Source organism: Streptopelia decaocto (genome assembly GCF_964273445.1).
Source record: "Streptopelia decaocto genome assembly, chromosome: 10".
Lineage (NCBI taxonomy): Eukaryota > Metazoa > Chordata > Aves > Columbiformes > Columbidae > Streptopelia > Streptopelia decaocto.
Genome location: NC_138665.1, coordinates 697717 through 812500, shown reverse-complemented (window position 1 = coordinate 812500; position 114784 = coordinate 697717). Strand labels below are relative to the sequence as shown.

At 57.7% G+C, this 114784-nt stretch overlaps 9 protein-coding genes across 18 annotated transcripts in view; 2 read left to right on the top strand and 7 right to left on the bottom strand.

The window, feature by feature from the left end:
• The window catches only part of RAB33A (RAB33A, member RAS oncogene family), a 5174-nt gene extending 4237 nt beyond the window's left edge, over positions 1-937 (bottom strand). The window contains exon 1 of the mRNA XM_082061652.1: positions 633-937. Within this exon, the coding sequence (XP_081917778.1) occupies positions 633-854 (222 nt within the window). The 5' untranslated portion in view covers positions 855-937. The remainder of the gene's footprint in view (positions 1-632) is intronic.
• A 5754-nt stretch (positions 938-6691) lies between these two features.
• MARS2 (methionyl-tRNA synthetase 2, mitochondrial) lies at positions 6692-12461 on the bottom strand. Its single transcript, XM_082061651.1, has 3 exons — positions 12241-12461; positions 11809-12143; positions 6692-7920 (listed from the first exon to the last, which is right to left on the bottom strand). Exons 1-3 carry the CDS (start codon positions 12440-12442, stop codon positions 6742-6744), a joined length of 1716 nt encoding a protein of 571 aa, XP_081917777.1. The 5' UTR covers positions 12443-12461; the 3' UTR covers positions 6692-6741.
• On the top strand, positions 12192-31417 carry AIFM1 (apoptosis inducing factor mitochondria associated 1). Of its 3 annotated transcripts, none has more exons than XM_082061649.1 (17): positions 12192-12319; positions 14391-14533; positions 17372-17465; positions 18704-18733; positions 19826-19938; positions 20565-20695; positions 21373-21463; positions 22189-22273; positions 22528-22604; positions 24219-24327; positions 24974-25081; positions 26627-26715; positions 26796-26936; positions 28685-28827; positions 29226-29350; positions 29913-30109; positions 31206-31417. In XM_082061649.1, exons 2-17 carry the CDS (start codon positions 14432-14434, stop codon positions 31275-31277), a joined length of 1707 nt encoding a protein of 568 aa, XP_081917775.1. In that variant the 5' UTR covers positions 12192-12319; positions 14391-14431; the 3' UTR covers positions 31278-31417. The 3 variants fall into 3 exon arrangements, with proteins under 3 accessions (XP_081917775.1, XP_081917774.1, XP_081917773.1); XM_082061648.1 differs by lacking the exons at positions 12192-12319; positions 14391-14533 and adding exons at positions 12555-12714; positions 15259-15386; XM_082061647.1 differs by lacking the exon at positions 12192-12319 and adding an exon at positions 12555-12714.
• Positions 31418-34763: 3346 nt separating this feature from the next.
• RPS4X (ribosomal protein S4 X-linked) lies at positions 34764-39651 on the bottom strand. The gene is made up of 7 exons (XM_082061826.1): positions 39569-39651; positions 39283-39360; positions 38681-38861; positions 38156-38253; positions 36292-36463; positions 35491-35648; positions 34764-34921 (listed from the first exon to the last, which is right to left on the bottom strand). Exons 1-7 carry the CDS (start codon positions 39569-39571, stop codon positions 34820-34822), a joined length of 792 nt encoding a protein of 263 aa, XP_081917952.1. The 5' UTR covers positions 39572-39651; the 3' UTR covers positions 34764-34819.
• A 993-nt stretch (positions 39652-40644) lies between these two features.
• On the bottom strand, positions 40645-41457 carry CITED1 (Cbp/p300 interacting transactivator with Glu/Asp rich carboxy-terminal domain 1; the record flags this gene model as incomplete). Its single annotated transcript, XM_082062190.1, has 2 exons — positions 40645-41174; positions 41290-41457. The coding sequence occupies 2 exons, from the start codon at positions 41455-41457 to the stop codon at positions 40743-40745; spliced, it is 600 nt and encodes a 199-aa protein (XP_081918316.1). The 3' UTR covers positions 40645-40742.
• Positions 41458-42984: 1527 nt separating this feature from the next.
• Positions 42985-68727, bottom strand: HDAC8 (histone deacetylase 8). The gene is made up of 11 exons (XM_082062094.1): positions 68609-68727; positions 68224-68276; positions 66256-66386; positions 63760-63901; positions 60787-60899; positions 59708-59785; positions 58515-58623; positions 56450-56622; positions 53999-54093; positions 46520-46625; positions 42985-43499 (listed from the first exon to the last, which is right to left on the bottom strand). Exons 1-11 carry the CDS (start codon positions 68687-68689, stop codon positions 43477-43479), a joined length of 1104 nt encoding a protein of 367 aa, XP_081918220.1. The 5' UTR covers positions 68690-68727; the 3' UTR covers positions 42985-43476.
• Positions 68728-69620: 893 nt separating this feature from the next.
• Positions 69621-88976, bottom strand: PHKA1 (phosphorylase kinase regulatory subunit alpha 1). The gene is made up of 33 exons (XM_082062093.1): positions 88806-88976; positions 88513-88671; positions 87939-87986; positions 87282-87450; positions 86827-86909; positions 86539-86619; positions 86003-86101; positions 85746-85892; positions 85383-85436; positions 83806-83928; positions 83594-83689; positions 82791-82898; positions 82509-82587; positions 82119-82253; positions 80926-81035; positions 80135-80279; positions 79144-79222; positions 78635-78714; positions 76464-76640; positions 75990-76084; positions 75647-75786; positions 75343-75499; positions 75096-75175; positions 74823-74901; positions 74607-74736; positions 74134-74235; positions 73619-73734; positions 73241-73279; positions 72170-72214; positions 71770-71940; positions 71190-71243; positions 70857-71057; positions 69621-70632 (listed from the first exon to the last, which is right to left on the bottom strand). The coding sequence occupies exons 1-33, from the start codon at positions 88881-88883 to the stop codon at positions 70459-70461; spliced, it is 3633 nt and encodes a 1210-aa protein (XP_081918219.1). The 5' UTR covers positions 88884-88976; the 3' UTR covers positions 69621-70458.
• Positions 88977-94955: 5979 nt separating this feature from the next.
• BMP15 (bone morphogenetic protein 15) lies at positions 94956-96552 on the bottom strand (the record flags this gene model as incomplete). Its single annotated transcript, XM_082061907.1, has 2 exons — positions 94956-95731; positions 96234-96552. The coding sequence occupies 2 exons, from the start codon at positions 96550-96552 to the stop codon at positions 94956-94958; spliced, it is 1095 nt and encodes a 364-aa protein (XP_081918033.1).
• Positions 96553-100007: 3455 nt separating this feature from the next.
• On the top strand, positions 100008-112292 carry SHROOM4 (shroom family member 4). 8 transcript variants are annotated; one of them, XM_082062088.1, is made up of 10 exons: positions 100008-100170; positions 103521-103672; positions 104845-104976; positions 105547-107488; positions 107703-107764; positions 108184-108783; positions 109043-109465; positions 109547-109733; positions 110289-110561; positions 110632-112292. In XM_082062088.1, the coding sequence occupies exons 1-10, from the start codon at positions 100045-100047 to the stop codon at positions 110899-110901; spliced, it is 4167 nt and encodes a 1388-aa protein (XP_081918214.1). In that variant the 5' UTR covers positions 100008-100044; the 3' UTR covers positions 110902-112292. The 8 variants fall into 8 exon arrangements, with proteins under 8 accessions (XP_081918214.1, XP_081918213.1, XP_081918210.1 ...); XM_082062087.1 differs by having other exon boundaries at positions 109040-109465; XM_082062084.1 differs by having other exon boundaries at positions 105505-107488; positions 109040-109465.
• Positions 112293-114784: the final 2492 nt, after the last annotated feature.

The following is a 114784-nucleotide window of genomic DNA, read 5'->3' as shown; positions in this document are numbered from 1 at the left end:
ATCCACCTGACCGGGCAGGCCAAGCTCAGCCGCAAACTCTGCCCCTTGGGCTGCTGTTGATCTGCAAATCTGCTCTGACACATCAGCCAGAGCTCTTCAGGTTTGGGCTAATGCATTTCTTACAGATGTCACACTGGCCTTCACACAGCAAATGCATCCTATTCTAGCTCTGCTGGAGCTGCACCCCCAGTGCTCGCTGGCAGCAGCCTTCAGCATTGAGCTGCCAAGCCCTCTGCAACCAGCTCCTGCAAGCTCCCGGCCTTCCAGTGCAGAGCCATCTGCTCCCCAAACCATGCTGGTCCTGCGTACAGCTCCCTCCCCAGCTGCTTGCAGCTGTGCTGGTCTTTTGGTCCAGCTGCTGAAGCCAGAGGCCACCCTGTCGCTTTGAGGACCCGGTCGTGCTGGCTGTCGGGAGAGCAGGACAGCAGCGCTTCACCCCGCGCTGTCCTTTCGGAAGTGACAGCGTGGCCGTGACTGCTCAGGAAGGTCCCTCAGCACGGCAAGAAGCCTCCCCTGCTCCCTCCCTCCACCTGGGCTGAGAATGGAAAAGCCCCTGAGGTCTGGATGCAAAACCCAGCCCCGGGCAGGGACCGGCTGCCTTTGGGCCCGGTGCCGGTGCCGCCGTGTCCCACCTTGATGCGCTCGCCCTCGATCTCCACCGTCTTCTCTCGGAAGTCCACGCCGATGGTGGCCTCGGTCTTGTCGGGGAAGGTGCCCCCGCAGAAGCGGAAGGTCAGGCACGTCTTGCCCACGTTGGAGTCTCCGATCACGATGATCTTAAAGATGCGGGTCTGCACGTAGGGCTCCAGCGACGAGTCGGAGCCCGGCGGCCGCCCGCCGCCGCCCGCCGCCATCCCGCCCCGCCGCCTCACCGCCGCATGGCGCCGCGCCGCCCCGCGCACCGGCTGCGGCACCGGCACCGGCTGCGGCCCCGGCCCCGCCCCGCGCACCGGCTACGGCACCGGCACAGCCCCGCCCCGCGCACCGGCTACGGCACCGGCACCGGCTACGGCGCCGGCACAGCCCCGCCCCGCGCACCCGCGCACCAGCTACGGCCCCGGCCCCGGCCCCGCTCCTTGCACCGGCTACGGCACCGGCCCCGCCCCGGCACGGCGCCACCTGCTGTCCCCGCCAGGCCCTGCGCCACGGGGACTCGCTGGGCACGGGGACCTGGCTGGCGCCCCATCGGCGGGTAAGGGTGACACGGCGCCGGGCTCAGAGCCCCATCCCCGGGGCAAGCGCCAGATCCGGGACCAAACCGGCGGGCAGACCGGGCACCGGCGGGGCGGTGGGCAGAGACACCCGCACCCCCGGGAGAGAGGGAGGGCGGTCCGAGGGCTGCGGTGGGAACCGGGCAGGCAGGACTAGAAACCGCGGGTGACAGAAACACCCACATGCTTAAAACCTGAAAGATGGCAACTCTCATGTGCTGGGCAGGGAGAGCATCACAGAGAATCACAGAACAGTTCGGGTTAAGGGCCCTTCCCAGCTCCCCAGTGCCCCCCCTGCCATGACAGGGACATCTTCACCAGCTCAGGGTGCTCAGAGCCCCGTCCAGCCTGGCCTGGGATGTCTCCAGGGATGGTTCAGCCACCACCTCTCTGGCCAACCTGGGCCAGGCTCTCACCACCCTCAGGGGAAACAATTCCTTCCTCATGTCCAGTCAGAATCTCCTCTTTTTTTTAGTTTAAAACCATCAACCCTTGTCCTGTCACAAGAGACCCTGCTCAAAAGTGTGTTCCATCCTTCAGATGATTTCTGGGGCTCCTCTGGCCCCTCTCCAGCAGGTCCATGTGTGTCCTGTGCTGAGGACCCAGAGCTGGACCAGCACTGCAGGGGGGTCTCACCAGAGCGGAGCAGAGGGGCAGGATCCCCCCAAACCTGCTGCCCACGTTGCTGGGGATGCAGCCCAAGATACAATTGGCTTCTGGGCTGCAAGCGCACATTGCTGGCTCATGTCCAATATTCCATCCACCAGCACCCCAAGTCCTTCTCCACCCTTTCATCCCCCAGTGTGTGTTGATGCCGGGTGTTCACAGTATCACAGTATCACAGTATGTTTGGGATTGGAAGGGACCTCAAAAGATCATCTAGTCCAATCCCCCTGCTGGAGCAGGAACACCTAGGTGAGGTCGCACAGGAACATGTCCAGGCGGGTTTTGAATGTCTCCAGAGAAGGAGACTCCACAACTTCCCTGGGCAGCCTGTTCCAGTGCTCTGTCACCCTCACTGAGAAGAAGTTTCTTCTCAAATTTAAGTGGAACCTCTTGTGTTCCAGCTTGATCCCATTACCCCTTGTCCTATCATTGTTTGCCACTGAGAAGAGTCTGGCTCCATCCTCATGGCACTCACCCTTTATATATTTATAAACATTAATAAGGTCCCCCCTTAGTCTCCTCTTCTCCAAACTAAAGAGACCCAGCTCCCTCAGCCTTTCTTCATAAGGGAGGTGCTCCACTCCCTTAATCATCTTCGTTGCCCTACGCTGGACCCTCTCCAGCAGTTCCCTGTCCTTCTTGAACTGAGGGGCCCAGAACTGGACACAATATTCCAGATGTGGTCTCACCAGGGCAGAGTAGAGGGGAAGGAGGACCAGTAGAGGGGAAGGAGGACCTGTTGCCTCAGTCTCTGATTCTTACCTTTCAACCTGCTCGTGGCTGTTCTTCAGAGACAGCTCTTCACACTCGCTCCATCTCTTGATGTAGAGGGCAACCCCTCCACCCTTCCTTCCTCGCCCGTCCCTTCTGAACACCCTGCAGACATCGATCGCCGCCTCCAGCCACGGGATCCATCCCACCACGGTTCAGCGGTGGCCACGAGGTCGTAGCCTTTGAGCAGCACGGTGGCTTCCAGCCCCTCCTGTTCGTTGCCCATGCTGCTGCGTGTGTTGGTGTAGAGGGATCTCAGCCGGGCTGGTGGCTGCGTCGCCTTCTCAGAGGAACAGCCCTTAGTTCCTCCGCAGTGTTTCACTGGGCTTTCCCGTTGGCCTCTATTAGCTCAGGAGCCCCTGGCTCATCTCTGTAAGACTTCAAGTGTCCTCCAGTGAGGCCAACGCATTTCGGGGCCATGGCTGAGGATCCTCACAGGCACCCTGCCCCTCTAACCTGGGCAGCTCATCCCACCGCTTGTCATGGGTGAGCCTGTGTCAGAGACTGATAAGAATTATGCCTCAAACATTGTGCCGAAACTAGTTCCTCCAGCCACAGGAGATGGGACGTTGTCAAGGACTGAAAAGAATCATGGCTCAAACATTGTGGCCTAGTAGACGGGACACTCAGGCTGAGGTGGATTGTGATTTACATACCAACAAGGAGCCAAGGAGACACAGACACAGGCTGACCATAGGAGGTGGGGGACGTGCCAGAGGGCACGTAGCTCCATCTGTTAGGCCCAGCATGGCACAAAGGGAAAAGCTGAGACCCTTCAAGATGGCCCGAGACTAGTCTATATTTCACAATCCCCCCCCCCACTTTTATTTTGCAATAACACCTCCGCAAAAGACAAAAAAATTCCGCAAGCAGGCACCCTAGAGGGCTATCAAAAGGCTCACATGTAGCAGTACTGCCAGGGAACCACCATCCTGAGGGCCACTCTGAGGAGCACATCTCAGGAGCTGGACCAGACCCCTGAGGACACTGCACTCCCAAAATACAAACCCCAGCATCCTCACCATGAGATACCAGAGGCCACACATCACTGGACCCAGACTACAAGTCCCATCATCCACGCTGCGGAGCCCTAAGGGTGGTAGAATCCCTCCCTCCCTCCCTTCCTTCCCGTTTCTTTGCCTCTCCTCCTGTGAGCATTACAATAACATAAGGCTTACAACCCCACATGTGCCGCAAACTCCTTTATGTAAATCCTTTTGCTGTTAAACTGTTCACCAGTTAGGCTTAAGTAAGGTGAACCTTTCTGCTGCTGAATCATCTGTTAATTGGGCCGAGCTGCAAAATATGAGGTGTTGTTCACTGACTTTAAGTGTTACGTATACTGTTTTCCAACCAAGGGGACCCATGAACCTGAGTCACCTCTCCCCTTCTTGTACCTCTGGCCGGGAAGCGACAGCCTGGTATTGTCCCACTCCCCCATCATGTCTAGTTTAAAGCTCTCTTGATAAGCCCTTGCTAGCTCACGTCTTCCCCCTTTGAGAAAGGTGAATCCCATCCAGCACCAGCAAAACCCGCTGCCATGTAGGCCATCCAGTTATCAAAAAGCCCAAAACTGTGGCGGTGGCACCAACCGCAGAGCCATGTATTAACAGACCGCATCCATGCGTTTCTCCCAGTGTTGCTGCCTGCAAATGGAAGGAGAGAGAAGGAAAAATCACCTGTGCTCCCGATTCCCTCACCGACTGTCCCAAGGCCCTGAAGTCTCTTTTGATGGCCCTTGGACTACGGGTCACAGCTTCATCACCACCCACACAGAAGATCAGTAACAGGTAGCGGCCCGAGGGCCGTACCAAGCTGGGAAGGTTCTTGGCGATGCCCTTAACCCAGGCCCCAGGAAGGGAGCAGACGTCCCCAAGAGGAGGGTCTGTCGGCATGGTGGACCCCCTGTACACCCTAGCAGGGAGTCACCTAAAACTATAACCTGTCTTTTCTGCCTTGTGGAGGTGGCCATAATACTGATCCTGTCAGCACGTGTGGTGTAGATGGACCTTCATCCTCATCATCTGGCCTTCCATATCCAGAGCCTCATACCTGTTGTACAGCGGCAGCTGGGAGGGCGAGGGGGCAAGGAGAGGGTTCTCCTGCCGCCCCGAGTGTGGACTCGCCTCCATTTGCTCTGTAGGAAACCATTATTTTGCAAATATAATGGGCTCAGGCAGGATCTCTCAGCAAAGCAATTTATTAAATAATGATATTGCCACACTGGGTGTTCTACCTAAAGGCAGGCACAGGTAATAGGGCAAAAAGCCCCTGCTTGTATCCCCCCCAAATCCCGGCCGCAATTTCCCTCCCCTGTTCCCCGTTGGTTGGTACCTCAGGGTTTACAGAGCACCTGACCTGCCTCAGTTTACATACAGACCCTTCCCCTTATCAATCTATTTAAGATATGGATTCCTGGTACTTTGGCTGCCCTTCCCCCTAAATTAACTTGTAAATACAGGTATCAGTGTGCATACAGGTATCAGTATACGTTCCGGGAAGAGACTGTGTTTTACATTAAGGATTCATAGTCTCTTGGTGCTTCCCCCCTGCTGGGGTCAGGCACCTCAGTTATGTAAAAACAACAGTTCTTTGTTAAATGTTCCTTACAACTCCTTTCTCCTGAGCTACTGTCTTCAGCCTGGTGGGGGAGGATACAGGACCCTCGATCTTGGTTTGTTTTCTGGTAATGTCCTGGCTCAGGGCACGGTCCCACCAGCCTCCTCAGACACCCTGCTGCTCTTTAACCTTTTCCTTCCTCCTGCAGCCCTCCCAGCGGGCTGAGCAGAGCGTCTCCCTGCTCACACCTCACCGGGGGCTGTCTCCACTGCCACCCCGTCCCAGGGAAGGCTGTGGCCTCCCTGCGCTGCTCTCGCTGCCCGGTAACGCAGCCCAGGAGAGACCACAGCCCCTAAAATCGGCCACTGGTACAAGAAGGCTCCTGCAGTGCAGGCTCTTGGTGGGAAGTGGGGGAGCAAAAGGCTGGGAAGGATTTACCAGAGGTCCCCAAGAGGTCACAACTGCCCCAGAGTATCAGTGCTCAGCTGCCTGCTTCCAGCAGCACTGAAATGAATCCAAGAGGGTGCAGTAAACCACCCAGCTAGTGGAAAAGCCTCATGAAATGGGTCTGGGCCTGAAACACCTCTTTCCTTTCCAATTGTGGTCATGTCTGCAGGTCTGTGCAAGCTGGGTGAGACCACCCATTTGACCACTGAACCACTGGTATAAAGAACAGTCACACAAAAGGGATCCTGCCCCTCAAGGCTCATGTAGACATCAGCTGAACCAGGGTTTTGGCCCATAAAGCAATCTCAGCTGATGGACCCAACAGATCCATTTGGACCATGTTCCAGAAAACCATTCTTGACTACTCCCAGCTGCTTCTCCTGGCCGAAAACCATTTGAGATAAGGACATCGGCTGCAGAACTGCCGCTCAGCCCTCTCCCTGCGTGAGCAGAGACAACACTGAGAAGGCCCCAGAAAAGACTCATTCTTTCCTCAGGGGCAGTTTGATCCTCCTGGAGACTCAGTCTGAATACCAGCCTGAGGGGGGGTTCCTGGAATGAGCAAGGAAGCAAGTCGAGGAGCTGCTGTCTCTGAAGAGACTGCTGAGCAGACTGGCTGCCACATTCAGGTTTCAAATGTCCTCAGCAGAGCACCTGAGCTGCTCCTCACACCAGAAAAGAGAAGAGGCCAGAAGGGAAGATATGAGACATAGGCTTTTGGAGCCCCACGACTGTATAGGAGGGGTTCCCTGTTTAAAGGGGATAAATATTTGTCTCAGCTCCTTTTTATGTCTCATAAAATACATCAGGGAAAAAAAAAAAAAACAGCAATATTCAAAGCCTAGGCTGTGTCGTCAGCTCATTCGGGAAGCTCTCCTAGCTCTGAGCCCCGCTCATGCACCGATCTGCCCACGTGTGCCTGCTTCCCCCGCCAGGCAGAGCCCTGTGCCACGGCCCTGCTCAGCTCAGTTTTCAACTCATCCCCTTTATACCACCACCAAGAGATAGGAGAAACACTCTTTTAACAAAGACAACGTTTTCCAGGAGTTCCCGGAGGCTTTTATTTACAGAAGCCATTTGTCAGAGACTAGAGCTTCTTGGTTTCTGTCTGATGCTGTCCTGGCTTCTCTAGTCTGTGAAATAAGACGCCGGTGTCAGGGCCGAGCTGTCTCCCTTCGAAGGGACACGGCTGCCCATTGTAGCGTGGCAGAAATGTCAAACTGGAGAGACCCCTCTCTTCTGGCTCAACAGCCAGTCTGGAAAGCAACTTGTCCGCAGTGTGTGGGATCACGGGCTGCAGGAGAGTCCCGTAGACACGCAGGCATTCCAGCGTAACGTGGATGATGGTGTCAAGCCAGAGCTGCTCTGCAGGGTCTTTTCGGTTGAGTTTCCAAGGCCTGTGTCTCTGGAAGAAACTGTTGGTCTGCCTTACACACACGGCAATGCATTCTAAAGCCTTGTAGATCTGGAAACCTTCAAAATAACCAGCCACTTGCAGAGGCAGAGAAGCCACAGATGCCACAAACTCGTAGTCTTCGGCAGAGACTCTACCCATGCCTTCTGTCTGCCCGGAATCCAAGATCTTTGGAAAACAGGACTCTGAGAAACACGGGTAAGTGTTGCTGGGGTTGATGCTGAGGGCTGTTGACCGATTCAGAAGCCCTCCGAGCGCATCTGCCAGTTCCGAATTCACAAGCTTCACAACCTTCTCGTCATAATAGTCACAATCCCGCTCAGGTACCCCCTGCCTTAGCAAGAAGTACCGAAATCCATCTACTGTGTACTGTCCAAAGCAAGCAAAGGGGTCAATCACGTTGCCCAGGCTTTTGGACATCTTCTGCCCACGGACAGTCCAGTGGGAGTGCACAAAGATCCGCTCGGGGGGGGCCAGCCCTGCTGCCATCAGCAGCGCAGGCCAGTACACAGCATGAAACTTGAGGATGTCCTTGCCCACAACATGATGTGCCGCAGGCCACCACTCGCCGTGCGTCTCCGGGTAGCCCAGCACGCTCAGATAGTTCACCAAGGCATCGACCCAAACGTAAACAGTTTGTGTGGAGTCACCGGGGACAGGGATCCCCCAGTGCAGCCGGCTTCGCTCACGAGACACCGACAAGTCCGGCAAGTCCTCTTCCAGCCAGCGGAGCACGTGCTGGTAGAAAGGGTCAGGGGCAATGGCACGGGGGTTGTTCCGGAGCCACTTCCACAACGGGTCCCGGAAGGCTGAGAGCCTGAACATGTAATTCTCCTCTTTGGTCCAGTGCACCTGAGGAGGCAGGAGAGAAAATAATTACAGCCCAAACGGTCTGCAAACGGTTTTGCGATTTGCACACAGCATTGTCACAGCGCGGCGTTCGTTGCACACTCCCTCTGTGTCCAGTGTGCTCCCCACTACATGGGGAGCCCCCCGTGTCTTTCTATGACTAGTAAGAGGCTCCTCTCCAGGTTCCCCCACACAACATGTAAGGACACGGGCACTCGGGATGGCTCCGCATGCTGCTTTTCAAGATGCTCATGCCCCCAGGGAAGGAACTACCTTCCCACCAGCCAGATTTACATGTCATCAGGCAAGAATTATGGAGAAGAGAACACATAGTATTGCAATAATAGTAGAAAATCCAGAAAAGACAGAATGAGATTGTTAATTCAATGCTAATAATCCTGATGGGTGCCTCTGCTTTTCTCCTAGGCACTATGTCCCTCTTTTTCCCCAATCTAAGCATTAGGGCATCTTAGGCTCTAACTTTCTTAGCCAATAATCATGTTTAAGTACTGACAGCACTTCTCCCACACCTTTAAATTCATTAAATGACACATTTAGCTAAAACAATGAAAACTTTGTGGGTAGATATAGTATGAGTGAGCTGCATAAGGGCACTCAAAGAGATCTATGTCTAGGTCAAGAATTCCTACTTTTAAAGCTAAATAAAGCTCTAAGATAAGAAATGTCAGGCTTTGGCATTACACAGGAGAGTTTCCATTTCTAGCACTGAACCCAACAACTTCTGACTCAGACAGAAAGTGCTTTGGTCTCAGTACAAACAGTGAAGAGCCCACCACACCTCAAGCTGACAGAGCCCAAGGGGTAACTAATCCCAGTGCTATGAAACTGCTTTATGATGTAGTTGAATTTATCACCTCAAGAGAAATATTCTTCCCTACGCAAATCATAAACAAGTTACACAAAAATGTTTTGGTTGCCTCTCACCCCTTGAATTCTTGATGTTTTCCTATAATCTTTTCCAGTTTCTGGGTATCAGCTCTCAGCTGCCCAGGGTGATGCTTCACACAGAGCTTATGCCGTGTCCTCCATCCAATATTCCCTTTTACACGATCCAGTGATCCTTTTGGTAGCAACTCAGGACACAAAGGCCATCTCAAAGCGGGACCTGCAAGTGTTTCTTCTGAAACGCTGACCAAGTCTGGTGTTTGGCTCTGAAGAGCCCATCTGACATCATCTGCTCAGAGCTGAGCTCCCCACCAACCAGCCGCCCGCAGAAAAGGTGAGCAGAAAGCAGTTCAGCGGGAGAAGAGATTAGAAATGGGCCGTCTCCTGAGAACTGGTAAGTTAGAGCCCGGAGCACACAGAGAGGTTGATAAAGGGCAGAGCAATTATAACAACCTGCAAAACCGGAGTCTTTGTTCAAGGCTTGCCCGTGAACAGGGACTGGAATATGTGCCCTGCAGAGAAGTCTGCACGCCATCTCTCCCCATCTTCCGACAGCCCTGACCTCAGGAGCACAGGACAGCTCGGGAAGCCTCTAGTCCAGCCTCACGCTCACCGCAGGGTCACCTACAGGGTTAGAACAGGTTACTTGGGGCTTGAAAACCTCTGAGGATGGCGACTGCAGAACCTCCCCAGGCAGCCTGTTCTGCTGCTTGCCTGCCCTCATGGCCAAAGTTTCTCTTTAAATCCAGTCTGAACCTCTCTTGTTTCAACTTACACTCATTCTCTCACCTTCCTGCCCCATACCATTAGAAGAACCTGGCTCCACTGTCTTGATGATCTCTTTGTAGCTACTGTAGAGCTCCTGCCACTAGGCTCTTCCAAAATCCCACCTCCCATAGAGCTGAAGAAGCCAGCTCCCTCAGCCTTTCCTCAAATGACAAGTGCTCAGCACCCTAACCCTCCTGGTGGCCCTCCACTGAACTTCTTCCAGTTTCTGAATTGTGTTTCCTGTTTTGGGGGACAGAAAACTGGATGCGGTACCTAGATGTGGTCATTGGAGTGCTGAGTAGAGGGAGATCACTGCTCCTCTTTGTAAAACCCAGGGTAATCCCGTTGGCTGCCTTTGGTGCCAGTGCACATTGGCTCCTGCTCAGGTTGTTTAGAAACCCCCCCAGGGCTTTTCCTGGACAGGGGGTTCCCCACTCGAGCCAATTTCCTCAGCAGAGAGAATCCCTGCAGCCCCACATGCACAGTCTCCCTGCTGGACCCGAGCGATGAATGCAATTCTTCAACAAACGCAGCCCCCCTCCCAGCGAGTACAGAACAGCACAGCTGCTATGAACTGGTCCCTCCACCTCCTCTTTGCCAAACTGAAGTGGCCCAGCTCCCTCCACTCCTGCAGGCCGGTGCTCCATACCCTGACCACGCTGTGAGCATCCCCTCCAGCTGTTCTGCGCAATAAATGACACAAAAGCACAGTAACAGAGTGAAGGACGAGGATTGTTTCCTACAGAACAGACCCTGATCTCTCAGTGTTAAAGGAAGACTTGAAGAACAACATTTAAAGATGAGCTACACATTTTCACCCCCAGGCTCTACCGGATACCAAAGCAAAGATTCATCAGAAGCATGGGTTTTATGGCATGTTGTAAACTCTCCCTTTTCCTCCACAAAATCCTCAAGCAATGAACTACCCAATTGTCTCTGTTTGGAGACAAACACCTACCATGTCTTTCCACCACCTGGCAAAATCTTCTCTGCACCAGGAACATTACTGTTTCTCTTGGAGAGTCTGATATGCAGCTAAGGCAAGTAATTGTTCTCAGGGTATATTTGACTTTGAATCCTGCTGACTCTATTCTAGACCTAAAGAATCATTAATCTGCCTGGAAAATTCATCTGTTCCCCAAGTACATTAGGTACTTCACCAAGAGATACTATTTGCCAACATACATACCCTTTTCTGTGTGAACCAACACTCCTATGCCCCAGCCTTGCCCAAGTGTCACAGGGGAATAACCTCTGCGTAGCTCTGAAGCACCATTATCTGGAGGCCCTGCTTTAAATCATGGAACTCCTGACACCTCGCAGAAAGCAGAGTGGCAGAGACGCTCGGTCAGGTACCGCACTCCTGGCTGCTCAGTCATCGGACCAAACCACAGGCAGATGTTAGTGTTTTAGGCAGGGCCAAAACCCATGTAACAAGACTGATGAAAAGTGTCCGGAGGCCAAACTGAACTGCCTCACAAAACAGGTCTGAAAGTCTGCAAACCTCAGTTATAAACACCTTTATCCCTCTGCACAGCTAAATCCTTTCATTAGCGCTTTAAAACACTGTTTCCAGGCCAACGGCCCATGGAACCCAATAGCAGCTGAATCCTTCCCGTGGCACTCTAGTGGAGTCCCTCAAGGGTCAGTACTGGGCCCTCATTAATGGTGATCAATACGGAAAGGGGGAGTGTCAGGAGGATGGCGCCAGGCTCTTCTGGGTGACAACCAGTGACAGGACAAGGGGCAATGGGTGCAAACTGGAACACAGGAGGTTCCACTGAAAGAGGAGAAGAAACTTGTTCCCGGTGAGGGTGGCAGAGCCTGGCCCAGGCTGCCCAGGGAGGTTGTGGAGTCTCCTTCTGTGCAGACATTCCAACCCGCCTGGACACCTTCCTGTGTAACCTCATCTGGGTGTTCCTGCTCCATGGGGGGATTGCACTGGATGAGCTTTCCAGGTCCCTTCCAACCCCTGACATTCTGGGATTCTGTGAATTTGCGTCTCCCATTTGAGGATCTGGCAGCTCTCCCTTGTGTAGTCACACATTGCTATGAACGCAGAAGAGACCTATGGAATACAGGCAAGCCTTGGCCGACGTGAATTACAAAAGGAAGCATTAAACACCCCCAAATTTAGCCAGGCTGGAGCAGCAGAGGAGCATGCGGTGCTCCCACGGGAGCGGCCGCCCTCGCCCCGGCCGTCGCGGGTGCCGTTACCTGGTGGCCGGTCTCCAGAGACACCTTGCAGGGCTGTCCCCGGGCGTCCCTGCGCTCGGCGAGCTGCCCGGGGGGCAGGAAGGTCTCCTCGGCCGTGCAGTACCAGCCCTCGTACGCGCCCTTGTAGAGAGCGCCGCCGTCCCGCAGGGCGCCCCAGAAGTGCCGCACGGCGCGCTGGTGCGCGGGCGCGCTGGTGCGGGTGAAGTCGGTGAAGGAGACGGCGGCCCGGGCCAGCGCCTGGCGGAACAGCGCCGAGACGCGCTCGCACAGCTCCGGGGGCGACGTTCCCGCGGCGGCCGCGGCCTGCTGGATCTTCAGCCCGTGCTCGTCCGTCCCTGAAACGGCAGAGAGGCCGTGGGGCCGCGTCCCCAGGGACACCTGGGCCGGGCCGGGGGGCCCGGGGGGCGGGGGGAGCGCGGCGCCCGCGCTCACCTGTGGAGAGGCGGCCCGGGCCGGCGCCGCACAGGCCGCGGTAGCGGTGCAGCGCGTCGGCCAGCAGAGCGGAGTACAGGTGGCCGATGTGCGGCGGCCCGTTCGCGTAGAAGATGGGCGTGGAGAGCAGGAGGCGGCGGCCGGGCCCGGCGGCGGTGGCGGCAGCGCGGCGGGGCGGGAGGCGGAGGGGCGGCCGCAACATGGCGGAGCCACCACAGAGACGGCGGGACAGAGGGGCCGCCCGGAAGGGTCGGGGGAGGTGCGGCGGCGGCGGCCAATGGATGGGGGGAAGCGGAGCGGTGGCGCATGCGCCGTGCGGGCGGCGGGGTCGGGCCGGCGGGGCCGGGAGCGGCGGGAGGCGGCCTGGGACGCACGGGGACATGTTCCGCTGCCGCGTGGCCGCCGCCGCCGCGGGGGGGCTGGCGCGCGCCCTGCGGCCCCTCAGCCCCGCGGCTCGGGGCCGCGCCGCCGCAGGTCAGTCGGGGCCGGGGCCGCTGTCCCCCGGCAGGGCGGCCCGGCGGGTCTCTGCCGGTGCGGTAGGCCCGGGTGCGGGGTCTGGCGTGGGGCGGCGGGCGGGATGCTGCCGCTGGCTTTCCCGCACACGCGGGGCGGGGCGCCCCTTCCCGCCGCGCCGGGCCTGTGTGCCCGGGTGGGCAGGTCGCGGTCGGGCCCCGCGGTTTGGCGGAGCTGCCCCCGGCTCTGTGCTGCCGGTACCGGGCAGGGGGTGCCCGCACCCCTTGGGCGCTCGAGAGAGGTTCTGCTGCCCCTCTGCTCTGCCCTGGGGAGACCACACCTGGAATATTGTGTCCAGTTGTGGCCCCTCAGTTCCAGCAGGACAGGGAACTGCTGGAGAGAGTCCAGCGCAGCCACCAAGATGCTGAAGGGAGTGGAGCATCTCCCGTGGGAGGAAAGGCTGAGGGAGCTGGGGCTCTGGAGCTGGACAAGAGGAGACTGAGGGGGGACTCATTCCTGGGGATCAATATGGAAAGGGGGAGTGTCAGGAGGATGGAGCCAGGCTCTTCTGGGTGACAACCAGGGACAGGACAAGGGGCAATGGGTACAAACTGGAACACAGGAGGTTCCACTGAAAGAGGAGAAGAAACTTGTTTGGGGTGAGGGTGTCAGAGCCTGGCCCAGGCTGCCCAGGGAGGTTGTGGAGTCTCCTTCTGTGCAGACATTGCAACCCGCCTGGACACCTTCCTGTGTAACCTCATCTGGGTGTTCCTGCTCCATGGGGGGATTGACCTGGATGAGCTTTCCAGGTCCCTTCAACCCCTGACATTCTGGGATCCTGTGAGTTAGGAGGTGATTGGATCAAAACGCTTTTGCCGCTGAAGTAGGAGCTGTTTGGCTCCATTTGGATGCTTGTGACTTTGCTGGGGGTTTGCAGCATAAACATGTGCATGTAGGCAGCGCGAGCGAAGGGCTGTAGCGGTTGGCGTGGCACCTGAGTATCACAGGAGGTAGAAGGAGTTTTCCGCATCAGGTGGGAAAACATTCTCCAGAAAAGCCCCAGCACTTACCGCCTGTGTTACAAACACAGCGCTTGGAGCGATCAGCCCGATTGCTCTGTTTGGAGAGCTACCTGGGACAGATGTAGTTAAACTATAGTGAAACAAATTGTTCTCTAGCCCTTCAGCCACTGCACTATTTGACTTGCCAGCTGGTAGATGCCTTATCTGGATTGGCAAACCTCGCTACTCCTTTCTGTCAGCAGAAGCTCCTTTCTGCTGGTGGTTTACCTCAGTGGAATAAGCGGTGTTGGTGAAGGGACTTTTTGCAGGTATGACCACACCTACGGCTTGAAGAACAGCAGACCCGCAGTACATGAGCATCTCCACGGTGCTCTCCCAGCGACAGAAGGCTCCTTCAGCTGGAAAGTGCCTTTTTAGCTTCCTAGTAGCTGCTCCTGCTAGGAATTTGTGCAGTTACTCTTTGATCTCACACATGGTTTTGGTATCCACAACCGCCTGGAGCCGTTTGTTCGCGGCAGAGAAGAATTCACTACAGTCGCTCAGATGTGGTACTGGGCGTTGCAAACAAGTAGCTTGTTTACTTGGTTCAGAAATTACTTGCTCTCTAAATTTCAAAACATAACTGTGTGTTGACAGTCTTTTTTGCATTTTTCTCTAATAAATTGTATTCCTTAGGCAACTTGTTGCAGCGCTGGAATGTTCCCATAGAACTGCAGATGAGCAGACAAGTGGCTGGCTCTGGTGTGCCCGGGGGCAAAGGCGATAGTTCTATTTTTGTCCTTATTGTGGGCTTATCAACGTTAGGAGCGGGTGCCTATGTAAGTAGAAAGGTAGTTCATGAAAAGAAGCTGCAATCCATCTCTCCTGTCAAGCGTTTTGTGTATTTCAGCTAATTTTACTTAGCTTTTTATCTCTGTAGCTGTTTCCTCCTTCAGAAAACTTCAAGGGGAGCTAACTGAGCTGGCTGGAAATTAACTTCTTATGATGTTTGTTTGTTTAATACTGTGATTTCAGTTACCTTTTAGGTTTCTTTAGCTACAAAGGCACTCTTTTTATAAATACCGTGACCAACTACAGCTCTGTCTGGTGTCTTGTATGTGATAGCAGCATATAATTCAGGGAGAGTTGGATGGCATACGCTTTTCATACCAAAATAAGCCATTCTTTGCCCCATCTCAATTCAGAGCATCGGTGTTTAGCCTGTGTAAGTACACCAAATCATCCTAAAATGGGTGAGCATACATCTTTGTCGTACCCAAAAGATTCAAATGAATAAAGCTTTTCAGCCCAACGTAGAGAGTAAATCACCTTCCCAGAAGAGCAGCAGCATTACCTGGGAGTGGATGGGCCTTAAGTTTACATCGTCTTTTTCCTGTTCCCACTAGATATTCTTTACTGTGCCTTGCTGTGCTTTTTTTGACAAACAAGGTAACTGAAATTATAGAGCACATCCTACTTTTCCCAAGATCTGTTTAATCAAGAGTCCTCCTTAATATGCAGTTCTTTCCCTTTCTTCTCTTTCGTTGCCTGTCTTCACCTGCAGTTTTGCAATGTCACCATCTCAGATGCCCTTCTAGATCCCTGACGTCTTCAGGTGTTCCTGGCAAAGCTGGCAGCAACCTATTCTTATACTTAATTGTAGGAGGAACAGTCACTGGGACAGGAGCTTATGTAAGACGCTTAAATAAATGTGTTGTGATTTGGTGAGCGGGTGGAGGGAGGGTATCTTTCTATATGTTAACTAAACCGTCTTGGTGCGCCCTCAGATACTTAATTTCAAGGGATGTTGTAAAATAATTGAAGTTTACAGATTTGATAGTCTCAAACAGCGGAGTTCAAAGTGGGAAAAACTGCCTTAGGTTTAACTTTTCCACGTTAAATAAATCTCAAACCAAAACTGGCCATCTTCCATTTGTAACCATCAGGGAGGCACAAAATAATTAACATATCTATTTTGACATCGGTAATGTTGGCATACAAAATAGGGAAATAATCAGCTAAGCATAAGTATGCTAGAGGAAAGAAGTTTGGCTAACTTTGTGATTTCTTCAGAGAAGGAATATCCCTGTGTTATGGGGCAGCACACACAGCTGTGTTCCTGACTAGAAAGAGCTTGGCATTGTCCCTTTGGAAACAATTTCCCTGAAGACCTGATTTGATATTTTGCATGTATACAATAGTAATTTTCCTCTAAGGGATCAGATTTCATTTGCTGTATGCTGCCCTGCAGGCTCACTTAAACACTTCATGGTTCTGCTTGCAAAGCAGAGGGAGTTTTGTTAACCATGACTTTTATATGTTTAAGCAAAAGGCTTTCAAAATATCTCCATTCTTTTCAGCGCTGAAGAGTTCTTGTTTTCTGATATTTTTGATGCTGCTTCAGTTCCCTAGATAAGCTTTTGTCTGCCTGTGCTCTTTTTCATGCCTGGTGTTACATTCCTAAATTGTTTGAGACTATTTACTATGCTACAAAACACCTAACTGTGGACATGGGCAAAATGCAGAATGGCTTGGGAGTAAAAGAGGTTTCAGTTCCCCAAAGGCATTAACTTCTGCTCAAAGAGAGTTTGATTGTCGTAGCACTCAGCTAACAGTAAGTGCTTTGCCGTCAGCTGCAGCGTTACCCGTCATGCCATGACATTTGGGAAGCTTCTGCTTCTTACTGGAAATGTTCCAGTTTTAGTATTCTTTCATAATTTGAAATACAATAATTGGATAGACAGTTGTGCTTCAGACTGTCCCGATAGGTTTTTTCCTCTTTTATAAATAACACAAAAGGAAAGTTAATGTCATGCATGTGTGAGATGGGTTATTACCAAGGCTAGGTTTTGCTTAAGGAAATTGTTTGCTTCCTTCTATGTTAACTGAGGAGACAAACCTCATACCATGGCCTGCTTCCAGCAGTCTCAATGTTTTTTGCTCCTCTGCATCACCCATTTTTCTTGGAAGTTAATATGATGTCTTAAAAGGTGTTCCCTCCTCGTTTGTACCGCTAAATTGTGTCCCCGGGACATGCAGGCTATACCTGTACTATACCTGAGTTTCACACCCAAGTAAGCGGGAGGTGGGCGCTCAGACGCCGGCTGTACCTGAGCAACCAGGCTCTGGCTGAGGCGCTGCTGAGGTGGGTGACGTTACCGCTGCCAGCGCCAGCGCCGGCACGCCTGGCCTGCAGAAAGCCAGTAAGGCTGTTTGCCTGTTCTCTGCAGCTGGAAGCTGCTTTTTGCTTTCAATTTCTATTCTTTTTCTGCAGGCTTGTGTTGTGCCCTGTGCCATGGTCTAGCTTGCAAATAGCCTTGAGTTCTCTTGACTGCATTTCCTTTGTTGTGTCTGGTTCCTCTTGAAACAGGTCTGTAGCCCAAAGGCCAAACACCTGCAGACAGTTTGATTGATTATGGAAAGCAACCAGACAACTGAGATTCATCACATCCTATGTAGAGCAGAATGGTTTCTGAGTGCATTCCTCTTGTAGCTACGTATTCATACCTTTACGGGCATTTTTTTCAGTGAGGTGTATTTTGGTCCATGTGCTTTAACTGAAAGCGGAGGCTTTTCTGAGCAAGCAGGGTAGACAAAAGCCTGTCAGGGGGTAGAAGCAGAGTGGTGCCTTGATGCTGTAAGATACACAAGGTAAATATCTCCTTGTCTCTCTCCAGGTATACAAAACATTGAGAGAAAACAAAGAGCGATTCACCAGCCGCGTCTCATCAATAACTGGGCGGTCTCCAGGAGATGAATCACCTCATTCCGGTGGGTACTCGTCTGCTAGTTCTAGGTTTGGGTCTGTGTTTCATAAGCTGCTAATTGAGACCTCTAAAAACAAAGAGTCAGCCCTGCTTTTGGCAGAGACACCGTGATTCCAGCGAGATAACACGATCTGCCAGCACAGGATCCTCTGTACCTGCCACATCGTTGTCCCGCGCGTAGCAGGCTGGGCACGCGAGATGTTTGGGCCACATATAGAGGGAGGAATTGGGGCAATTAGTGAGGCTCTTGATGATGCTTTGCAGGCTGTATGTGGAGCGTGGGTGGACCACCTCTGGCATTGAAAGTCTCTTAATTTATTAGATCTCAAACTGCAGTGTCTGAACGAGTGAGCCAAAGGATGGTATATTTTGTAATAACAGTGGCTTTAGGTCGTAGAAGGTAGGGTGTGTTAGCTCACTTTACTAGGAATCCAACAGAAAATATCCTGCAGACAGGACAGAAAACTGATTGCTGTGGTTTGAGGGAGAGGATAAAACATGATTGTCAGGGTTGAGGCTGGAGGACAGAGTGTGAGAGCCTAAGTGCTGAAGCAGAGGTCTTGGTAAGTGTGCGTTTCTGGAGACGCTGTCCCTTTGTAATGGAGAGCCTGTTAACCCTTTGCTCTCCTTGAGTCAGCCCTGAACTGCAGTGTCATAGAATCACAGAATCATTTTGGTTGGAAATGATGTTTAAGATCATCAAGTCCAACCATTAACCCAACCCCGCCAAGTCCACCGCTAAGCCATGTCCCTGAGAACCTCATCTACGTGTCTTTTAAACCCTCCAGGGATGGTGACTCCAGCACTGCCCTGGGCAGCCTGTTCCAATGCCCCACAGCCCTTTGGGGAAGAAATTGTTCCCCAGATCCAACCTCACCCTCCCCTGGCGCAACTTGAGGCCGTTTCCTCTGCTCCTGGCGCTTGTTCCTGGGGAGCAGAGCCCGACCCCCCTGGCTCCAAGCTCCTTTCAGGCAGTTCAGAGATCAGAAGGTCTCCCCTCAGCTCCTGTTCTCCAGCTGAACCCCCCAGCTCCCTCAGCCGCTCCCATCACACTTGTGCTACAGCCCCTCACCAGCTCTGTTCCCTTCTCTCAACTCGCTCCAGCACCTCAAGGGCTTGCTTGTTGTGAGGGGCCCAAAACCAAGCCCAGGATTCGAGGTTTGGCCTCCCCAGTGCCCAGCGCAGGGGCTCTGGTGATAGCCTGATAGCCTGTGCTTCACCAGACTATATCTTCTCTTTCAGATACAGATGCTGCTCCTCAGGGCGCAGCAGGTGAGTCTTGATGGTAACGTTTAACTGACTGCTTTGTTCCTGCATACAGTTTAACTGCATGTTGCTTAGAAACAGGACCTGCATGTGGCAGGAAATGCGTTCTGCTAGGAAGTCAAACATTGGTCTCCTTTCAGAACACAATTACAGAAAAATATGCTTGGGCATTTTAGGGAACTTTACTTTCTTATAAGCTGTTCACTGAATGGCCACTGCAGAGTTTTGGTCTTGCTCACAAGTTGATTTTTGTTCTTAAAGGCGACATGCAGGTGGATCAAACACTTTGCAGTTCGTCTTTTCCAAATGATTTTGAAAATTGTTTTTTGATTTGAATTACACGTAGGCCATATCTCTTCTCCTGATGTTTTGAATCATCTTTTGGCTGTGTGCTAGCTCAGCAAACTGTCGCTTTCTGTAAAACCTGAACGTTGGATCTCTAGGGCCTTGTCTGGCCAAGCGTGGTTTTGCTCTCCTGATTCTACTGTCCAGAGACTGTCTTGATCTGACATGAAGCTTCTGAAATTGTGTATTGAATGCTGGAAATGAACTTTGTGGGTCTTTGACTTTGCCACCACTTCATCCAGCTGTGCAAATGTAAGTGGCGTTCTTAGATCAGTTTATAAAGTGAAACCCTTTGAGAGTCTGCTGGACAGGTGGCACCTGTGCACAGTAAGGCTTGAAACCTCTTAACAGGCTGTCCAAGGAGCGGTATTTCAAGCTTGTTATGTGGATCATTCTTATTCTTAATATCTTAAACTGGAGAAAAGTAGAGCCCAACCCATCTAATAAGGGCTGTGCTACTGGCCTGTTCCAAAACTCTGCAACTGCCATTGAGCTCAGCTGTGCAGATCTGGCTTGGAAAAAGCCCTTTGCTGAAATCTGACAGTTCGATTTGCGCAGGGAGGCAGCTTGGAGTGAAGCAGCAGCGTCGTCCGGGGGAAGTACGCTGGGGTGGAAAGTGGGGAGAAGGTATTTGAAGGGCAGTTTGCCAAAGGACATCTGTATGTGAAAGGCATCTGCTGACACACTCTTCTTTGGGGCTGGGCTGTTTCCCTTGCTGTATTTGCAGTAAGCTGTCCAATCTGTCACCTGCAGCTCCGGGAGCTCGTCCTGAGGTCCCATCCCACGTTCCTTTCCTGCTGATCGGTGGAGGAACTGCTGCTTTTGCTGCTGCCAGATCCATTCGGGCTCGTGACCCTGGTGCCCGGGTAAGATATGCCCTGTTCTGCCGCAGAGCCGTGTGGATGACTGAACACTGTACTTGCTTCAGAGCCCCTGTAGTGTGTTTTGGCATTTGGTACAGCTGATATGTTTTAATGCCTGCACCTGGAATATTGTGTCCAGCTGTGGCCCCTCAGTTCCAGCAGGACAGGGAACTGCTGGAGAGAGTCCAGCGCAGCCACCAAGATGCTGAAGGGAGTGGAGCATCTCCCGTGTGAGGAAAGGCTGAGGGAGCTGGGGCTCTTTAGTTTGGAGAAGAGGAGACTGAGGGGTGACTCATCCATGGGGATCAATATGGAAAAGGGCAGTGTCAGGAGGATGGAGCCAGGCTCTTCTCGGTGACAGCCAGTGACAGGACAAGCGGCAATGGGTGCAAACTGGAACACAAGAGGTTCTGCTTAAATTTGAGAAGAAACTTGTTTGGGGTGAGGGTGTCAGAGCCTGGCCCAGGCTGCCCAGGGAGGTTGTGGAGTCTCCTTCTGTGCAGACATTCCAACCCGCCTGGACACCTTCCTGTGTAACCTCATCTGGGTGTTCCTGCTCCATGGGGGGATTGCACTGGATGAGCTTTCCAGGCCCCTTGCAACCCCTGACATTCTGTGATTCTGTGAAGGTGCTGATCGTGTCTGAAGATCCTGCCCTGCCCTATATGCGTCCACCTCTTTCCAAAGAACTATGGTTTTCAGATGATCCACATGTGACAGAGACTCTGCGATTCAAACAGTGGAATGGCAAGGAGAGGAGGTACGTGTCACTAACGGGTAGCAAGGATGAAGGAGAGTGGGCAGATTTCCGTGTTGGTGTCTGTGAAGGGAGCCCTGGGGTGTGCATGTGTCTGTGTGCATTGTCGCTCGGCCGATGGAGAAGGGCCGGAGCATGGCATGCTGCGTGCAGGGCCTGCGTGGCGCTGTGCGCTGCAGTAGCTGACTGAGACTCCATGATGTAGGCTGCGGACTCGAGTGTGGCTTCCCAGAGATGCTGGGATGTTACAAACAAGTCACTCGAGCACTGCGGAGCAGACTGAACGCTGTGGCAGTGCTGGCAGTTGTCAAGAGGGATGCTGCTTCACCCATGAGAGTTAGCTCGGTACTTAATAGCTCTTGAATCCTACTGTGATTCCCTCAGACAGGCACAGGCACAAATCCTGTGCAATACGTTAACAGTGAAGGTGAGGGTGTCACTTCACAGTTCAGAGCTGCGGGGACACTGGCTCACATGTGATTCTCATGCCTTTTGTGATAAAGCCTTACTGACCTAAACCCTTGAACTTCAGTGGTGTGAAGACCCTAATTCTTAAAAATAGATAAATAAGAATTCTGGAGCTCGTGAATGCATGAAGTTGTCTTTGTATCACTGCTAATTGCCGAATAGCTGGTATCGCAGAGAAAGTGGAACCTGTTTGATAATGGAGCTTTTTTCAGTATATATTTCCAGCCGCCGTCGTTCTATGTGCCTGTTCGTGATCTGCCTTTTGTAGAGAACGGTGGAGTAGCAGTTCTCTGTGGCAAGAAGGTGGGTACAGCACCGGCTGTTGTTCTGGCCTCATACAGTTCCCCCCAAGCAGATTCTGTGGTCTAAACTGAAACTAAACAACTGTAGATAGTGGCTGAGGAGAGAACATGCGCAAGTTTGAGAAGAGGATATATAATCTTAAGGACATGAGTGAAGTTTGAACATACTCTGAGGAGTAGCAGCAATCTGAGGGAAGATGAGGAAGGGGAAGGATAAGTTTAGAGTTTGGGCGTGGGACAAGAATATGTAGAGCCTAGGGACGGGTGTGACAGAATGGGAATCAGGCCGTGTGTTAGTCAGAGGAGGAGGTAAGGAGAGCAGAGCGATCTGAGCAGTGGGTTATAACGTGAGCAAGAGCATTGTACAGAGGGAGCAGGAAGGTAGAGAAGTTTATGATGAGGCTTCTAATAGATTTGCTTCCTCAGTTTTTTATATGTTGCTAAAATAAGGTTTCAGTGACTCCTCTTACTGCTGAACAACACTGGGTGCCTGAGTCCGTTTCTTGGCCTCAGATCTTGGGAAGTTCAACCTGATCTATGATGGCTACCAAAGAAGTTGTCTCAGTTCCTACTTCAGTCTTCTCCCTTCTTCTCTTCCACCCTCCTAATCTTAAAGATGGGAGAATGTCACTTCCAAGTTTGCTTCTCCCATCAATAATCTGTGCTGTTTAACTCGAATGGCTGACACAGCGTGGAAGCTTGAGCTCTCCTCGTTTAATTTTGCAGGTTGTGCATATGGATGTTAGAGGCAACACAGTGAAACTCAATGATGGTACCCAGATATCTTATGACAAATGTCTCATTGCCACTGGTAAGTTGGTTTTTATTCTCTTTGTTATTTGTCTTGTGCCAGGCTTTTTCATTCAGTGGTATTTATTTGGCAAGAAAATTCCTGCATGTAGTGCTCACACAGAAGGTGTTCCATGTTAAAAACCCAGGGAACAGGGCAAACTAACAGTTTGGAAAGCACAGTCCACATTAAAGGTAGCTTTGCATTGTCTGGATTGCCAGTGACATGGCCATGGTATCATTAGTTTCTCTCTCTCTCTCTCCCCTTGTCCTCAGGTGGTTCCCCAAGGAACCTCCCTGCCATTGAAAGAGCAGGAAAGGATGTACAACAGAGGCTGACGCTGTTCCGAAAGGTAACCTGCAGGTGCTGCCGCTCCCGGGGGGAGGTTGAAAATATCGGAGCCACTGCCACTATTTTCAGCTTTTTAACTCTTCTGCTGTGGGGCCAGGACAGCCTTGCCTTGGCAGCTGCTCCCCTCAGTCGGAATTTGCTATTTATTCCCTTTCCTTGGACAGGTAAAGATGATAGAGCCTGCTAGACCACTCATCCGCTTGCCTCAGCCCCGGGAGCTGTAATAATGTGTGATTTTATTTTAGTTAGTTAGTTCCCCTCCTCTATGACTTTGCTGCACCTTCCAGATGTTTTAAAAACAGGAGAAATGTAAACTCTGCCAGTCAGTTTGGACTGCAAGCAGCGTGTGCCCTCAGGACCACGAGTAGGCAGCTCAGCGCTCCAGCCTGACAGCCCTGGTGAATAAGTGGATGCCGCAGCTGTGCATCAGCTCCCCTGCAGTGCTGGTCCAGCACTGGGTCCCCAGCACAGGACACACATGGAGCTGCTGGAGAGGGGCCAGAGGAGCCACGGGAATGATCTGAGGCTGCAACAGCTCTGCTGGGGACAGGCTGAGAGAGTTGGGGTGTTCAGCTGCAGAAGAGAAGCTCCGGGGAGACCTTAGTGCACCTTTCCGGACTTAAAAGGGGCCGATCAGAACGATGGGGACAGAGTTTTTAGCAGGACCTGTTGCGATAGGACAAGGGCTTATACTTTGGGAGATTCAGGCTGGACATGAGGGAGGAGTTTTGTACACTGAGGGTGGTGAGAGCCTGGCCCAGGTTGGCCAGAGAGGTGGTGGCTGAACCATCCCTGGAGACATCCCAGGCCAGGCTGGACGGGCTCTGAGCAACCTGAGCTGGTGAAGATGTCCCTGCTCATGGCAGGGGGGGCACTGGGGGAGCTGGGAAGGGCCCTTAACCCGAACAGTTCTGTGATTCTACAATGATTCTATGTTCTGGACACCTTTAAATTCCGTGCCCGTGTTATATGTGACTCTGTATTAATGGTGGTGTCCTAGCAGTTACTTAATGACTCAGAAAGCTACCTTAATTCTTCCTCAGAGGTCTGGTCTCAACACTGGAATAATGAATACAGCCACAGAAAAGCTTTTGTGGAATGTTTTACAGAACACAGACAAAGTTAGACAAAATACATATTCTGCTTTCTTGCAAACATGGGGTTTAGAACAGGCCTGCAACCTTCTCCTTACTCTAGTTTAGGGAATTAATTGGGAATAAGAAGCTGAATGGGAACTTTCTGCTCTGTGCTGGACTTCCCTTGAGGCCTGGTCTGCTCAGCTGTGGGAAGGGAAGGGAAGGGAGGATGACATGAGCTGTGGTGCTGCATGTACTGTAGTATGTGTGTGCCTAGAAATGTCATTGTAATGTCTCTTGAAAGGTGAGAGAAGATGCAGGAATCTGAGATTGCCTGGACAGGGAAAAGCTCACACAAACTTTAGGAAGCCAGAGTAGTTTTTGTGTGCAATAGATGAACAGGAGGAAGGAGAAATGTGTTTCCCTTTCTGAGCTGGGGAGAGAGTTGCTCTTATTTCAAAGGGAGAAGTTGGAGAAAAACGCCTTCTGCTGCCATTGCTGTTTGAGGATATTTGAAATGGGAATAAATCTTCTTTCAGATTGAGGACTTCAAAAATTTGGAGAAGATTTCAAGACAAGTCAAGTCTGTCACAATAATTGGTGGTGGTTTTCTCGGCAGCGAGCTGGCCTGTGCTCTGGGGAGAAGAGGTAAGGGGCTTCTGCGGGCAGCTGCTCTTCAGCTGCAATATAAGCAGCCCGACAGGATAAACTTCTTTTTCATGCCATGGTTGCTGATTTTTTTTGCCCAGACTTGTGGTTTGCCTGAAATAACCTTAATGTGTTTTGTTGGCTGTACAGCCTGGCCTGGTTTTCCGTTGTCTCTCTCATTAGCTGTCAGCAGCCCTGACCCCAAAGGTTTGTGCAAGCTGGGCTCCCAGGAAGCTCTGCAGGCCAGTGCAAAGTCATTCCACCCTGTAAAAGGTTGTGTTTGCTCTCTCGGTGCTGAAAGCCACCCTCAAACTGTTATTTTCAAGGGGTTGTGAACAACTGGATTTGTACTGTCAAGTGGTGCAGCTTCCTGAGTAGCGTCTTTATGGTCATTTTTCTAAGAAGGGAAGTTTTCTCCAAAATATGAGAAGTCTGCTGTGTGTTACCCTGCAGTTTGCAGGTGTGTGTGAAACACTGGTCAGTCACTTTGTGACTTCCATGGAAAAGCGGGGAGCTGGAACTCCCAGTTTTGGAGACTTGTGTCAAGCTCCTTGTGGAAGGGAGAGCCTGTGCTTGTGTTCTGAAGCCTGCACTGCTGCTCTTTATCCATGGCTGCTAAGGAGCCTGCTCTTTGCTTTCCTTTCAGCACGAACCAGAGGCCTGGAGGTGATTCAGCTGTTTCCAGAGAACGGCAATATGGGCAAAGTCTTGCCTGAATATCTGAGCAACTGGACCACGGAGAAAGTCAGACGAGGTGAAGCTGCACTTCAGTGCTTGTCCTGCGCGCGTGCCAGGGCTGTGGCATTCAGGCTGTTCAGCTCTGCCTTGTGCAACAGCTCCCGGTTGTTTTGTCGGTGGGGTCGCAGGAAGACCGGCTCCCTTGCGATGCAGCACGGGCACAGAACAGAGCAAGCTGGGTAGCGTGCAGCTGCCGTGAGTCTCTGCTTTCCTGGCAGTTCCTCTGGGAAAGCCAAGCAAATATGAATGATCCTTCCCCTGTACTCTGCATTGGGGAGGCCACACCTGGAGTATTGTGTTCAGTTCTGGGCCCCTCAGTTCAGGAAAGAGATTGAAGTGCTGGAGCGGGTCCAGAGAAGAGCAACACGACTGGTGAAGGGACTGGAACACAAGCCCTATGGGGAGAGGCTGAGGGAGCTGGGCTTGTTCAGTCTGGAGAAGAGGAGGCTTAGAGGTGAGCTCAGCACTCTCTAGAACTACCTGAAGGGCAGTTCCAGCCAGGTGGGGATTGGGCTCTTCTCCCAGGCATCAGCAATAGGACAAGGGGGCATGAGCTTAAACTCTGCCAGGGGAAATTTAGGCTGGAGATTAGAAAGCAATTCTGTGCAGAGAGAGTGGTCAGGCATTGGAATGGCTGCCCAGGGAGATGCTGGACTCACCGGCCCTGGAGGTTTTTAAACTGAGACTGGACATGGCACTTAGTGCCATGATCTAGTCAATGGACTGGAGTTGGACCAAGGGTTGGACTGGATGATCTCTGAGGTCTTTTCCAACCCAGTCGATTCTGTGATTCTGTGAATGCTGATGCTCGTGAGATTATCCCTCTGGCCATTCCTGCACAGACGATCCCTGCTGCCATATTTACCCTGTAATCTGGAACCAAAGTTGTCTTAACGATAACTGCCTGTTCTCCTCGTCTGAGTTGGACTTGTGACAGCGCAATGCTGTCATCCTAGAGTCGCTGCGAGAGAAGGGTTGTGCAGCCCCGTGCGTTACACACACACCTTTGTAAGGCCAGCTGCTGCAGTGTTTAGCTGATAAAGGTGGTAAGAGGTGAGATGCCTTTTTGCCATTTGCTCTATTAAGTGCAGAATCTATTCCTGTGCATTGGTGAGCGGCGTGGGGATGGAGGGAGGAGGGATATAGCTGGGGCTGCAGACTGCAGGGCCTGATAACCCTGATAGGTGATAACAGGTCTGAGTTACTTTGTTTTGCTCATGGAAGCTGCCTTGCGGGACCTCTGGGTCTGGCTGTGACGGAGCAATAGGTAAATGAATGTGCCTGAAAACCTTGGGGAGTTGTTTTGGGTGTGAGTTTGTCATTATATGACACGTGTACTTTTGATTGTCACGTAGGTAGCTCTTTCAGGCTTGGTAGCTGGGCTTCTTTGTCCTCGTGCTTCACTCAAAGCTGCACTGGCCCATGCAGCAAAGATTGGGTGGACTCTGCTTTGGTTCCTTGGCCCCTGCTCTGCCTGCATCAGTTTGCCCCACAGCTGCCTGCTTCAGCCAAAATTGCTCTACCCCGAGCAAGCAGTGACATTTGCGATGTTTGCTTGCAGAGGGCGTTACCGTCATGCCGAATGCTGTGGTCAAGTCTGTCTGCGTCCGTGGCAAGCGGCTGGTGATTGAACTGAAAGATGGCCGAAAGGTAAATAGAAAAGCAGGGAGGGGGTAAAGTTTACAGCGGCATTGAGGGAATGAGGATGCTAATTATGAATCCCAAAACAGGTGGAGACTGATCACATTGTGGCTGCAGTAGGGCTGGAGCCTAATGTGGAACTGGCCAAGTCAGCTGGCCTGGAGGTGGACTCGGACTTCGGAGGGTTCAGGGTGAACGCGGAGCTGCAGGCACGCTCCAATATCTGGGTGGTGAGTATCTGCAGAGTTTTCTGTTCGCTGGTGACGCTGAGGCAGTCGGAGTACACGGAGTTCTGGGGGCTGGTGTACCTCCTTGAGGCGAATGGGGCAAAACGTAGCAAGTCATGAGAGCAGTTGTAGTGCAGCTCCTGTCGGCAGCCGTGGGGTCTGTCCGTGCGCCACAACACGCTTTGTGCTGCGGTAACAACTGTGCCAGTTCTTGCATATTTATGCTGTGTAAGAGGAGTTGGAGTAGCCTAAAGATCACACAGTCATAGAGGATCCCAGAATGGCTGGCGTTGAAGGGACCTCTGGAGATCATCCAGTCCAACCCAGCTGCTAAAGCAGGGTCACCAGAGCAGGTCACACAGGAAGGTGTCCAGGCGGGTCGGAATGTCTGCAGAGAAGGAGACTCCACAACCCCCCTGGGCAGCCTGGGCCAGTGTTCTCTTACCCTCAAGATGAAGATGTTTCTCATATTCAGACAGAACCTCCTGTGTTTCAGTCTGTGCCCGCTGTCCCTCATCCTATTGTTGGGAACCACTGAAAAGAGTCTGGTCCACCCTTGAGATATTTATCAGCATCAGTAAGGTCTGACTCATCGACTTCCTTGTCCTGCTCAGGTGGCCTGTACTAAACACCCACCACAGTGCCACCCTTGTTAGCCCACCCCATAACTTTTACCCGTAAGGACTCAACCTGTTCTTCACCGCCTGGGGCACAGTTCGATACATTCCAGTTGCTCTCTCACATCAAGTGCAGCTCCTGCACCTCGCCTCGCTGGCCTGTTTTTCTTAAATGACAGCATCCCAGTCACGTCACCTGTCCCACCACATCTCTGGAACTGCAGTGAGACCATGACCCTGTGACCGCACACAGATCTCTAATTCCTCCTGTTCATTCCCTGTGCTCCATGCACAGGCACTTCAGTGAAGTGATCGAGCGTGCGAGTTTGCTGTGAGGGGTGAAAAGGATCCACCGCAGCCACCTTGAGGTGGGCAACCGCCTGGTTCACATCCTGGGAGCAGCTGAGGAGGGTTTGTCGCTGCCCTGGTTGGCCTGGCTTGTTCCTTGGTTGGATGTGATGGTGTGGACATCACCACTTTGGACACCGCCGCCCGAGCTCTTCACTTTAGAGCCTGTTTCAGCAAGCTGGCCAGCCTGCTGCCAGAGATCCCCTTGGTGGATTCCATCCCTCCCTAACAACTTATAGTCGTAAAAGAAGGTTCTATTAGCCAAAACCCTCACGATGGCACCAGCCTCAAAGCCAGGAATTAATGTGCATTATGCATTTGTTTCTGGCTGCCCCCTTTCCTCCAACTGGTAGAATGGAGGAAAAGATGACAAGGGCACCAGTATTTTTCACTTGCCAGCCCAGGGCTTTATAGTCTCCCTTGATCGTGCTCAGGTTCCAGCTTTCAGTGCTGTTTGTGCAGCAGTGGACAGTCCAGTCTGTGTTCTTGGCAAGTTGTGCAGCTCTGTTGCCTGAGAGTCCTTTTGGTGGGAGTTGAGACTTCGATTCCTCAGGAAAAACATAACGGATGTTGCCTTATTTTTCCAAAGATCAGTGAAAAATGCTGAGAAATTGGGATTTGTGTAGTCTGGGGAGTGGGGTAAAGTGCTGGTGTTTGGCGTTTGTCAGAAAAACTCCGTTTGTAGTTCCACTTCGTTCCACGTTGCTGTCCACAATGCCTTTTGTTGTTTGTGCATTAATTTAAGCTTTCGGTGTCGGTGTTCAGTCCTCACTGGTTGTTTTTCAGGCAGGGGATGCTGCTTGCTTCTATGATATCAAACTAGGCAGGAGGCGTGTGGAGCACCATGATCACGCCGTTGTGAGCGGGAGACTCGCTGGGGAAAACATGACAGGAGCTGCGAAGCCCTACTGGCATCAGTCCATGTTCTGGTAATGCCGATTTCTTCTTTTGGTATTTCCTTGGCCACATTGCAGCAGCCAACAGTGTCCCGATAATCACATCTGAATGTCAGATGTGTGGCTTTCTAAAGGGTGAAGATACGTGCGGCTCTTAGAAGCCACCCATCTTCCTTCAGGGGCGCAGGCCTAAAGTACGTGAAGTTTTTGTTCATTGAACTGTTTTTGTGAAGCAGATGGCCTCAGACTTGCTGGGTCTTCACACCTTGTTCCATACCGAAAACTGAAGAGAATCAGGCGTGTCGCTCAGCCTGCGTACCGCGATCTCTTTCACACGGCGCCGTCATTAAGGGTTTGGGGCCGGATGGTATCGCCTTGTATTTTTCTCACTAAGGCTACAGTTGTTTTTTTTTTTTCCACTTCCTTCTTAGGAGCGACCTGGGTCCTAATGTAGGGTACGAAGCCATTGGCCTTGTTGACAGCAGCTTGCCGACAGTAGGAGTTTTTGCTAAAGCAACAGCAAAAGACACGCCGAAAAGTGCAACGGAGCAATCAGGTAGGGCTGGAGTCGTGCTCGGGAGCTGCCTCCGTGCACGAGGGTTTTGTGTCTCACTGGGTAGTGGCCACAGTTTCATCTCACTGCAGAGCTCCAGGAGACATCAATGTGTTTGCTGCTTTCCTACACCAAGCTTTAGAGGCTGGTTTGGATAGTGAAATGGGATTCAAACGTAACGTTCCAAGAAGACCTTGGGTAACTAATTTCCCAAAATTCAAACTTCTTTTCCCAGGGAGGCTGAATTTCCTCCATAGCAATCAAATGATCAGGTTTTGCACAGAAGAGCTGCTGTGGTTCCAAGCGTCTTTATTTTGTCTATGCTGCCTTAAAGAAGCAGGCTGTTCTGCCTTTTGCTTTTGGTGATGGAAGTCGGGAATGGCCAGCGCTGTGCTTCATGTCAGGATGGTTTCATTCTCGAATTATTGAAACATTCGCTGGATGCAACTAAAAGAACAACACCTCCGGCTCTTCCAGGACGCTGCTCTTCAGTCTGCTCTCACCAGCAAAGAGCTGCTGCTGCTTTGCTGCACTGGATGTTTGACATCTCTTCTCTTTGCTTTAGGGACAGGTATTCGATCAGAGAGTGAAACAGAAGCAGAAGCATCAGAAGTTCCCATTTCTTCAAGCTCTTCCCCAACGCCTCAAGTTCCAAAGCAAGGAGAAGATTATGGCAAAGGTGTAATTTTCTACCTCAGGGATAAAGTTGTGGTGGGAATCGTGTTATGGAACATCTTCAACAGGATGCCTATTGCTCGGAAGGTCAGTGCCGAGCAGCGAGGCTGCTTAGATTGGGGGTTTTCTTGTGGCAAAATCGATCTACCAGTTTAAAATGAGGATAAACTAATGCAGGTGCTCTGTCTGGAGCAGGGCTGTGCAATACCCATGGGTAGCCCTGTCTCGGGTGAATTATGGGAGATATCCATGTGCTTTCCTGCATGTTTGTTCAAAATTCTCACAGAAACAACCTGAATCTCGTTTATGCTTCAAGCCTTGCCTCTGCATGGCTGAAATTCCAGGCCTGTAATAAGTCCAGGCAAGAATCACAAACGACAAAGCATCAGCGTGAAATGTTCTCTTTTTGTGCTACTTTGTCTAATGGGCAGGTGTCTAAAAGTCTTAAACATCTCTCGTCCTAGATGCACAGCAACAAAAAGTTGGTGTTAGAAGCAGCCTTGAGTAGGTGCTTAGTCTGTCTGCATCCTCCAAAGTCAGATCAGCTATACTTAGGTCCTTTTTAACATCTTTGGAGAAGGTCAGTAGTCACTACGAGAGTGATTCCACACTATCCCCAGGCGGTCTGTCCCCAAATGAACTCCACTTAATGTTGGGAGGTTCCGTTGGTATCTATCTGAAGCTGTCACGATGCAGTTTAAACCTGTTACTTCTCCTGTTCCCAGGAAAGAGAGATCCTTTCCTTCCTTCTCGTAGCAGCTCTTTGTTTAAATCAGAGCGCCAAGTATGTTCAGGTTCCTTGGCCTCGGGGTTTCATCTAAGAGTTTTGCAAGTTGAAGCCACTTAGACTGGCTCCTCTAAATCAGTGCGAAGGGACTGGCTCTTCTCAGTGTTGAGGTCAGTTGCTTGTTGAAGATACTTGTTCTCCCCAGCTGGAAAGGGAAACCCAGACATCAGAAACAGGGACAGCAAGGGTGGTTTTAACTCCAGCCATTCCTGGAGGCAGATAGCGCTACGTTTCAGACTCCTGTATAGATGTGGCTGCAGTAAGTACTCTTGTCATGTTGGTGAGCTTCAGAGAGGTCCTGAGCAATTCATCCCACTGCTGGTGACTGTGTACGGCCTTGCAGCGCTGCCTCTTCATCGTACATGTGGGTTTTAACTCATTCTTCCTTCCTTTTAGATCATCAAAGATGGGGAGGAGCACGATGATCTTAATGAAGTAGCAAAGCTTTTCAACATCCACGAAGACTAAACTCCAGAATGGGAACACTGCGGAGGAGCGAGTAGGGCGGGGGGCTGTGCGCACCCCTTCATCCGAGTCCTTGTGAATATTTCCAGTCAACCTAGAATTCTAATGTTTGCACCAATAAAGTCAGGTTGTTCTAAGTCAAACGCCTTCTTCCTCCACCTCTGCGTTGCTGGTTTTGAAAGGGGAGTTTGCTGCTCTTATTTCACTCATACTAACAATGGCGAAACCTGCAGAGCTGCCTCTTTTCCTGCAGCGCTGCGCGGCTGGTGAGCTCGCAGTCCCGCTGCCCGGCTGCGTGAGGGCCGTGCTCTTGGAAAAGTGCCTCGTGATGGCATGAAATAGTACCTGATGCAGCGGCACCTGATGAGCTGGCATTTGAAGGCAGGTGCGTGCTCAGACCTGGTGACCGGTATAAGGTGGGGTATAGAACGGTTGGGAAGAATAAGGAGAGAAGCCTAGAGTTGCTAAAGCAGGAGAGAAGGGACTAAATCATGAGAGCGATGGAGGAGGTGCACTGATGGGGGTTTGGAAAGCACAGGCTGGGGCGGGTGGGCAGAACCCGTCACTGGTGATGCTGGGCCCAGGGGTGTGATGGTGGCGGGAGCACGTTGTCAGCTCTGCAGCTGCTGCGGGGGAATTTTAAGCGCTGTGCTCCCCGCTGTGTGTGCCAGGTAGAAGGGCTGCAGGAACAGGATCCGAGGGACGGGCAGCGTTTCACTGTGCACCTGGGGAGAGGTTCATGCCTCTGGCATGCGGGGGGAGGTGTGTGCCGCTGAGGAGCTGCAGGCTGCTCCGGCTTCCCCTGGCACAGGAGTGCCCCGGTGTACCAGAGAGCTCAGCCCGTGGGCTGCGATATTGTTTCTGCTCATGCTGCAGCAGTTCCTCAGGCTGACAAGGGATATGTCAGCGGCAGGAAGGTGAGTGCCGCAGACCTTCAGCCACCAGGCCAGGAGGGCTGGTGCACATCCCTGCAGGGCCTGAACATGACACAGGAGAGGACACCAGGCTCCAGCCTTGCTCTGTTTCAGGATGAGGTCCAAGTGTAAATAGGAGAAGGGGCCCAGGATTGCTGCTGCAGGGAGGGAGAACCTGCTTGGACTGTGAAGACACCACTCATGACCGGCTGCCAACTGGATCTGACTCCATTCACCACAACTCTTTGGGCCCAGCCATCCAGGCAGTTCTTTACCCAGGGAAGCCCTGTCCAAGCCCTGAGCTGCCAGTTTCTCCAGGAGAAATCTGCGGGGTACGGTGTCAAAGGCTTTACTGAAATCCAGGTACACAACATCCACAGCTTTTCCCTCATCCACTCAGCGGGTCACCTTGTCATAGAATCATTTAGAATCATTTCAGTTGGAAAAGACCTTTCCAATGATCGAGTCTCCAACCATAAAGCCAACATTAAACCATGTCCTTAAGCATCACAGCTACATGACTTTTAAACCCCTCCAGGGATGGTGACTCCACCACTACCCTGGGCACCCTGTTCCAATGCCCAACCCTGAACCTGGGCAAGGGGCTGCACCAAGATCTGCGGCACCAGCAGTAGAGCAGCTGGGGCTGTATGCGCACAGGCATCTCAGAACAGGAACGAGGGATCTGTGCTGACCATTTCCTATGGAGTTTAACAAAGCTGTTTGATCACTCAGGACTGTGTCCCATGAGAATGGTGATCCCATAACCACCCTGGGCCCCTCTAGCAGTGCTTGATCTACCACCACAAGGAAAATATTCTCCTTAAGCACTAATTGAAATTGCTTCTCACACAGATGGATACCTGCAGTGAGAGTCTGGCTCAATTAGCTCACCAGCCTTTGACACAGCATCTCATAGAGAAGCTGCAGCTCATGGCCTGGATGGTGTCTCTGCGATGGATGGAGAACTGGCTGGAGGGCCAGCCCCAAAGAGTTGTGGTGAGCAGAGCCATGAGTGGTGTCCTCAGAGCTGTTACTGGGGCCAGTTCTGTTTAATCTCTTTATCTATGCTCTGGAAAGGGATCTGGGGGTGTTGATTCACAGCTGGCTGAGCATGAGCCAGCATGTGCTGTGCCCAGGTGGCCAAAAAGGCCAACCACATCCTGGCTTGTATCAGCACTAGTGTGGCCAGCAGGACTAGGGAAGTGATTGTGCCACTGTGCTGGGCACTGGTGAGGCCAAACCTTGAATCCCGTGTTCAGTTTTGGGCCTCTCATCATAAGGACACTGAGGTGCTGGAGAGAGTGGAAAGGAGGTGACAAAGCTGGTGAGGGGTCTGGAGCACAAGTCTGAGGAGGAGTGGTTGAGGGAGCTGGGGCTGTTCAGCGTGGAGAACAGGAGCTGAGGGGAGACCTTATCACTGTCTACAGCTACCTGACAGGAGCTTGGAGCACAGAGGGTATTGGACTCATCTCCCAAGTAGCAAGTGATAGGACAAGAAGGGACCTCAAGTTGCAGCAGGGGAGGTTTAGATTGAATATTAGAAAAAAATTCTTCACAGAGAGAGTGTTACAGGCTGCCCAGGGAAGTGGTACAATCTCCCACTCCTCACCTCCATGTGGGCACCTGAAGGCAGCAGAAGAGCCCCATGGCTCCCAGCCTCTGCCTCCAGCACTCCATCATCTCCTGCCCAGCTCTGACCTCCACTGGCCTCACTCCTTATCTGCCTGGCCCCTGTGCCCAGACGCCAGCTCTGCTGGGCCCAGTGGTGCAGAGGAGCCCCCGCCGTGCTGTGCTGCCCGCACACCTGCTAGCACAGCCCAGGCTGCGGGACTGGCCTTGCTGCCCAGGCGCTGCCCACTCCTGCCCGCCTTGGCCTCCAGGGCCGTTCCCACAGCCCCTGCTGCTCTACAGCCCCAGCCCCTGCAGGGCATCAGCCCAGCCGCAGCCTGATGCTTGGTGCTTGCTTTGCTGGACTTCATGGGGACCCCAGCAGTTGTCTGCCCCAGCCACATCCCACCTAAGAGCCTCGTGGTTGCCAGCACCACTGCCACTTCCAGCACGGGGGCGAACCCCTGCCCCGGCTGTCAGCATGATCCCTCACACGCTCCATCTCTGCAGGAATGGCATGAAGAGCAGCCTCCCCAGCCAGGCGGAGGCTGCTGAGCACCACCACCCTCAGAGCCCAACCCAGCGGCCCCTGGTACTGGTGACAGAGCTCAGCCCCCTCTGCTCAGTTCCATGGGCAGGGACAATCCCTGAGGGCCTCAAGCCTGGTGGTACCATCAGCCTCAGGGAGAGCCCAGCTGGTTCTTCCCTATCCTGGCTCCTCCAGCACATCCCTCTCTGGGAAGGATGTCGAGGAGTGTTTGTGCCAACACCTTCCAGGGGACAGAGCAGCCTGGAGGTTCTGCCGGCACCCCCTTTGCCTTTCTGGAAGATGGCTCTGGCAGTTGCTCAGATCACCAGGAGCATCTCCAGATCAGCAGCTCCTTCTGGAGAGCAGAGCGTGGCCTGGCACTGACAGCCTGGCTCCCCCCAACCCAGGGATGCTCCCCAGCCAGTCACACAGCCATTTGGTAAACGGTTTAATCAGATACTGCAAAGACCAGCGCTGGCCTGAGCTGGGCTTCACCCGCTGCTCTGCTTGGCTGCCAGTCTCTTGTCTCTCTCTTCAGCAATGGTCAGGCGGATGCCCTTTCCACGGGGCAGGGAGATCCACGGCTTGTTGCCCTGCAGCAAAAGAGAAGTCACCCCACATCAGAAAACCAGAACAGAGCAGAGCTCACCCTCTCAGCAGGAGCCATTCCCTGCCCACGCTGGGCCATGTCCATGTGGTTGTGGCACTGGCCCAGTAGAAGCCCCTTAAGAAGGTGACAAAAGTCTACAGGCCTACACCTGCCTCTTTTGGTGACGTCCATGCAGAACACACTCCAGCCAAAAGCGAACCACCCCTTTCTAACGTGGACCAAAGAGCCCATCGGGGATGGCCAGACAGCAGGGACACTCAGAGCAGCTGAGGTCACATCCAGACCTGAGCACTGCTCAGCTCCCAACTCTCGGTTTAAAAAAACAAAACAAAACAAAACAGGGCTATTTCTTGAAAGCATCCCCGTTCCTAAATTTACAGATGCTTCCCCTTCCCAGAGCAGTTAGCCTGGAGCAGGCAGAACCACAGGGAGCAGAGCCAGAACTGATGCCAGCACTGGAGGAGCTTCATGGTGTGGGAAGGCAGCTGCCTTCAGCCAGCAGCCCCCAACAACAGGAGAAAACCCACCCGCCCTGCGTCCGTGCAGGCTTACCTTGCCAATAACGAAGATATTGGAGAGCCTGGTGGCGAAGCTATTGCCATTGGCGTCCTTCACATGAACCACATCAAATGAGCCAGGGTGTCTCTCCCGGTTGGTGATCACCCCAATACGGCCCAAGTTGGCGCCACCAGTGACCATGCACAGGTTACCTGGGGTGAAGGAAGATCAGTGTGACGAGAGCTGGCAGCACGTGCCATGGGAAGCCCTTCTGCTTGGGCTCTTTGAGGAGCAGCGCTGGAGAAGGGCAGGGACAGAGCAGCCACTGGAGGACGTGGTGACACCTCCGTACCACAGGAACCCTGGCACACCTCAGGGAGCCAAAGAGCTCTCTGGCCCCGAGGCCCATCCCAAACATTCCCCACCACCTCGGTTGTGCAGCACCCAGGACGTGTTGCACTTGTCCTGGCACTGCTCATAGCTCTGCAACCGAAACCTCCCACAGTCAAGAGCCAGCAATCTCCCTACAGCTGCCCAGGGCTTTCGGCTCACAGATGCACAAGAGTCATGCTTGAGCAATCTCTCCACCAGCTCGCTGCTTCTACCTGGTGTCAGCCCGCTCTTGAATCACTCCAAGTCCCTGCACCAAATGCCTCCCACTGCCAGCACAGGGGAGGCACCCTTGCTCCAGCACCAGGCCCAGATGAGCTGACCCAGGGAAAAAAGTCCTTTCCCAAGGCTGCCACCACTGCCTCTCTACTTTAGGGCAAAGGTGTCTGACATTGGTATTTAACTTCCCCACTGCCCTCTATGGTGGGGAAGATTTCAGTGTTTTACACTGGACGCAAGACATACCTGTGTCAAACTTGATGAAATCTGTGATCTTGCCTGTCTCCAGGTCAATCTGCACCGTGTCATTCACCTTGATGAGGGGGTCTGGGTAGCGGATGGTGCGGGCATCGTGGGTGACCAGGTGAGGGATTCCTTTGGTGCCCACAAAGATCTTCCTCACCTTGCACAGCTTGTACTGCAAACAAAACCCAACAGTGCTCAGTGGAGGCAGGGAACAGCACCATGTGCCAGGGGACACTCCTGTCCTCCAGAGAGCCACCAGCCACAGCAGCCCTCAGTCCCACGCAGAACACACAACACTCCAGAGCTCACAACAGGAGCCCAGGCAGCAACTTGCCCAGGTCACTGACCCAGCAATGCCTCTCATCCGGCTGCCGCGCGGCTACACGACAGCCCCAGCGGAAACACCTGCGCATCAGGAACAGCTGCCCACCCTGGGCTTTGGCCTCCCCACCAACACTGGCTGCATTTTCCCAGGAGCACCTACACTTGGACACAGAATCACACAGAATCCCAGAATGTCAGGAACTGGAAGGGACCTGGAAAGCTCATCCAGTGCAATCCCCCCATGGAGCAGGAACACCCAGATGAGGTTACACAGGAAGGTGTCCAGGCGGGTTGGAATGACTGCAGAGAAGGAGACTCCACAACACCCCTGGGCAGCCTGGGCCAGGCTCTGCCACCCTCACCATCAAGAAGTTTCTTCTCAAATTTAAATGGAACCTCCTGTGTTCCAGTTTGTACCCATTGCCCCTTGTCCTGTCACTGGTTGTCACCCAGAAGAGCCTGGCTCCATCCTCCTGACACTCCCCCTTTCCATATTGATCCCCAGGAATGAGTCCCCCCTCAGTCTCCTCTTCCCCAGCTCCAGAGCCCCAGCTCCCTCAGCCTTTCCTCACACGGGAGATGCTCCACTCCCTTCAGCATCTTGGTGGCTGCGCTGGACTCTCTCCAGCAGTTCCCTGTCCTGCTGGGACTGAGGGGCCACAACTGGACACAATATTCCAGGTGTGGTCTCCCCAGGGCAGAGCAGAGGGGCAGGAGAACCTCTCTGACCTACTGACCACCCCCTTCTAACCCACCCCAGGTACCATTGGCCTTCCTGGCCACAAGGGCCCAGTGCTGGCTCATGGTCACCCTGCTGTCCTGGCAAGTTCCACTTTGCCCTGAAGCCCGTGGTCACACAGCAGAGGCAGACGCTGATCTGTATCCTCCCCCAGGGCATTTCCCTCCTGCCTTTCACCCCTAACTGCTTCACAGCTACTTTGGGACTCAGGAGTCGGCACAGAGCAGTAGCCATCATGTGGGGGTGAAGAGTCCCCAGACGCACACCACAGCCCCCTACAGCACAGCCAGCTCTCCCCTGGGCACCCCTGCCTGCCTGCACAGCCCAGCCTTAGGAAGGACATGCCAAGGAGAGCACGGACTCGCAGCTCAGCCATGTCAACGTGCTCGGGTTAAGGAAACAGGCAGCAGTTGCTCCCCAATGCCCAGAACCAGAGGGCAGATGTGTAAACACCTCTATAACAGACCCAGGAAAGAATTCAAGGTTTCTGCACCACAGGCAGTCCCATGCTTCTGATCACTGCTGGACTGCAAAGCCCTACACTCAGGCTCAGCACAGCACAGCCCTCCCCACCCCAGAGCTCCCTGTGAAGGGAACCCAGCCCATGCTGACAGCGCTTGTTTCAAGCACCAGCACTCACTTAGGAGCCGCTCTCACGTCACCAAAAGATCTCCCCGCACCAAAGGCTTTGGACCCCAGCCCTGAAGACCCTCATCTTCTCAAGGGTGGCATGGACTCAGCCCTCAGGGAGATGCCAAACAGGAAACACCATCCCACCCAAACCCAGCTGAAGCCCCTCACCTTGGCCTCCTCAGCTGTGATGCGGTGAACAGCAAACCGGCCCTTGGTATCGTACACCAGGCGGAAATGCTCCCCAGTCTTCTCAATGCTGATGACATCTGATTTCAGAGAGGGAAATCAAACAGCAGCTCTTACCAGCTACATTACCAACACTGTAGCTCAGCAAAAAGCTCACATTTAAAAACAACTGAACAACGCTTCAGGCCTGAACGGGGAGGCTGGCATCTCCTCTTGACCACAGGCCCACATCTTTTACCGTGACACAGTGTCAACTACCAAAAACTGCCAAAACCTGAAGTCTGAACTGCAATTTATGCATATGCACGCAGACAGCTATAAGCTACAGATACCTGGCTCTAGTATTCATTGCAGCACGTAACTCCAAACTAAGTAACAACTGCTCATACTGATCTTTACCTCCACCAGGAAAGCATCTTTTCCCCAAATAACGGCAGCCTCACAAAACATTCGCCCCCGCAGCGCAGCAGAGCAGCCTGAGCTACCTGCCCCAGCCCTCCCGCTCACCCATGAAGCCCGCAGGGTAGGTGATGTCTGTGCGGACTTTGCCGTCGATCTTGATGAACCTCTGCATGCAGATCTTCTTGACCTCGTCTCCCGTCAGGGCATACTTCAGCCGGTTCCGCAGGAAGATGATGAGCGGCAGGCACTCCCTCAGCTTGTGAGGGCCTGTCGATGGACGGGGTGCCTGCAAACAGAAGCTTTCTGCCGGGTGCTCGAGCGCAACAGCATCGCCTGACCCCAGAGGAGAACAGAACGCCAAGCAGCACCCGTGGAGCCACACTGCTAGCCAGGCTGCAGGAACGTGCTCTTTTTATTCAGGGTGCCTTGCCCCCCAAGTCTTTACAGAACACTGCCCCCAACACAGCACGACCACCCACGGACCCAGCCCGGTGGAAGGAAAACACAACCAGAAGGCTAAAAGAGAGCAGCCAACTACCCCGCAGCGAACAGGGAAACACGGGAGCTGCTCGCAAAGCCCCTTCTCCCCCGCCCAGCCCAGCCCAGCGGCACCCCGAGCACTGCACCAGAGCCCGGAACCCCCCGGTGAGCCCGGGAAGCCGCCCGGGCCCACGCCCGTCCCCACGCCCGCTCCCGCCCGCACTCACGAACACGCCCGTCAGCTTGTCCAGCATCCAGTGCTTGGGCGCAGCCACGCGCTTCAGGTGCTTCTTGGGGCCGCGGGCCTACGGGACGGGACGGGACGTGTTACCGGCCGCCGCCAGGCCCGGCCCCCCCAGCAGGGCTCCCCAGCCCCCCCGGGCTCCCGCCCCCCCCGGCCCCGGCGGCGGGCTGCCCCCCACGGCCCCGGAGGCGGCGGGGGCGGCGGCAGCCCCGCGGCGGGCGGCGGATGGGGGCGGATGGCGGCGGGGAGCAGCCGCGCCGCGCCCTCACCATGGCTGCGCTCCGCCGGGAAAGGGCCGCCGCTTCCGGTCCGCCGCGGATATGCTCGGGGGCGGTGGCCGCGCTGCCGGGCGCCCCCTGTCGGTGCGGTGGTCCAGCATCGCCCGGTGTAGCGCGGCGGTGCGGTGCGTGTGCTTCCCACGCGGGACAAGCTCGGTGCTGCCCGCGGGAGGTGTGGGGGGGCCTGGGCAGCCCCCAGCAGGCAGGGGGGGTGCCCCGTCCTCTCCCCGCTGCAAGCGGCCTCGACGAGGGCTCCCGGCAGCGCGCGACTGTGTCCGTGACGGGGGGTCCAAGGGGCGTGGGGAGGGTGCGTGGATCCCTCCTGGCCCTCGCTGGAGCCGTGAGACAGCCCCCCACGTTGTGCTCCTGCGGTCTGGGAGAGGGTGTGAGGGTGTCGGTGGTGGCACACACCCGAACTCCCCGCCGGGGTGGCGCTGGAGGGCTCGGAGACTCCGGGTACCCCGGCTGTCCCGGGAGACGAGCCGCGGGGACACGCATGCCGGCCACTGCCCTCCCCTCGCCCGCGGCCCGTCCCGGGTGGAGCTGGGGGCCTCCGCAGCCCCCCGAACCCAACTCCCGCCCTGAGCACCTGCTCCCGAAGGCAGCTCGGGGACCAGTGGTCTCCGACCGGACTCCCCGGGGATGCTGGCATGTCCCCCCGGGGCACTAGGGTCCCTGGGACACCCCCAGGCCCCCGCGCCCCTCCAGGCAGCCGAGCGGAGCAGCCCCGGGGCATCCAGCGGGTCCCCGCAGCATCGCTCCCGCAGCGGGGCGCGACAGAGGCTGCATCCTCGAGGGTGACACGACATGATGGGGACACCGCGCAGGTGGCACCCTTGGAGCCACCGTAAAGCCGGGAAGGGGCATGGGAGTTGCGAAGGGCAGACCCTCCTCCCACCCCGGGGTGCCCCGCGGGGATGGACTCCCTTGTCATCGTCCCCCAGCGCCAGCGCTGAGCTGGGCAGGGAAAGGGACACAGGGTCTGTCCAGGTTTTATTAGAGAGCGGCCCCAGCGCTCCCTCAGCCCCGAGGGCGGCCCCTTCCCCACTCCCTGCGCCCCCCGCCCTCCGTGGCGCAGCCGGGATGGCACCGCGCCCAGCGGCACCGGCCCGCGGGTCCCTGGTGGGGCGACGAGGGAGCCCCCCGCCCCAGCCGCCCTGGGGCCTCAGCAGCCGGCCGGCAAGTCCGCGGGGAAGTCGAACTCGTGGTGGCCGAGCCAGAGCTCCGGCAGCTCGTCCGCCCTGTTCAGGCCAAGCTCCAGCACCAGCGCCCTCAGCACCTCCTCGTCCAGCGGGTCCGAGTCGATGATGCCGGGGCCGTTGGCCGGGGGCAGGCGGCTCCCCGCGTCCCGCGGCGGCGTTCCCAAGCCCCAGCCGGGCTCCGGGGGGAGCCGGGGTCCCATCGCGGCGCGGTGCTGGCGGTGGCGCTTCTGGAGGTGCAGGGTCAGGAGGTGGGGACCCGCCTGCAGCGCCAAGGGGGCGGCGGGGACCGGTGGAGCCGGCAGCTCCTCGGTGCCAGTGCCGGAGTGGCAGCGCAGGGTCGCCGCCACCTTCGCTCCCCGCGGAGGGGACCGTAGCGAGCTCATCTCCTCCGGTGCCTGCGGGGACACGGCGGCGCTCAGCGGGCGCGGGCGGACGGGTCCAGCAGGGTCCCCGGGGCGGGGGAGGCTGCAGCGGGGCGGGGAGCGGCGCCCCGGCTCCCCCCGCGCTTACCTGGGCGGCCCCGCTCGGCTGTGCTCCCCGCACGGCCCGGGCAGCCGCCGCCGGCTTTATAGCGGCCCCGGTACGGCCGAGCCACCGGGAAAGGCGAAGTGAAGAGGGGCCGGCGGGTGGACGGGACGGGCTGGGAGGGATGGGACGAGACGGGGCGGCCCCCGGCATCGCCTCCTCCTCCGGACCCTGGCAGGACCCCCCCGCCCGCTTCCACCTGGGTCCCTCCATATCCTCCCCGTTCAGGCTGGGACCCACCGTGTCACCCTATCCAGTATGGAGCCTCCCACGCTTCCCCATCCTGACTGGACATCCCCAACACCTCCATGTTCTCCCACCTGCCTCCCAACCTCTTGTTTTTGAACCTCCATGTCCCCCACGTCCAGGCGGGGACACACTTGTAACACCTGTCCAGGGTGTGGGACAACAAGTGGGTTCGGTTGGTGCCAGGGCTGGCAAGGGTGATGTGGGCTGCTGCCCTCAGCCGGCTGGAGGGGGTGTGGGTGTGAGGGGTTTGTTGAGGGGGCACTGGGAGTGCCCCCCAAGCCTTTGTCCCACCTTCCGCAATTTTCTTCCTTTGCACCGAGCCGAGCTCCAACTGCCACTCCACACTCAGGGATGTGGATGGAGATGGTGGAGGGGTTGCTTCACCCCATGCTTCAGTTTCTCCAGCTGCCTGTGGGTGCACAACCTGCCTGCTTTAGGGTGCCATGTGCCTACAGTCCCACCCCTGAGCGCAGCCTACCCAGCACCTCACCTAAGCCTCATGTAGCACCACAACGTTTGACACGTGGTTTCCTATTGCTTATTTGTTTTCCCAGTTGCGTTCCCGAAGCAGCTCCCGCAGCTCACAGGGCTGCCTGTGCCTGGTGCAGGGACAGAGCACATGAGGCCCCGAGGTGGGTTGGAACGGGCAGCCAGCTCCTCTGCTCTCTCATACCCAGCTTTTCTCCTGCTGAACAATCCTCAGGGCTGACATGTCCCCTGGGCACCCAGAGCCCACAGTCACACACACTGCTCTCCCCCCAGCCCACTGCAGCAGGCGCTGGGGGGACATGGGAGAAACAGGCAGGGGGTCAGGAGTCACTCATGGGGACACGGGAGCACATCCAGGTGAACTCCTGCTACCCTGCATTTCCTGTTGTTTAGATCAGCAGTGAAAAACAAGAGATCAAACCAAAGCCTCTCCAGGCTGCGAGTCTCTTCCTCTTGCTATTTGTTCCAGCATCAACTAATTAAAGCAACGGGAAATATGCTTTCCCACAGTGACTGGCCATCTTTAAAAAGAAACAGCACAAACAAAAGCTCTGCGGGCCAGGTGAAGGAGCGGACCAGGGCAGCAGAGGCCAGGCTCCATGCCAGAGGCACTGGGAGGGATCAGCACCAGGTATCTGTTTTCCTGTCCCCTCTCTGAGATGCTGAAGCATCTGGAGGTTCATTCGAGATGTCCCGGGACAGCAGCTGCCACCCTGCCCTGCACCTCCCTTGCAGCACCCCTGGGGTCACGCAGGATTCCAGGAGCCCACCCCTCGCCCTGTGCTCCTTTAGCAACTGGGCTGGAAGGGAAGGTCACAAGCGCAACTGTGGATCTTTGCTTTCCAGCGCTGGCTGGACCGGACCTTCAGAGCACACGTGAAGTGCTGCAGGAAAGAGCGCTGGCAAGGCAGGGTGGTGCAGGGAGAAAAGAAACTGCTGAAGGAATATTTCAAACACTTTATTTAAAAAAGTCCCAGTTAAAAACACAACGGCTGCGCCTTTCTGTGGGCAAGAGGCGCAGCCCGGGCCCGGCTGGCGCTCAGCGCCGCTCCCGGGGCAGCTCAGGGGCCGAGCTCCTGCCAGGACGGTGATGTGGTGCTGGGCTCCAGCTGGGGAGGGTTCACAGCTCCGAACAGCCCCTCTCTTAAAAAACATGGAAAACTAGTTGTGAGAATGAACTCTGCAGTGTTAATAAAGGAGAGAGGAAGGAGCAAGGGAGGCTCTGGCGGCACCAGCAGGCTGCTGCTGGAGGGCCCACCTCCCGCCTGCAGAGCCACAGTGCTCTGATTCTCTTCTATAAAGAGAAAAAAAATGAATCAACCAGCAGGAACTTCTTCCAAATTTCACCCGCAGCCACAGATTTCACCAGCTGCTCACATAAATACACTGTCTTCCCCATGGGAAATCCTCTTGCAGAAACCTGAGTCTTCTCCGCTAAACAACGTGCTTCAGATTCCCTGCAAAGAAAAGGAGGCAGGAAAAGATATTTCCACGGATATTTCAGCCCGATGGAGTGGCCCAGCCAGGGGCAGGGCTGCCACCCCTACGCCTGATGGACCAGACAGAGATCCAGGACGAACAGCATCAGCGCAGACCCCCGTCCCCAGGCTGCTGCTCTCCTCCGAGCCCCACGCAGCCCCCAGGTCCTCCTGCATCCAAACGTTAACCCCCAGCTCCAGGCAGCCCACTAAGAGATTCCTCTGTTGTGGACAGAGTAATCCCAGCCATCCTACCTTCCCTGCATCCAGGCCAAGACCTGGGCTTGCAGCCCAGCTTCTTGTGCCCAGCTGTAATCAGCCGCCCTGTGCTGCAGGAAGACTGTGTGGGCACACATGTCTGAGGCTGATGACACCCAGGACCATGTCCAGCAAGGGTTTCACGTCACTGAATTAATCACAGGACAGTTTGGCTTGGGAGGGACCTTTGAAGACCATCTAGTCCAACCTCCCTGCCATGGGCAGGGACATCTTTCACTACATGAAGTTGCTCTAAGTCCCGTCCAACCGACCTTGAACACCTCCAGGAATACACAGCTCCTCTGGGCAGCCTGTTCCAGTGTCTCACCACCCTCATCATACAACATTTCTTCCTTATGTCCAACCTAAACCTACCCTCATTCAGTTTAAAACTCTTGCCCCTTGTCCTGTCACTACAGGCCTTGGTAAAAACTCCCTCTCTGTCTTTCTTAGAAACCTCGTTTATAAAGTGAAATGCCACACTAAGGTCTCCCCGGAGCTTCTCTTCTCCAGGCTGAACACCCCAGCTCTCTCAGCCTTTCTCCCCAGCAGAGCTGTTCCAGCCCTGGAACCATTTCTGTGGCTCCTCTGGAGCTGCTCCAACAGGTCCATGTCCTCCTTGTGCTGGGGACCCAGAGCAGGACACAGAGCTCCAGGGGGGCCTGACCGGGGACAGAGGGGCAGAATCCCTCCCTGCACCTGCTGGTCACACCGCTGGTGATGCACCCAAGTTACAACTGGCTTCTGGGCTGCAAGCAGACATTGCTGGGTCATGTCCAGTCCTTCATGCCCCAGCATCCCCAAGTCCTTCTCTGCAGGGCTGTTCTCAGTCCCTTCATCCCCCAGTGTACTGATACTGGGGGTTGCCCTGACCCAGGTGCAGGACCTTGCACTTGGCCTTGCTGAACCTCATGATGTTAACATGGACCCACTTCTCCAACTTGTCCTGGTACCTCTGGATGGATCCCATCCCTCGGGCGTGCCACTTGTCGAGGGTGCACTTGATCCCACTGTCATGTCATTAATAAAGATACTGAGCTGTACCAGCCCCAGTGCAGACCCGAGGGACACCACTTGTTACTGATTTCCACTCAGACATCGAGCCATTGACTGCAACTCCTTGGATGCGCCCATCCAGCTGATTCCTTATCCATCTAACACTCCATCCATCAAATCCGTATCTCCCCAGTTTAGAGACAAGGATGTTGCGTGGGAACATGTCAAATGTCTTACAGAAGTCCAGGGAGATGACATCAGTTGCTCTTCCCTTATTCACCAATGCAGTCATTCCATTTTAGAAGACCACCAGATGTCTTTGACCACCTCTCTGTTACTCATATGCCTTGACTTCCAGGAGGATCAGCTATATGACCTTACTGGGCACAGACCTGAGGCTGACTGGTTGGTAGTTCTCAGGATATTCCTTTTTATAATTTTTAAAACAGGCGTGATGTTTCCTTTTTCCCAGCCATCCAGGCAGCACACAGAGGGTGGCGATCAATGGTTTTCACTCAGGCTGGCAGCCTGTCACAAGCGGGTCCCCCAGGGATGGATACCAGGCCCCACACTGTTCAACATCTTCACAAACAATCTGGAGGATGGGATCGAAAGCAACCTCACCGAGTCAGCTGGTAACACCACGCTGAGTGCTGAGGTGGACACGGCAGAAGGGAGAACCTCTTATAGAGACCTGGACAAGCTGGAAGAGTCAGTTGACAAGAACAGCATGAACTTTAACAAAGATGAGGGCAAGGTAAAGCACCTGGGACAGCACAACCAAGAGCCAGCTCAGGGTGGGATCTGTGTGGCTGGATCCGCCTTGCTGAAAGGGACCTGGGGGTCCTGGGGGACAGCAAGGTGATAATCCAGCGGTGTGTCGCCGCAGCAACCAGGGCAAACTGGATCCCGGGCAGCAATTGCAGGGACATTACCAGCAGAGATAGGGATGGGATCATCTCACTCTCCTCAGCGCTTGTCAGCTGCACTTGGAGTACTGCGTGCAGTTCTGCTCCCCACAAATCCAAAGAGATGGACGGACCAGGCAGGGGCCACAGGAGGGCCGCAAAGATGATCTGAAGAACCTGTCTTATGACAAAAGGCTGATGGAGTTGGGTCTCCTCCCTGGAGAAGAGAAGGCTCGGGAGGACCTCCTAACTGCATTGCAGTACTTGAAGGGCAGCTAGAGAGAGGACACGGGCTTTCTCTTCACAAGGAGCCACATGGAGAGGATAAAGGGCAATGGGTATGAGTTGCACCAAGAGAGGTATCACCTCGTTATAAGAAAGAAACTTTTTATAGTGAGAACAACTAATCGCTGGAACAACCTCCCCAGCGACATGGGAGAGTCCTGATTGCTAGAAGTTTTCAGGATGATAGGGGACAGGGTGCTAAATAGTTTCACCTAGGTTCTCTTTCCCATGAAAGGTTGGGCCAGATGACCTGTAAAGCCCCTTACAACCTGGGCTGTTCCATTATTTTAATAGGGACAAGGCCTCTGCTCCTCTGCACAGCCAGAGAATAGGCAACGGCACCTGTTGCCAACAGGGACCCACATCTCCGGGCTGACGTGCCACTAACGCTGAAATCACACACGAAGCAGGAGACCGATGCCGTTGTACACGATGAGCGGCCAAGCGAATGTGGTTCATCTTTCTAGTCAGTGAGAAAGGCTTCAGCGAGCTTCCCGAAGTCCTCTCCAAAAAGACCTACAAGCCAGGAGAGTGTTGGCTTGGACAACTCACCTTTGATAGAGTTAAGGATTTCCTGGATTCTCTGCGGCTCGTTGCGGTCTGGTCTGCAGCTCGGGGTGATCTCCAGCACGTAATCAGGACCGTACTCTGTGAAGAACTGTGGGGAAGAGGAGAGGACAGTCAGCAGAGTTTGCAACTGCTACCAATTCAAGGGCTCAGCGGTGCAGCCAGGACAGCCTCATGTCTACCCCAATGCTTTATTTGGGAAAGCTGTTGATGCCCATTTTACATTTTCCTGGCTGTGCATGCAGCTGAGCCTGCAGGAGAAAAACCTGCAGCATGTGGGCTCTACACCACAATGCAGAATCACAAATGATTGCCAGCAGTTTGATTGCACGAGCACACCACAGCAAGCCAAGAAGCAGACACACCAGGGTTCAAAACATCAGTGGTAAAGATGCAACCTGTGCTTTCAGTGCTGTGCGAATGAGCTCACACCTGACCCCAAAGCAACGCGGGCAGCAGAAGCTGCACTACATTGTGGCTGCAAAACAACCATGGCTATTCAGATCAGAGATGGACCCGGGGCCAGCACATACTTAGCTAATTAGCTCATTAGCTTCTCCAGGGTCAGCCCAAGGACTGATGTATATTTTTCAAGCAGACTATTTTCACAGTTTTCTTAGGTAATCTCCTTTATAGCTGAACATCTTCCTTTCCCCACCTCTGCCCGGAGATTGCTTTGCAAAACCCCTGCTGAAATACTGACATGAGAGGGGAACACTGACATTTTTCCTGCTTAGAGAGACCGAAAATGGCTAAAGCAGAAGAAGCCGACGTGTTTTGGGAAGTCCTCGCCGAGAGCTGGTGCCTCTAGACTGGTTTGAGTTTGCTCTTGAACAGGACACGGCTACTCCCGGAGCAAACAGGCCCCACTGACTCCACAAACCCAGCCAGCTGGCTCACTTGCAGGAAGAAAGGACATACACATAAAATCCTGACTGCAGCATCCATGGAAAAAGCACACATCCCAGTAACTGGCACTGTCTGTACAACGTGCTGCTTGCACAGGCAGTGGCACAGCGGACCCCGTACCGCGTGTCCAGAACATCCAAAGTAGGAAATAACAAGGCACAGTTCGTCCCCAAAAAGGCGGCATTTCGCACTCCCTCACCCCCCGGCTTCTGTGGTGTCAAAGTGAAACAGAGCACCGATAGAGCTTCACGCAACTGTTTTTCAAAGTCTGTGTTATAGGGTAAAGAAACCTGGACTTTTGCACTGATGTGGTTTATGGCACTTGAGAAGCTTTTGGTATTAACTAATATCCTGTAGCTCCACGTGCTGAGCCACCCGATACGGGCTGCAGAGCCTGGGGCTGCCTGGGCTTTATATCGTCCGCCAGAAAGCAGGTCAGTGGGGACGCCTGGTAAATCTGGAACTGGGTAATGCCATTGTGATTGGGGACAGGGATGATATCAGACCCACCCATGACAAGCGGTGGGATGAGCTGCCCAGGTTAGAGGGGCAGGGTGCCTGTGAGGATCCCCAGCCATGGCCCCGAAATGCGTTGGCCTCACTGGAGGACACTTGAAGTCTTACAGAGATGAGCCAGGGGCTCCTGAGCTAATAGAGGCCAACGGGAAAGCCCAATGAAACACTGCGGAGGAACTAAGGGCTGTTCCTCTGAGAAGGCGACACAGCCACCAGCCCGGCTGAGATCCCTCTACACCAACACACGCAGCAGCATGGGCAACGAACAGGAGGGGCTGGAAGCCACCGTGCTGCTCGAAGGCTACGACCTCGTGGCCACCGCTGAACCGTGGTGGGATGGATCCCGTGGCTGGAGGCGGCGATCGATGTCTGCAGGGTGTTCAGAAGGGACGGGCGAGGAAGGAAGGGTGGAGGGGTTGCCCTCTACATCAAGAGATTGAGCGAGTGTGAAGAGCTGTCTCTGAAGAACAGCCACGAGCATTCTTTTAAAAACAGACTTTTTAGCAGGGCCTGTTGTGATAGGACAAGGGCTGATGGTTTTAAACTAAAAAAGAGGAGATTCTGGCTGGACATGAGGAAGAAATTGTTGGCCCTGAGGGTGGTGAGAGCCTGGCCCAGGTTGGCCAGAGAGGTGGTGGCTGAACCATCCCTGGAGACATCCCAGGCCAGGCTGGACGGGGCTCTGAGCACCCTGAGCTGGTGAAGATGTCCCTGCTCATGGCAGCGGTTGGACTAGATGGCATTTCAAACTATTGTGTGATGCTGTGATTCAAGAGCTCTGATGCAGCTGCTCTGAAACAAACAGCCCCAGCTGCTCAACACAACATGTTCCTACCCCTCCAGTGCAGGTTCCTGTGCAGACAGCAGGAGAAAATGTGTCACCCCTGATCCCAGACCGAGACACAAACCAGCAGGATCCCTTGCCCACTTCTGCCCTGTGCCAGCAGCAGGATGAGGACACAGCCACCTCTCACTGCTGCCCTCAGAGGCGCTTTAAGTCTTTGAGGAAGCACTAACAAAGGAAATTCTTTCAACCGCTCACCAATTGACAGAAGCAAAAAGCAGCACCTGGGAATCAGCCGAGTTTTGACCCACCACAGGGACTCAGAGAGGCAAATCCACCAAAACGAACCCATAACGTAGGTTTTCTCTTTGAGGTGCGAGGCTTGAGCTTTAATATTTCTGAAGACATTACAGAAAAGCTATTAGCACAAGCACCTTGTATCCACTCTCTTGCAGCCTGAGGGGATTCAAGAGGTCAGTGCTTCAGAAGACTTCTTCATCTCTCAGAATAAGGAAGATATTGTATTACAAGCAGGCAAGCTCATGCTTCAGCAACAGCAAAATGCCTGCGCTACTCACTCATCCATTTATTTGTAATAGGGGAAAATACACTTTTTTCATCCCTGAAAAAACCCTGCCATTTTCAGGGATGAAACAAGCAGTGTTCAGAACCAAGACCCACAAGGAAAGCTGAAAATCCTCCCATTAATCAGCAGCTCACCTGGAAGCTCCCAACTGCTCCTGTTTAAAACTCAGGCGTGCCCAAACTGAGCGAGTCACAGGTGTCTGATGTGCAACCGTGAAGCTCTGAGCAGGCCAAAGGCAGCTGAGGTTTAACCCAGAGGGAGACACACCTGGGACCGCCAATGTCTTCCCTCCCATCACGGGATGGCCCAGAGAAAGGAGCGGTGTCCGGGGTTTGGGAGATGGGAATGTGCAATGACTGCAGGGGGAGAAATGCTGGAGGAAGAAGAGTAGGCATAGCTACTGCGGCAGAGAGGAGGTGAGACAGACAGACTGACAGCTTCCCGGACAATACTGCGGTGAAGGAGGCACCATCCTCCAGATTGCCCACTCCCACGCTATTTAAGACCATCGCAATATGTCAAATGGGCAAAGATGTGGAGATAGAGGTTCTTAGGGACATGGTTTGGAGCCAGCATTGGGTTAACGGTTGGACTCAATCTTAAAGACCTTTTCCAACAAAAATGATTCTATGATTCTCTATATGCAGCCAGTATCTCACACAAAGCGTTTGATTCCTGCAAGCACAGCCAAAGCGCATGTCACACTGAGGCAAAACCTCCCCGGCTGGCTGCAAAACAGGGTGACGTTTGGTCTCAAGTTGCGCCGCGGAGGTTTAGATTGAATATTAGGAAAATATTCTTCCTGGAAAGGGCTGTCGGGCATTGGAACAGGCTGCCCAGGACACTGGTGGAGTCACCATCCCTGGAGGGGTTTAAAAGGTGGTTCTTAGGGACATGGGTTAGTGCTAGAGTTAGGCTGGGTTATGCTTGGACTCGCTGATCCTGAGGCTCTCTTCCAACTGAAATGATTCTATGATTCCATTTAACTTCTCCCCAGTGAACCACCTTCCAGCGGGCGGCAGGCAGCACACGGCCCTGCCCGATGAGCAGAGCCCATCCGGCCACCTCACACTGCGCACTCTGCACCCTCGGCCTCCTCCATTCTGTAAACCCCACAAAAACCCCACCTCACAAAAAGATCTCAACATCGTTTATGAAGCGTTCCACGCTCATTTACTGATGCTTCACTCCATTTCCTCGTGTCCTATCACCGCTCACAACAGAAAGGACATCAGCAGCTCCTCCTCCACTGCCTTGAGGAAGGTACAGACCGTTATGAGGTCTACCCTCAACCTTCTCCAAGCTGAACAAGCCAAGTGACCCCAACTGCTCTTCACACGTCTTATGAACACCCATGGTCCACTGAGACACTCGGGGACATCAGTCTCGTGCTGTGGGTTTCTTCCCCCCTGCTCTCCTTCCTCCGTTCCTGCTCAAAGTCTGTCAGCGTTACCATCTCCGCTTTGTGAGTGGTTTGGGGGGACTAAACAAGGCTATCAAGACTTCATAAACACGTCATTTGGCAGTCCTAAGAATCACAGAATCCCAGAATGTCAGGGGTTGGAAAGGCCCTGGAAAGCTCATCCAGTGCAATCCCCCCATGGAGCAGGAACACCCAGATGAGGTTACACAGGAAGGTGTCCAGGCGGGTTGGAATGTCTGCACAGAAGGAGACTCCACAACCCCCCTGGGCAGCCTGGGCCAGGCTCTGACACCCTCACCCCAAACAAGTTTCTTCTCACATTTAAGTGGAACCTCCTGTGTTCCAGTTTGCACCCATTGCCCCTTGTCCTGTCACTGGTTGTCACCAGAAGAGCCTGGCTCCATCCTCCTGACACTCCCCCTTTCCATATTGATCCCCAGGAATGAGTCCCCCCTCAGTCTCCTCTTGTCCAGCTCCAGAGCCCCAGCTCCCTCAGCCTTTCCTCACACGGGAGATGCTCCACTCCCTCCAGCATCTTGGTGGCTGCGCTGGACTCTCTCCAGCAGTTCCCTGTCCTGCTGGAACTGAGGGGCCACAACTGGACACAAGATTCCAGGTGTGGTCTCCCCAGGGCAGAGCAGAGGGGCAGCAGAACCTCTCTGACCTACTGACCACCCCCTTCTAACCCACCCCAGGTACCATTGGCTTCCTGGCCACAAGGGCCCAGTGCTGGCTCATGGTCACCCTGCTGTCCCCAGGACCCCAGAAGATAGAGCAGGACTGCACACAAGCCAATTTAAAACATGAGAGGGACCCTTACCTCATGACAAGTGAATCCTATGCTCAGCATTATGAAATAACCCTGTTTCGAAGGGAGGGGGCAGGTAACTACATCAGAGTTATATTAAAGAAAATGAAGATGATCCTTCAATGTTCTTGTCAACACAGTTGGTTTCAGAAATCATTGATCTTGGTTGTGAGTTCAGGAGCTAAAAACACAGATCACTGCTGATGGGAAGAAGCAAGAACACATTTAAAATTGATAAAGGAAATCCTCTGGAAAACTTTAAGCATCAGCTGGTGGCCCTGGCTTTCATTGTACTTGTTGATACAAACTGCTTAATTCATTTCAGAACAGGATTATAAATGTAAATGAAGAACAGGATTATAAATGTAAATGAAAAACAGGATCTCGTGCCACTAATGAGGCACTAGTGGGATAAACCTGTTGACAGGGAATGCTCCTCGCAATGTCTTTTAATTGGCATTTCATCAGTGCCGCAAAGCCAGGGAGCAGAGCTGTACCGGAGGTTCCTATGGTGACCTAAGGGCCGTGCTCAGGGTGCTTCAAACACAATTCACCGCTCCCACCTGGTAACCCAGGGGCCTGGGCCCTGGGCACCTGCATCCTCTGGGTACCAAGAGAAAGGCAGATCCCAGGAAGGGGGGCTGCTGCTCCCCGCTTACTGACACGGACATCACCATCTTTCAGCTGGTATCTGATCCAGAGCCCTTCAACTCACCTACCAAGGCTACTTCTTAACACCAAGGTCACTCTATCACAAAGGCTTCAATAAAGCACATGGCCATTGGCCTTAAAACAATCAATGTATCACATACCAGTGTCCCCATGCATTCCTTGTGGACCTGATGTATATTCTAGCAGAGCACCGTGGATTTCTGACTTGTTCCCAATTCAGCTCCAGCAAACTCCATTCGCACAAGAGCTTTCTGGCTGTGACAAACCGCCGCTCCAGCCACTTCACCTGGCGTTCCATGAGCATTCCCATGCTCCTGATCCTCACCGGCTGCTTTGCTGGGTAACGTCACCACCCAGGGACGATCCCTCTCCGTGGTGCAGGAGTCAAGACGCGCTTGCTCATGGCAGGAACTTGGTTTTACGAGCCTGCCATAAAAGTCTCCTACAGGTGCCCAAGTGAGAACAGCAGCACTTGGCAACTGCTCCATCCAAGACAGCCCGTGTTTCTCCTCCCTCCAGCTCATTCCTCTTCAAGTGCTGCACCACAGCTCCAAGAGACATGCTGGGCTGATCTCTCGCAACTTTTCTCCATGGTGAACCCTGCGCAGCTCATCTCATCATCTCATCTCATCTCAACTCCAGAAACAAAACCACACGCACTGTTTTTGCTGCAATGGGAACACAATCAGACCACGGCCAGCAGCACCAACTGGCAGCCGGCTCAGCTCCGCAGCCCAAGCAGAGATACCAATTCCTTTGAGAAGGAGCAGCCTGAGCACGCAGGGCCCCGCCGTGCACCTTGTGACATCTTGCAATCGACTCATTCCCTCATTTCTGTACCATTTCTTGGTACAGAAATCATTAACACAGCAAATAAACTGTTCAGAGCAACAACAAATGGGCAAACCCTAACACCTTCAGGAGTTAATTCCTGCAGAGGGACCCACTCTTTTGACTTCCTGAATACAAGAGAAAGATCACGTCTTGTTTAAAACCTGTTTCTGCAGACACCTGGCTAAAGGACCATATTTAAGCACAACGCCTCTCAAAAAGCATCTTGTGTCTGTAATGACGAATGCCCAGTTTCAATACTTACAACCACTTTACTCCCTCATGTATCCTGGTCTGTGAGATCCTTAGACAAAGGCAAAACCATAATTCCCTGTAGTCACTGTAGGCTTGAACAGCCTTGCATGTGCAGTTTTATTTCTGTAGGGTCAATAACACTGATCTGTGGTTTGAGACCTATTACGAGCTTATATTTACTCCACCAAAACTCAGTCTAGATTGTGTCCCTCCAACCAGCTGTCCAGCCCCACTCAGGACTTTAAAAGACAGCTCATATGTGATCACGATGAACAGCACCTGGCCCCACAGCTGGTCAGAAAAGCTTCAGAGTTGCAACCTGGAACTTTCTGTAAGCTGAGGAAATCTAGGCTAACATTTAAGCCTTGAGAAAGGCCTGGCTCTTTCCTGGCATTAGTACATGCCCATCCTGAAGAGTAATTAGAGCAAACAGGTGACTCCCCCTCCCCATCCTCTCTGTAACCACCTGAGACTGGAGTTTATTGGCACCTGAGCTCCTTTGCAAGAAGACGCGACAGCCTCAGGTTCTGGGAACAAGCAGCCACTGTGCTGCTAGGACAGAGCATTATTGTTACAAGAGTGTCCCAATGAAACAGGATTGAGCAGCGAGGACGCCACATGGATTCAGTAGGATGAGTCGGCTCTCGTGCGGGGGGAAGGGAGGGTTGTCAAGGCGTTACCTCGTGGTCAGGGATCTCGGAGGACAGCGTTCTCCCAAGGATGAGCCCGGTCAGGTACGTCCAGCAGCGAGCTGTGTTGGCAAGGTTGTAGCCTCCTGTCTCCAGTAAGAATTGTGATTTTGGAGGGGGAAGAGTGGGGAAAGGGAAGAGAGGGGAGAGATTTTAGTGGAAGGGAAAAAAAAAAACCCACAGAGGCAAGATGCACAGTTTACATGCATTCAGCTTATTTAATCCACTCAAGCTGTGCCCAAAACTGACATTGTGCACCGGCTGCCTACACAAGCCCAGGTGCAAATGACACTGTATGCAAGGACAGAGGTCCCAAACTGGACCCCAGTTACAGGGCACACGCCAGGATCCTCCAGCCACCATATCAGACCCAGCATGAGCCCCCGGCAACACGGAGGAGTGTTGGAAGGTGACAGGAGCAGCAAAGGGCAGCGCTGGCGACGGGGGATTCTTCCCTTCCACTGCCAGTCTTCCCCCCACCAAGCACAACACACACGCCCAGCCATTTGCTGGGGAGCTCTTCAGCACTGGCATGTTTGAGAGGACAGATAGGAAGCTCATTAGCACAACTTGTGACTGCTTTACAAGTAAATGAGTTTTCATAGTCACTATGGCAATGGCCACCTCTGTGGTAACAGTGTATGAGCCCACAAGGAAAAACCTGAGCTGAAAGCAATTCTGCAGGAGTTTTTTTCCCAGCAAAGACAACTAAAATAGTAAAATAGAAAAGCACTTTGAAGAGAGGGAGACTGTATTTTTCAACATTCCTTTCTCTTTGGGATCCTGATTGGTTGTTTTCCCCAGGTCAAGTATTGACTCTTCCCCCAATTCCACTTCAAATGCTTCCAGGAGCACAGTGCTGGGTCACTCTTTGCTCTCCCCACTGGACAAGCAGCTGGTTGTGCAGCACAGCAGAGCTAAGTCCACCTTAGCTTTTGTGGGTGCAAGAGCCCCGCTGTTCCATGCAGGCACCCAGGTCCTTGCCCAAGCCCCTGCTGGAATCCAAACAGAACCATTCATTGCCAGATGCGCAAGGTTTGGGAACACAGCGCTCACTTTTAAAGAGAATGGCTGAAGAGATCAGCACAGAGGGGAATAAGAGGTGTCACTGAGAAGCCAGGGACAGCTCAACAGGAATTATACAGGTCACCATACTAGAATCAAATTGTTCTGATAGCAAATACCATTTACTGAACTCCATGAATGGAGCAGCTTCAGCAAGCAAATAACAGATGTGAGAAAATATCAGAAACTAATATATGATGATGTTAACGGTCTTTTACAACTTAAAATATTCTATGGTTTTGTGATTCTACGTCACGGAAAAATGAGGCGGACAAGAAAATCCTACAGCTGAACTTCTAGAGGCTCCGTTTCTCAAAGAATAAAGCATGCAGTGTTGAACCGGAGAACTGAGGCAGGTTGGTGTTTATGGCACAAAACATGGACTTGTGATGGAGTCCTGACATTGTCACAGATTTCAGACTGGTTAACATCAGGGTTAACAGCCTCTGCTCTCCCTGGAGGAGCCAAGCAGCCTTCAACTCAAAAACTGAGGGTCAGGATTGAGATTTACACCTGTTGGTATCACGGATTTCAGGTCTGTGTGAATGACCTATTAGAGAGCAGTGTAGGGGAGATGGACCTGGGCGTCCTGGGGACAGCAGGGTGACCACGAGCCAGCACTGGGCCCTTGTGGCCAGGAAGCCAATGGGACCTGGGGTGGGTTAGAAGGGGGTGGTCAGTAGGTCAGAGAGGTTCTCCTGCCCCTCTGCTCTGCCCTGGGGAGACCACACCTGGAATCTTGTGTCCAGTTGTGGCCCCTCAGTTCCAGCAGGACAGGGAACTGCTGGAGAGAGTCCAGCGCAGCCACCAAGATGCTGCAGGGAGTGGAGCATCTCCCGTGGGAGGAAAGGCTGAGGGAGCTGGGGCTCTGGAGCTGGACAAGAGGAGACTGAGGGGGGACTCATTCATGGGGATCAATATGGAAAGGGGGAGTGTCAGGAGGATGGAGCCAGGCTCTTCTGGGTGACAAGCAGTGACAGGACAAGGGCCAATGGGTGCAAACTGAAACACAGGAGGTTCCACTGAAATATGAGAAGAAACTTGTTCCTGGTGAGGGTGTCAGAGCCTGGCCCAGGCTGCCCAGGGGGGTTGTGGAGTCTCCTTCTCTGCAGACATTCCAACCCGCCTGGACACCTTCCTGTGTAACCTCATCTGGGTGTTCCTGCTCCATGGGGGGATTGCTCTGGATGAGCTTTCCAGGTCCCTTCCAACCCCTGACACTCTGGGATTCTGTGAAAACACAGTGTCCTCCCAATGCTGCCCAGCGGTCACCGTGCTGAACTCCAGCCAGCGCCAGCCCACAGGCACACACTCCAGGAAGGGCTCCGGGGGCACAAAGCGGTTTCCCTGTGAGCATCGGGACGCGTGTGCACTCACCTCCCCCCAGGATGAGAGTTGCCAGCTGCCACTGCAGGACGTACTTCAGGCACTTGCCCACTCCCTCAGGCGTCATATTGAAGGAGCACATGGGGTCTCCAGCGATGGTGTCTGCCCCCAGCTGCAGCACCACCGCGTTGGGGCTGAACGCAGCGTACACCTCCTTCAGCACACTGTGGAGAGAAGCGGAGGGTTACTATGAACACAGCTCGGGGGGTGCTGGGTCCCTCAGACCCACTGATGCCTCTCCAGGTTTCTGCATTGTCTTCTCACACACCCCTCATACCCGTTAAGCTCCCTCTGGTCCCAGTTAGCCCTCCGCTACTCTCCTGCAGTAAGTTTCTCTCTCAAAGCACTCATCACAGGGCTGGTGAAGGCAAAAACATCACTAAGAACACACAGGGGAGGGGGATCTAGTCCTGATCAGCTTAGTGACAGCACCAAACCACGTGGTTACATCGGTACCCAGAGCAGTAGGGCTGTAGGTGCCAAATCCAGGGGCTTTTCTCCTCTGTAAAAGTCACATTGAAGAGAAGGATCTGGCAAAACAATGCTAAACTCTCACACACGTCTCAGCAGGACCAGGCAGGCTGAGCAGAGCAAGGCTCTGCCCAGGTTCCACTCTCCTCTCTCCCACATGGCTCTTGAGGCACAAGTACATTTTCCCGCAGCTCTAGAGGACGCTGGGGTGCAGCAGGGCCAGCCCCTGGAGACAGTTTATTACAAGTATTCTCCCTTGCAGAAGGCAGTTGGGCATGTCAGGCATCTGGCTTTGCTCCAGGAGGCTTTTAGTATCATGAACACCACAAAGGGAATAATCCCGTTCCCAGCACTGTGCTCCAAAGCCCCAAATACAAGGCAAATAATGGAGAAAAACATGTCCCTTTCACAACAAAGTTTTTATTTTGCTGAAGTAGAAACAGATGTGACCCCTGGAATAAATGCTCTTGCCTTGGTTAAGAGAACCAAAGCATCACCAGTTCCTGTCTCATATGCAATTAGAGGCCACTGTGGAGCTGCTTGCATGACAAAGAGCATTTATGAGCACTCACCTGAAGAAACTTAAACAGTGACAGACAAGGAGCCCCACCGAGCCCAGTGCCAAGGCAGGGGCCTGCGGGGCTGAGGCTGCCAGCTCTACAAACACCACAAATTCACTACTGACACTCACACATCACTGGGAAAAACTTGACTGGTGAAGAGAAAATGTCCAGAAAAAACTCAGAGGTAAAATACATGAGCCTGGGTGAAAGCAGGATCTCCACTCAGCACGCGTATTGGCCCCAGGGCCAGCAGCGCAGCCCCGGCACCGCGGCAGGGCTGGCTGCTCACACCATGCGTGTTTTGACAGCTACCAGGCCACGCTGACCACAGTCTCACCAAGCTAAACGGACCGAGGCAGAGAAAAATCACAGCGCCAAGGGAAGAGCAGTCAAGTCGGCGTAAGTGTCCTTCCTGAAGTGACCCAGAGTCAGCCTCTCTACTGTGTACGTCAAGGACGGGATGGATGAGAGGGGCGTCACCTCTGCCCAAGGCCCACGTTGTCCTACCCTTCCCCTAAGGAGGACCGCTTCCCACGCAGCAGCAATTAGTAACAACGTACTTTAATTGGAGCCTGTGCCATTCAGCTTCCAGAAACAACAGGCAATGATCCGTGTGCTACGCCGCCTCAAAAGCAGCACCAGAGTTTATTTACCAGAACACAAGTGATCAAACACAAGCGCTGCAAATTACAGAAAGGAAAGCTCAAAGTGCACGTGCTCCAAGCTGCCAGGACCAAACTTCCTCCCCATTTATTTGTATCACTGTGCTGTGGCAGATCAGTCTCCAGCAGCACTGGGCAGGAAGCCGCCCCTGGCACTGACGGAGCTGACACCGTTTCGCACAGTCTCTTTGCCTTTTTTCTCCAGGAATGCCTGATCTGGCAGCGCCTCGGCAAGAGCAGAGGGCTGCAAGAAGCATTAAGGAAGGACTGTAATTAAAAATAGCAAATAAAGAAAATCTGTGCAGCCTCTGTCCTCTAAAATCCCATCCAAGTACACTGCACCAGAGCAAGAAGGCTTACGTTTCACAGATCTGGTAATACTTCTCATCCTGAATGCCATCTTGAATAGGTACATTCACGCTGTAATAGCGACCTTTCCCCAGGCCAACGTCTGTCACATCACCAGTGCCTGAAAACCAGAAACACCCCATGGTTAAGGATGAGGGAAAGGGGATCAGCAGGAGGAGACACGTGTGGGATGGGAGCAGAGAGCCAGAACCCCTGGTGTGCTAGTGAAGCCCACTTGCCAGCACCAACACAAGAAGGGTTGGATAGACCCGCTTCTCACCCTCTGCCCAGTTCTGTCCTGCAGCGTGCAAGGGCTGAGGTGGCCACCCAGCAGTTTCACAGAATCCCAGAATGTCAGGGATTGGAAGGGACCTGGAAAGCTCATCCAGTGCAATCCCCCCATGGAGCAGGAACACCCAGATGAGGTTACACAGGAAGGTGTCCAGGCGGGTTGGAATGTCTGCACAGAAGGAGACTCCACAACCCCCCTGGGCAGCCTGGGCCAGGCTCTGCCACCCTCACCCCCAACAAGTTTCTCCTCAAATTTAAGTGGAACCTCCTGTGTTCCAGTTTGCACCCATTGCCCCTTGTCCTGTCCCTGGCTGTCACCAGAAGAGCCTGGCTCCATCCTCCTGACACTCCCCCTTTCCATATTGATCCCCAGGAATGAGTCCCCCCTCAGTCTCCTCTTGTCCAGCTCCAGAGCCCCAGCTCCCTCAGCCTTTCCTCACACGGGAGATGCTCCACTCCCTGCAGCATCTTGGTGGCTGCGCTGGACTCTCTCCAGCAGTTCCCTGTCCTGCTGGAACTGAGGGGCCACAACTGGACACAAGATTCCAGGTGTGGTCTCCCCAGGGCAGAGCAGAGGGGCAGGAGAACCTCTCTGACCTACTGACCACCCCCTTCTAACCCACCCCAGGTACCATTGGCTTCCTGGCCACAAGGGCCCAGTGCTGGCTCATGGTCACCCTGCTGTCCCCAGGTCCCTTTCCCCTACACTGCTCTCTAATAGGTCATTCCCCAGTTTCACCCTTTCCACAAGCAGAAAGGAGGAAATGTCCAGTGTAGCTGCCCCTCTCCTCCTGAGTCAACAGGAGAGGCAGTGAGACATCTCTGCTGGATGGAACGGACGGGACTTGCCTTTGCTGGGGCCTCATCAGTGATGTGTGAACCTAATTAGCACCAACTTCATAAGTTCAACTTGCCTGGGAAAAATCCTGGTGAAAACTTGTGCAGAGAAACAGTCATGACTTTCGAGGTGAAACTAAAGGCATCTTCAACTCCTACCAGAAAACAGAAGAGGAAAAAGCTTCCATGCATCATTCACATAAATGAGAGTCTAATCACACAAACGAGCCGCTCAATAACCACGGGGCAGCAAGCGGAGAGGGAACAGAATGAACAAAGCAGAAAACCAGACGTGGCTCAATAAATCCATCCTTAATCAACAGAGACCTGAATTCAAATGCAGCAAGGTCACAACAGACATTTATTTGGTGGGTGTCACGCTAATCAGCACTGGATGGGTCCCGACAGCTCAGGTCAGCACCCAGGTCGAGGGAGGGAGCTGAGCAGGGACGCCCTGGCCAGAGATGGCTCTGATTGCAACCAGAGCTACTGAGCTCTTGTTCTCAGCGCTGCTGCAGATCAACATGCCTTTTCCTTAAAGACGTTAAAATAGTGGGGGTGGAGAAGGAAAAAGAAGTAACAGGAAACTTAACAGAAACCAAATGTGGGGGAAAACAGAGCAAAATGAAGCATACCATTACACTTAGGAGAGCAGGAAACGTTGAATGGTGTTGAAAGAACGTCGCTGAAGGACAGCAGTTTCAGCAAGGCCAGCTCTGGCTTTAGTTTTACAGCATCAAGCCTTCTTTTAAAGGCAATGCTTACTACTGCCTGCCTGCCTCCCTCTGGCACTGGTGGCGTTAAACAACTAAACACCGTCAGCAGCTGTTCTGCTGGGATGAGACAAGGGGCTGGGGGACGTCCTGGCTGCAGAGCCACTGCCGGAGGGGAGTACTGGAATGCAAACATGCTGTTTGTGGCTTTAGGGACAAGACTGCTGCCCAGACCCTCAAGAGAGGTCTGATGAGCAGCACAGGGTAAATTCATCAAGCAGGACAAGGCAGAAATGGATTGAGGGAACCTGACTGCACTGAAAGGAGGCAAAGCCACAGCGGCTGCAGCAGGTGAAGCCCTTCTGTCCCCACAGACCCTGACCTCTCCCATCCCTCCCCGAGTCTCCGTGGCTGTGCTGTTTGCAGCCTGTGCTGGGCCTTACCATCCCCATGATGCAAATCCAAATCGATATAAAGGACACGGTCAAATTTCTGGCGCAGCCGCAGGATCCCCAAGACAGCATCGTTCAGGTAACAAAAGCCAGAGGCTTCATCTCTGTAAAAACAATGTCTGAGAGGTTGAACATCGCCAACGCAATCGCCACTGACCTCACAGTTGTCACTTCTACTTCATGAGCCTCCAACTCACGGGGGCACAAAGGAGGATGAAGAGTCCGGGCAAGGCCCAGCAGCTGCAAAGGGATGGGTCAGGAACATCTCAGAGCACGTCTGGGCAGCACAGAGGACACGACTCCTTGTGCCAACTGCTTCTCAACCCTGGGCTTGCTGGTGGCTGGTAATGCATGACCCCGCTGTGCTGCAGAGAGGCCCTGCCCCATGGGGGCTTGGCAGAGCACCCCCGAACATTGCACTGTCGCACTAATAAAACGTTAGCTTTCTACCCCTGAGATATTTTAAAGAAGTTTGGAGCCACTCGACTCAAACGCACTCTCTGCTGTACCTCCTCTCCCCCTGCAGCAAGAGGACAGGCCCCCGGATGGTCTTGGCCATTCTCGTGCAAGCGCCGGGCAGCAGAGGCAGCACCCAGGTCACTGCTCCCGGGACGGTCCTGGCACTGAAAGGCAGGTCCAGGGCAGTCGCAGCACTCTGCTGCTCTGCTCCAGAGTCTCAGGGGATGGTGGCTAAGCCTCTTCCCAAAGCAACACCCTCCCTTCCACCCCAGCAAAATGCAAACAGGACGCTCCACATGCAGTCCCTCACAATACAGCTCTTGGGCTCAGCCAGAATAAACAAAGGACAGATGTTGCATGGAAAGACTTATCCCTGCTACACATCAGGGGCAGTGCCATACTGTTGGCATCAAAGGAACAAGAAAGTTTCTCAATCCCTACTGCAGACTCACTTCAAAGTCAAGTCCCTGTCACCACTCGGCATTAGCCCATCCACACTCCCACTTTGCAGCGGGAGGATCTGAACCCCTCTGCCCCGGGCTCAAACGGCTCCGCGATCTGAGATCTGCCTCTTGGAAATGCTTCTTGACTTTCAGCCACAGCACTCGGCTCATTTCCCCCAACACTCCCTGCCCAGCAAACAGCTGCTAACAGCAAGGAGCAAGCCCGGGGCAGCAGAACTGCACTTGCTGCCATCCCCTGCAGATGTCAGGGAGCACAGCTGCTTCCCAGTGACGCCGTTCGTTTACAGTGATGTTACCGCGTGTCCTGGGAATCTTCCTGAGCTGCAATTGCACACCGTACTCCTCCCCTCTTTCCCAGCCTGTAAGGAAGCAAAGCGAACCACGTCCAGTCTCGGGCGCTCTCTCCACGCTGTAACACACCACCTCTCTCAAACCTGAGAGCGAGCAGAGCAGGACGCCGGCTCGGACAGCGGCTGAGCAGCGTCACAGCTGCAGCTCAGGGCCGGCACGCGGGATTTCTGACCCCACAGACCACACAGCACAGCTCGGGCTGTCACTGCCAGGACGGAGAGCTGGGCTGGGTCAAGGAAAGGCACCAGCTCAGCATCCCGCCCTCTGCCCCCAAGGCACACCAGTGAACTGGGAGCTCGAAAAGCCCCAGGTGACAGTGGTTACCATTCCTGCCTCCGTGACCTCGGAAAGTTAACTATGCTACTAGACAGCAGGTCTTTTTTGACAAAAGGACATGTATTTTGCTAGGACGCAGGTCCTGGAGCTGGGTGTCAGTCTGGCTGGACCTTCACACTGGACTGGCACCTACCACGGCGGCTGCTGACTCCGCAGCATCCTGGGCCACCTCCCCGCGTGGCTGGGAAGGTCCTTTGGGATCAGGAAGTACTCAATGCCTTTTTTAAACAGACTTTTTGCTTCCCAGAACAATGCTAACAGCACAGCTCACTGGCGGCAACGCTGCTGAGGTTTCTTCTGTTACAGGCATTTTATAAACCACGCAATGGAGATAAAAGAGAACGGAAGATTTTCAAAGAGCCACCCCTCCTGCAAACAGCAAGGGAGTGCAGCTCAGCCAAGCTCAACTCTCTCCTGTCTCACCAAGCTGAAGCTGAAGGCACCTCCAGCAAAGCGCTGAGCAGGAAAAGGGTCCTGATGAGATGCTGCCATCCCTGGGATTTGCACATCACCAGAGAAACATCCAGGGTTTCTCTCCCAGGTCAGAAAAGTCACTGGAGCAAGAAGAGAAATCTACACATTCATGTACAAACTGTCAGGGTTAGACACGTGGTTTGTGACAGTTTCTGGGGCTCCCCAGTAAAAACAAGAGCACTGCGAGGGCCAGTTAACGGGACAAGGAAGGGTGCTGTATTGTCCGCATTTGCAGACAGGCCTCATGCTCTGTGAGATGGGGGACACAAAATAAAACACACATCCATGGAAAACAGGGAAGCCATGGAAACAAACTATTTTTACCGCTTTATTTTCATCACGGGATTCAGGGACAAAATTTTTACTTCCTCTCCTGTTTTTCTGGAAGCTCATTATTGACATTACGGCTCAGAGTAAACAGCCACCCACAGAGCACGGGGCAAAACAGAGGTCAGTCCTACCCTGTTCCAAACCTCTTATTAAGGAACCAGAAAAGCCACACCAAACAATTTGGGTGACAGGTTCTCATTCCCTTCCATGTTGGGAGCAACACCAATCGCTTGCCTCTCCACAGCCTTTGCAAAATCAATTCTCACCGGAACTCCCAGAGATGACCACGTACCAATGGACGGCAGGACACCTCTGATCACACCGGTCCCAACCTGCGCTGCAGCCCCTGGCAGCACCAGGACGGGGCAGTAACCAGCCGGCTCTCAGGCCTCTGCCCTACGCTCTGCTTCTGCCCATCCACCTCCTGCCTTCCCTCACCCGCGCACACCTTGTTCTCTCTTCCAGCCGATCCCCGCTGGATGCACCGGGAGCTAGAGGTGGGGTTCAGACAGCAGGTGAGAAAACACAAGGGAAGAGGTTGTTTTCTTACTTCTTTGCATGATGCCACCCTCCAGGCCAGTTAATCGCTACCTTGCACTTGCCATCCAGCAGGCACTGGGCTGCGGTGATGGTGGCTCCTCCCACGGCTGCCGCATACTCAAAGATCCCTTCGGTAGCCGGACAGTCGTAACCTGCGGGTGAGAGTCCGTGTGTCAGACACAACAGGCCTTTTCCTCCAGGAAGCACATCCTCTTTGTTTTGAGTTCCAACCGCGGCTCGAACTTTCTGTTCCAGACACAATGAAAAAGTCATGGCACAAAACCCTCCCAACAGGTACTGGATTTGGACTCACACAGCAGATTTAGGGGGTGTAAGTAGGAAAAAACTGTATTGGGTTTGAGTGGCAAGGTTCCAATATAAGTTGGGGAATGAGCTGTTGGAGAGCAGTGTAGGGGAAAGGGACCTGGGGGTCCTGGGGACAGCAGGGTGACCATGAGCCAGCACTGGGCCCTTGTAGCCAGGAAGCCAATGGTACCTGGGGTGGGTTAGAAGGGGGTGGTCAGTAGGTCAGAGAGGTTCTCCTGCCCCTCTGCTCTGCCCTGGGGAGACCACACCTGGAATCTTGTGTCCAGTTGTGTCCCCTCAGTTCCAGCAGGACAGGGAACTGCTGGAGAGAGTCCAGCGCAGCCACCAAGATGCTGCAGGGAGTGGAGCATCTCCCGTGTGAGGAAAGGCTGAGGGAGCTGGGGCTCTGGAGCTGGACAAGAGGACACTGAGGGGGGACTCATTCCTGGGGATCAAGATGGAAAGGGGGAGTGTCAGGAGGATGGAGCCAGGCTCTTCTGGGTGACAACCAGTGACAGGACAAGGGCCAATGGGTGCAAACTGGAACACAGGAGGTTCCACTGAAAGAGGAGAAGACACTTGTTCCTGGTGAGGGTGGCAGAGCCTGGCCCAGGCTGCCCAGGGGGGTTGTGGAGTCTCCTTCTGTGCAGACATTCCAACCCGCCTGGACACCTTCCTGTGTAACCTCATCTGGGTGTTCCTGCTCCATGGGGGGATTGCACTGGATGAGCTTTCCAGGTCCCTTCAACCCCTGACACTCTGGGATTCTGTGAGAGGAGCCCAGGCTGGAGCAGGTTTGCTGGCAGGACCTGTGACCCCGTGGGGTCTGTTCTGAAGGACTGCACCCCTGGAAAGGACCCACGCTGCAGCAGTTTGTGGAGGACGGTCTCCCATGGGAAGGCCCCCACACTAGAGCAGGGGAAGAGTGTGAGAGGAAGGAGCAGCAGAGACAACGTGTGATGAATGGACCACAACCCCCATTCCCTGTCCTCCTGCAGCACTCAGCAGGAGGTGGGTAGAAGCGCTGGGAGTGAGGCTGAGTCGGTGAAGAGGGGTGTATGACAGGGAAGGTGATTCTAGTTCTGTTTTGAATTCTCACTATCCTACTCTGTTATTAATTGGCAATAAATTGAATTAATTTCCCTAAGTCGAGTCTGTTTCGCCCATGACGGTAACTGGTGAGTGATCTCCCTGCCCTTACCTCGACCCATGATCTTTTCCTTCATATCTTTTCCCCTACCACATTGAGGAGGGAGAGAAAGAGTCTTGGTGCGCACCTGGCAGACAGCCAGGGTTGACCTGCCGCAAAAATCAACCATCAAAATGTTTCTTTGCACTCAGATCATTCGCAGACGGGTCTTGAACCAACTTCTGATCTGTGTGACTGGCCAGCCCGACCTACTGGTCCCTCGTACCATCTCGCAAAACCACTCAGTTCTCTGGCTGCTCTACCAGGAAAGCCCTGACACGGTCATGGATGTACCTCCCACCAAAAACAGACATCCACAAAGGAGACAGGCCCAGGTACGCTGCAGCTCTATAGCTGGAATATGATCTCCACCTATTCCTACAGAGCCAAAACCCAGCAAGGTGTGAGCCCAGGGCTGCTCCTCTGCCTGCAGAGCAGAGCAATGTGAAGGGCAGATCTGGGGAATACTCAGGAGATGAGCGCAGCCCCTGCACCACCGCCTCAGTGCTGGGTCACTCCCGCTCCTGAGACAAAGACCGTACCCACCGCCACCCGCCCGCTGCCACCGCTGCACTGCGCGGTGTCTCGAGACGGGAGCAGAGCCACCAGGCAAACGGCAGCCGCTCCGGTCCCTGGCCGCGTTTCAGGCCGTTGCGCACGCGTGGCCTCCAGCGCAGCAGCCGCTCTCAGCTCTGCGCCAAGGGCAGCACGTCAGGGCCCCCTGTCCCTCTCCAGAGCCTCAAAGCAGCAGCAAAATGCGCTGGCTCCAGGTGTGCGAGGGACAGGCAGCCAGCAGCAGTGTGGGGCTGGCTGTACCCTCTGCGGGCAGCAGTGAACACACCAGCTTGAGGAGGGATGGCTGGTTGCCAGGGTTCCGCAACACCCCGAGGAGCACTGCCCTCCACAAACAGCCCAGCAGCACACCTGAGCTCACCCCTCTGACCGACCCCAGCAAAGACCATCCTGGACCTGCTGCCCAGTTAATCTCTTGCTGAACACACGTGTCCTTACCCAGTCCATACTCCACAGACTCCGGGTGGTCGTCATCCCCCTCCTCACTGACCTTCTGCAGGTGCTGCAGGTAGGCGTCCGTGTGGAAGCTCGCCATCTCCTCCATGGAGGCCACTTTTGGCTTGACTATCCTGGGCAGAGAGGAGGAAGGGAGCATGTTAGGTCAAGAGGCTCCAGAGTTCAGCTGGAATGCCCAGCTTTACCCTCCTCAGACTAGCAGCCTTCTTTTGAAAAGCAAACAGAATCCGCTCCTCCTCTCGCACTGGACTGTCAGAGCGAGAGAGCCGCTCAGCTGAGCTGGAGCCTTTCCCCAGCGTGGCAATGTCTGCTGTGCCATCCCAATCAGGAACGACTGCAGGCGCTGCCTGCATCCGCCTTTCCAATTTGCTTCACGTTTCTTCTCCTTTTCTGCGCATCTCCCAGCCTGAGCAATCCCCAGCAGACCTAACACTGCTTGCACACGGGGGAAATGACAGAGTGACAGCGTCCAGGCTCAGCCCAGTGCTGCAGCAAGAATCCAGCCCGCTGGGTCAGGAGCTCACCAGCACCTCTTACACGCTCTTAACTCCCCCTGCATGCAAAGCAGAGACCGTCTCTGTCCTCAGCAACTTGCTTGTCGCTTTTCCCAGCCCTGCAATCAGCCTAAATAAATCTTGTGACACGTCAAAGCCCTCTCCAAATCCCACACTCCGGGGGCACACACACAGGCACCCCAGTACAGCTCCCTTGCTACTGGAAGGCTGCAAGAAGCTGCCGGCTCCAGGACAGCCCAGGCGCCGGGAAGAGCAATGGGAAGAGCCCTTTGGCTCTGCCTCTGTAACGGCACCTACAGCCACTTCCCAAGCATGCTCGACCAAATGACCAGAAAGAAAAAAAAAACAGTTTAAAATAGTCCCCATAGGACTTTCTGGCCCTGCTGAACTGGAGCACGGGTTTTTTTTTAGATTTTATGAGATGCAACCCAAGAGAAGTTGAGCTAAGCCTTTTTTTCCCTTCATATTCCCCAGTGTCAAGAGCCTAATAGGTCAGGAGGGTTCTCACTCTTTCACTTCAGACCTCATGTTCTCTCCTGAACAGCACCAAGACCTCACAAAAAGTCTCCCAAATCAGTCACGACACAGCAAAACAACATGGTCCCTCTCAGCATCAGCACTGGCCCGGGGATTTGGAGCGGTATCAACAAGGATGGTTTCTACACCACGACCTCTGCTCAGAGCCACGAGAGCAGCAGGTGACAGCGTGCTCTACGGAGAAAGCACAGGGCAATTAGTGTCCCATCCGACCAGGAAAGGTAATCATAGATTACACCTGCCAGAATTACTGCAATCTTGGCCATTGAGCTAAACAAGCAGACTTTCCTCAGTTCCAGCAGGACAGGGAACTGCTGGAGAGAGTCCAGCGCAGCCACCAAGATGCTGGAGGGAGTGGAGCATCTCCCGTGTGAGGAAAGGCTGAGGGAGCTGGGGCTCTGGAGCTGGACAAGAGGACACTGAGGGGGGACTCATTCCTGGGGATCAATATGGAAAGGGGGAGTGTCAGGAGGATGGAGCCAGGCTCTTCTGGTGACAACCAGTGACAGGACAAGGGGCAATGGGTGCAAACTGGAACACAGGAGGTTCCACTTAAAATTGAGAAGAAACTTGTTCCCGGTGAGGGTGGCAGAGCCTGGCCCAGGCTGCCCAGGGGGTTGTGGAGTCTCCTTCTCTGCAGACATTCCAACCCGCCTGGACACCTTCCTGTGTAACCTCATCTGGGTGTTCCTGCTCCATGGGGGGATTGCACTGGATGAGCTTTCCAGGGCCCTTCCAACCCCTGACACTCTGGGATCCTGTGAGCTCTCAGAAATACACACGGTGTGTGCTCCTATGGTCAGGCTGCCAGCAGGGACAGAAACCTGCAGTTACTCAGTATCTTCCAAACCTCAGCAAAGAAGAAGATATTCTGTTCACAGAAAACAGGAGCACTTACTTCATCTGATCAAGTAAGGAATACGCTTCAATCAACGAATGTACCATACTGGCCTAAAAAACGGAGAAGAAGACTGTGAGAGCAGCTCTAGCGCAGGACAGGCGCTCGGGAGCGGGGCGGGCGGACCTGCGGCTGAACGGGAGCGGGTCCCGGGCAGGGCCCCACGGGGTTCGCGGGGTCACTCCGGTGCGGCGGGGGGGGCACCGGGAAGTGCCGCCGGTGTGAGGGGAGACACGGGCCACACACCCCCCGCCCCTTCCCCGAGCTCCCCGCGCCCTCCCGCTGCCCCAAGGCGCCGGCAGCCGCCCCCAAGCGTTCCCCCGGCCCCGCCGCTGCGCTCCCAGCGCCCCGCGGTTCCGCACCACCGCCCCGCCACGGCGCTGACCCGCTTGGGCACTTTGCAGAGGGAGTCGCAGAGCGCCACGTACTCCGGGCTGTACACATAGACCGGCGGCGGCGCCGCCATCGGGCCCGCCACGCCGGAACCCCGGCCCTGCCCCGCACGGCCCCGCGCCCCCCGCGGAAGTTCCGGCCCCGGCCCGGCGGAGGCGCCGCCGCCCGAGCACGCCGGGAGCTGTAGTCCCGCCCCGCAGCGCGGGAGGACGGGCCGCCGCTCGCCCTACCGGCGTTTCACTGGGGACCCCACGCACGTCCGAGGGGCGGAGTTTCCTTAAAAACGTAAGAACTGCCACTGAAACAGGCCCGAGGCTCGTGTGCACCCGCCTGCCCCAGGCAGGACAAGGGGGGTGGTTTAAACTAAAGCAGATTCAGGCTGGACATGAGAGAGGAATTGTTGCCCTGAGGGTGGTGAGAGCCTGGCCCAGGTTGGCCAGAGAGGTGGTGGATGAACCATCCCTGGAGACATCCCAGGCCAGGCTGGACGGGCTCTGAGCAACCTGAGCTGGTGAAGATGTCCCTGTCATGGCAGGGGGAACTGGGGAGCTGGGACGGTCCCTTCACCCCAAACTGTTCTGTGATTCTATAACCCCACCCCGCCCACCACTTTGTGTTCTGTGTGCCTGATCCCAATCAGTCCAATCACGTTATTGTGTGTGGGGTTTGACCTGCAGAACAGCAGAGCTGGGACACCCCCGATGTCCCCACCCGGTCCTGCACGGCTGTGGGTGTGGGGCAGAGCTCAGGGCTCAGCACCCTGGTGACAGCACAGCTAACGCTGGGCCAAGCAGCCAGCTCAGAGCTGCTGCACAGGGCACATACGAACTGGGGAACCTGTGACTTTAGGATGAGCGGAAACGGCCTCAAGTTGCGCCAGGGGAGGCTGAGGTTGGATTTAGGAACAATTTCTTCCCCAAAGGGCTGTGGGGCATTGGAACAGGCTGCCCAGGGCAGTGCTGGAGTCACCATCCCTGGAAGGTTGAACAGACGCAGAGACGAGGTTCTTAGGGACATAGTTTAGTGCTGGAGTTAAGATTACGGTTGGGCTCAATGATCTTAAGGGTCTCTTCCAACCCAAATCATTCTATGACTTGCCCATTAGCAATGCTGCCAGGGCACAGGAGACAGCAGGGAGCGGCTGCTGGCGATATCCCCCAGCCAGCCAGAAGCCCTGTACTCACAGCTTGGTGCTAACAGGGATCTGTTACCACCTTGGGATGCTCCTGGCTCCCCCAGCCTCCCCAGCTACACACACCAGACCCCTGAGAGGGGCATGATGGGCTGCACAGGACTGCTTTGATTTTGGGTGTGCTGGGAGAGAGCCTCAGGCAGCATCCCCTCTAACAAAGCTTTTCCATCAGCAGCAGGAAGAGCAAGAGCTCCAGCCTACACTAGTATAAACCCTGCAGATTTGGAATAAAAAGCAGCACGGAACAGGTTAAAAACGTCAAACCCGCTGGAGGCAGGGAGAGCGTGAGCTGGGCAGGAGCGCTGCAGGGCCGAGCACACACACCTGGCGAGGGGACTTTCTGTCTCCCTCAGACACAGGCCCCCCAGGGGCGATAGCCAAGGAGGAGCCACGCAGGCAGACACTCTAACACAAGCAGGTTTGAAAGCTCAGCCTTTCCCTGCCAGCCCTCGCTCCGCGGGCTGCGGGCAGGCCCAGCTCCGCTCAGCACACGTGCCTCCTGCGGGGAGCCCCGCGCCCACCGCAGGCCAGGACTGGGAGGAGACATGGCCACGCAGGCTGCCTGCAAACTAGCCTAATGTCCCCCTTTAAAAGCTGTATGAAACAATCCTCCTGCAGTGTCTGCAACCTGAGGAGAGGAGCCGCAAGAGCTACTGCATGGAGCAGCCGTCGGCGGGCAGGAAGTCGTACACATAGATGGCCACCGACTTGGACAGGTAGGTCATGGTGCCGAAGCGGCCGCTCGGCGCGCTGTCGTACATCAGGCAGCAGATGCCCGTGGCAGGATCCCTCTCCAGCATGTGGTCATCAGCGCCCAGGGCTTTCTGGGATTTGGACAGGGAAGGAGAAAGGCAGCATTAGGAATAAGGACAGCCCCCTCACCAGCTTCCACCCCAAACATCCTCCGTTGCACATCGATAGTGAGTGGCAGAAGGACACTACATCTTCGCTGCGCCCCATGAACACAATAGGTGCAACAGGCAGGACCCTCCAGGTGGGTGAACCCTGCGCAGCTGTGGGGAACGCAGCCAGCAGCCCTGGCCCCTACCTGCTCCTCATAGAAGAGGTCATTTGCTATTTGCAGGATCTTCTCCACAGCTATGATGTTGCCGATGGTGTGCACCTCCATGTCCACCAGCATGGTGAGCACTAAGATGGTCTCCACCAGCAGCTGCCTGTACTCTGGCTGGGACACGCGGTTGAGAACCGACTCCACGTGCACAGCAAATTTCATTTCCCCTGGGGTCATCTGTGAGGAGGGAGAGAGAAATGCACTGTATCACCAGCACAAGTCCTGAGCTATGCTGGGCACTCACCCAGGGCAACCCAGCACCCAACACCAACCCACCTGCCCTGTCTCCCCTTCACATAAACCTCCTACCTCTCTGGTTGTTGAAGAGGGAAGAACAAAGCCCTCCACAGAGAGGCCATGGCACTGCAGAACAAGAAGGAGAGGCCACGGTTATGACCTGGAGAAGCACTGTGCTAAGAAAGGTATATCCAGCCCACCAACTTGCTTCCACTTGAGCACTGGCACGTGCTGCCTGCGCTCCCCTGACTCTTTGTACAGCATTATTCCTTTCCCACCAGTTCGGCACCAGCTGGAGCCCACCCACAAACAGCACAGGGCTCTGCTCCCTGGCTTACCATGCTGAGGATAAGCTGTACCTGGAGCTGCATCAGCTGTGGCCCCAGCCTTGCCCCTGCCTGGCTGACATATAAAGCACCTGAGCAGACCTAACCCCCTTATGCAAGGTTCGGCACAGCCTAAGGTAGGTCCTGCACGCCTACAGGGCAGGTCCAAGTCTTCCCCAGCTTTCCAGGGCCAGCTGCAGGCCTTGTCCATGAAGCACGTATCTACACAGCATCGGGGACCAGCCCTGGGTGCCCGCTGGCAAGGCTGGTGCCTGGGACCACAGGCTCACATGCATGGAGCGGAGCCAGCCAGATGTCCAGCTCACCTTCTGCAGAACCTTCCACACTTGCTGGTAGAAGCCCATAGGGACACGGTTGAGGGCCCCATCCAGTCGCCGTCTCCGCTGCCACTGGCCCTGGCGGCTGTCCTTACTGCCCTGGCCTTCCAGCATGCTTGAAAAGGAGCCCTTGCCCAGCAGCTCTGAGTGCCCACCAGACTGGGCAGACAAAACAAGGACCATAGAGACTGCTGTAAAATCAAATACCCCACAAGAACGTGGCCCACTGCTGCCCAAGAGTTTGTGCTCGCCCAGCCTGGTTCCCAGGGCAGAGCTGCCACCCCCTGCCCATGGCAAAGCCCACCCTGCAGCACCCCTGGAGCACAGCTCCTTTCTGCAGCCACAAACAGGACATATCCTGTGTGTGCAGCCAACAAATGCAGATTACCAGAGAGGACGTCAGGTCGGCCTCCGGGGACTGCAAACTCAGAGGCTGAAGGAGAAAGGGAGAGGCAAAAATCAGACTGTGCCAGAGCGGGGCAGCCAGAGCAGCAGGCAGAGCAGCGGCAGCACGGACCGAGCTCAGGTCACAGGGCGGTTATTCCAGAGACTGCAATTAGCTGGAGATGGAGAGGTAGTTTCAAGAGGCGAGCTGTGGGAAGCCTCACATCAGCATCAGAGAGGAAGGACCACACCGGGGCATGGAGCGGCTCCAGGGCCCCCAAACGCCGGTGCTGTGGCAGCAGGGGGCTCATGCCGGCCAGCACACAGGAGCGGGGCTGCTACTGCTCCGTTGGCTGCTGCCGCACACAGGGATTTAGTCTCGGGCAGACCGGAGGACCAGCAGCAAGGTTGCTACCCACAGACAGCCCACCTCAGCACATACATGGTCCCTCTGTGATGCCACGTTTCACACTGTGGCGGGGTGGCCGTAAACCTGCTGCATCAGCCTGGTCCCCGCAGACCCTGTCTGTCTGAGGACACCCTAGAGCTCAGGGCTCCTCCTGGGCACGTGCCAGGCACCAGAGTTGGTCCTTGTCCTTTGTAGCTGGGCAGGAGCCTCTTCCCCCAAGAGGAAATGGCTGGGGAGGCTACAGACAGGATCCACCAACTGCCCCGCAGGGCCACTGCTGGTCATGCCACCATGCTGTGCGTGTTTCTGAGGGTATCGTGCTATCTGTTCAGCCATAACAGCTATGGAGCACAGCTCCCGGCTGGCTGTAACGCCACTACACCCACCAAACGTGGCAGGTCCCACTCACAAGGGAGCTCCCCGGCTGTGCTGGGGCCCTGCAGCATCTCCAGCCACGCTGACCCCTTCCAGGGAGCCAGCCCCCTCCCCTGCCCCGAACAGAGCAACCCTGAGCATGCGGAACGGAGAAGCCAGCTCAGTGCTGCAGCAGCTTGCTCAGCGGGTTTGTTTAGGAAAGCTTGTTAACTCATGCATGCTCGGAAGCTGTCCTGCTGTGTGGCATGAGGGGTAAAAGCTGAGGCTACAGAAGGACCAGGATGGCTTCACCTTATTCCCAGTCAGAGACTGCCTACGTTTTTCCAGTTGCTGTAAAAGAAGGAGGAGATGAAGTTTCTGCTGCTGAAGGAGGCCCACCAGGCCACCAGCCACACCTGGGACGCTGCATGGTCCTGCCCACCCACGCACCTTCTCAAGCACCCCTGTGCTCCCCGGCACTGCACCATCAGAGCAACCTCCACCCCACTCACAGATTTACCCCAGTTCTCCCCCCAGGGCAGGACTGGGGGCAAAAGGAGCTCCTGGAAGCAACTGTAAGCTCTCTGAAACCCAAGAGCTCCCTCCTGCCCTCCCATCAATCCTGCCTGTCCTGTAGCTGCTTGTCCCCCAGAAAAGCTGGCAGGAGCAGCCTGCACCACCTGCCCTCACCTGTTTGATCTCACTTTTCAGCCTGACGATGCCAGCACGCTCAGGTTTGGTGGCCCCAACAGCCCCCACCTCGCAGATGGAGATAGCAGCGGTGACCGATGAGTCGACTGATCGCACTAGAGGGGAAGAGAGGTCTAGAGCAGGCACGGCTGTCCCTCATCGCTGCTCAGGCACTGGTCCCTCTGCACACCCTTGCTCTCTGTCCCAGCCAGCATCAGAGATCCATGAGCCCAGCACAGAACTGCTTCAATTCAGGCCCGACCAGGCCAAGGGCAAAACTAAGCAAAGCCCCAATAGCCACGGGACTTGTGTTTGATTCCTGGAGATCAGCTCAGCAGCACCCTGCTGAAGAGCACAGCTTCTCGCTGGACCACTGCAGTGCAGAAGCCGCTGTGCTGAATGTGCAGGAGGACAGGGACGTCCCCTACAGGTGGGAACACCTGGAGGTGGCCACGCTCTGCATCAGGACCCAGCTTTGCCCAGAGATGCTCTTGCAACCCTGCTGAGTGTCTTACCACTTCTTTCCACCCCAAACTCCTTCCCAGAGATGATGTGGTAGAGCAGGCTCTTCATGTCGGACGGGCTGAGATTCATCAGGTTCTCGGTGGCTTCTCCAGCTGGAGAGAGCAGAGTTGGGATGTTGTGCCTCACTTTACAGCGCTCCTGGGACATTTCTACCCAGCACCCCATTCTGTTAGCAGGGGAAGCACTGGTACAGGATCTCATCCTCCAAGGACATACGCCAACCCCAGGTGCTGCCTACAACAGGGACTCTTCCCCCTGCCAGCCCAACACATGCCTCAAGAGACCACAGTGAAACGACCCCCCTGTGCTGCCTGAGAACAGTCCTGGCTGCAGACCTCTTCATGCAGGGTCTCATCCTGGTGCTGAGCTGCCCTTTTTTAGCAGCACTTCTCCTTGCTGGCTGACAGGGCCCCCAGCACCGCAGCACCCACCCCAGCCATGGTGCTGTGCCCACCACACGTACCCGAGCAGTGCAGGGAGTGCGCCAGCTCTGTTGCCATCACCTGGATGATGAGCCCTATGCGGATGCGGAACATCTCAGCAAAGAGTACAGGCTCTGTGCGTATGTACATGGCCAAGTAAACCATGATCTCCTGGAGGGGAAGAGGCAGATCACCCCACTGCTCCTTGCCAGGCCAGACGTCCAGCTGTGGGGTCTCCTGCCGCCCTGGCCCCTCACCTGGGTGAGGATGGACACGCTGAGGTTCTTCTCGCTGGCTTCATCAATGAGGCGAACGAGCTCCTCGTAGGGCATCGGGCTGGGGAGGGAATGAATGGCAGAGCAGGTGAGGGACGACAGAGTGAGCCCTGCGTCCCTCCTGGTCTGTACAGCCCAGAGAGGAGAGAGACAGGCTGGGGACAGCCACCCAGAGCCGCTCCTGCCCACAGACTCTGGAGCAGCAGCCTCCCGTCCAGCCCAGCAACCATGGGGAGGGAGAGGTGCCACACGCACGCAGAGATTGTCTTCTCACGCGGCTCCGGGGGCAGCCCCACCGTCAAGTGCTTCTGGTGAGACAGGAGGTCAGTGCAGGCCTGGGGGCAGAAAGGGTTGTCCTAAGCGTCACCAACAGCTAAGGGTTTGGGATCCTCAGCACAAGGCAGAGGGAGGCAGTGCTGATGCAGCCACGGTTTGCCTGCCCACTCTGCTGCCTCCTCCCCGACAGACTCAGCCTGCTACAGGCCAGCTGCATGGTTGTTACCTCATCCAGAGCTTCCACCTTCTTCTTGAGGATGCCAGAGATGTAGCGGATCAGAGCCCACTGGCGCGTGTTCCCCACGCGCACGTACAGCTCAGTGAGGAGCTCCTTGACGGTGGGGCCAGGCTCGCTGTCGAGCCCGGTGTGCCAGTCGGGACCCCTGCAGTAAAGGAGATGTGGGGTTACAGGCAGCAACGTGCCCTGCAGCAGCTCCCTGGCAGCCCCCGGGTTTGTAGGTTGGGACGCATGCACGGCTGCGCTGGCTCTCTCTGCTCAGTGAGCCAGCAGGAATTGGAGCTCAGTGTACTTGAGGATGTGGAGCATGTAGAGGATGTCTGCTTGCTCCTGCAGTGTGGGGCAGATGCGCAGCTGGTCCACCAGTGCCTTGCAGTCCACGTTGCCATCCTTATCACGGGGCAGGTTCATCTCTGCATGGAGCATGTGGCTCTGGGGGAAGGGAGGCCCGTGCTCCTGGTTAGCACCATCAGCACTCCACACCAAGTGCAGTCTGGTTATGGAGGCAAGGTCATTCACCCGTGGATATTGCCCTTGCCAAACACCAAGCCTTCCCCATGCAGCCCCACAAGGACCCTCTGGCTCCAGCTGAAAGGACAGCATTACTCAGACAGACCCAGAGGGACAGGGCTCACCTTGCCATCCACATCCTGCTGGACAGGTGAACTCAGCAGCTTGACCGACTGCTGGGACGCCTGGAAGATCTTGCTGGGGACGTACATGCCAACATCTAAAAGAAAGGCAAGGTTGGTGCAGACACTTCTCAACCCCAACCACCACTGCTGTGCCCCAAACCACCTCCCATCTGACACTCTGCTCCCGCAGCAGCCCCTGCCCGCCCAGTCAGGGGAATGCCACAGTGAGCTGCCATCACTCATCATGCAGCAGTTTCACTGAGGACTGCACAAGCACCAACTCCAAGATACTTCACGGCCAGGACTGACATGATGGACACACTGTGCCTTTGCCCAGGCAAAGACTGGGTTGCTTTGCAGCCCATGACACGCTTTCCCGGGGCCCCAGCATCACCCAGCTGGGAAAGCTCCCGAAGCACCTCAGCCTCACCCCTGGGCTTGAGCGAAGGTGCTGACGGCACTGGCATTACCCACCCTGGATGTGAAGGTCCTTGGCCTTGGATGCCAGGGACATGAGGTCACGGGTGGTATGGACAGCAGCTCGGAAGCGGTTCAGCCCTCCCCGCTGGGCAGTGGGAGGGAGGTTCGACTGCGGAACCGTGCGCTGCAGCAGGTGGTCCAAGTACTGAGCAACCTCATCGTATGTGTCCGCTGGAAGGGGAGGCAGAAGGGGGGGATCAGCTGCTTTATGGCAGGGCATCCCCAGGCCCTGGAGAGCTCCTCAGCTGTGCCTTGACACGGGCAAAGCTTTGCTGGCTGCACAAAGCAACAACATGGGGCTAGTGCTGGCAGCAAGGGGGACAGTGCCAGAAGCCAGGCTTACAAAGCACAGCAGCCGTGGCACGCCTGTTCCTGCACTGCTCCGCTGCCTGCAACACTGCCTGCCAGCTGGGGCTCCCTCCAAGTCCCACCTGGATGAAGGAAACGATGGGGTGTGTGTCTTGTCCATGCCTGCACAAGGACAGTGGGTCTGCTCAAACCCCATGGTGAAACCCTTGCGCTCTGTCCCTCTGGGCAAGAGGAGGCACAGCCAGGGGCAGCCTGTTGCAGGAGAGACCACTTAGGAGCACCCCAGCACACCAAGGGCCCCATCCAAGCAGGACTCCAGCACTGGAGTGAGGCAGGGTGGGTGTTGCAACAGTTATTTCTAATTAGAAATTACCACTTTTTCTAATTAGGAGTTAGAGGAGTTAGTTTCTGCCTTGCTCTTTGCCCAGCCTCCAGCAGCTCCCATTGCTCCCAATGTCACATGAAGCGCCCCAGAGCCACCAATGCCTAACTATGACATGGGGGAGGCTGCTCAGAGACCTCATCTCTGCTCAGCTGGGAGATTAACACGCTGCCCATTGGGGAGGATGATGCCCTGGGGTAAGTTGTCTCATGGCAAGGCAAGGCACTACTTGGCAGAGCTGTCAATGCACTTGCAGCTAGTGGGGCAAGGCAGAGCCTCGCTGCTCTGCAGCTGCCAGCCAAGCTCCACGGTGCATCTGCCCCAGGAGCTGAGCTGCCGGCGGCATCCGAGGCCAACAGCACAGCATCCCCTGTCCACACCTGGTGTGGACACCTTGTGCCAGCGCCTGAAGGCTCGGCTGGAGGAGTGCCCCAGACATCAGGCTTGAGAACATCATCCTGCCCGGCTGCAGCATCTGACCACAGGAAAAACTTAAAATCGAGCATCTTCTAGCTGCTGCAGAGGCCAGGCAGGCCCTGTCTCCTGTTGGAGAAGCCCGGGTGCAGCCTGCAAGGAAACCACAGGCGAAGCAAGAGCGGGGCAAGAGAAATAAGTATTCAGAGTTGCAGCCGTGCAAACACTGGCTACAGGAGCAGCAGAGGCAGAGCAGACTGACGGGAAGGCTGGGAAGATGACCAGCACTAGGTCACGCAGGAGGACAAACACAGGCCTGCCTGCAAGGGGAGCACAACAGGCACCCCACCGTGGTCTCAGGACAAGGTGGGTCCACCATGCTGTGGTGGGCCAAGGCCCTCTCAGGCACCCTATCCACAGCAGCAGGGCCGCAATTTGGCACCCAGTGGGTTAGCTCTGCCCAGGGCGGGGCAAAGGCTTTGGAAAAACAACACTCAGAGATTGCTCGGGGACATGGTGTCTCTTCCCCATCACCTCAGGCACTGAGACATCACTTTCTGCACCATCACTTGTGCAACAAAGATGCTCGGCTAAATCTCCTGAGTGGAGACAGATTGCTGAGCCTTCATCTCTTCCCCATGCAACAGCCTACGGAAGTTGGAACGGCTTGTTCCAGAGCATCGTCCATGCTGTGTCCACCAGCCTCAGCCCTGGCTGGCTGGGAAACCCCTCCAGCAAGGGGGTACAGCAGCTGCATCAATTCACCCAGTCCCACCCCACTGGTGTCACCATGAGTGCCACCCTGATAAGATTAATTGATGGAGAGTCAGATGGGAACCAAAACACTGTGAAAGCCCAAGTATATAAAGAACACAGTAGTAGCTGCTGGCAGGGAGGTTGGGTTTTACAGGTTTATGGGTGGCATTTGCCACACCACAGCAGCGACCGGCCTGTTCCCCCTTACCATCCTCTGCTATCTGCAAGCCATGCAGCCACTCCTCGGCGTCTAGCTCCTCAAAGCTGCCAATGCTGAGCTTGTAACTCTTGGCAAAGACCTTACCCTCTGGCCCAGGGTCCATAAAGCTGAGGTGCGTTCGGCACGACGTTGTCAGGAACTCCGACAACTTACCCGTCTGGATCCTGGGCGAGAGGAGGGGAGGTCACACAGAAAGAAGGGGGAGGCAACACCCTTGGCTTTGCCTCCTTGGACCCGGGGCAGGCCCTTTGGCACGGGGAGACACACTCGCCCAGGAACGAACACAAGCCCCAGGGCCTGCTTTAGCTGCCTGCAACTCCTCCAGCCACAGGTGGGCACAGAAGGGCTGCCCAAAAGCAATTAGAGAGATCCTGCAGCCATGGGTTTAATGGAAGGAAGACATATGTCCTCTCTTGCATCTCCTCTGTTGGGATAGTAGCCCTGGGGTGCACTGACAGCCTAGCACAGCCCAGTGTATCATCCACAGCTTGTCCCCCAGCAGCTGATGCTCAGGCTCAGCAGGTACCCTCACAACCAGGCTCTTGGGGGCCACCAGCCCGCTCCCCTCCTGCACCCCAGGAAGCTGCGCTCACCTTGCGCCACCGAAGTAACCGTCCTGCAGCTTCCGCAGCGTTGCCAGCACTGTGGGGTGCACGTTGCTGCCGGTTTCATCTGTTGGGGACAAAGACACAGGCAGTCAGGCTCTCCTGCTCAAAGAGGGTAACACAGCACACAAAGCACAAGGCATCGGCCAGACTCTTGCTTTGGGGTGTACGGCCAGGCTGTGGCACCAAAAGCACCGCCCAGAAAGGGAAATTCAGGACTGTCCAGGCTGGATTCCAGGAACACCAGGCCAAGGCGCACTCCAGGCTCCTGGGATTTCACCTCGGGCTGAAGCCGGCAGTACCAACAGCAGCACCCAACCAGCCCCTGCCCTGTCCCTGGCTCTCACACGAGGCAGTGGAGGGGGTGATGCTGCTGGGGGCAGGAGGCCCCACAGCAAAGATGCTCAAGACACTAAAGGCACTTCAAGTACACGAGGAGAGTCAAAAATGCCAGAAAGCAGAACAGAGTCCCTTCCCTGCCCCAGGCTCATAGGAAAGCTGTGAGTTGCTCCAGAGAAGCCAGTTTTGCTCTGCGCCATTGCAAAGCTCTTTGCTCCTTCTGGGTTGCTGTTTTCCCCTCCCTGTTGTGTAGGAAAGTCTTTAGAAGGCAGCCTTAGTGAAGAATCAAGATGCAGGAAGAGCTCCAAGAACACTTTAACAGGGGAATTACTTTTTTTTGGTCTTGCTCCCAAAAGGCCTCCCAACAAGCCCAGCTGCCCAGAGACCAAATACCCCTGTGCCAGCAGACCTCCCCTGAGCTGCAGGCACTTGTGCTTGGCAGGCAGCCCCGCTCGCTGCCAGGACAGCTGCCAGCTCAGTGTGGCTCTTTTGAGCCGTAAGCTCTTTACAGGAAGCTACTGACTGTTCCAGCCCACCGTGTCCCCATTACTGAGACATCTGCCCACCCTCTTCCTCCCGCAGAGCCCGATTCTCAGGCCTGTTCTAGCCAAACGCCCTGCAAAGGCTAGAGCATCCATACCAAGCATGGTGTGGGAGATGGGGAAGGTGATGGTTGGCTGCCCTGTCATCCTCCAGCGGCTGCAGAGGTAGGAGAGGTCTGTCCTCAGCATCTCCACAATCATCTTGTTGTCCAGAGCCAGGTAGAACTGCTGCTGGTCTATGAACTGCAAGGACAGCAGGAGACATGAGCAGCCCTTACCCCACCACTAAGTCACTTTGGTGCCACCCCTGTCTTCCTACAGGTGCCCAGCCAGGCCAGCCGCAGTGTGCCCAGGAGAGATGCTCCTTTGCACCGGTAGCTTCGCTCTTGCTTTGACTGTACTACCTGGTAGTACAGTCTAGAAAGGGAGCTTCAAACCCCAGAGCAGCTACTGGACACCAACAGCTACAGAGGTAACAGCACAGCTCAGCAGCGGCAGTGGCACCCAGGCCCTACACAGCCGGTCCGTGCTGTGCCTATCCCAAGCAAATCACGCTTCCTGCAGTGCCAGGCTCGCAGCCCTGCTTGTCCCCACACCATGCTGCACACAAGGGACAGACGGATCCCTGTCCGACCATCAACCTCCTCCTGGTGCCCTTGTCAGAGTGAGCAGAGGTTTTCCCCAACACTGATCATCAGAAGCTGACACCATCTCCTCCCAGCACACACACAGCCAGGACTAACTCTGGTGTTTCACATCATGGAGCTGAGGCCGCTCCATCCTCTCAGGCTGTTCAGAGAACAACTCAAGCACTCAGCGAGTGGAGAAACCTCCTGCCCAGTTCCCGATCACCTGACAGCTTGGAATGAGCCTGTGCAATGCCACCCACCTGTGGGGTAAAGGTAAAGATGTTCTTCCTGATGTTGTAGAGTTTGGAGGTCCCAAGGACACCCATGTTCCGGTAGGGCCGTCCCGTCAGGCTCATCTGCTTGTTGCGGCCTAGGAGGGCAGGAGGAGGAGGTTTCAGTGCAAGCCTTCCCACAAAAGGGGGTCCAGCAGCAGAGACAGGCCCCTGTGCTACCAGCCAGCAGGAGAAGGCTGGTTTGTGGTTGGGGTACCCCAGGACCCTGTGTTGAGCTGGCACAGCTCTGAGGGACAGTGCTATTCTGCTCCCCAGCCATGCCCAGGGCGCTAGAGACAGACAGACCCTCCCCAGGGACTCTTGCTGAAACAGGGACATACAGCCCACCCCAACCTCCACAACACGCCACACCTCCCTCTTTGGGGATGTCAGAAGCTGCGGCAGGTTTTCCCTTGCGGAGGACTGGCCCCTCAAAGCTGACAGCTCTATCAGAGTTGCCGTTGCTCCTGGATTACTCCCAGAACCCAGGATGGTGCAGAAGCAGCATCCCCCCTTGGTCATGTCAGGCCTGGCAGGTGCCAGGCTGCTCCCCTGCCCCCTTTGCCCATGTCACACTTGGCCTTTTGGTGGCTTAAATTAGCGTGTGTGTGCAGCTTGCGGGGGATCAGGTTTCTCCTGTGGCCCAGGCTGTGTCTCCAGCTCCTGCACAGCAAGCCCCATGTCCAAGGGGCCACAGCACCAGGGAATGAGTGTGCAGAGCTCTGGAGCACAGCCTCCCCTCACACTCAGCCCTGCCAACCCTCCAACAACAGCCGTCCAGCCTGAGCTACAGGCGCTCTCAGCCAGGGCCTGCCAGGAGACCCTCCTCTGGACTCTGGCTTGCCTCCTCCATTGAGATCTGGGTACAGGAACAAAAGCTGGCTCCTGCCCACACTGGGTCCATCCATATGGATCAGAGCCTGTGCCTGTCCCTGGGGTGACTGTGAAACTGCAATGCCAAAGCTTTATCCCCTTCAGAGTCACCCTGAACAGCACTGACAGCCACACAGCTCCCTGTGGGCAGGAGCAGCTTTACCAGGCCCAGGAATGTGTGGCAGAGCTCTTGTCAGCCAGGCAGAGAGCAGCAGGGCAGGACATGAGCATCTATGAGCAAAAGTGCCAGGAGATGGGACAGACCCTTCTGCAGCCCCTTTGCTGCAAGAGCGAGGAGCCCAGCTCACCCAGCCGGGCGTAGATGTGGCTAAGGATGCGAGCAGGCTGCACTCTGATGGGGTAGACATCCGCCACAGTCTCCACGTCGATGCCCTCCTTCCTCAGGACAGCCTTGATCCCCTCTGTCTCTGCCAGGATGCACACTGCGGAGAGATGACAGGCTCAGCGTGGCATGGGCACAAATGTGCAACAGCACTGCCCCTGGCCTTTGAGGACACATTCAAGGTGCCACATCACGTAGAAGCAGCTGAGGTCCTTTGGGAACCAGTTCCCACTCCAGAGGTCCACCTTGCTCCTAAGACTCTCTACACCCAAGCCTTCCCTGCTGAGTGGCAGGAGGACAGGACAGTTCTCAAGCCTGCCAGGCACAGGATTTGGGACCCGTCCCTTTCCCTCACCTTGGACCACCACATCGGGCTTGGGGACAGTCGCAAACCGGCGGTTGAGGGGATCTATTTCACCGGGAGCTAGAAATCCCTGAGGAAAAAGAGGCATGAGGAGACAAACATTTCATGGGCAGGGTAGAACGGGTGATGCCTATGGACAACCCCCCTTTAAGAGGTCTTAGGAGATGGAGGTGACACCTTCCATATAGTAGGTGGCTCAGAGTGGCAGCATTTGCCCTTTCAAAGCTCAGTGCCCGGACCCACAGCCCTCTCCACCAGCAGGGCTGAGCTTACCTCAGCCATCAGGCAGCCCAGGATGTAGAGGGACTGTCCCCACATGAGCGGCAGCTTGCCCATGGGTATCCTGTCCACAGTGTGGGGGTTCCTGTACTCCTCATCCACCTGGAAGACAAGTCAGGAGGTCAGGGAGGGATCCACAGACACCAGATGCTGAGGGAAGCATCATCATTGCATATTGAAGTCCAGCAGCTCAAGGCTTAAAACAAGAGCCTCCGAAAGCATTTGCTACAGAGGGTCCAAAACATCCTTGGCTACATTCTTCCCCTCTTCTCGTGATTGCCCCCAGGCACCTGCGTCAGACAACAAAGCAGCTGCACAGACTGTGTCTGGGTTCCCAACATGGGCCACCCATGGGAACGACTGACACCCCAAGAGCAGTGGGGTGATGCTCTCGATGCTGGCAGGGAGAGCACCTCTCCTGTACCCCCTGAGCATCGGGAGGCCGCTGCACTCAGCCCAGGCCCACGCAAACACGCTCACCACTGAACGGGAGCTCAGCGCAGGCCCCTCAGCCCATGTCCATGTGTCCTGAGCTCTCAGAGGACTCTGACTCCAGGCCAGCAGATTGGCAGCAAAGCACCCTTGTGTAAGGGGGCAAGAAATGCTTTGGGGAAAAAAGGCAGTTTATTTTATTATCCAATGTGGTTTTATAACAGCTCCAAGACACAGTGTTTTTACATGAGTTTTCCATGCCCTATACATGCTGCTTTACTACCAATTTGGGTTAATAAGCAGTTAAAACCTACCTATCTGGTAACGACAAATTCCCGCTCCCATTGTAGCTCAGTACCACTCACCTTGTCGGGCGGGACACTGTACAGCTCTGGCATCAGGCGCATCCCATTCTTCCCCTTGATGAGAATCCCGTCAAGGGCTTCCCGGTACTCCTCCACCTGAGGAGAGAGGAGCGGGGATCTACCCTGGGTCACGGCTCCCTGCACCCTTTCCCCACACACCTCCCTTGCCAGGGACTTCCTTCCATCAGCCCGGCAGGTCCTGCCTCCCTTGCCTGCTCCATGTTTCCACTGAAAACTCCATCGATGATCAGGTACGCCCAAAAGAGAGGCCACTCGCACTCGATGTTCTCGAACAGCTTCAGCTCCGCAGGTTCGTAGTAGGGGCGACTAGGGTCCTGCAGGGAGGGCACGACAGCAAGGTGGTGGGTGGCAGGATCCCCTCGGACAGACAAGTCTCCTGCTCCCCTGAGACCCCAGCCTCAAACGCCCTCCCAGTCCTCCTCTGCATCTGATGGCTGAGGCAGAGCCAAAAAGCAGCTTCACCTCCAGGCTGTGTCCCCTTCCAAGGCCCCTGCACTGACACCAGAGGGACTCACCCTTCCTGGGCAAAGGCAGCCCCAGGAGAGCACCCCAGAGCCTTGTACAACATCACAACATCCCCCTCACTGCACTGGGGACACCTGCACCCCTCACCTGCTCTGCCCCGGCTCCTCAGCACCTGCCTCCTCCAGCATCACCAGGCTGGCCCAGGTGTGGGGATTGAGCTGGTGACACAGGGACAGAGAGCAGGATCCCACCTGACACAGGGAGGTGCTCAAGACCAAATCCTCCCACCCCAGATGTGCAGGGCGCAGGGACCTGTGCTCCAGCGCCCTGCCAACTGCTTTAACCGTTTGTTGCAGAGAAGGAAGAGAGCTGGCCTTAGCAGAGTGCCAAGCAGAGGTGACAGCAAGGACAGAGGGAGCAGATGTTTTCTATAGTGCCTGCACACCAGTCACAAGCTCCCAGATTCCCACCAGACTGCAGCCAGCTGCAGTGCTTCCGCAGGCAGCGCTGCCCTTCCCGTGCTCCCCTGCTCCCCAGAAATAACCCACAGCTCTGCATGCTGGCAAAGCTCGTGAGCGCTGGGAAAGCTGGAGATGCTGCTGCTCTTCTCTGGCTCTAGAGAGATGCAGCCACGCACGCTGCCTATTATGGTCAGGTCTGAAGAGGAACAGCAGAGGAGAAGCATTTAGAGGCACTAAACTGATGGGCTCCAAAGTCAGTGACAATTTAAGAGCCTCCAAGTACAATTTCCTGGTTCTGCATCATCAAATGCGACTGTTGCTTATAAAATTTTCCTGTTTTCCCTCCCCAAAGCAGCAGAGGAAAGCCTCTGCTCACTCCGCTGAGAGCCAAGTGTGGCAGTACACGAGCTGCCTGCTGTGCTGGGAGAAGCAGAAGCTGCTTTGTGACCTCCAGTGATGTGGCAGAGCCATGGTTGTCACAGACGAGCACTGTACGGTCACCTCCTCTGGCCCTGGGAGAGCCGGGGAGGGCTCACCTTGGCAGGGCTCCCACACAGGGCAGCGGCCCCGTCTCCCCCAGCCCAGGATACACAACGCTACCAGGTCCCAAGATGCAGGCAGAGCCAAGCTCTGCCCATCTGCTGTGGGCATGGGTGGGATGTGCCACCTCTGCAGAGGCTCTGGCACTTTGGGAAGCCTTGCCAAGACACATAACACTGCCCACGGCTTCTCAGGGCTCTCATCTTCCCACAGCCTTTGTGCTGCTGCTGGGGGCGCTGCAAGCACAACCCAGGGCAGCTGCTGCTTGGCACTCAAGGTCTGTCAGGGCTGGGGACTCCTACCTCTTTGGGGGTCCTGTATCCATCCCGGAGGAAGCGGCAGCAGCCATAGCGCCCCTGGAAGAGGAGGAAAGAGGTGCTGAGCAGGAAGTGCAGCATGAGATGCCTTATACCTTCAGTGCAGATGCATGGGGGGTCTCCTCCAGCCAAATACCCCCTCACTTGGTCACCTAGTGCTCCGGCAATACAATCACAGCCTAGGGCCACAGCACACTGGACTGGTTCTCTGCACAGCCCTGCCACAAGTCACAGACTGGGAAAGGACATAGCCAGCACCCCCCTCCCTGAGCACGTTTTTGGAGAAAAAAGGGCTACAACAGGGCAGCTGGCTCCCAGGAAGGGCGAGACAAGGGCAAAGCCACTCACCTGCAGCTTCGTGATGATCTCTTGCTTCGTGATTTCCACCAGCTCACTGTCCTCCACAGCAAACGCTGGGTAGGAGATGACAGAGAGCACGCTAGCATCCACCTCCTTGGACGAGGAGGCCCTGGGCAGCATCGAGTGGAGGATGGACTGGGTGCAGGGGAATGAGGAGGGGTTTAGGTTGCTGGGCATCAGTCAAACCACAACCCCAGCAGATGATGGTTAATCCTGCAGTGGCGTAAAGCCCATGGGGGTCTCACCTGGCAGTGCTGCACCTCGTCTGACAGCACCCGTATCACCGACTGCGGGCCTCCCTTTGCTCCAAAGAGATCCAGCTCATCCAGTGCCTCCAGGGCAGCCTGCAAGCAGGGCGAGACCCAAAGCAGCGACTCCTCTACCGTGCTGCTTGTCTGTAAGAGCTCCCACCTCATGCCAGCCCCTCTGTGTAATGCACTGACCAAATGTAAGCAAATTTAAATCCTGCTGTGGCTGCAGAGCACCACTGGTCAGTGTGACCACATCTCCAAAGCCACAGGCAGCCAGACATCAACAGGACCCTGGATATTTCTGCCACACACGCCAATTAATTTCTCACTCCCAATTTAGGCAAAACCGAGGCAAGAGGGTCAAAGTTTTATCCCAGCACGCAAGGAGAAAGGTCTTCCTTCCCAGGAGTGCAACACTGCATGGGGCACTGAGCCTCAATAGTTCAAGATGCCCGGCCTTCCCTGTAAAAAAAGCAGTGAAGGGCCACTGCTGCTCTCCAGCACCCACTCAGCACCTCTCCCCAGCTCACCTTGGCCATGCCGACGGAGCTCGCATTCAGTTCGGTAATGCCCCGGTTTGTCTTGTCCCCACGCTCCCATATCCCGAAGTCCTGTGCAGAGGCAGTGGCACGTTGGTGCAGGCAGCGGTCACAGCACAGCCAGCAAGCCTTTGAATCCCACCCATCAGTGGTGCTCCCAGCAGGACCCACGGGACTCTGCCCACCGAGGCTCAGGAGGGACCCACAGCTGCCCCCAGACACCAGCCAACCACCTGCACCCCTGGGACACTCTCCCCTTCCCCAGCACAAGCTACCCACCGCAGTTTTGTAGGCTGCTTCAATGTAGAACACGAGGTTTTGGATAAAGTTGACTTCATCCAGGCTGTGAATTATGTGGAGGCCTGAAGCAGGGGGAAGAATTCACATTAATTGCTCCAAGCCCACAAGCAACCATCTCTAGGAAGGGGCTGCAGTAACTCAGGTTGGATCGCTCCTCTTCACTGCAGACCTGCCCCACGGGAGCCATGTCCTGGCTGGCTTCTGTCCCCACCCCGCTATGGCAGCTCTGGGGTTTCAGGCAAACAGGGGCTCTTAGACAAATGGACACTGAGGGGCCCAAATAGACCATGGGTGCTGTGAGTGTAAGAAAACAGTGAAGTCAGGGAGGCCACGGCAGTAGTTTGGCACCCAGGAAGCTGTACTCAAACCGAGAACACGGAGGGCCCTGGAGATCAGCAGGCTCCCAGCTGAAGTGGCATCCCCAACAGCGTCACCTGAGGCCGTCATTTGCGCCAGCATGAGCAGGTAGAGGGAGGTGGCATCCAACTGGAGGTGGCCCCACTCGTGGTCCCCCACCACGGTGGCACAGGTGTGGGTGTTGTACTTGGCATGCAGGCAGTCCTTGGTGCTCTGACTGTACTTGAACGCCTCCACCTTGTCCACCTTAAGAAGGGCAAAGAGATGCAGGGGTTCAAATGCTGTCTCCAGAAATGTCTGGTAGCCACAGAGCCAAAGGCTGCCCCATGCCATCAGCCCAGCACGTGGAGCAGGGCAGAAATCCTACAGCCTCTGGGCTGAGCCCCTTCACGCACCAAGGCAGTGAGTGCAGCCTTGGAGGGCCCACAGCCACAGTGGCACTGTGTGGAGAGAAAAGGGTCACCCCAAATGCTCTCAGGGAAAAGAGCTGTGGAGTCTCAGCATCAGCCAGAGAGCAGCTGGCAAAGGCTCCACTGGCCACCAGCCCACAGTACCGGGACTTCCATTCCACCACGGACAGATGCCAAGTCAGAGCATATTTCAAGACTTGCTAGAAGGAGGCCTTCCCTCCACTCGTCAGGGGAGAGCCAGCACAGCTGGGACTGACAGTCTGTGTAGCGGAGCTGGGCTGCAAGGAGACCACTCAACTCTCAGGGGCGCTCCCCAGCCCATACCTGTCTCATCATGCACTGGAGCAGTCCCCGCATCAGCTTCACCACGCTCTGCAGGAACAAGGAAAACAGCCTCATGAATCCCCACGCAGCCAGGAGAAGCCCTGACTCAGGATCAGCTGGCCGCTGACCTTTGCAGGGCTCTGGCGTCTGTAACCGGAGACCTTGCTCACATTTCCACGGCCCCTGCTCCCCAGGCGACAGCAGAGCAAAGCAAGATCTCTCAGCCTGCCAGCAAGGCCGAGCTGCTGTGCCGTGCAGGGGGAGCGAGGGCATGGCTGAGGGGACAGCTCCCCAGCCCCTGCGAGAAGGGCTGTGTCCCAGGTCACCCCCGGGCCACAGAGCTGGACCGTTGGGCTGGGCTCCAGCTGCAGCTCTCTGGCTCTGCCATGTCTCCCTATTGCCACCTCCAGCCCGGGGACAGCCCTGTCCCTGTCCTCAGTGCACAGCTGCCCTTTTGGCCCCGAGCTGGGCCGTGCCACAAGCAAACCAGCCGGGAGGTGGCGGCGGCTGCCTGGTACCACCGGCCAGGCCGGGACCGCCAGCCCGTGCCCCCGTCCCGCCCGCCCCCTCCTACCTGCTCCAGCTCGTAGGCCTTGGCCTTGTCCTCGTCCCGGTCCGCGTTCTTGCGGTAGGCCAGGCCCAGCCCCCACACGGCCAGGATGCTGTACACGTTGTCCCGGACCCACGCATCGCGGTGGTCGGCGCTGGCGGGGAGCAGGCCCGTCACGGCGTCCTGCACAGGGACAACCGAGGGGCCGCGGCCCCTTTCCCAGTTAACCCCGCCTGACCCGGCCTGGCGGTTCCCCAGCCCAGCGGCCAGCGGGCGCTCAGGGGCCCAAGGCGAGGCGGGTTCCAGCCCCCCCGCACCTGGTGCCGGAGGATCGTCTGCTGCACCAGCCGCGCGTACCCGTCCAGCCGCACGCCTGAGTTGCTCCGGCTACGCATGGCGGCGGCGGGACTGGCACCGAGCGGCGCGGCGGGACCGGGGCCGGCACCGAGCGGCGGGACCGGCACCGAGCGGCGGGACCGGCACTGAGGGGGCGGGGCCGGCGCTGAGAGGGCGGGGCCGGCGCTGAGAGGGCGGGCCCGGCGCTGAGAGGGCGGGGCCGGCGCTGAGGGGGCGGGGCAAGCACTAAGAAGGAGGGGCCACTGCTGAGGGGCGAGGCCGGCGCTGGGAGGGCGGGGCCGGCGCTGGGAGGGCGGGGCCGGCGCTGAGGGGGCGGGGCCGGCGCTGAGGGGGCGGGGCCGGCACCGAGGTCGGGGCTGCGCCGCCGCGCTTCCCCCGTCCCGCGGCACCGCTCGCTCGCCGGCACCCGCTGAACCGCCCCAGGCACCGCGGCACCTCCGGAGAGGCGTCCCGCCCGCGCTGCCCTGCGCTCCCCGCCGCCCGCGGCGCTCCCGGCGCTCCCGGCCCGCGGGGCGGACACTACTGAGCGGGCAGGACCCGCCGCCGCGGCGGCCCCGGCGGGGGAGGAGTGACGGGCGGCCAGCGGCGCCCCCTGCCGGTTGGAGTCTGCGCAGCGCTGCAGGCGGACAGAATCACAGAATCACAGTGTCAGGGACTGGAAGGGACCTGGAAAGCTCATCCAGTGCAATCCCCCCATGGAGCAGGAACACCCAGATGAGGTTACACAGGAAGGTGTCCAGGCGGGTTGGAATGTCTGCACAGAAGGAGACTCCACAACCTCCCTGGGCAGCCTGGGCCAGGCTCTGACACCCTCACCGGGAACAAGTTTCTCCTCAAATTTAAATGGAACCTCCTGTGGACAGACGGACACACGTAGTGGTGTGGGGTTGTACAGACGCACACGCGTGCCGGTGTGTGTGTATGGGTGGACACACGGACACGTGTGCCGCTGTGGGTGCAGGGACAGACACACACATCCACATAGACAGAGACATGGACGTGCACAGGTGAGGACATACAGACACAGAGACATGGACATGCACACACATGCACACGTACAGATATGTGCACACCAGCCTGCACGTGTGTGCACAGGCAAACCTGCTTGTGCACACCCATGTGTACACACCCTGCGCACGCAGAACCTTGCACTCCCCTGTGTGCACAGTGCACGTGCACATACAGGCACACACACATATACACATGCAGAGACAGGAAAGCACACTGATGGACACATATGTACACACCCACATACACACACTTCTATACATGCATAGACACACATTCACACAAGCATATACTTCCCGTGCACACAGAGTCACATGCACACACACGAATACACACACACAGGCACAGGGATGTATATACACCTACATGCATGCGTACGCACAAACACTCACACATACACAGAGAAGCAATGGCACTGTAGGGTGCCATGGGCTCCTGGGGACCCTGTGTCCCTTCTGCCCGCAGCCACCCCAGCATCCCTCACCCTCCGGACCCATTTAGGCAGGTGGGGGTTGAGTGGGTGCTATGGCAGACTCAGCACCCATCAAACATGAGACAGGAGCCCACAGGTCCCACATGCCACCCTCTGCCACCCCAAGGCTCATGTGGCCCCCAACACACATGTAACCTGTGTTGGCTCAGGCAGGCAGGAAGCTGCTGGTTGCAGGCAGGGGAACAGGTGCTTTATTGCCTCTAAAACATCCAGAGTGGCTGAGCCACGCACGGCATTGCCCCAGGGGGCTTGGGGCTGCAGCCCTTCCCCAGCCCAGCCCCACAGGGCACATGGCTGCAGAGGCGTCCTGTCCTGGTGGTGAGGGTACGGCACACTCTGCTCTCCAGTGGTCCCAGTGCAGGGTGGGCTTTCCTGGAGCTGCTGGTGGCTGTCAGCACTCGAACGGCGGTGGGGCACAGCGCCCGGCCCTGCAGGGCAGAGCAGCCATGCGCGTTGTGCCGAGGTCCCTGGAGGGGTGACCCCTGGGCTGGGTGCACCTGGGGTGGGGGGCAAAGCTGGGCTCTGCTAGGGCTCAGCCATGGGGGTGCCCAGGCTGGGGGCACTGGGGCTGGGGGGCACTGGAGGTCCCTGGGCTGAGGGCAGCAGCGAGTGGCATAGGGGCGGGGGGTCCCAGAGTGGAGAACTCCCAAAGCTGAAGGGGCTGGTGGTGTTGGGTCACTTGTGGGGCCCCACGGCTGGGGACATGGAGGTACATGGGTAGGTCCAGGGCTGGAGACACTGTGGGGATGGAGATGCGTGTGGGGTCCCAGGGGTGCAGGTTAGGCTGGGCAGGGGTGATGCGGGGAGCGGGCAGGGGTCACTGCTCACCTGCAGGCCCTGGTGATGCACTCGAGGCCGTGCCGGCAGTGGGCACCCAGGGGTCTGCTGCCCACCATCCTCCAGAACGGCGTCATGCGGGGCAGCCGGGAGGCTGTGTGTCCCCCAGCTCCCCGAGGCTCCTGCAGCACCCAGAGGGGTGGATGGGTCAGAGAAAGGGGTGCTGAGCCCCCCGGGCCCTGGGAGCCACCCCTCATGCTCAGACCCACCTGGAAGGAGCCAGGGAGAAGCAAGAGGAGGGAGAGGAGAAGTGCCAGGCTGGTGACTGTGTCCAGGGGGGCAGAGGTGACCCCTCTGGCCCTGCCACCTCGGCTGGTACCCGGCGCAACAGGGGCTGAGGCTGCCATGGTGCTGCCGACTCTGGCTGTCAAGTGTCTCTGCTGGGCACGGCTCTTCCCTGGTCACCGTCCTGCACAAATATTTGAGTGGCCCCGGATGGAAGGACAGCCCCTTGTCACCACCCCCTACCCCGACTGGGGGCTGACAGTGCCTCTGTGAAGCATCCACAGGGCACCCACAAGGCACCCAGTGCCTGGGCATCACTGTCTGCCTCCAGCTGCAGCCCCCAGGTGCCTGGGGGGCAGCTGTGCCCCACAGCTGGGTGAGCTCCTCACCGGTGTCCCCACACCGTGCCCAGCCCAGATTTGCCCTGACGCTGCCAGGACATATGGGGCAGGTCATCCCCTCCCTGCTCAGTGTCACCCCAGAGGACGGGCTGTGAGAGGCGGCAGTGCCCACATGGGAGGGGCAGCAGGGGGGGCTAGTGAATGGGGACCTGGTGGAGACAGAGCAGAGTCCCAGCATGGGGTTTGGAGCAGGAGAAGGGGCTGGGAGCGGGGCAGGAGGGGGCAGGGATGCCCTAGGGAAGAGCAGGGGGGCAGTGCAGCCCCCAGCGTGGGCAGCAGCCTGACAGGCACTGCAAGAGCGCTGCCAGAGCACGGGATGGGGGCATATTTTGGGCCCCTCATCATAAAAAGGACATTGAAATACTAGAGAGAGTGCAGAGGATGGCGACAAGGCTGGTGAAGTGTCTGGATAACAAGTCTGACGAGGAGTGGTTGAGGGGACTGGGGCTGTTTAGCATGGAGAAAAGGAGCTGAGGGGAGACCTTATCGCTGTCTACAACTATATGAAAGGAGGTTGGAGCACAGAGGGTGTTGGGCTCTTCTCCCAGGTTGCAAGTGATAAGATGAGAGGAGGTGGCCTCAAGTTGTACCAGGGGAGGTTTAGATTGAATATTAGGAGAAAATTCTTCACGGAAAGGGTTGTCAGGCATTGGAACAGGCTGCCCATGGCACTGGTGGAGACACCATCCCTGAAGGTGTTTAAAGGGCATTTAGACGAGGTTCTTAGGGACATGGTTTAGTGCTAGAGTTGGGTTATGGTTGGATTCAATGATCCTGAGGGCCTCTTCCAGTCAAAATGATTCAATGTCCCCAAACCAAGGCCCCCGGTGGTCCCTGTGGGGCTGGTGCCAACGGGGTGCCAGGCTGTGCCCGAGGGGCTCACACAGCTGCGGGACCCACAGGAAGAGCAACCCCCCCGCCCCGAGATGCACCAGGCTGGGGGCCCCACACCCTCCAGGCAGCTCTGCTCGGGCAGCGCCAGCGCTGACACAGGCACAGAGCCAAGGTCAGCTGGGGACAGCGGCTCTTCCCTGAACCGCTGCTGCTCCTTCCCTTGGGCAGCACCTGCCCTGCCAGCTGTGCAGAGGAGATCGTGCTGCTGGGGCAGCCCCTCCGCACCCGGGGGGACGCAGGGAAGGGCTCCAGCACAATGGGCACAAAAGCGCACTGGCACAGTGCATATAAGGACACAGGGCTGGCACAGACAAACCCCAGTGCCCATTTCGGGGCACCCAGCAGGTCTGAGTGGTGCCCGCAGCAGCCCGGGGTGATGGTCCCTGCCAGGGGTAGCACTGGGCACCAACATCCAGCAGTGCCCAGGCTGGAAGCATGCCCAGCTGCCATGCCTTTCATCATCACTTGCCTGGATGAGTCAACACCACATGCTTAATTATTGACAAGGGAAAATATTCCCCCGGGGTCAGGTCCATGGGCTTCCACACAGCCTCCTGGCTGGAGGCGGCCAGGATGCAGCCAGCTGGGCACAAGGGGCAGGAGAGAACCCTGGGGCTCTGCAGCTTCTCCCTCTGCCAGGATGGGGAGGAAACTTTGGGCTGGTGGGTAGAGGAAGGATGGGAGCTGGCAGCACCCTGCCCCACAGCAAACGCCCACAGCAGGGAAGTGCTGAAACATCCCCATGGAGCTTGGATCAACAATAACACAGAGCTGGAGGCAACACGAGAGATGAGACCCAGGCAAGAGTCATGAGCTGAGGATGCAGAGGAAGCACCCAGCTGGCAGGCGGCAGCGCCACCAAACACTGCGGGACAAGGATTACAGCTGCTATCCATGCCTTGCTGCTCAAAGAAAGGGAACTTTGTCCTAGCTTTGCAAACACCGGGCATTGCGCCCAGGAACAGGCAGGTCTGCCTGTAGACATTTTCCCAAAATAATCCTGGCAGCCAAATGCCTTGGCCAGGGTGACAGACAGCCCAGGGAGACCCAGCTCATTGCACCCCTGTGCCCCCCCATATAGAGGGATCTGGGGCATTCTTGTCCTCAGCCTCACTGGGGCAGCTGCCTGCAGCCCCATCTGTCCCCCCTGCCCAAGGGAAGGTCTGTAGCTCCACGGAAGCCTCTTCTCCCAGCTCCTGCTTGAGCCAGCTGGGGTTTACCCCCTGCACACAGCAGGGAGCAGCACCTGCTCCCTCCAATGCAGGCACAAGGGTGCCTGCACGGGGACAGCCTACCCCAGCCTGTCCCAGGGGGCACCTGCTGTACCCCAGGGACAGAGCAAGAACAGGCCAAGATGGTCTTTAGCAAAATCCACCAATTTATTTAATTACACAGTCAGCAATAAATAGAGGAAAAGCAGGCAGCAGGGGTGCTGGGAATAGGACCGACCCCTCCAGGAACGGGGACTGGCCAGGAGCCCAGCAGAGCCTGAGCCCCATGGGACAGCAAGGGTGCAGAAAGGCAGAGGGACACCACGACGGGGGTCTGACCCCTGGGACAGGGTGAGACCTGAGCCTAGCTCAAGGGCAAGCCAAGGAGGTAAAGGACAGGGGTGGCAGAGGAAGCAGCAGGCACAGCCTGGCCCCCGGTACTGGGAGCAGAGCTGGCAGCCTGGGTCCCTCCAGCTTTCACAGCTTCCCCAGAGCAGAACTGCAGGGAAGGAGAGGGGCTTTCACCCTCCCCAGCCCAATTCCAAGCCTGGTGCAACACCACCACAGCCGGGACTAGACAGAACGGGGTGCATGTGAGCTGGGAACGGATCCCACAGGCAGGGGTTCTCCGAACACCGATGGCACCAGCTGGGTGCCAAGCACAGGGACACCTGGAACGCTCAACCCTTCCTGCCCTAGCTCCACCAGGAGACCCCACACCACCTGCTAAGAGCTTTGTGCTCCAGTCCAGGGAGCCAGCTCTTCTCTGGGAGCATCAGCCAAGCCCCTCCACCCCCAAAAACAGGCAGTGGCCATGGAGCTACAGGAAGGACAGATGCCACAGGGCAACTGCCCCAGCACAGGCTCCTGCCTTTAAAAACCCACAATTTACATAAAAATGCCATCGTAAAACCTTCCGGCAGAGCAGTGCTGCACAGGGAGGGGGGACAGACCTGCGCCAGGCAGAGCAAGACAAACCCTGAAGTCCAGATCCAGCAGGGACAGGCAGAGCCTGGGGGTGATGTGCCGGGGCAGCAGGTATTACCGGCAGGTGCAGGACTCTGCAATCATGTTCTCATACTCCTTGTAGAGGATGCCACCATCACGCTCGATCATGAGGACGCTGATGGGGCTGTAGCGGTAGGGGACGCAGGAAGGCCGGGGCACGTTGGCATCCACCAGCTGATGGACGAAGCTCTGCACCACAGCGTGGTTGGGCGCATGGTAGTCGTAGCGGAGCAGGTGGGGACAGGCACCCTTGCAGTAGCGCGGGTTGTAGCGGTGGGGAGCGATGATCCAGTGGTCCCAGCCCAGTTGGGCGAAGCTGACAGGGAAGGGGCGCAGGGAGCAGTCACTCTTCTCCCCTCCCTGCTCCCGCAGGTAGCTGGACAGGTCATGGGCCAGTGTCCCTGTGTCACGCCGGTGCCGGTGAGGCTCTGCTGCTGGTGGTGTCAGCCCAGTCTGGGTGTCATTGAGGTAGAGGAGGAGGAAGGGGTGGCTGGGGGCCGTTGGGGTGTCGTGGCCCCCCACGCGGCCGGCACGCACACAGACGTGCCGCAGGACCAGGCTCCCTGCGTTGCCATTCCCTGGCACCAGGTAAGGCGTGACATCCACTTCAGCCCAGCCGTGGCGGGGGCGGGCGGCAGGGCTGAGCAGCACCCCGGGCCCCTCACCGGTGGCCGCCAGCTCCAGGGTGCAGAGGAGGCGGCCGTGGGGCAGCGGCAGGTTGGGCAGGTAGACCACAGCAGCTCGGAGGAGCTGTTCAGCCTTGGGCTGGCCCTCCAGGCGGTAGGTGAGGGGCTGCACGTACCAGCGACCTGTGGGGAAGCAGCAGTCAGTGTCCCCCCGATACGGCATAGTGGATGCCACACCAGTGCAACCCTCTCCCAGGGTGCTGCTGTGGCCCCGCACAATGCAGCAGAGCCTGTGGCATCGCCACCCCAAAAACCCATGACAGCCAGGTGCCCTGGCACAAGGCAGGAGCAGCTGCGTGCCACAGCTCACCGCTGGGTGAAGGGCAAATAGTGACTGGGACAATCCCCATCCTCCGCACCAACACCACTGGCATGGCACAGCATTGGGCAGGGTGGGAAGGGGAACGGGGCACACGGGGCCTGTCTCACCCCCAGGGTGGGGAGAGCCTGGGCCCCCATCAAGGGGGACCCCAAGGCCAAGGGTGGCCTTGCAGGGCACAGGACATGCCAGCTCTGGCCAGGACACAGCAAAGGGGGGAAGGATGCAGAGACCCTCCAGGGCTCAATCCCACCCCACTGGCTCCACTAACCCCTGCACTGCCCTTGGTGCCCACCCGCTCCTTACCTGCCCAGGGCTGGCCCCCCTGGGAACTGGCCCGGACGAGGCGGACGGTGTTGGTGCCCAGGCTGCGGCCGTGCCGGGGTCGCCCTTCGCGGTCGGTGGCACGCCGGTACAGGTTCAGCATGTAGCGCAGGGGTTGCCCGCTTGCTGGCCCCGCTCGCCAGCCCTGGCTTTCCGGTGCCCGCAGTTGCAGGGCCTGCAGGAGCGGCAGCGGGGGGACAGCAGGCAGGGAGCTGGGGGGCAGCAGGGACTGGTTTGCAGCCCAGGAAAGGGACAGAGTGAAGAGGAGGAGAAGGCTGGTGAAGGGCTGGAGCAAAGCCATGGTGGGCGTGTGGAGGGGGTGAGGTGGCGCTGGCCGGATCAGGGGAAGCCTGCAGTCATACTTCCCCCTGGTGAGGCAGAGCTGGTTGCAGGCACCAGCAAAACGAGACCTCAGCGTCCTGCAGCCACTATCAAACCAGGGCTGTCATGCCAGCTGCTTCAGCTTGGCACAGGAACAGAAAGATGGGAGGCAGCAGGGGCACACTACATGCAAAAAGAGGTGCAAATTCCAGACTAAAACCCAGACCAGGGGCAAAGCCAGCCAGACACGAGCCTGGCTACAGGTACCAGAAAAGTGCCAGGGCAGGGGAGAGAGAGTGTGGTGGAGGTGGGGGGTGAAGTGGGGTGAAGTGGGGTGGGAAGGAGCAGCTCACTCAGGCCACCTGCTCCTGGGCAGCCTCCTCCTCCTGCGGGGTGAGAGCCCCCGCCCCGGGGCCCGTTTTAAAGGCATAGCCCCAATCAGGGGTTAAAGGGCCAGGAGCTCCCCGGGTCCCAGAGGAGGGGTCTGGAGCCAGGCGGGGTGCTCCACTGCACTGAGAGCCCCTCCGCCTCCCCCTACCCCGTGCCAACCCCCTAGCAGTGGACTTGGTGCCTTTCTGTCCATCGCTGCCAGCCGGTGCACGCTGCCCAGCGGAGGCACAGAGCCTGGGGGCTGCTCCAGACCCCCCCCAGCACAGGCAGGCTGCCCTGTGCCTCGCTTTCCCCAGCGGAGAGATGAGCATCGAGCCCAGGGCCTGTGGCACTGAGGCACACGGGTGGGCAGGGTGACCCAGAGCCTGGGGCACAGAGCACGGCCGGGTCAGCGGGTGGTACCCATGCTGTGGGCATCACCGTGGCAGCAGCTTCACCGGGCTTGATGGTTCTGGCGCCAAGGTCTTTCCATCAGCACATGCCCAAGGCTGAGGGGTTGCAAGGGTGATGCCCACCCTCTCACTGGCAGAGGTGATTTGAGGCATTGCCCTTACGGAGGGCATTGTCCCCCCAGCCCTGGTGCCACTCTGTGGCTCCGTGACACTTGCTGGAGGCGCGCTCCACAGGCACACCACAAGGCAGGATGCAGACAGCTGTGGCACATGCCCCTGGCAGAGTGCCTGACGTGGTGCTGAGCTGGGGCACTGCTGCTTTCCTGACAGGATGGAGCGGGCTGGGGTGGCCGCTCTGGTCGGGAACCGTTGGTGCAGGCAAAGGGACATGGCGGGAGCTGCAGGGGTGTGTTGGTGCCCCCCGGGTGCTGCCCACCCTTCCTGGTGCCAGCTGTATGGCACACCAGTAAGGGCTGGGAGGGCCGTGGGGGGGGTGCCGGGGGCAGGGAAGTTGCAGTGTTTAATGGGGTGTGGGGCCGCGTGACAAGCCAGGGCACAGAGCCCTCACGCCTGGGTGGGCAGCCCTGGTTACTCATTTGGGAAAGGGCACGGGGGCAGCTGAGCCCAGCAGAGGCTGTGAAAAGTCCAGGCATGGTAGGAGCCATCTGTGAGTGGGGGTCACAGCGAAGGGGGCGGCAAAGCCATGTGGGAGAGCGGGAGAGTCAGGCCAGGAGTGGACGCGTTGAGGCTGCGTGAGAGGGGCCATGCATCGCTGCTGGGGGGGCTCCAGCACCACAAACAGCCCAGGGACCGCCCCAGCCCTGTGCCCTGTCACAGCACAGCACTGGGGCTGGGCACATGTACTGGGCCGCCTGCAGCTGAGCTTGGCAGGGCGCAGACAGCGTTCAAGGCAGGTGCCAGTGGATGGGGGCTGCTGAGAGAAACTCGAAGGACCCCTCCTGTGGCGGGACTGAGCAACCCGGGGGCCGCTCGCCAGCCTGGCACAGCCAGCCCACCCTCCCAGGCCGCCGCGCTGCGCCCGCCCAGCCCGCAGGCAGCCGGGGCCGCGGGCGGTGCTGGCAGCGCTGAGCTTTCCGGCCCGGCTGTGTCTGGAAGGAGATGAGTAAGAGCCGGGGCCCCGGGTGGGAAGGGGAGGAGCGGAGGCTCTGGGCTCTCCCGGGAGCCAGCGCTGCTCACTCCCACCCACCCCAGCTGCCTCCTTCCCCTGCCTCAGTTTCTCCAAAGCGGGGACCACAGACCCTTGTGGACCTGCTGGGGGAAAGGCGGAGGTGAAGCGCAGCCATACTGCCACACACGGCCCAGGGTGCGCGGCAGGACAGGCTGGGGGCCGGAGCACGCAGGCCCTACGGGAGCTGGCAGTGCATGCAGCGGGGCGCAGGGGGCCAGCGTGGTTGCCAGGGTGGGGTTCTGCAGGGAGCCTCCTGCCCCGAGGAGCTGCAGCGGGTGCTGCAACACTCCACCGCCACCTGAGCACGCAGCCCCTCGTACCCGCATGCACGCTGCCAAAACGCTGGCCCTGCTGCGCTGCTGTGCTGAACTGAGCTCTGCCAAGCCGAGCTGTGCTGTGCCGGGCTGAGCTGTGCCAAACTGACACTAATGATGGTGAACTGTGCCAGGCCAAGCTCAGTCATGCTGTACCAAGCTGAACCGTGCCAGCCCTGCTTGTCCATGTCAACCCAAGCTCAACTGCACTGAGTGAAACTGGGCCAGGCCAAGTGAAGCCACACCAGGTCAGGCCTCATAGTGAACTGAACTGACCTGTGCCAGCCCCATGTCGTGCCATGCTGAGCTGAGCCTAGGCAGAACACATCAACCCAGCTGAGCTGCACTGAACTATGTCCAGTTGAGCGGTGCTGGGCCAGCCAACCCATGCTGGCCTTCTTGCCATCCCATGCTGAGCTGAGCCAAATTGTGCCAGGCTGAGCTGTGCTGTGCCATGCTGAACCAAACTGAACTGTGCCAGCCCTCCATGCCATGCCATGCTGGCTGAGCCAGACTGAGTCAAACCATGCTGGCTGGGCCGTGCCAAGCTGAGCCAAGCAGCTCAGTACAGGTCCCTTGGCTGGGCCGAGCTCTGCCAAGCCAAGCTTAGTTGAGCTGAGTAGCATGGTGCTATGCTATGGCCTGCTGAGCCATGCCATAAACTGAGCCATGCCATGAGCTATGCTGAGCTGTGCCACGCCATGCTGAGCTGAGTTGTTCAGAGCTGAGCTGTGCCATGGCTGTGCTGAACTGGGCTGAGCCAAGCTGTGCCATGTTATGGTGAGCCATTGCATGTTGTGCTGTGCTGTGCTGAGCCGTGTTGTGCCTAGCTGAGCCAAACCGAGCCATGGCAAACTGCGCTGTGTTGTGCTATGCCATGCTGTGCTGGGCTGAGCCAAGCTGTGCCATGCCGAGCTGAGCCAAGCTATGCCATGCCGTGTTGAGCTGAGTCGTGCCATGCCTAGCCAGCCCAGCCGAGCTGTGCTGTGCCGTGCCGTGCCGAGCCGAGCCGAGCCGACCGCCGCCGTCCCCCCGCTCCTCATTGGCGGCGGCGAAGCAGCCCCGGTGCCGGACCGGCCCCGCCCCGCCGCTCGGCTCCCCGCCGCTCTGCCCGGGCGGGCGGGGGTGTCATTTCCTCCGCGGTGCGGGGCCGGGCCGGGCCGGGCCGGGATGGGGCGGTAGCGGCCATGGAGCGGGCCGAAGGCCGGCCCGGCGCCCCCCAGTACGTGCATGTGCAGCTGCAGGGGGGCGCGCCCTGGGGCTTCACGCTGCGCGGCGGGCTGGAGCACGGCGAGCCCCTCATCGTCTCCAAGGTAGGCGTCGCCGGACGCGGTCCCGCGGGGGCTCCGCGGCATCATCCCGCGAGGGGCCTCCAACGCACGGCGGGGCGCGGAAGGTGGGGGACGCGGGACGGGGGGGACGCGCGGTGCGCGACGGCGCTGGGGGCGCGGGGAGCCCCGGCCGTGGGGTCGCGGATCTCGGTGGGGCGGGCCCGTGGCAGGCGCTCGCACTCGCGTTCCCCCGCGATCCGCCACCCCGAGCCGCGGGGGAGAGTGGGAGCGGGGCTGTGGGGGCGGAGGGGCAGCCCAGGCCCGGCGGCAGGAAGAAATTCCTCTGGCACATCCGTTGGGCTGGCGGCGGGGGCGGCCCCCACGTCCCTGTCGGTCCCGTCCCGCGGGGCGCAACCGGGGGGGGCCGCCCCCACTTCGTCTGCCCACCCATGGTGCCGCGCCCACGGGTAACCCGGGGACCTGCGTCTGCGGGGACGCTGGGTGCCACTGGGGGTGACCAGAGTCTGCCGTGTCCCGGCACCCCCGAAACTCCTGGGCAGGGCCGTCCCCGAGCCAGGGGGCTGGTGCCTGTGGTGTCGAGCCAGGTCCCTTCGGCAGCCGGGAGCGGAGAGAGCGAGGGTCCGGACCCACGGCCGCGACGTCCCGCCACGCAGGGGTCACCGATTCCCGTGGCCCCGCCGGGGCATCGCCCTCCCGGGAATCCCGCTGGGAGCCGGGCAGCAGCCGGGGGTGCACCCGCACCCCGAGCCCCCGGAGCCCGGCCGAGCCTCTGTCACCGGACGGCTTGGCTGCCTGCCCGCTCAGTGCCACCGTCCTGTCGGGGCCAGGCTGCTGGCGGGTCGGGCTCTGTCGCGGCCCCGGGGCTGCCTCCCTGCCCCGAGCCGGGCTGGCTGCGCCCCGGGGCCCTCCACGCCCTGCGCCGGGACGCGGGCAGCGTGGTCTGGCTGGGGGAGCTGGAAAAGTGGCTCCGGTCCCTGCCCTGCGCCCGGGGTGGCACCGCCGGCGGGCGGGAGCCGGGGCCCTGCTGGGAGCCGGGGCGGCGGGGCGCTGCCGGGCCTCGGAGCGGTGGGTCCCGCTGGGTCCGCCGACTTTTGGAGGAGGGGATGGGGGGGCCAGAGGATGTTCCCCACCGCTGCTGATGGCGGGGGGGCGGTCCTTGCGGGCCAGGGCGGGCCGGCCTCCGCGCTCCCCCGGCCGGGCCGCCGCTGCCGCGTGTGCTGTGCAGACAAAGGGGGCTTGTTCCAGCGCTCTGTGCATTCAGGGGAGGGTCCCCCGGGGCGGCTCTGCCGAGGTGTGTGCGTGCCGGCCCGTGCGGGGAGGGCAGTCCCGCCTGCGGCGCGGGGGGCCCCGCGTCCTGCGCCGGAAAGGGGAAGGGGGTCCCGGTGCTCCGTGAGACAGTTTGATCTCTGAGCCACTCCGGGTGGGATCCCTTCCTGTGCAGAGTCCCACGGCAGGACTGGCCTGGGCTTCGGGCCCTCCGTGGGGCTGCTGCTCAGTGCCCTCTGGTGCTGGGCCCCTGGGCACATCAGGGGCAAGGAGGGAGGTCAGCGTGGGCGGGGTGGGCACAGGGCGGGCACTGCCGTGGCTGTGACTCCTGAGACAAGTCTCTCCTGGGGCTGACGGATATTCCAGTGATCCAGCTGGTGCCCACCATTAGGGCCCAGAGTGAACGTCAGGGAAATGACCAGCGCCGGCCCAGCCTGGCAGGACGACAAGCGGCAGGGTTTGGCTGACAGCACTGAGTTCACTGGTGGTGAAGGCAGAACAAGGGACTGTTTATGCCACATTTAGCTTTTTGTGAGTGATGCCAGGGCTGAGCCACGTCCGTCCCGGCACACGCAGTGGCCCAGAGAGCAGCGCAGCTCAGGGGAGGATGACCTGTTACCGCTGACTCAGCGCCGTGGACACGGGGCAGGATGGAGTGGGCATCTGGCCGGGCAGAGGACTGGGGTGAAGGCACTGCCTGCTCTGGCTGCCTGCTCTGCTGGAGCTGCCTGGGGTGGGCAGCAGCGTGGCAGGGGTTAAACCCAGGTGCTCCAGCGAGTGCATGGTGGGACTAGGAGCCCTTGCAGCCAGCTGGAGCCCCCTGCCAGGGCCCCCTGCCCGCACAGGCAGGCGCATCATGCTTTCCCCAGCCTGAACATGGCATTGCAATGCTCAGGTCCCTAAAAAATGGGAGGGCTGTGATGCTCTGGGCACGGCTGTGCCCGACAGAGCCATGGGGCAGTGCCGGGCGGGGCAGGAGTCCTGGCTGCCCCTACCTGGCTCCGCGGGTGTCACGTCACCCACAGGCAGGGGGATGCCCCCTGAGCCCTGCCCAGCACCAGGGCTGGGAAGAGGTGCCTGGGGGCACATGTGTGGTGGCCGGCCTGCTGGGGAGCTGTGGGTGCCCCCTGGCACTGGGGCCTGGCTGCCACCCAGGCTGGGCCGTGGAGTCATTGCTGCGGGTGCTGCGGGCAGAGCTCGTTTCTCTGCCGGGCTAGGAGCGGCAGGGCAGGGCAAGGAGCCTGTGGGCAGGTTGGGCACAGGAGCCCCAGCACGGTGCCAGGCCAGCTCTGCCCGGCACCCTGTGGGTGGCTGTAGCATCCAGCCAGGTCGGGGTCCACATCTGTGCCAGGTATGGCGGCAGAAGGCACCCTATGTCCTGCGCCATGTGTCTGCATGTCCTGTACTGCTGCCAGCATGCAACCCAGCAGCGAGGCTCATTTGCCAACACTGCAGTGTGAGGGGCACGGCATGGTGATCCCTGACCGTTAGGAGCGGCAGGATGGGCAGGAATGAGCACCAGCACCGGGCGCTCTGCCTGCACTGCACCTGCCTGCTGGGGCAGTGGGGGTGGGCTGGGGCCCCTCTGTGTCAGCAGCGCTGTGGCCCCATGCCTTCCAAGCTGTGGTGCTATGGGGCACCAGGCTCATTTCAGCTATAGGTGCCAGGGTGGGGTAGGTGTGTGCCAGGGCCAGGCACAGCTCCGCAGTTCCCCAGCTGTTGGGTCTCCTGGGCCTACACGATGTGATGACGTCCTTCGGGCATCGGAATAATCACGGGTGCCTGGGCAGGGCCAACGTGGGGCTGGGAGCAGCAGCCGGGGGCTGGCATCCGTGCCGGACAAAGGGCCCTTGTGCTGCCCATGCCTGCGGGGGAATCTGCTGGGATGGGACATTTTTCTTCTCCCCCTCCCTTATGCCCTTTCCTTGCTCAGAAATTCATGTGACTGGGGCAAGGAGGGAGCCTGGCGCCGCAGATCCCTCTACGGTTCCTGGGGCGCAGACACCCCTTTCTGAAGTGTCTTTCTGGCACCCAAAGGCAGTGGCACACCCCCCGGGGTGTTCTGGGGGGCTGCTGTCTCCCTGACACCCCGCTCTGTCACCCAGGTGGAGGACGGGGGCAAAGCTGCGCTGTCCCGCCGGCTGCAGCCGGGCGATGAGCTGGTGAACATCAGCGGGACACCGCTGTATGGGTCCCGCCAGGAGGCCCTGATCCTCATCAAGGGCTCCTACCGCACCCTGAAGATGATCGTCCGCAGGTTGGCAGCGCTGCGGGTAGGGGGGTGGTGGTGCCAAGGCTGGGGGGACATCGCCTGGTGGGAGCGCTGGTGGGAGCCTGGCGGTGCCCGTCTCCAGCCTGGAGCTGCCCGGTGCTCGGACAGGGCAGGGGTCAGCGCCGCCACGGCTGCCCAGCTCCCCGTGGTGGGTGGGGGTTCCCCAGCCCAGCGTGCTGCCAGCAGAGCCGGGGCAGTGTGGCGGGCTCAACACCTCCTTTTGCTGGGCGGTATCTTGTAGCGTGGCCGCTCCTCTCCCTTCCTGCCTGCCTGCCTGCTGCCTGCCTGGGAAAGGAAGGAGAGGCAGGGCCGGGTGCTGCAGTCATCCCCCTCCTCCCTGACCCCCATCCACTCCCTGGCTGCATCCTGACGCGGCTCCAGCTCCGGCAGCACCCAGGGGCTGGGGCAGCGTGGGCACTGCCCACGGGGCAGGGGGTGCCACAGGGTGCTGGGGCCGAGCATCATCCATGGTGAGTTTGGGGGCTCTGGGTGGGGAGGGGTCCCTGTGCTGACCTCACAGCTCATCCCTGCCACCCTCCCTGCTGACCTGGTGGATGCTGGGGCAGCACTGGGCACTTGGGGGGTACAGGAGGTGGTATCTGCCTACACGTCTGTGTGGTGGCACGGGACATCGCTGCCTGCATGCACCGGTAGGACTGGAGACCCCCATGACTGTCTGGCACAGGGGGTGGGACGGGGCCTGACACAAGACCCCTTCCGGAGGATGTGATGTGGCTGGTGCTTGCTGCAAATGCTGAGGGACAGAGAAACAAGGGGGAAAGGTCAGGCTTGTGGTGGGGACACAGATGTGGCCTCAGGGTCCCTTGACATGCTTGCCGAGCCGCTCCAGTCCTGGCAAAGACCCTTGGCCTGCTGGGTCGTTGCCTGTGGGCTGCACTAGGGCCACGTCCTTGGTGCCTTCTTGAACCGGCAGCAGGGACGCTGCAGGCAGGGCAGCCCCAGCAGCCACGGAGAGCTGTGAGATCCCCCTGCCCGGCACCGGGTGCTGGCAGGGCTGGACCCTCCTCGCTGCCGTCCCCCTCGGGCGGGCGCTGGCCTGAGGGGGACAGGAAGCCTCGTAGGAAGTGACTTCAGCCCCGGTTCCTCGGCCCGGCTTCCTCCCCATTCTTGTCCTCTCCCGCTGTTGCTCTTGGCAGGAGGAGCGTGCCCGTTCTCCGGCCCCATTCCTGGCACGTGGCCAAGCTTGCCGAAAGCCGCCCCGACGCCCCTGCCATGCACTGCCCTGCTGACGCCTTCAGCCTCTCCTGGCCCTCAGGGTGTGATGTCAGGTGAGACCCCCGACCCACCCTGGGGGCACCCACGGGACCGCACGAGAGGAGGGGGCGGACGAGGCGCCCGCTTGAGTTGGGGTGGAGGGGGCGCGGGGCGGGAGCTCACTTGGCTGTCCCACACCGCTCCTGGGCATCCCCACACGTCCTGTCCCGCGCTGCCCTTTCCCCTGCCTGTTTACTCGGCACTGCCGGCAGGAAGGGGCGGTGGCTCCGCCGAGCCGGCCAGGAGCTGAGTCCCAGCGTCCCCCCGCCAGAGCAGACACATCCCAAGTGGCCAGAGCGGTGCACACCCTGTGTCCTGTGCCTGCTCTCCCTGACCGTGCCGGGGCAGCCTTGGTGCTGCCCCCAAGCCTGGGGGTGAAGGGCAAGTTGGGGCTGTGCCAGCCTGTGCCCCTCTGTCCTGGGGGGGATGTGTGTGGGGGGAGGTGTTGGCTTCCCGTGATCTCGTGCCCATCGGAGGGGCTGGCGGGGAGCTGGGCGGGGGGCGGCGGGCACCCCTAACACCGGCGTGGGGCCGGGCAGCAGCGAGCTGTCCCTGCAGTGGAACCCGCTGTCCCGGCACTGCAGCACTGACCGGAGCAGCTCCATCGGGAGCATGGAGAGCCTGGACCAGCCTGGCCAGGCCTACTATGAAGGGGACCCCTCACCCGTTGACCAGGGCATGTACCACAGCAAGCGGGACTCAGCCTACAGCTCCTTCTCCGCCAGCTCCATCGCCTCTGACTGCGCTCTGTCCCTCCGCCCCGAGGAGGCCGCCTCTGCCGACTCCAGCCTCCAAGGCCTCTGCAAGCCCCCCGACGGGCGCTACCTGACCACGGGGGCCGAGCCACCTGCCAGCCAACACCCAGAGGCCTGGCGGGCGCCTGTGCCCCCCCAGCCCCCTGTCAGGAGGGACAGCCTGCGGGCAGCCCCAGCCAGCGGAGGGGACAGGCACCGGGCATCGGTGTCGGTGGACATGCTGCACGCCAAGGGCCGGTGGATCTCCGACACCTTCCTCTGCCAGCAGGACAGGGAGGCAGAGGCGGCGGGCAGGAGGACGCCGGTGCTGTACTCCATGAAGGACCGTCTCTCTGCCGACCAGTATTACATGCTGAGCTCCCACCCGGACCGGTGCTCGGCCGAGCCGCTCCTGGGGGAGAGCACAGAGCCTGGCAACCGGCTGTACCCGGATGGCAGCGTGCATCGAGTGCCAGATGCCATGGCGGCAGGTGACAACCCTTTGCTCTCCCCGCTCAAGGGCCACACAGTACACCGGCACAGTGCTCCTGAGCAGCTGCTGGCCTCCCAGCTCCGCTCCCTCAAGGTGGGCGCTGGCAGCGGCCGAGCCTCACCGGCCCCCAACGGGCACCACTGGACACTCTCTCCGCTTCACCCTGAGGGCAGCCGGCCAGGGGCTGCAGGGGCTGCCCAGGACCCCCCGCTCTGCCCAGAGCCGTGCTGCCGCCTGCCCCCCTACCACTGCTGCCCCGAGCTGCAGCAAGCCTGCGGGCAGGACGGGCCGGGGGCCAGCCCAGCACATGGCACCGAGGGGCCAGCAGAGGAGGAGAGCCGGGCGGGGGGCCGGCGGGCTGCAGGCCCTCCCCACCGCTCTGCTCAGATGCGCCGCCGCAGCGACCGCTTCGCCACCAGCCTGCGCAACGAGATCCAGCGACGCAAGGCCCAGCTGCAGAAGAGCCGGGGTCCCGGCGCCTCGCCGCCTGGTGAGGAGCCGGTGGAGGAGGAGCCCCCCGAGGGCAGTGTGCCCGCGGAGGGACCCCGCACCCCAGCCAAGTGCCTCAGCCCTGCGCTGAGCGATGACAGCAGGAACCCTGGCTGCTCGGGGGACCGGGGCATGCCCACCCCTGACCCGCTGCCAGTCCCCAAAGGGGTCCCGTCCCCCGACCGGGCGGTGCCGATGGTCCGGGGCCGCTGGCGCTGGTCCCCAGAGCGCAAGCTGCAGCCGCAGCGCTCGCCCAGCCCAGGCGAGCTGGAGGGCTACGGGCAGGGGCCGGCGGCCCCCAGCTCCCCAGCACGGGGCAGCGATGAGGCCGTCCTGCTGCCCTTTGCTGACCGCCGTCGGTTCTTCGAGGAGAGCAGCCGGCCGACACCCCCCCGGCACAGCAAGCCCCCGGCAGGGGATCCCAGTGCCTTCCAGCCCCCCGGCCCCGAGCGCCGGGACACCCGCCGTCTCTCTGTGGACCAGCCCTATGTCCCCCCCTCACCTGGCTGTCCCAGCTCTGCTGGCCACTACACCGAGTGCTGCCGGGAGCAGCCCCCCTGCTACAAGCCGCTGGGGAGGCCGGGGGAGCTGGAGTACCTGCGGGGTTTCTCCTACCCCTATGGGGTTCCCCTGCGCCCTGAGCCCTGCCGCTACTGCGGGGGGGACCTGTGCCCTCCACTGCTGCCCCACGGCCGTGCCTGCCGCTGCCACCCTCAGCCCTGGGCACGCTGCCCCGACTGCTGCTGCCCAGCCCCTCGTCCTGGGCGGGAGGAGAGCGACGCCTGGCCCCCCCGGAGACCTTTCGCCCCGGTAAGTGACCCCCTGGGACTGTGCTGTGGGGCAGCACTGGCACCATCCTGCACCCCTGGAGCGTGCCTCTGGGTTGGGGTGGGGGGTACTGTGCCCACAGGGAGCCCTGCAGACCCCATGCATGCCTACTGAGCCTGGAGAGGGATGGACTCTGGGGTGCTGGGGAGTGGGATGCTGACCCCATTTTCACACTCTGCCTCATTCCGCCATGCAGGAATTTCCTCTGGATGACTGGGAACCACCGGCGATAACCAGGAAAGCCAGCCAGTCCATCAGGTGAGCCCACGCCGGGTGCCAGGGTGCCAGGATGTGCATGCTGCTCGGTAGGGTCCTCTGCCAGGGAGGTGGGGACCACTGTGATTTTGGTTGGTGATGTATAAAGCACCACCCTTAATGCCCTTGCCACAGCCCTGCTGTGCATTGCGAAGCAAGAGCCCGTGTCCCATGGGGTGAGCAGGGCCTGGGAGACCAAGGGGGTGCTCACGGCAGGGAGGGGGTCGGTCCCTCCTCACCCATCCCCAGGGGGCTGGGGGCATCTCTGGGGAACTGTGCCCAGCACGGGGGCACCAGGAGAGCCGGGGCTTCCCCTGCCAGTGGTGCTGGGTGTCGCCAGCTGGGGAAACTGAGGCAGGGCTGGACATGAGCTGCCAGGGGGTGACTGTCTGGGGGGCATGGATGCCCCCTTCTCTCCCCAGCGAGCTTTCCCGCTATCAACCGGGCTTCCCAAGGCTCGGCCCATTCCGCCCCTGCTTTGAGAGCACCGAGCCAGAGTGGCCACCCTGCTACCGGGCCACGTCCACGCATGACCTCTCATGGGATGGCGACCGCCTGCCCCGCTCCCCCGAGAGCCCCCCGGACCTCCTGCACCGCCCGCTGCGGGGCAGAGCCTTCTCTGAGAGCCACCTCAACCTGGAGCCCGCCAGCCCCCGGGGCCGTGACCGCAGGGACGTTCTCCGTGCCAAGCTGGACCCCCCTGATGTCCCCAAAAAGAAGGGTCCCCCACCTCCTCGCCCACCTCCCCCCAACTGGGAGAAGTACAGGCAACGGCGGATGTCCCAGCGCCTGCCGGATGGTTCTGGGCACAGCTCTGCCTTCACCGCCGCCCCGGTGCCAACGCGCAGCATCGCCGAGGCCACGCGCGAGCGGTCACAGAGCCTCACCGGGGAGCAGGGGGGCTGGACCCGGGGACATGCCGCTCGCCCCCCTGCCCTGCCAGGCGCCTGGCCCAGACCTGAGCCTCCTGGATCGCTCCGCAGGACACCCGAGCCCGATGCTGGCAGCACTGAGATGTGCAGGCAAGTGCCGCCACGGCGTGGGGCTGGGAGCAGGGCTGTGGGCACAGCCTGGGCACTGGGGTGGCTTCTGGGGATACGTGGCCCTTTGAACCCTGTGTCAGAGCATCCTAATCCACCCCCTGGGCCAGGCCGGGGGGGTTTCTGGGTGTGGGGGCTGTCCTTGACCTCTTTCCATGGGGGTGGATGTGGCCCTGCGTGTCACCATCCCCCACAGGTGGGCAGGGGAGCTGATGTGGGTTCCCTGGGTGCGTGTCAGCAGGGCGACAGGGGCCGGGGAGGAGCGACCAAAGGCGAAGCACCCCTGGGAGATGGAAGATCAGCCCCAAAGGCTCGGCCAGAACCAGGAGCAGGGCTGGGCTGGGCCCCGCAGCGGGGGTGAGTGCTCCATGCTCCTGCATGGTAGCCCTGGCCCTGCCACCTCAGAGCTGCCCAAGCCCAGCCCTGGAGCATCGGAGGGGCCGAGCTGCCAGGGGGGCCGGCCCCAGCCCCGCCGCATGGACTCGCAGGAGCTGCTGTGGGACGTGGCAGGCAGGGACAGCTCCCTGGCCGGCATCCTGGCCCCCCCGGCTCCCCGCAGCACCGCCACCGAGGTGGTGGGCGAGCTGCTGGTGGCAGGGGAGCGGCAGCCCTGGCGGGAGCGTTTGCAGAAGGACTGGCACCTGGAGGCTCTGGCGCAGGACAGGTAGGGCTGGTGTGGCGACGGGCAGCATGCCAGGGACAGGCTGCACCCACTGCCCCTGACGCTGAGCCCCTGTCCCTGCAGGCAGGGCTTCGAGCCCATCTCGCCACCCCCTGGGAGCGCTGCCAGCTCCACCTCCTACCCGACGTATTACGGCACGGCAACGGGCAAAGCTGAGCCCCTCAGCAAGGTGAAGGAGCTGCCTGAGGTGGTGGAGCGGAGCTCAGAGGATGAGGAGGAGGAGGTGGACCACGAGCTAGTGGAGAAGAAGGTAAAGTGGGCACTGCTGGGTTGATGCCCTCGGGGTTCCCCACTGCCATTGCCAGGTGCTCGTGGGAACTGGGGACGTTCCCGGATGCTCATGGGGACCAGGGACATCACTGGGTGCTTGCAGAGACCAGGGACATTGCTGGCTGCTAACAGGGGATGGGACGTTGTCAGATGCCTGTGAGGCCATTGTTGGATGCTTGTGGGGGCTTGGGAGTGTCCCTGTATGCTCTTGGGGACCAGGGGCATCACTGGATGCTTATGGGCATTGCCAGATGCTCACAGGGACCAGGGGCATCTCTGGTTGCTGGCGAGGACTGGGGGCATCACTGGGTGCTCCTGGGAACTGGGGCATTGCCATTTGCTCACGGGGTTTGAGACATTGCCAGATGCTCACAGGGACGGGGGGCATTGCCAGTAGCTGGTGGACACCAGGGGCATCACCAGGTGCTTGCGGTCTGTGGGGCCCAATGCAGGGCGTCCCACCTGCGCCCATGTCCCGGTCCCCTGGTCCCAGCAGAGAGTGGCCCCAGTCGCCCTGTCCCCTTCTCTCCAACAGCTGCAGCTGATCGAGAGCCTGAGCCGCAAGCTGGCGGTGCTGCGGGAGGCGCAGCGGGGGCTGCAGGAGGACATCAGCGCCAACGGGGCGCTGGGCGAGGACGTGGCCACCCGCCTGCAAGCCCTCTGCACCCCGGGGGAGTTCGACAAGTACCGCCTCTTTGTGGGCGACCTGGACAAGGTGGTCAACCTCCTGCTTTCGCTCTCGGGGCGCCTGGCCCGGGTGGAGACCGCGCTGGGCAGCCTGGGGCCGCACGCCCCCGCCGAGGACAAGGTGGGCAGAGGGGCGCTCGCGGGGTGTTGGGGCGCGGGACCCCCACTGACACAGACCGGCTTGCCCACAGGTGGCCCTGCGGGAGAAGCAGCAGCTGCTGGTGGCGCAGCTGGAGGACGCCAAGGAGCTGAAGGAGCACGTGGGGCGGCGGGAGGAGGCGGTGGGCGCCATGGTGGCGCGGTACCTGCCCGCCGAGCACCTCCAGGACTACCAGCACTTCATCAAGATGAAGTCGGCCCTCATCACTGAGCAGCGGGAGCTGGAGGAGAAGATCAAGCTGGGCCAGGAGCAGCTCCGGTGCCTGCGTGAGAGCCTTGGCCAGACCCCCAAGGGCTGCTAGCCCCCCACCCAATCTCCCCAGGGACCCTGGCCGTGGCCCCAGCTTGCTTCCAAAGTGGATCTGGCCCATCAGGGGCTCTCCCTGTGTCTGTCCGTCTGTCCAGCCCCTGCCTTTTATTTATTTTTCCAGTGTACCAAGCAGGGGAGGGGGTGTCAGTGCAGGCCCTAGTGGGGGGTTTGTGCTGCAGAGGTGCCATGGGCTCAGTGGCTACCCAGCACCTTGCAGCCCAGCAGGACCGGATGGACGCATCCTGCCACCCCCTGAGGTCTTTGTGTGCCTACAGGGGTCCCTCCACCTTGTCCTGGACACCACTGCCTGTCCCACAGCATCCCCCTGGCTGCCTCGGGGCGTCCCCACGCAGCGCCTGGAAGGGTTAAACCATCCTCGCCCTCTGTCCTGTCTCTTTGTCCGGCTCTGTCCATCTGTCCGGTGGGAGCTGGAGGAATTTCGGCTCCGGCATCCTCTTCCTCTCCATTGTGTCCAAAACAATGGCCCTGGCCAGCAGGTCCTTAACCCACTCCCCGCCAGATGGAGGCACCATGGGGGCTGAGGTGGGTGCTGGTGGGTGCTGTGCACCTGTCTCCCAGCGGACACAGTGATGGGTGCTCCTGGGATGGTGCCCTGCCAGGGAAGGGGGTGCTGGGAGCAGTAGACCAGGGGCTGCGGGTACCCCCTGCCACCAGCTCTGTGGGCACAGGGACCACCCGGTGTCATCCAGCCTGTGCCTCCAGCCTCCGCCCTGGCACCAGGAGAAATTAATAGAGGAAAAACCATGCTAAGGACAAAACGGGTTACCTGTCCCCCTCCTCTGTGCTGCAGCAGCCTCAGATAGCACTTAGACCTCTACTCTGTGTCATCCCCTCGCCCCACCGCTGTCTGTCCTCACGGGACAGGAAAGTGCCTTGATGCTGATTTTGCACAGGGGTTTCATGCAACAAGCAGCAGCTTGGGGCGGGGGAGGAAGCCTTTCGGGGAGGCAGGGCAGGCTGAGCCCTTTTCGGGGTGGCCCCGGCCAGGCAGCACAGCCCCAGGGTGCAGGCAGCACCCACGCCTGCCCGCTTGGCACCGCACAGCCCTGCTGCGGGGCTGCTCCCCGCGGGGGCCTCCCAGCCCATTGAACACTACACCCCACACCTACCTACCCCTGCCCTGGGACAGTGCCCGGCAGCAGCGGGGTCCCCCGCATCCCTCCCATCTCAGCCACCCCTCTGCCTGCCTGAGGACACTACGAGGACCAAAGACTGCACCCACTGGGTGCTGGGGGATGTGCTGCTGTGGGGAGGGCCGGCAGCCCTCAGCTCAGCACCGCACCAGCAGCGTGTGCCGGTGCCCGTGCCTCGCCGCGTGCCGTTGTGCCTCTCTCACACTAAAGGAGCAGCAGCAGCTGCACATCTGTCCGGGTTCTGTCTTGTGTGGTTTGTCCCTGGGGCAGTGGGGGTGGCAGGTGCCCACCATGGGAGGGGCGAGCTGAGCCCTGGCAAGCTCTTGGGCACTGAGCGCCCTCGTGGCACTGCAGGGCCGTGGGGGGCAGCTGTGGGCAGGGGGATCCTCCGCACCCAGTGCTACCGGCCTGGGCCAGGGTGGGGGGCAGTGTCTGGACCCCTCCCCAGCAGCACATGGACGGGGCACAGCACTTGGGTGACAGTTTTAGCATTGTCCCTGGCACTCACTCATTGCTGCTGGAACGTTCGGGGTGGCACCGAGGAGAGGCTGACACGGCGGGGATGGCAATGCCTGGGGATGGTGCAGTGCTGCTGGTGCTGGGCTGGCTCCGGGGTGCCCCGATTCAGCCCGGCACTGCAGGGTGGCATGGGTGGGCACAGCCACTGTCCCCTTGCTAGCCAGATGCTCCCCATGGCCTCTGCGAGCCAGCTGGGCACCGCAGGGCAGGCCCTGGCACGCTCTCCCCATGCCAGGGCAGCACGCAGGGGCAGCGCTGGCAGCTGGACGGCACCGGCACTTGTGTGTGAGCATGTGTGTGCGGGGTGGGCATGTGCACAGGCACATGTGGGGGTGTGAGTGCAGGTGTGAGCACACACAGGTGTGGGTGCGCGCGGGCATGCAGTGGTGGGCGCATGCACGTGTGTATGCACGCACACGTTGGCATGGAAACACGGAAGGATGCATGCACGTGAGCATGTGCACAAGGTGAGTGTATGTGAATGCATGTGAGCAAACACCGGGGTGAATGCATGCATGCATGTGGGAGAATGTAGGTGCACAGCTGCAAGCACGCTGAGAGAGCACGCAGCTGCGTGGGGGAATGCAGGTACACGCATGTTGGTGCACACAGCTGAACACATGCGCACACAGGTGAACACGTGCGCACACAGGGGAATGCATGCATGCGCATACGAGCACACACAACTGCACATGCACACAAGGAAGCACGTGCATGCACACACATGAACAGACGTGCACGCACAGGTCACTACACCCCATGTGTGTGAGCACACGTGCACAGGAAGGAGCACAGACCCATGCCAGGGAGCACAAGCACCAGCGATGAGTGACTGCACGGGTGAATGTGTCCACGCGTGTGTGATGTGCACATGTGAATGCATGCACAAGTGTGCGTGCGCATGCAGGTGAGCTAATGCACAGGCAGGTAAGCGCACAGGGGTGAATGAATGCACATGTGGGTAGGTGTGTGTATGTGTGCATGGGCAGGGCCACTTGTGCAGGCCCATATGCACTGATAACTGCAGGAAGGGGTCGCATGCACATATATGTCATAGAATCATTTTGGTTGGACGAGACCCGCAGCATCGAGTCCAGCTGTGTGCCCCATGGCCCGTGTGAGACCTGCCTGCCCCCACATGCTGTTCCCACCACCGCCAGGCTGGACCACAGACCCAGGGCACGGCGGGCACAGCCAGGTACTCAGTGCCTGTGCTGGATGTGGCTATGGGGTGGGGGGATACTGGGGGTCCCCGCGTGGGACCCCAGCAGAGCTGCAGACCAGCAGGCTCATGTAGCACACAGGGCTTGTGGGTCTCGCAGAGCTGCGGGCAGGACCCAGACACGCCGGGGCAGCCCTGGCCCTGCTGTCTGCCTCCTCTCCACTACTATCTCTCCATTTTACAGATCCCTAGTCTGTCCCCCCCATATACTGCACCACTGGTGCTGAGGGAGGATGAGGACATGTGGGGCAGTGATGCTTCAATGAGAGCCAAGCTGCCTCCCCCTGCCCCACATGGGAAATGAGGGGTCCCAAACTGTGGAGGTCCAAACCCCACAGCATTCCCCCAGCCCCCATCTGCTTATTACAGCCCGAAGGGCACAGCCACACACAAGGTGGGGGACAAGGGAGCCCCAGCCCCCCTGGGCCAGGGCATGGCCCATGGGGGGTGGGCTGCGGTGCGGGGGATGCGGGACTCTTGTCTGGGCCCGGCTGGCTGCCAGCATGGGGGGCCCGGAGCAGCAGCAGGTGAGGGCTGGCACAGGGGGTCCTGTGCACACCATGGGCTGGAAAGTGGGGCCAGACCCTCTTAGCAGTGTGTTTGGGGGCACACCCCCAGCTGTGTACACGTGTGTGAGCTCCATACACACACTCCGGAGCGTGTTCCTATACAACTATACCTTTGTGGGGTGTCTGCAGGCACGTGAACCATAGAAACGCAGAAAGGTTTGGAGTGGGACCATCTAGTCCAACCTCCCTGTAGTCCAACATCTTTCACCAGATGAAGTTTCCCCAAGCCCTGTCCAACCCAGCCTTGAACACCTCCAGGAATACACAGCTTCTCTGGGCAGCCTGTTCCAGTGTCTCACCACCCTCATCATACAACATTTCTTCCTTATGTCCAACCTAAACCTACCCTCATTCAGTTTAAAACTCTTGCCCCTTGTCCTGTCACTACAGGCCTTGGTAAAAACTCCCTCC

Coding starts and splice junctions, on each gene's coding strand:
- MARS2 (XM_082061651.1), bottom strand. CDS start 12,442: ATGTTGCGGCCGCCCCTCCGCCTCCCGCCCCGCCGCGCTGCCGCCACC. Junction 12,144..12,240: donor CCCGGGCCGCCTCTCCACAG/GTGAGCGCGGGC, acceptor CTGCCGTTTCAG/GGACGGACGAGCACGGGCTG. Junction 7,921..11,808: donor CTCTGGAGACCGGCCACCAG/GTAACGGCACCC, acceptor CTGCCTCCTCAG/GTGCACTGGACCAAAGAGGA.
- AIFM1 (XM_082061647.1), top strand. CDS start 12,621: ATGTTCCGCTGCCGCGTGGCCGCCGCCGCCGCGGGGGGGCTGGCGCGC. Junction 14,534..17,371: donor CGTTAGGAGCGGGTGCCTAT/GTAAGTAGAAAG, acceptor GTCTCTCTCCAG/GTATACAAAACATTGAGAGA. Junction 25,082..26,626: donor CACGGAGAAAGTCAGACGAG/GTGAAGCTGCAC, acceptor GTTTGCTTGCAG/AGGGCGTTACCGTCATGCCG.
- RPS4X (XM_082061826.1), bottom strand. Junction 35,649..36,291: donor TTTCATCAAGTTTGACACAG/GTATGTCTTGCG, acceptor CCTTCACCCCAG/GTAACCTGTGCATGGTCACT. Junction 34,922..35,490: donor ATATCTTCGTTATTGGCAAG/GTAAGCCTGCAC, acceptor CTTTTGCTGCAG/GGCAACAAGCCGTGGATCTC.
- HDAC8 (XM_082062094.1), bottom strand. CDS start 68,689: ATGGCGGCGCCGCCGCCGGTCTATGTGTACAGCCCGGAGTACGTGGCG. Junction 66,387..68,223: donor TCCTTACTTGATCAGATGAA/GTAAGTGCTCCT, acceptor CTCTCTGCCCAG/GATAGTCAAGCCAAAAGTGG. Junction 58,624..59,707: donor TTCACCAGGATTTTTCCCAG/GCAAGTTGAACT, acceptor TCTGGTTTTCAG/GCACTGGTGATGTGACAGAC.
- PHKA1 (XM_082062093.1), bottom strand. CDS start 88,883: ATGCGTAGCCGGAGCAACTCAGGCGTGCGGCTGGACGGGTACGCGCGG. Junction 87,987..88,512: donor AGGCCTACGAGCTGGAGCAG/GTAGGAGGGGGC, acceptor TTGTTCCTGCAG/AGCGTGGTGAAGCTGATGCG. Junction 78,715..79,143: donor GGTTACTTCGGTGGCGCAAG/GTGAGCGCAGCT, acceptor CCTCTCGCCCAG/GATCCAGACGGGTAAGTTGT.
- SHROOM4 (XM_082062083.1), top strand. CDS start 100,045: ATGGAGCGGGCCGAAGGCCGGCCCGGCGCCCCCCAGTACGTGCATGTG. Junction 103,673..104,844: donor CTGAAGATGATCGTCCGCAG/GTTGGCAGCGCT, acceptor TGCTCTTGGCAG/GAGGAGCGTGCCCGTTCTCC. Junction 109,734..110,288: donor ACGAGCTAGTGGAGAAGAAG/GTAAAGTGGGCA, acceptor TCTCTCCAACAG/CTGCAGCTGATCGAGAGCCT.